This window comes from Pan paniscus, chromosome 14 (assembly GCF_029289425.2).
Source record: "Pan paniscus chromosome 14, NHGRI_mPanPan1-v2.0_pri, whole genome shotgun sequence".
Taxonomy (NCBI): domain Eukaryota; kingdom Metazoa; phylum Chordata; class Mammalia; order Primates; family Hominidae; genus Pan; species Pan paniscus.
Window position 1 is genome coordinate 45,539,631 of NC_073263.2, and position 144,179 is coordinate 45,683,809.

General features: G+C 44.1%; 2 protein-coding genes across 4 annotated transcripts in view; one reads left to right on the top strand and one right to left on the bottom strand.

Moving 5' to 3' along the window:
- The first annotated feature begins 251 nt into the window (after positions 1 to 251).
- SIAH3 (siah E3 ubiquitin protein ligase family member 3) lies at positions 252 to 72,882 on the top strand. The gene is made up of 2 exons (XM_003804204.6): positions 252 to 691; positions 68,063 to 72,882. The coding sequence occupies exons 1-2, from the start codon at positions 557 to 559 to the stop codon at positions 68,735 to 68,737; spliced, it is 810 nt and encodes a 269-aa protein (XP_003804252.1). The 5' UTR covers positions 252 to 556; the 3' UTR covers positions 68,738 to 72,882.
- A 64,160-nt stretch (positions 72,883 to 137,042) lies between these two features.
- CBY2 (chibby family member 2) overlaps positions 137,043 to 144,179 on the bottom strand; it is a 12,572-nt gene continuing 5,435 nt past the window's right edge. For all 3 annotated transcript variants that reach the window (XM_008969041.4, XM_003804205.5, XM_003804206.5), the window contains one exon: positions 137,043 to 138,700. In XM_008969041.4, coding sequence (XP_008967289.1) covers positions 137,510 to 138,700 — 1,191 coding nt within the window. In that variant the 3' untranslated portion in view covers positions 137,043 to 137,509. The remainder of the gene's footprint in view (positions 138,701 to 144,179) is intronic.

Genomic DNA, 144,179 nt, shown 5'->3' on the forward strand with positions numbered 1-144,179 from the left:
GTCTAGTAATATTTTATTTTCTCCCAAGCAGCTCTGGTGAGTCGAGCCACGATCTGCGTTATCCATCTGCCTACTTTGGAGCGGGGTGTTGTACTATTTGGCGGCTTAAACGCTTTACGTTCTTGCCAGGGCATTAAGAAAGGCTCTCGTGTTAAATTAAGTCAATTAATAAATGGAGACACATTAAACAATCAATTTTGTCAGCCTATCTCCCCAGCATTAGGTATGGTTGGCTGTAATCACAAGATAAACGCAATGTGCTGATCTATGGTAATGTTCAATAATACATTCTCCGCCAGGCTCAATTCATCAGGGAGTTTCGGTAGGGAAGGCATTTGTTATTGGCTGTCTCTGCACCTCAAGGATAACATTTCTGTCCTTTTGATTGGCCGCCTCACTGCTGCAAGATTCTAACCGTCTTATTTTGATGATGAATATGAAGGCGCGCTAAGCCGGGCTGGAGCGGAGTGTCTCAGAGGCTGCGCTCCTTCCAGGGCCCAAGGACTCACAGCTTCCTCCGCTGCCTTCCCGGACCAACAACCCCCCAAAAGTTGTGATGCTTTTCTTTACCCAGTGCTTTGGGGCTGTATTAGATCTCATTCATCTCCGGTTTCAGCACTACAAGGCTAAACGGGTTTTCTCCGCTGCCGGGCAACTTGTCTGTGTCGTCAACCCCACACACAACCTAAAGGTGAGTCTCTGTGTCATTTTACCTTCAGCGGGCTCAGGTTCAAGTCCTTTCTCGGAGGCGGCAGCGACCCTCCGGCGAACGTGTGCAGCCCTTTGCAAACCCGGGTCGCGGGGGCTGGGACGGTGTCTGGAACCCGGCGTGTTTGCCTCGGCTCACTCTCGCTGTCTAGGTGACTGGGTGCTGTTAGTGACCGAGTGTTGTTTCCCCAGCTGGCAGGAAAAACTGGATTGATGGTCTGATGTCTTTCCCCGACGCTGTCAACCTGAGAGTGGCGTGGGGGGCAGAAGTGAGGGTGGTGGAGGGAACAGGGGGGCGTCCCCATCACTCCCCCTACTATTTGTGGGCAAGTGCTCAGGAGACAGGATTTGAAGTTAGCCAAATTCTCTCTGTCCCATGTGTTGGGAGAGGTGGTCAAACACGAGGATTTTAGAAGCTACTGGGGGGTGAGGAATCCTGAAACAGGGACTTGGACGTTGGTGGGGTGGGGGGAGGGTTCTTTCTGCAAAGTGTTTGTCCTTGTCCTCAGACTCGTGTGTGTGTGTGTGTGTGTGTGTGTGTGTGTTTGTGTGGTGTCGGGAGGATTTTGGCTTATTTCCTTCCTGCTGGTTAGATGCGCTCTGTGTACTGGAGCAGGATTTGCCTGGCTTGTGTAATAATGACACCAGCTCCGAGCTGCTGCCGCCGCTGCCTGGAGCACCCTAGGCAGCTGGGTGCTGGGTTGCTCGCGGCTGCCTAGCTGCCCCGGGGCCTCTGCATTTGTACCCTCAGGTCAGTGCCCTTTTAGAGACCAGACAAAATATGGGGTCCAGCAGAGCCGCTTAACATCACAGCCAAGACTGACTGGGAAAGGAATGATGGGCCACTGGTTAGGGGTAGTAGGGAGGAGGGGAAGTCAGGGAGGTGGGGGCTGGGGAGAGGGTGCAGCTGAACTCCCCGGATGGGAAACTCAGCACCTTGCCTCTCTCCTAACATAAAAGATGGACTCATTGGAAGTTCCTTTCCTGTCCTCCTGTGTAAGGCAGGCAGGACTGAGTGCCGGGGGAGGGGCCGTGTCTGTAGCGACAGTGCCTGACAGTCTCTGTGAGGATAGATCTGTCCCTCTGACCACTGCTGTTGGGCAGGAAGAGCATTGCCTGTTGTCCATTACTTTATAAACTCCCACGGCCAGACTGTCCTCAGCTGGAGCCCCGCAGGTTAGCGCTGATGGGTGCCCCCACTCCTAGAAGTTCCGCCGAAAGACAGCTGCCTGGAGCTGCTGGGGTTACATGCCAAGGCCAGTCCTGGGGGAGGGGCGATGGACTATCCTGGGACCCCTATGGTGCATCTGACCTAGGATCTGACTCTCTCTGATACCCCAGCTGTGACGAATGCCATCGCATGCAACCGTTCACACCTGCTCTTGCTTGCGCGCTCTTGCCTCTCATTCCACTATTTCTTTTTTTATTTTATAGCTTAGTTTTATAAATGAGAATTTACTACCAGTCATCCTTGGCAAAGCAAGTATGTAGTATACACATTAAAATAAAATTCTGAATTCCATTTTATGGCCACTTTTGAGACTGCATTCAAACTTCCATTATTTTTTCACTTTGGATTAGTTAGTTCCCTGGGGCAAGAAATTTTGTTTACTTCTGTTTTGTATTTTAATACCTTTAAAAATTGCTTATGAGACTTTAGCATTTCTGAAGTTTGCATTTATATGGTTCATTGACTGCAGCTGATGATGGAGAATAGAGAGGTGTTAAGGTCTCTGTGTGGAGTGAGGGGAAACCACTTGTGTATATTTCTCAATGATGTCTGCCTGGATTTTGACAAGTCGTCTTGCTGCCCTGACCCAGGAGTTCAGAGTCAGGGTTGGAGGCCTTGAGTCATCTCTGGCCAGCTGTGTGAACTTGAACTCCTCCTCCACCTCTTTGAGACTTCCCTTCCTCACCTTTTAAATGGGCTGATGAACATCTGCGCTTTCTCCGCCTCAGCTTTTGAGACTGAAAAGAGGTATCAGAGGTGTTTCATAACTCTCCTCTAAAAATAATGTATGTTATTGTATATATAATTTGTAGAGTTCCAATAGCAAATTCAAAAGTTGTCACTTAACACCTTCAGGCAATTTAGAAATTGTATAATCAGCAACATAAAAATGGATGACGTACGCTTTGAGAGGACATAGCTCACTTTTTCACTTACACTCTTATTTGGCTTTTCATTTCCCACACAAAAAAAACACTTACGGATTTTGCTCAGAGGAACATCACCCCAGATAAACAAAGCAAGTTGAGTGCTGCTAACGCCCCCTCAGGATTAGGCACACAGGATTTGGAGAGGGCGCCAGGTAGGGAGAGACCTGGAGGGTCCAGGTGGCCCATCAGGTAAGTTTCACTCCCTTCTCAAACCTAAGGGCTAATAGCCATTTGCAGAGCTTTAAAAGGACTAACTCCATAGGAGTGTCACTGCCCCATTGCTTGTATAAAAAGCACATGTAACCTCAAAAAAATTCTCCTTCTAAACGCTGATTTCCATAAACAGACCACGGAAATACGCTTTGGACGTAATAAGCTGTGATCTATGTAATGAGGAGGAAAGTCCTTCTTTTGTTAAAGGAAAAAAATAAAACCTATGGCAGTATTAACCCAGAATAGCTATTGATCTGCCGTGCTTCCCCACATTTTGTATGACAGGCCAGTATATGAAATGGTGACCAAGGACAGAGAGACTGCAACCTTGCTTTCAATTTTCTGGGTTGCGTGTAGCTACAAAGAGGGCTGGGAAGCTTGTGTTTTTCCTTGTGGAAGCATTTATGTGTTTTATCCTTTCCTGGGCTTTCCTGAGAATTCGAACCAACAGCATTTTAGAAACTGGGGCAAGTGCTGAGTTATAATCAAAATTCACTTACCAAGCAAAGAAAATTGTGTATTTACCATGCTTCTATAGGTCACCTTCATTCTCAATCTTATTATGGTGATTACTCAGTAACCTGGGATTCCTTCGAGCAAGCTGATGCCTTTCCTTCTAAATGGAAGGCAGAGCCTTCCTGGGGACATCAGATCCTCTGGTTAAAGCCATTACACCCCTGAAGCTCACCCTAATTAAAAGGGACATTTAGAGTAGCCAGCCTTGAACATAACAGACCTCAGCTTTCAGTGAGTGCCAGGCAGTGGAGTGCAAACAAGACCATTTCCCTCAGTCTCTGCCTGTCTCTGTCTCTGAGGACCACTTGCACAGATTAGGGTTCCAAATGGTGCCCCCACTTCTTTCCACCCCATGAAAAGTGACCGTCAAGGAGCCAGCTCTCTTGGCCAGCTGCCCTCTGCTTCCTCATTCACAGAGGTTATTGAAATGTGACGAGCAGACTTCAGGCTGGCGCTCATGAGGGCGCCTGCTCCTGGTCCTGATTCAGCACTCCTCTCTCCCTCCTGTCCTTTGCTTGTTTCTAAACCAAGAAAGCCTTTCTCTCCGGGCTCCACTCCCATTGGCGCCAGCTGCTTCTACAGCGCCCTGCCCTGGGCAGCCCTGCCTTCTTTTGCCCCATCTGCAGAGGTGCCCTTTGAGGGGAGGAGCGGTCAGTCCCTGTGCCCAGGTTTTTCCAGAGAAGGCTCTGTAGTGCTAGGGGTCTGTCTGGGGTCAGTCATCAGCACTTCCCAAGCAGGCAGTAGCTAGGCTGAGGCTGGCTGAGTGACTTCCTCCTCTTAACCACAGCGTTTGATAAACAAGTTTCTGAAAGAAGAATAGCAAAATGCTTTCTGGCAAACTTCCATGAGGCCCTCTCTGATACCTCCACCCTGTGCCTGCACCACCCCAGACAACCCCATTAACCTTGAGGTGCAACAGAAACACACACGTGCACACACACACACACACACACGAACACATGGAGTGGGAGGGGCATATGGGACAATCGTGGCTTTAAGTGCCCGACAGATATGAAATCTAAAGCTGGGGCACTTCAGTACCATTTGTTGATGCATCCACGTGCCTTCCATTCTAAGACCAACTTGTGTGGATAAATGTGTATTGAGTGGCAGTGGGGAGGGTGGGAGCTGTAAGGAAGAGGAGGAGGCAGGGACCAGGAAAGGAGAGATGTGAAATGTGTGCCCACCTTTGCCATTTATGGGATAATCTTTGGAAATCCCGTGCTGCCCCGGGGTTTGCTAACTCTGTTTCACACAGCACAGCAGGTGGCTCAATGAGAGGTAAAGACCTGAGCATTGTCTAGAGATTTAGAGGTGGCCTTTGGAGTGTTCTGCGTGAATACCTACTTTACAGCAGTTAAAGGCTTCCAACAAGACTGTTTAATAGCTGGTATGTGGGTTACTCAGTTCCTCTCCACACAGTCACCTCTGACAGTCCCATTCCCAGTCCTCTGGGCATTTCACTGTCTTGTTTCTCTGTCCAGTCTGGAGCCACTTTGCCAGAGGGGCTGGATAAAGGGTAAGGAAGGGGACCCCAAGCTGGTGGTGGTCACTGTGCGAGCGTTATTCTAAAGGCTTTGCAGCCTCTTCCAGCCCATGGGTTCTGTGAATATTGTATGACACTCCACTCTGTGGGCTCAGAGCATTCGTGCGGCTTTTCTGGTTAATGGTGATTGCAAATGAGGCTCCTGAGTCACATAATGGGGAGGCCCAGAGCCTGGAGCAGTAATTTGGTTAGCCCTGTGCCGGTGATTGAGTTGCTGGGGAGGCTGAAGCTGGCGGCTATGATGAGGTGAGCCGATTACCTCTGTACTGCCTTTATCCAGCAGCCCCGAAGCAAATTTAGTGGAATTCTCTTCACTGTGATCCCTCAACCTGCAGGGACTATTTGGGAAAATTAGAAAATAGATATGGAAAGCTTTCTTTGAAATCCGCAGAGAGTTCTGAATTATTTGGATGGCTTCCCTGGGTAAGATGGATTATTTTCCTAGCAATTAACAACAAGAAAAAAAATTAACTGTCTGTGGGGGTATTTTACCCTTAGCAAAGTCATCTTCACCCAACTAGCTCTGTTTCCTCCAAAGGGAAACAGTGACCTGGTTAGACAAGAAATGTCCTGTGGAAGGAATCAACCCAAAGAATGGAGACCTTACTGACAAAATTGAGACTAGAAGTTAGGTCTTCTAGGTCAGGTGCGGTGGCTCACGCCTGTAATCCCAGCACTTTGTGAGGCCGAGGCAGGTGGATCACCTTAGGTCAGGAGTTTGAGACCAGCCTGGCCAACATGGTAAAACCCACACTCTACTAAAACTACGAAAATTAGCTGGGCATGGTGGCGGGCACCTGTAGTCCCAGCTACTCAGGAGGCTGAGGCAGAAGAATTGCTTGAACCCGGGAGGCAGACATTGCAGTGAGCTGAGATCACACCACTGTACTCCAGCCTGGGCAACAAGAGCGAAACTGCGTCTCAAAAAAAAAAAAAAAAAAAAAGAAGTTAGGTCTTCTAACATCTATATTCCTACACTGCCCCAGGTTGCCTTCAAATTATGCTAAGTTAATGTCCCTTCCTCCAGATACATGGTGTGGGAGCGAAAACTTGCAAGGGTCCCCTTCCTGTACCCTATCTCTCCTCCTGGGGCCAGCAGCATGACACCCTGGGCTGTACCACACACCCTACCATCTCCCCTTTACCACAGCCATATTTTCTTCACAAATTAGAGCTTCTAAGTCATCATCCTTCCTTACTCCCTCATCCCTTCTATGAGTTTGGGCCATAATTTTGAAAGACACAATCCTGAATGTTGAAATTGGGAAAGATGAAAGTCCCAAAAATATAATTATGGAAAAAAATTTAAAAATTTTAAGACCTTTATTTACATTTTTAAGAGAAACATACAAAACACAACAGAGTGTTTTACAGGCCACTTAACACAATAAAAGAGGCAATAGTAACATACATATTTTTGCAAGCATAAACACTCAGATATACTAACAACTGTAGCATGGGGATAAGTTATAAGCAGACAAACTATATTCACAAAGAAATAGATCAAAAGGGAAATGTATAAACGCATATTACTATGATTACTAATTGTGTGCACCCAGCTTTATAACTGTGGCCATCTGAAACACTGTGATGGACAACTTAAATCTTTTGATGGACAGCTCAAAAACCAGCGAATCACCATTGCATATGCAGTCACCCAAACCGCCGAGATCTCAAGAAATTGTACCTTTCACAAATGCAGATGTACAGAAAGGACATCTCTTTATTTACTGAGGAAGTTTCAGCGTTTTTACACACACGCACAATGCATACACACAAAGTCAACATTGTGATAATGCACTTTCCTGGAGTCAAATTTGCAAAAAAAAAAAAAAAAAATGCATAAAACAAATGAGAACTCTCTGAAAGTCTCTACACAATGTATACACAATGTATACATCTATTATTGGAGACAATACGAAGATTAAATATATAGCATAGTATATTGGCACTATGTGTGAAAGGGCAGAAGTAGTACATGATTAAATAATTTGGCAGGAGAGATTTTTTGTATCTTTCACCTGCATTTTCACTTCTATAATCTTCGAAACAGTCGCTGCACTTGTATTTGGAGAGTGGTTGTGGTCTACAAATTTTCTAAGTGTATGCTGTCCATTTGAAAGTTTGGTTGTTGCTGGGCCATTGCAATTAAGTAATTTTCTGCTAACACAGCACCAGTGTAATTAGCTTTTAAACTTTTATCTTTCACCAATAAGTAGTTTCATACACTTAACTTATCACAGCATTTTTGTGAGGGATCAGTTTCACAGATCTCTTCCAATGTGTTGTAAGGAATGCATAAGAATGAATGATATTCGGCTTCCTCAGTACCAAATATGTATTAGTCAGCGTTCTCCAGAGAGCTAGAACCAATAAGATATGTATGTATATGGATATATGAGAGGGGATTTATTAGGAAAATTGGCTCACACGATTATGACGGCTTAGTAGTCCCATGGCATGCCCATCTGCAAGCTAGAGACCCTGGGATGCCAGTAGCATATCTCGCTCAAAGTCCGAAGGCCTTAGAACCAGGGAAGCCAATGGTTAACTCTCATTTAAATGTGGGTGCTGGTGTAAGTCCTGGAGTCCAAAGGCTGGTGAGCTTGGGGTTCTGATGTCCAAGGCAGCAGAAGAAAAGTCTGTCCCGGATCTCAGAGAGAGATCAATTTGCTTTCTGTATTTGTTTCTCCCAGCCATTGGCCAATGAGATGGTGCCCACCAACACTGAGGGCAGCTTTTCCTCAGCTAACCCACTCATACTCACACACTAACCTCCTCTGGAAACATCCTCACAGAAACATCTGACATAATGCTTTACCAGATTTCCAGGTATTTTTAAATTCAGTCAACTTGACACCTAAATTTTAGTTCACAATCCACAACTTAGCACCCATACGCATCTCTTTAAATCATACTTCATTTCCACATAAGACAATAACAAGGTAATAGTTCTGCCTAACATGATACAACTAACATGGTGCAGATATCCTGCGCACAACCTAAATGTACTAATCCTTTCTCCAGATTTTGACTTTCAGAATTTTAACATTTGGGATTTTAATCTTTTGGGAATGAGATTTTCAGGGTTTTAGACTTTAGGAATTTTGATCTTTGGGGAATTCAACTTTCAGGATTATGATGTTTGGGACTGCATCTTTTGGGATTATGACCGGCACCAATTGTTAGCATGGTCATTATGATGACTACAGCTACTCAAAGCTGGCTTTGACTCCCCACACTCCCCGCCTGGCTGTCTTTCTCCGCCTTCCCTTCCTCTCTGCAAGCTTTAGTGCTTGCTGTTTCTTGGTATTTTGTGAGTTATCTTTGGCCTTGAAGAGAATTGTGAATAGAACAATTTTTTGCCTCATGTGAAAGTCGGATTTGTCCTTAATGTTTAGCTTCAAAGAAAGCACGGAACCCCATTGGGCTCTGAGCCTGGAAGACAGGCTGGGTCTCAGGAAGACACTCATGCCTACAGTGGGACAAGAGCTGAACGAGCTGGGACCTGTCATTCACAGAGCCAGGAGCCATGCAGATAAATCCCCTTCTCTGCTCATCCTGAAAACTTGCCCCTCATGACTTATGCATTACTTCTTTTCATTAGCAGAGGCTTGAGTAAGCACGTGGGTAGGTGGCTCTGTGAGGGGTATCTGATTTGAAGAGTATATATCTGCAGGCTCGATGACACCACTCCGAGATTCAGCAGGGTAGAGAGAGAGATGGAGGCAGAAACTGCATGTCCCTGTGAGGTTGTACATCTTCTCTCTGCCCTGCAGTTCATTGCACCTTGAGGACACAGCTTTCCTCTGAGCCTGGCATGGATGAGAAGGGGGATGATGCTCAGTCTAGGCTGCAGCCTCTGGAATCGAGGAAGGGCAAGACAGAACTCCTAGATCCCACTGTCATCAGAAAATTAAACATGAATGAGCTAAGCCCTAGGCCTGAGTTGCCTACACTCCAACCTGAGTTTCTACACACACACACACACACACACACACACACACACACACACACACAGAGAGAGAAATAATGGCAATTCTGAGATGCTCCCCTGTGTGGGCCGAGTGGACTCTGAATAGAAGATCACAGGATGCGAAGCCCAGTGGGTATGGAATACTGGTCCCCAGCACAGTGGAAGAACAAATAGAGATAAACAAGACCCTTCTTCCCCACCCAGTCTGTAACCAACCAGCTTCAGGAAAGAGTTAAGTGGGGAAAGTGGTGTTGGGAAAGAAGAGAAATGTTTTAGTTGAGGACTTAAGGTATGAGTTTTGGAGTCAGATCGGGGTTTGAATCCAATGTTGCATTCCTTGGATAATATCTTTGGCCTCCCAGAGTCTGCATGCTCTCCTCTATAAAATGGTTGTTGTAAAGATTAAATAATACGATGTACAGGCCAGGCACGGTGGTTCACGCCTATAATCCCAGCAGTTTGGGAGGCTGAGGCAGAAGGATTCTTGAGCCCAGGGGTTCGAGACCAGCCTGGGCAACATAGTGAGACCTCGTGTCTCCAAAAATATAAATATTAGCAAAGCATGGTGGCCCACACCTGTAGTGTCAGCTATTCAGGGTGGAGGGGCTGAGGTGGGATGATCACTTGAGCCCAGGAGGTCCAGGCTGTGGTGAGCCATGACTGCACCACTGCACTCCAGCCTGGGTAGCAGAGCAAGACCCTGTCTCAAAAAATATACATATGATTTATATAAAGTGTTCAGCACAGCACCTGGCATATTATAATTACTCCATCAATTGTAGTTATCATCATTACTAGTAGGTGAGTCCTGCAGAGATGTTACCTGATGCACAAAATGTGACCCAAGTTCCTTTGCCTAAGTTTGGGTGACCAAACTTTTACTCCAACTGTATGTTGGAGGGAAGGGGGAAGGTAGAGCAGTAAAAGGACATACCTGCTGAGGACCATGCTTTTGAAGCACACAGTGTTTAAGCTGAGAGCCAGAATAATGTCCTAGTTTAAGGACCCGGTCTAACAAATGTGGCTCAAGGGGATGAAGTGACTTGCCCAAGGTTCCCACTGATGAGGCTCCAGCAGAGCTGGGGATGGCACTTTGGTTAAGGACATTGCCTCTCTAATATGTCCCCATGGCAGTGTTGGACCTCTTCCCAGAGGGGTCTTGTTCTCAGGACCTTGCCAAGGTATAAACCAGCTGGACAACAGCGGGGCATTAAAAAGGCAAATGTTCCTTGTGTCTCTAGCGCTGGCACAAATATATAGTGAGGGACAGGGATGAGGCTCCAAATGAAGTCACCAAACCCTTGCAGCCATCATCCCAGACCTTCAAACAGCAGGATGGATCCAAAGGCTACATATTCATCTTGACTATGGCACCATCAGAAAACAGATCAGAAACAAACATAATGTTTTTACCAGAAGAACAGGGTCTTTGTGGATTATTTAGAATTGTGGTCTAACTGGAAATGTCAGTTTTACTTCCAAGTTGCTATATCTTGTAATCATTTCTTGGTCCTTTAATGTATTTTTAATCAAGAATCTATGATAAGGAGGGCACTGCTCATTGCAGGGCTGTTTCCAGCTGTGGCACAGCACTCCAGCAAGGAGTGAGTAGCCTGAGAAAGGAAACGGTAGGCCCTGGCTCCCCAAGACAAAAAGGACAGGATCCTCTGCAGAAGAGATGGGCCACTGCAGCCCCTTGGAGAGGGAGGGCAGGGTTAGCTTGGCATTAGGAAGGCCCCATAGAGACGAAACCAAATGTAGATCAATAACACAGATTTTACAAGAGACTGGCCAGCAAGCCTAGCCACCTGCCATCTTCATAACCAGACTTCATGGCCTCTCGGATCTAACTGCTACGGCTCTGCCAAGATGTGACAGGGAGTCTGGGGCAAGTGGCCACTTGGAAGCCTGGTTCCCTCTGTGTACTTTAGGGATGTATAATGACTTATACTAGGCCAAGGCAGCTAAACATCCTGAAACCCTGATAATAGTTTTCTACCGTATTAGTTACACACACAATAAAAACAATAATGATAATAACAACCACAAAATGCTACATCCAGGAACTATGTTAAGTGCTAATGCATTTAATCATCACTGGGAAGTAGTATATTGTTATCATTCTCCATTATACAGAATATCAAAACAGAAGAAGGTTAAAAAGCTTACTCAATGTCACCCAGCTCTTTGTGGCAGAACCTTTTTTAAAAATTAAAATTCTGTGCTTTAAAGCACGTCTTGATATGTCATCCCTCAGTTACTTTTCACAACAAACAACTGAGCCGACATGCTTGGCCTTAGGATTAATAATGAGTATATTTCACTTTAAAACGCTGAGCTGGGACCCTGTCTTATTCATTCTGTGTGTATAAATGCACACAAAGATGCTCTGGCTCGGGGTGGGCAATCCTGGTAGCATCCTCTGTGCTTCTCTATGCTGCCTGGTGGGATCGAGTTCCTGTGGCCTCCAGCAGTGACTTCTTCCCTTCTTCCTGCTTGCTGGAATAACCTCCCAAATTTACTACTGCATCCAAATCATTATCTCAGGCTCTGTTTTTGGGGAACCCAAATTAAGACTATGTGTATATTTTTTAACTACCTAACATTTATTGAGCACTTACTAAGTGCCAAGCACTGTGCTAAGTGATTTACCTGAATTGCCTTTTAAAAAATCCTCAGGATAATTCATTAGTCTATTTCCAGTTTACACATGAGGAAGCTGAGGCACAGAGAGATGAAGTAACCTGTCCAGAACCCATTCCATGAGCAGCAGAGTTTAGCTTGTGGTTTTTCGTGGGTTTTTTTTTGGCCAGAGTTTCCCTCTGTCACCCAGGCTGGAGGGGAGTGGTGCGATCTCAACTCACTGCAACCTCTGCCTCCTGGGTTCAAGTGATTCTCACACCTCAGCCTCCCAAGTAGCTGGGATTAGAGGTGCACACCACCACGCAGAGCTAATTTTTGTATTTTTAGCAGAGATGGGGTTTCACCATGTTGGCCAGGCTGGTCTCGAACTCCTTACCTCAGGGGATCCACCCACCTCAGCCTCCCGAAGTGCTGGGATTTCAGGCATCAGCCATGGCACCAGGCCCAGCTCTTGCTTTTAACCTTGATGTTGAGCTAGCTCTCCTTCCTGATCATAGAATTGGTTGTCTGGAAGCTTCTACAAAGAGCTAAGCCCTCCAAATTCAGGCTTGGTAAAAATTAATGATTTTTGTTTGTTTGTTTGTTTTTTGAGACAGAGTCTCACTCTGTTGCCCAGGCTGGAGTGCAGTGGTGTGATCTCGGCTCACTGCAAGCTCCGCCTCCCAGGTTCAACCGATTCTCCTGCCTCAGCCTCCCGAGTAGCTGGGATTACAGGCGGGTACCACCACGCCCGGCTAATTTTTTGTATTTTTAGTAGAGATGGGGTTTCACCGTGTTAGCCAGGATGGTCTTGATCTCCTGACCTTGTGATCCACCCACCTTGGCCTCCCAAAGTGCTGGGATTACAGGCGTGAGCCACCGCACCCGGCCTAAAAATTATGGTTTGTATACAGTATTTCTGGAAAATCTTTGACACAACTTTATGTAAATGCTCAATTCAAAATTATCCTGAAGGAAAGGAAGTTTGTGCTCTATGACCATGTTTTTTTAAGAAATGGGTTACCTGGTTTAACTGGTGGACAAAAATGTCTGAAACTGGGACTGATCCCCAAATCTGGGCCATATGATTGTCTTGTCATTATCTAACAGTGGAAGCTGGTTGGCCACATTGGAAATGCAAATGCTCTCTAAGCATCCAGATACTATGAAACAGGCTGCTTTTTCTCTAAAAAATAAAAAAATTAAAAAAAAAAAAGAAGAGGAGAAAGAAGTCTTTTTATACAAAGCAAAAACGGCCTTTAAGAGAACATGGCTTTTAGCATGTAACACCTGTTCTCTAAGAGATCCACAGGCCTTTGAAATTTCCTTTCTCATTAGCGGCCATACTCTATAACTAAATTTATTTATTTTTCCTAAAATCAAAGAGGAACAAAATTTTAATGACCATTTCCTACCTAATTTAACTCAGCTTCTACCTTGGTTTCTGGTAAACGCTTCCCCTTATGCCCTTCCAACATTTTCTTTTTCAAACACTGCTGTGAGAAGAACCGAGTGAAGGAGGCATCAGGGTGAGAGGTGGGCTTCTGGAAGGAAAGCGGGATGATGCCTACAAGCCATGTATCCAGGTCGAAAGCCAGAGAAAGGAGGGACTGTGTCCACATTGACCCTAGAAAGCGGGAGAAAAACACTCAAGCAGGAGCCAAGGAGGGAAAATCACCAAAGGAGGCCCCAGAGTCACCTCATTAAACAGCACTGACATCTGGGAAAAGTCACCAAGGGGTGCGGAAGGCTCGCCGGAGAGACTGGAATGGAAGGAATGAAAAGGAAACCTAAGGAAAGGCCTCAGACATGAGGGATATGTCGTCATCACCATTCCCTGTCCTCCATGATGTCTGCTTGTCACAGTGCCCCCCAGCGTGGTGGCCTGGGGGCACTTGGGGCGGGCGCTGGCACTGCAGGAACCTGACTGTTCTCTGCCACCCCCGTGCCCTGTGCGAGACTCCCTGTAAGCAGGAGGGCTGATGAGCACATCAAGAAGCTGCCTCATTGAAGCCAAAGTGCTACATCTGTTTATGGTAATTAAATAAATGCCAGTTGGACCCTTCTCAGTGTGCTTACTGAAGCAAGTGCCAGAAACGCGCTGCTCTCCAAGAATCGGAGAGAAATTAGAAACAGAAAGGCAAGCTCCCAGGCACTTACCACCCACTCCTTGAAAAGACTTGGCCAAGGAGGTTTATGCAGAATCAAGAGGCTAAGCTTTCATTTGCAGTTCTGGCTTGCTTCCTTGTGTGGTCTTGAGCAAGTCACTTAACCTTGGCTACTTCATCTGTCAGATGAGAAGATGACACTTGCCCTTTACCTCCCTCCAAGGTGACCTTGGTGTGCAGAGATGAGTCTTTACAATTGAACTGATTTACAGGCTGCCTCTTTTCAAATAAGTTTGAGGCAATTTACACCAAATGGGGGGTGATGTGGTGAATACAATAGACATAAAATAGAGAATGAAAACAGGTTAATTTTATGAGCTTAACCCATTTATCATGGGTGACAGAAATTTAGTAGAAAAGAAAAGTCCACAGAGGTATTTTAAACACTTCTCAACATGTTGGAAACATCACGGACTTTGGACTAGGATGTGGCTTCAAATTTAGTTCTAATATTCATATCTATGAGATCCTTGGCAAGTTACTTAATCACCTTGAGCTTCGTTTACCTTGCCTGTAATAATACATACAATGTGAGACTAAAGAAGAATTAATATGCTAAATATAAGCAAAAGCACCTAGACCAGAGCCTGGCACACAGTAGTTCTTTCATAAACATTGATTTCTTTTGGCCTGCATGCATTCCTTCTTCCCTTCCTCCCTCCCTCCGTCTGTCCCTCCCTCCCTCCCTCCTTCCTTCCTTTCTTCTTGTCTTTCTCTTTCTTCCTTTCTCTCTGTATTTCTTTTCTTTCTTTCTTTTTCTTTCCCTCTCTTTCTCTCTCCTTCCTTCCTCCCTTCCTTCCTTTTTTTCATTCTTTTTCAAATTTAAATAAGGAAGTCCCCAAAAATCTCCTCATATTATTTGATGAGTAAGTTAGAGAAGAATCTCTGGGAATGAGAAAGAGTTTGAAATTAGGAAAGGAAGTGAGCCTTGACGTGTAGAGAAGGGACAAATCTTCAAAATGAGTAATGACTCTATGAACAAATCCAAAGTCACCAGATGAGTCTCTTAAATCCTCTGAGTCTTATTTTGTTACTGGAGTGTAGAATTAATAAGATTGGTTTCCTCCTTTGCCCCCTAGATCTCCCCAAAAGATTTGGGAGTAGAAAAGGGAGAGCTGGGAAGATGTTTTCTCCATGTGAAGCTGAGAAGACGAAGGCCACTGTTATGGTGTCCCTAGGGGACACAAATCCAGACAGACGTGAAGCTTCACTGGGAGGCATGGGGCTGGCACTAGGGCGGCAGATGTCTACACATTTACCACTAACCAATTATAAAATAAAGATGACAAATGCAATTCTCTTTTACTCTCTGAGGTCACATGGGTATGTCCAAGCAGGCAAGATGTGATGTCTGCAAAGTGACCACTGGCAAATATTACAGGCAACTGGGGACATCCAGGAACGTCCAGCAACAGGAAGCAGGGTCATGGCCCACAAGGTTACTGACTGAGGCAGGATTTCTTTATTTCAACTTTTAAGTTTGGGGTACACGTGCAGGATGTGAAGGTTTGTTTCATAGGTAAACGTGTCCCATGTTGGTTTACTGCACAGATCATCCCATCACCCAGGTAGTAAACTCAGCACCCATTAGCTGTTCTTCCTGATGCTCTCCCTCTCCCCATCCCCTCACAGGTGCCCAGTGTTGTTGTTCTCCCCTGCCATGTGTCCATGTGTTCTCCTCAATAATCAGCTCCCACTTATAAGTGAAAACGTGCTGTATTTGGTTTTCTGTTCCTGCGTTAGTTTGCTGAGAATAAGGGCTTCCAACTCCATCTATGTCCCTGCAAAGGACACGATCTTGTTCCTTTATAATATAATGGCTTCCAACTCCATCTGTGTCCCTGCAAAGGACATGATCTTGTTCCTTTTTACAGCTGCATAGTATTCCATGGCGTATATGCACTACAGTTTCTTTACCCAGTCTATCACTGATGGGCATTTAGATTGATTCCATGTCTTTGCTATTGTAAACAGTGATGCAATGAACATATGCATGCATGTGTCTTTACAATAAAATAACCTGGCAGGACTTTTCAAGGCCTAATCCCTGCCTTCTCCTCTGTGAAGCCTTTCCTGCTAATCCTTGACCCCCTCTATCTGCCTCACTCGTTCTCACTGATTTTAAGCACAAAGCTCAGACTCTCCACTCTACGCATTCACTTGCATATCCGTGTCCCTATCAGATGGTGAGTTCCCCAAGGGCTCTGTATCCCCAGGCCTGGTATAAATGACTGGCTGGTATAGTGGGTGCATAGTAGATGTAGGTCTAATTAATAAATAAAAGGCTAAGAACTGCAAGAACAAGGCAAGAAAGTGGGAAAACTAAGCATGTTATCAATACAGAGGCTGAAGAACAGGGAAAGAATCAGGCGTCTCCCAAAGCGTGCTCTAAGGCAGAAACGTGATATTCAGAGAGCTGTCATATACAAGTCCAGAGCCTGAGGAGCAGTGAGACTTGGTCCCAAGCCCCGCAGATCCCTCCAGCCTGTGGAGAGTGTTAAGTTTCTGAGCCAGACTGGGTCCGAGCTCACAGATGGGGTAGATGATATATAAGGTTTAGCATAATGCTAAGTGCTGGTCTCTGGAGTCACACTACCTGGGTTCAGCTACTGCCTCTACAGCTGCCAGCCATGTGACTTTGGACTTGAGGTTTAGCTTTTTGGGGACCTCAGTTTCCTCATCTGTAAAATGGGGTAATAATAACCGCCTGCCTCCTCCAGTTGTTCTGAGGACTAAATGAGTTAATATAATAAAGTGCTTGGCACAGAATAAATGCTATACAGATGTTAGCTGCTATTATTGCTATTGTTGTTGTTATTATTACCATTACTAGATGTGAGGAGGGAACACTTAGTTCATAGGTCCTGATGCTGGTGTAGTGAAAGGAGAGAAAAGAATCTACTGTGTCCAGCTTCCATTTACTGGATTACAGCTGCTGTAACCTTGACTGATTAGTAGTTGATAATCTGAAGACTAGTTCTCTACATGCTATTGAGAAATACTTTAAGTTTCATTTTTGGAGAGGCTGGGAAATAGTCACTATCACAATAATACCAAAGGTTGGCTTTTTTGAAAAATGGGCTTGAGATTTGTTTGTGAGTATATTCAAATAAATCAGGGAGCTTTGTGGTTTGGGAGGTGGTGGGAGAGAATCAGTCTTCCTCTTTCTGCCTTTCTAGTCTATCTTGTGGGCTCTCACACCTGCTGAAGGGAACAAAAGAACATGAAAAGGGCCCTTTAACAATTAAAGGACAGTTCATATTTACTTGTCTTTAAATACACACTTATAAAGCACTTACTATGTGTTAGGCACGCCCTGTTCTAATTACCAATATTAATTTATTTGATCCTTAAATAACCCTGTGAAATAGAGCTATGATTATATAGATGAGGGATCTGAGGCCCAGAGAGGTTTAGCAGTGAGTCCAAAGCCACACAGCAGCAAGTGGTAGAGTCAGGATTGTGAACTCAGGAGTTCCTCCTGCATCACCTCCAGAAGGCCTAAGTTTAGGTACCTGCACAAGACGGTCAGCACCCCTCTTCTGGCCCACAGTAGGTCGGTTTGCGGGCTTGACTCTGGGTGGCCCAGCTTTGGAAGGGAGGTGTCATGCCCCACAGACACTGAGCTGGAAGCCCAATGGGACAGCCTCCAAGAGGACCGGGATGCTGCCCACCAGCCATGGGCCCTGAGCTCCCAGGGAGAACTGCCCTGGAACCCGAGGCCTCTCTGCTGCATCTTCCTGTTGGTTTCCTATTCCTCAGTCTCAGAAGGTGCTAACTTCTGAATTTCAGTGAAATTTGAGGCCCAGGGGATATTCTCCCTTCTTTTCCAAGCAAGAAGAGAAAGTCCCAGGGAGCCCATCGATGTCAGTAAGCAGGTCTGTGTGATTGCTGGGCCTTCACAATCGGACAGCCTTTTCTTTCCCCTGGTAGAGATAAATGTTGATAACTCAATGATGATGAAAACATTGAAAAGTGTCAAGCACAGCATGTTTAGTTACAAAAGCTGGGAATAATTGCTTCAGCTTTGCTGCTAAGAAAACCAGTTGTTGAGTCCAGGATAATTCTAGTAAGAAATTGGCATTCAGGGATTAATTGTTTGGAATGTAATGACTGCTACAACCCAAACTAATGAGAACAGAAGGCAGTTTCCAATTAGAATTCCGGGAATGAAATAGGCTTTGCCAGGCTGAATGGTACAGAATGGAAGGGCTTTTTTTTCCCTCTTTTTTTTTTTTTTTCTTTTTGACCTCAGTATTGGTTGGGTGAAAAATAAGAAAGCATTTTGCAAGAACAGCTTCTGAGAAGACTAGCCAAAAGTCTGTGCAGACGCCTCAGGAAAACTCTTGATTGATTGTTAAAAGCCTGGCTGAGCTCTTCCTGGAGGCCCTCAGCAGGTTGGGGGCAAGAAGGCCAGGGTGAGTCATCGCCATGCTTGGGAGAGGGAGCCAGCTCTGGGCATGGAATCAGACCTGTCCCTGCCACTTACCAGCTCTGACCTTCAGCAGGTCATGTCCCCTTTCTGAGTCTGTCCCCCTGTTGCAAAACCAGAATGGATAGCAGCACTTACCCTGCCAACCGCAATGGTTTATCGTGAGGATCAAATGAGAAAATATCTGACAAGGTGCTCTGCAATCTTTAAATCACAATGTGGATAGAGAGTATCATTTGGATGAACCACCCTCTTTCTGTTCCTTTCATTTGTGTGCTTAGCCCTGCCTTGTTCTAAAAAGGACTGCCGTGTGTGTGTGTGCGCGTGTGTGTGTGTGCATGTGTGTGTGTAATTTCTTGCAAAGCTATGAGCGCCATGTAGAATAACTGTCATGGCAAGCAGCTGGTCAGTACCAAAAAAGACCCAGGGTGGTTGACTGGGTCCAGCTACACAATAGCCTGAGGGCCCTGGGAGGGATAGCTCTAAGGGAGTCTAGGATGTCTGACCTTCAGCGATGCCCTTGTCAGACCTGGATCATGGATGATGGAAGAGAAATGAGGAAAAGAAGTGGGAGTAGCTCCTTCATTCAAGTGTTTATTTATTGAGCACCTGCTATGAGCATATATTTATTGACACCTGCTATGGAAAGTGGTGCTATAATGGGGAGAAGAAAAGAATCCTTAGAAGATGCCCACTATAATGGGTACCTCATGGGAGAGTTCCCAAATTTGTCACCTCTTTCCCAGTTCCTGTGCAGTTTCCCCCCACCTCTGTCTCTGTTTTCTGGCTGTCGTTGGCAATAGGGACGCTGAACAGAATTTCCCGAATTCTTTCAACTACCCAGAAGGCACATGCATCAAAGTCCCACCACAAAATAAAGACTCTTCAGATTGCCAACAGGACTTGGATGATCAGAGCATGTTCTGAGAGAGGATTTAGACCTGATACTTTTAGGATAAATCAAAGTCAACAGAAAAATAGCAAGTGTTGCTGAGGGTGTGGAGGAATTGGAACACTTGTGCATTGCTGGTAAGAATGTAAAATGGAGCAGCTGCTATAAAAAATAGTATGAAGCTCCCTCAAAAAAATTTAACATAGAATTACCATATGACCTAGAATTATACTTCAGGGCATATACCCAAAAGAACTGAAAATAAATTCAAACGGATGTTTATTGCAGCATTATTCACACTAGCCAAGAGGTGGAAACAACCGAGTGTCCATCAACAGAGGAATCAATAAACAAATGTGGCAGATACATACAATGGGATATTCAACCATAAAAAGGAATGAAATTCTGACATCCTACATGAGTAAACCCTGAAAACATTATGTTCAATGAAATAAGCCAGACCCAAAAGGATAAATATTAGATGTTTCCATTTACATGAAATTTCTCAAATAGGCAAGTCCATAGAGACAGAAAGTAGATTAGAGGTTACCAGGGATGAGGGAATTGGAAACCAGGAGTTCCTGCTTCACGGCCACAGTGTCTCTTTGGAGTGAGGAAAGGTTCTGAAAATAGATAGTGGCGATGGTCATACAAATTGTGAATATAATTAATGCCACTGAATTGTATGCTTACACATGGCTAAAATGGAAGATTTTATTTTAGATATGTTTTACCACAATACAAAATATATTTACTTTGCTCAAATCAAAAAAGACCAAGTCCCCAGGCAGGGTTGGACATGGCAGGGCCCTTGCCCACCTGGGTGGCCACACCCCACACCTCTCTTCCCTCCTCCCTAGGCACTTCCGGCTGGCTCTCCCTAGCACTCATCTTGCCCTCCCACCCCTGGGCTGGAAATGCTCTCCCGCCCTCCCAAAGTCCATCTTCTCAGGCCAACCAACCAAGGTGGGATTCCCTGGCTGTATGCTCTCAAGGACCTATGCTCCTTTTCTCCAGAATACGCAGCTTAGCAGTGGGATATCTGAATGGTGTCTGACTCCTCCATGAGACATGAATGCTGTGAAAACAGGGTTTTGGTTTCATCTCTCCACTACAGAGACACTGCCCATAGTAGGCCCTCAATAAATACAAACATGTTGGGTGAAGAGACACATGAAGGAATGAGCTGTTCCATCTTCTTTCTCATGTCCCCTCCCTCCTCTTTACCCCATTATCCATTACCCACAGCACTCACTGCTGTCTGAAACAGTGTGATGTCTTTATTGCTTTATGTTTCTATGGTGTTCCCTGCCTTCTCATTAGAGTGTAAACTGCTTGAGAGGAGGGACTATTTCTGCCTTGCCCACCATAGCTTCCCCAGTCTAGAACAGTGCCTGGCATATTGGAGGCTCAATAAATATCTACTGAGTGAATGCATAACAGACCTTCATTAACTCCTTACTGGATTATCTTCTACTCCATATCAGTGCCAGAGTTGTATGTCTACAAATATCGATTTGCGCATGACCCCCTTCTGCTGAAAGCCTTAGTGCCTCCCCCAATTCCTGGAAGTAATAAAATCTGTGCTCCTTTTGGTGCATACACTGGCCTCTCCTGGCAACCCCTTGTCACTGATCATACCTTCTCACTGCTGGAAGGCTCAAAGTCATTACATAGACGATTCATTTTTTAATTTTATTTATTTATTTATTTATTTATTTATTTATTTATTTATTTATTTTGAGGCACAGTCTCACTCTGTCGCCCAGGCTGGAGTGCAGTGGCCCGATCTTGGCTCACTGCAACCCCCACCTCCCGGGTTCAAGCTATTCTCTTGCCTCAGTCTCTCAAGTAGCTGGGACTACAGACATGCACCACCATGCCTGGCCAATTTTTGTATTTTTAGTAAAGACGGGGTTTCGCCATGTTGGCCAGGCTGGTCTGGAGCTCCTAACCTCAGGTGATCCGCCTGCCTCAGCCTCCCAAAGTGCTGGGATTACAGGTGTGAGCTACCACGCCCTGCCAACATAGACCATTCTTAACTTATTCTGTGCTCTCTCCCCAAAATACCTTCCTCTGCCTTTTTGGTTAGTACTTTCTCACCTTCTAGGACCACTCAGAGGTCCTCTCCTGCTCAGAGCCCTTCCTCAAACCTCCTATGTCTGTCTCTGACATGGTATAAAACTGCTACCCAGCTGGGTTCTCCCACTAGACTTGAGGCCCTGAAGAGCTGGGAGCAAGTTTAGTTCATCTTCATGCCTCAATGCCCAGCAGAAGGTAAGCACCAGTGAAGAGGGCTTTAACCAAACCCAACTCTTCAGAGTGAATTTGGGAATGAAGCAAGTTGCCTCTTGATTGAGATGAATGACCTCAGTGTTGTAAAACCACCCTTAGGCCAGGCAGGTGTGTACGCTAAGCTCTGCAGGACCCACCTGGCCTGCCTCGGGCTGTGCCCTTACCCCACGCCTTGAGGAATGTGCATCCCCACCTGACTGTCCCCACTTGGAGCTCACACTTCCCTTTCTAGGTCTCTCTCTGGGTGCCTGGGGCTTGCTTGTCTTCTGCAGGTCTGTCCTTCTCCCAAGAGTGCACAGTGCCACCAGCATGCATGCCCCTGACAGGTATCCAGGCTCACTTTTTATGGAGACTTTAGACAGAACTTGGATGTACAGGCTCAGGTGGCCACATACATCAGGTATGGGATGGAACTAGGGATGGGAAGAGAAGAAGGTGGCTGCCCCTGGGGCTACAGCTGACTCTTTCCAAGGGACGTATTCTAGAACTCCAAGGAGTCCGAGCCCTCTAATTCAAACCTGGCTTTCTCATGTGTTATGAAGATGTTCATTTATCAAGATAGGAAGAAAAATGGACTGCATTTAACAGCCTATTGGCTTAGTGTGTACCTCTGGAACATTTAGACAAATGGTTCATGCTTCTTTCTGTGACCCTTGCCCAGGGTCTCGCAAATGTTAGAGGCAGGCCTGTACCGCAGCCAGACAGGAAAGCTGCACCCCGGGACAGAAGGCTCCTGGGGTGTGGTTCATCATGGCCTCGAACCCAAGCGCCTCTAAAAACAAGATAATTGCTGCCCTAAATAGGAGTGAGATTTATTAGAAATTAGAAGCAATGTTTGGTCTTCTCAGAGGGGAAAAAAAATACAGAAAGGGAAACAAGCAAGACAGTTTTGCCTCAAACTAATTGATGGAGATAGATGTCAGAACAGGGGTTATCTCTGGGGGCGGGAGCGCAGGTCTGCCTGGGAAGCGGCATGAGAAAACCTTCTAGGATGTAGCAAGTGTTCTATATCTTTTGAGTCAGGGTCTTGGTCTGTCACCAGGGCTGGAGTGCAGGGGCGTGATCATGGCTCACTGCAGCCTTGACCTTTGGGGCTCAAGCAATCCTCCAACTTTAGCCTCCCAAGTAGCTGGGACTAAAGGTTGACACCACCATGCCCGGATAATATTTTTTTTATTATTTTTTGCAGAGACAAGGTCTTGCTATGTTGCCCAGGCTGGTCTTGAACTTCTGGGCTCAAGCAATCCTCCCACCTCGGCCTCCCAAAGTGCTGGGATTATAGGTGTGAGCCACTGCATCCAGCCATGTTCTGTATCTTGATCTGGGTGGTGGTTACTGGGTCATGCGTAGGTTAAAATTCACCAAGCTGCACAGTTGAGATTAATGCATTTTACACACAAGCAGTTTTTGGAGTCAGTCAGCTTGCTGACTTTTGCTAGCTCTATGCCCTTGAGCCAAGTTACTGATCCTTTGAAACCTCAATTTACTCCATTGCAAAGTGAGTAAAATCAACACATCTACCTCACAGTGCTGTGGTGCTGATGAAAGGTCTTGGTGCTTAATCAGCGGTAATTCTAGATTAACTATTATTAACTTAGTTATGTAAGCTATTGCTTATTAAAATGCTTTGAAACTTTGAAAAGGGTGGATTTTTTTAAATGCAGTTTTTCTGCAAAAAAAAAAAAAAAATAGAGTTAATTCTGTTCAAAACTCTCCTCCCTTCTAACTATTCTGTCAATACCACTTGTTTTCACTGACTGATTCCTTTTAAACCACACATGGGTCTAGATGCTGGCTTTTCTGCATGGTAAGCAGGTTTCCCCTTCACCATCAGGCATGACAATGAGACCGGAATTCAATCCTAGAGGAAACCAGAGCACACTGTTGAAAATGACTTATTGAAAGAGACCTTTATTGTCATGGACTTCACCTCGGGCCCCCTGAAAGAGGCTTGGTCCTGGGTGCATTTGATTCCTTATGGAAATGTCCTGGCTCTAATCTAATTCCACATGGAAGCTCAGCCTGGATTGAGAGGAAATTTGGACTATCTTTCATTAGATAAGCTGGGATAGCAGTTTTTGAGTCTCGCAAAATAGTGAATTATGCCTTCCTTATTATACTGTGGTTAAATTTTGCTGTTCCCAAAATGCAACTTCAAAAGGAGAAGTGGGCTACGACACAGAATCCTAGCAGCTTTCAGAGTAGCATTTGTTCACTTGTCAAACCTTTACTTGGTGCCTGCTAAGGACAGGCACCGTTGGGGTGAAGATCATCAGAATAAAGATCACCATGCCCCTCAAAGAGTTTAGCTAGTTCATCTCTAAATGAGGCATCAGGACCATGAACTTCAGCCACGGAAGATTATGAACCAGTCAGGGTCAAATACTCAGAGGAGAAGGGCAGGAGAAGAAACCTTCACAGAGCACTCCCATAGGTCAGACAAAGGGGGATGCTTTGCTTATGATATCTCATTTAGTCCTCCCAACAACCCAGTAAAGCAGTTATTATTATTCTCATTTTACAGGTGAGAAAACTGAGGTTCAGAGGAGCTAAGACATGGCTGAAAGCTGCAAAGTCCATTAGCAGAGGTGGGACTGGCTACCTAATTTGTGGGGCCCAGTGAAAATGAAAATGTGGGCCTCGTTGTTAAAATTTAAGAATTTCACAGCAGTGACAGTAGTGCATTAAATTGGGGCACTGTTGGAACTGCACAGATTGGATGTCCATGAAGCCAGCCTTGAGTGGAGATGCTACAAACAATTATGGAAGCAGAGAGAAGGAAAGACAGAGGTTGGCTGGAAAGATAAAATTAAAAACTTTATTGGTAGAGGTGGCAGGGGCCTGGAAGGGAAATGTTGCTTTGGTATCATGTAGTCTGAACACAAGGCTACCCTGGTGACTGCTTTTACTGAATTAATCAGAGCCTGATGTAGCCAGGAATTGAATGAAGTATCTCCTGAAGCCTATGGGACTCATTAGTCTGTCCTGGGAGCAAACCACCTATACTGAGGGAGGAAAGGAATCCAGCTCTAGGGTTCCTTTGCTGCTGTTTGGAACTTTCCCAACCCCTCTGAGAACTCTGTGACCTCCTGGACTGGCTCCAGGCCTGGATTGGACATGTCTGTAGAGTTCCATATTAGTTAGAAATAAAATCAGTTATAAATAGCAGAATGGTCAAATAACAGTGGTTTGAATAAGTAGAGGTTTGTTTTTCTTACAAATCACAGCCTGGGGGTAGATGGTTTCTAGCACAGTTCAGGTGCTCAGAATGTCAGGATTGGCCTGTCTCCTCTTCTCTTGCCCTTTCCTTCGCATTTGCTGCCTCGTGTTTGCAAGACACTGGCTGCAGCTCCAGCATCTTGACTGTATTCAAGACAAATGGAAGGGGAAAAGGGTGACACTGTTTCATTTTATTAGGAAAGCAAAAGCTTTCTCAGGATCCTCTCCTCCAAAAGACAGCTCTTAAGTTTCACAGACCAGAGCTGGGTCAGTCACACAGGCATCAGAACTGTCAAGAAGGGCCAGGGAAACAAAGAATAGTGATTGGCTCAGAGCTAAGAGTGGCCACTTAGCTGACATGAATGAAACTAAAGAGCTGTTAGCCATGAAGAAAAAAGGAATTCGTGGTGGGCAGGCCGTTAAAACTGTGGTTTACTCGAGAGACTAATCTAGCCCGCTGAGTTCATCACAGTTAATGTGTACATCGCCCAGAGACAGTCCTAGGGGATCACCAGGTCAGGGTTGGTCTGGGCGTCAATCTGGAAATGTTTGTCACCCCAGAATGTTGGAAGGGTGCCAGCCTCTGCAACCCACAGCCCTCAGCCCTCACATTATCTTTTTATTTTAGGGCACCCACAACTCACACGTAGAGTTTAGGTCTTTCTGAACCTGCCCTACCTTCCCTCCTGGACTATAAACTCCTAGAGAGCAGATTTTCATGTTTAATTTGAAGAAATATGTTTAACATGTCCACTATGCTAGGATTGAGCTATTAACATGTGATGAAGGCTGCAACATGAACAGGAGGCAAGTGATAAAGTAAAGCATAGAGTGTAATAAATAATAAAGCCCGGAGAGTCAAGGAGCACTTGCAGAGAACGCTATTGATTGATCCATCCATCCATCTATCCACCCATCCATCCATCCATCCACCCACCCACTCATCCATCCATCCATCCATCCATCCACCCACGCACCCACTCATCCATCCATCCATCCATCCATCCACCCATCCACCCATCCACCCAGCCACTCACCCATCCATCCATCCAACCGTCCATCCATCCATCCACCTACCCAACCATCCATCCATCCATCCACCCACCCACTCATCCATCCATCCATCCATTTAAATGTTTATTTAGCACCTACTATATGCCAAGCATCATCCTAAGCTTTGAAGATGTATTAGTGAATGATATAAACAGGTCTGATCTCACAGGGTTTACAATCCAGTCCAGAGAAGAAGAAAATGATAATAAGTAAATAAATATATCAGGTAATGTTAAATGCTTTGCAGAGAATTAAAACAAGCTTCTATGGACTGAGTCATCCAGGAAAGCTTTCTTTAAAAAAGTGTCACAAGAGCTCACATCTGAATGAAAAGAACATGCACTGAACTAGCCATACAAGGCTCAAGGGAAAACGCCTTCCAGACAGAGGCTAAGGAGAAACCAGGAAACAAAGACACAGGGCTGGGGTGTTGAGGGCCAGGGGGAGGAAGGCAGAGATCTTTGAATGCTGAGAGACTTGGGTTTTGGTCTTCATGGTCAGGGGAGGGAGCCTTTGGAGGAAAGCTGTAACTCAGAGAACAAGGCCTAGGAAGCGAGGGAGCTGGGGTAGGGCTGTCCTACGAAACGGAGAAATGTCACAGGCACAGAGGATGTAGCCAGAACAGGTATGATATGAGGGCCCAGTGTGCACTGATGCTGTTGAATGAACAAACAGATGAGGAAGCTGCTCAGAGCTCAGGAAAGCAGCAACAGAAAGTACTGTCCCAAGTAACTTCTTGCTCACCAAGTTGTTTCCTAAGAGACTCAGCATTTCACATTTTCCCCTATGGTTACCTTCTGCAGAAAAGTGAGCTGGGAAAAGTGGATCCCCAGGAAGACTACTTCACGAAGGTGTGAAAAGGTCAGTTCAGATGTCACTCCCTCCAAGGTGACACTAAGCACACACCCCAGGCAGGGCTGGGGGCTGCGCTCCTGGCTTGGGGGAAATCCGTTTTCTGGGGAAGAGTGTGGTGTGAGGTCTTTTCTCCATCATCCATATTCCCATCTGTTAACGCAGTGTTCCCAGAGTCGAGATAATGATTTAAAAGCTCTAATTTTGTTACATTCTGAATCCTGTCTGCCATCAAGGCTGATTGTAATGAGATTTGGCTAGGAGCTTGGCTCTTAGCTGGGGTCAATTTATCTTTGGGAGAAAGCGCTCCCATCAAAATGCCCAGGAATTATTAGCACTTAGAGGAAAGCTGAAGAGACCTATTAATGCGAGATGCCTAGGGAGTCCTGAAGTGTGAGGTGCGATTATATTTCTTATTTATTTCCCCCAGCTTCATGTTTAAGGGTGAAGAAAAGATGGGTAAGTAAGATCTCGTGGAAATCGATAAATATGTATTAAGCACCCACGATACTGTCATGCTGCCGTACGTTTGCATACCGCTTTAGCACTCACAGCAGTGAACACATTAGCACACGCCTTGGTTCTCTGTCACTTCTCAGCACAGCCCTGCAGAGTAGAGGATGGCTTCTTTTTTGGTTTTTTGGTTTTTGTTTTTTTTGGTTTTTTTTTTTGAGACAGAGTCTCGCTCTGTCGCCCAGGCTGGAGTGCAGTGGCGCAATCTCGTGGTTTTTGTTTTTTAATAAATGAGGAATAAGGCTCAGAGCAAATAAGTCCCCTTCTCTGATAAGTGATAGAGATTTAAACCTGGATTTTTCCAATTCCGATGCGCTGCTTTAACAAATTATACCACAACACATTGTTTGTGTGCCAGGCTCTATGTGTCTGGAGGTCCAAAGACATTTAACACCGGTCTCTTTCCCAACAGTGGTTTTCAACTCCACCTGCATGTTGGAATCATCTAGGGAGCTTGAAACCAAGGGGAAGGGCTGAAACCTGGGTCTCAACCCCAGATACTCTGCCTTAATTAGATGAGGTTAGGCCCAGAGCCTTCCAGCTTACAAAGAAGGAAGAAAATGGCCAGTGACAGGTGAGGGGTATGGAGGCTACCCCAGACCATTTTGGGTATTCTGTTATTGCTTTTGTTAATAGCAGTGCTTTATCGACAGCAGCAAGGGGCAGGTCCTGTGCCTGCTGTGGGCCTGACTACATTCAATCTGACTTACAACCCTTTGAGGCAGCTAACATTACTGACACTCTTAGGGAATTCGATATGGCATTGTGGGACAAATAAAGGGTTTGGCACTAAAAGGAATTGACTTCAAAACCAAGTTCTGCCCGTTTTTACTTGTATAATTTTTTAACTGAAGTTCACTTAAACCTAAGTCAGATTTGCCTAGTATGTAAAACGGGTTGTAAAAATTGCCCTAATTATAGAGTGGTGAAGATTAAACAGATGAGAATGGATATTTGACCTTTGTAAGGCCTAAAATGTAGACTATTTGGTACTATGTTCACTGTTTGGGTGATGGGTTTACTAGAAACCCAAACCTCAACATCACTCAATATACCCATGTAACAAGCCTGCACATGTACCCTTGAATCTAAAATAATATTTTTTAAAAATACAGTACCAATGTTACTACAGAGGAGAGAGCTGAGGCTCAGAGCCAGTAAGTAATTTGCCCAAGGTCACACCAGGTCACAGCCCAGATCTTTGACAAACACTGTCAGCACCACTCCCTATACTGTCAGGCCTATAGGACTAAACCACCAGATTAACACTTGCACAGTGCCTGCTGGCCCTGAAGGCCTTTGCATCTTTTGACCTTGTCTTAAAGAGAGGGTAGGATACTGCTGAGTGATGAGAAGCAGGACAGGCTTCATGGTGTCTTTGGATAGCAGTTTTGAGACCAAAATCTTTCAAGTGCTTGGAGAATCACAGAATAGATGGAGTTCTCTAGGGCTGAGAGTTTACATTCAGGTAACTGGAGAGTTTTAAAGCTGAAAGGCATATCAACGGTAGATTTCACAAAGGAAAAGAAAATTGGAAAAACTCCAGAAGTAGACTGAGATTTAAGGTTTCTAAAGTAATGCTATAAAAAGACCTGCCTGGGAAAATAGGGCAGACTTGCCTTGCCTATAGTGGTTCTGAGGATCAGCTGAAATAGTGCACACGTGCTTTAAAAATTCGGAAGCAGCAGTTTTCAGCTCTGGCCACATATTAGAATTGCCTGGGGAGCTTTTACAGAACTCCAGCTGTAGGTGCCCACCCCAGACCGATTAAGTCAGCACTCTAAGGTTGGGCCAGGCAGTGGTCTTCGTTAAACGCTCCCCAGGCAGTTAGATTGTGCCATTACAGTTAAGAAACCACCACTCTAAAGCGTCATGAGAATACGAGTTGTAATTCTTTTATTATTCAAGTAGACCCAGGACTATTATGGAATAGGATGCCCACCTTCTACTGAGGTTCAAATAAGAGCTAACACCTTTAATCTGGAGCAGAGGGGACGGGTTAGATCTAAGGAGAAGCTTTCTGTCTGGAGAGGGAGGGATTCAAAGAGCTCCTAAAGTGCTTGCCCCTCTCCAGGGTGCAAGGACAGACCTTGGGACGACTTTGTGGCCTTTGTTCTTCATTTCCTCATTAAGAAAGAAAATAAAAACAGCCTCACAGAGATAACTTTTCAGGCTGGGGAGGAGGCCATGGGGCAGGCCGTGAAGTGCAAGAACACGGCACTTTAAAACCAGCTCCGTTTCAGGACAATGATGAGTTTCTGTCTTCCAGGCCTGCGGCATACCCAGCTCCCAAACAGCAAACATTTGTCATCTATGCTGAGGATTTCAAGTCCTTTACAAGTAACATTTTTCTGATGATATAAAAAATAAGTGTTCATTTTCAAAATTAGGAAATCAAAAATATAAGAAAATAAAATCACCTATAATCCTACTGCCCAGAGGCAATCATTATTAATACCATTTTTGCCTGTTCCCTAGTCTAATATATATATATATATATATATATATATTTGATAATGAAAATGTTAGCTCACTTCTTCACAGCATTGATCACTCAAGTTAGTAAATTTGTAACTGAAGCTTAGATCAGAAAAGACTCAAATCCAAATGCAGTTTAATGATCTTAAAAGTCCTTTTGGCTCAGTCTGTTTTCAAATGGTCCAATATACTGTCTTACTATACTTGGAAAAAATAATGAATGATTGCTAAGAAAATATGTTCACCTCTAGGAAAATTATATTGGAGCTGAAGAACAAGTTCCCAGATCACATTCCAGAAAGACAGCAATTTTTCTGTTCTCTGTTCCTGAATCATGGCAGTGGGACACCATATAGGTCCGCATTGAGACCCCAGTGTCTTCAGAAAAGCTCCCTGTTACACCAGCTGTCTCAGGGATGATGCTGGGGAGCTTGGACTGGGAGCGCCAAGGAGCCAGATTTCTCCACGACACTCTGGGTCCACGTGTCACTTGCAGCAGGGGACACATGTCACAAGAGCAAAGGGGTATAGTCCTGCCGGGGACACACAGGTGTGAAGCATTCCCTACAACGGCCACTGATAACCCTCATAAATCACTCCTGGCTGGTACTCAGGCCCCTACCCCTGCTCTGTGGAGGGTGGTGCTGAAAGATAAGAAGCAGAAATCAATTGGGCACATGAAAAAGAACCTCCAGATATTTCACAGTGAACATTTGTTCTTGTTCTTTCTTCCTACCCAACTTGCTGAGCAACAAACTGTCTCTTGACTGCCTTTTGGCCCCACTCTCATTGATTTTCAACCCAAGAATTGAGCACAGCTATTTCCTAGGGGCCATGTCTAGGTAATGATATAATTAAGAGGGCCACAGAGTCATTTGCATAACACTTGCTCATAATTAGCATCTTTGGTATAGTTAATTAGGACAATGGTTAAAAATCTCTACGGTGATTTTCCACCTTGAAGTCTAATTATTTTTATGACACCAAATTTTTTTGATGGCATACTATGTGTCAGGCACTCTACTGGGCCATGGGGCAGTAGGTTCAGGCCTTTAAGAACCAATGGCTTTGCTGGGGAGACAAGAAATCAAATTCATGTGACAGTGTGATTGGGCTACTAGTACCTGTATTTGAATCCTAGAGCTGCCACAACAAAGTACCATGAATTAGGTGGCTTGAATAACAGGAATTGATTGTCTCACAGTCCAGGTGTTGGCAAGGCTTGTTCCTTCTAGGCTGTGAGGGATAATTTGTCCCAGGCCTTTCTCCTGCCTAATGGCAGCCTCGGGCATTCCATGGCTTGTAGATGGCATTCTCCCTGTGTCCTCACATCATCTTTCCTATGTGTCTATGTCTGTCTCTGCCTCCAAATTCCACTTTTTACAAAGACACCAGTCATATTAGATTAGGGCCCACCCTAATGACCTCACCTTAATTCAATCAACTTTAAAGACCCTATCTTCAAATAAGGTCACATTTGCAGGTTCACAGGTACTGGGGTTTAGAGCCTGAACATCTTTTTGGGAGACTATTCAACCCATAATGGTACTCATATATATGCAGAAGGGACAGACGGGAACACAGAGAAGGGAACAACAGACCTTGGTAGGAGAGAGTCTGGGGAGGACGCAGGTGGGGAAATTCCTGGAAGAGAGTATATTACGTGCAGAGGGTCAGAGGGCAGGCATCAGCCTCCTAGAAACTGGAAAGTCAGTAACGCAGCAGGAAGCAAGCGCCAGGAGCTGCCTGGTTCCCTGGTAAGGCCAGTAAGTTCCGAGGGCCCCAGAACCTGGGAGAGGAGGGGAAAGAGAAGCCCCAGGTAACCCAGAAACTTGCAGAAGCAGCCAGGCAGAGTCTGTTTGCTCCGGGAGGGGATTTCGGAGGCTGGTGGAAAAGGAGGGCCGCGGTGGTGGGAGGAGGGCTGGAGGGAATGCTGCTGTTGAAGTCCTCCGCCATTGCCTGGCTCTACCACCCACACCGTACCATATGTCTGCACACTTCAGAGTTAGAAATCAAATGAACAAACTCTTAAACAAAATATGTTCTCTCCTTCTACCTTTACAAACATAGGCCTTAAACAGTCGGGAAGGCCAGGTTCCAGTCACAATCCCTAGAGTACAAGGAGCTCCTCACCAGAATGCAGTAGTGTGAGGAGACACAGCCCCTGGGCCGCAGCCCAGACCCTTCTCCTCCCATCTCTGGCTCCATCCCCACCACAGGAGGTTCACCTGCATGGTAGCCTGGCCCACTCGTCAAAGCTTCATTTATCTCCCGGCCAACGGAGCTTCTTGACCACCTCTTGGCTTAGGGGTTCGCTCGTGGTGCTGTGAACCATCTGGGGAGGTGCTGTGGTTTGAATGTGTCCCCTCCTAAATTCAGGGTTGAAACTTAGTGGCCAATGTGATGGTATTAAGAGGTGGGGCCTTTAAGAGACACATAAGTCGTGCGGATTCCTCCCTCCTGAATGGGATTAAGGCCCTTATAAAGGAGGCTTCACACAGCATTCGGCTCTCTTGCCCTTCTTCCTCCTGCTATGTGAGGACATGGCGTTCCTTTCCTCAGAGGATGCAGCAGCGAGGCACCATCTCCGAAGCAGACTGCAGCCCTCACCACACGACTGAACCCGCTGACTTCCCAGCCTCCAGAACTGTGAGGAACCCCTTTCTGTTCTTTATAAATGACCCAGCCTCTGGCATTCTGTTATAGAAGCACAAATAGACCAAGACAGGAGGGCAGAAGTCCTGCAGGCCCTGGAAGTGGGTTTGGGGCTTTGAGGGAAGAGACTAGGTCCCCGAAGTGATGTCTATCTAAGTCACAGCCCTGGAGACCCTGCCCCTGAGGTGGGCACAGCCAAGGCAGTCAGAGCCAGCCCTCCGACATGCAGGGCCCATTTTACATATAAGCAGAGCAACCAGAAGCTATTTCTAAAGCCACATTGTGTGGCCACCCAATAATTATGTTCCTCCTCAATACCAATTTCCACCACAACCTCCTTTTTCTAATTTTCCAAAGTCTGATTTCCTCTTTGCTGTTTTTTTCCTAATTTGCAGTTATTGGTTTCTTGTAGAGGCCATAATGATCTGACTCTTCCTCAGCGACCACCACTCCTTCCTGTCCCATCCACCCAGCCATGCCCAACACTGTGCAGCCCAAGGCCATGGCTGCCTCCTGGCTCTGTGAATGGGTGCACACTGTTCTTTCTTTCTTCCTTAAACGCTCCTCCCATCCTGTATCTGTTAGAAGTAAAGTCTAACCCAACAAAACAATCAAAAACAATGGCTCACGTAAAATTCATAGTGTTGCTATATTAAAGCAATCTGGAGGCAAGTAGTCCCTGATGATTTGGTGACAGCAGGGGGCCATCTGGGATCAGGCTCTTTTGACTTTCTACACTGGCCTCTCTTCCTTTCTCTGCGTCGTGCGTGGTCAGAAGCCGGTCCTGGTGCTCTGAGCCATCACAAGCACACTGCAGCCGGGGCCCTTTTCGTGGCTCTGGGTCAGCATTTAGCCAGCACCCTGTAAAGGTGGGTTTCCTTGTCCATCTCTTCATTAGAATGTGAGCACCTAAGGGACAAGGACTGCCTTTTATTCATCTCCATACCCCTAACACCCTAGCACATGAAAAGGATTAAGAGTAAAATTGCTTTGCATGAATGACTGTCTTATCATGGTAAACTGATGATGGCCCCCACCGCTGTCCACCTCGTAATCCCAGGAACTTGTGAATGTGACCTTGTGTGGCAAAGTGTTTGTAGATATGACTAAGTTAACCATTTAGATATGGTGAGAATATCTTGGATTATCTGGGTGGGCCCTAAATGCCATCACAATGGCTCTTACAAGAGGGAGATCTGACACAGGCACACAGAAGAGAAGGTGAGGTGAAGACAGAACAGAGAAAGATTTGAAGATGCTGGCCTTGAAATTGCAGTGATGCAGCCACAAGCCAAGGAATGCCAGCTGCCACCAGAAGCTGGAAGAGGAATGATTCTCCTCTAGAGCCTCCAGAGGGAGCGCAGTTCTACTGATGCCTTGATTTTGGCCCAGTGATAATGATTTCAGACTTCTGGCCTTCAAAACTCTGAGAGCATAAATTTCTGTTTTTTATGCCACCAAGTTTGCTACAGCAGCCATAGGGAAAAACAATGATCTCTTTAGAAGTCGTTATTTAACCTAACTAGATGCATGAAAATAGCAAATATACATATCTATGTGTAGGTGTCTTGGCTTGAGTTCTTCCAGGAGCAGACCCTGAAACAAGGACATGAACACAAGTAGTTTATTTGGAAGGTGACCTGAAGAAACAACAGTAGGGGAATGAGAACATGAGATACAGAAAGAAAGGAAGTCATGCAAGGTGCATTCTCAAGCAAGTTACCACTGCGGGCAGGTGGGCTGCAGTCTCCCTGGGGACCCTGGGAGGTGATGTAGGATACCTCAGAGTTGTCCTGCTCAAGAGGAGGCATCTGGGTATTTTCCTCCAATTTCTCCGCATCATTTGTCAATAGCTGCCTCTAGGGCACAGAGTTGCAGGAACTTGCAGTAGGAAGGCATCAGTGAATACAAAAGGGATGCAGGCTGGGCCTCTACTGTACCTTCTGCAATGTAGATAACAGGCAGGTGGTCTCTCCTCACACATACAATAGACAGCAAAAGGGGCATAGTGGGTAAGAGGATAGATTCAGGGCTCTGACAGACCTCAGACCAGATTTTCATCTCTAAAGTGGGAATAGCAATGTTGCCTGCCTCTTGGGATTGTTGGAAAGAGTAAAATACATGTATACATATTCTCTTTATGTATAAGCTCTAAGAGAGATTCATCCTTTGCCTCTTCCAGCTTTGGGTGGCTGTTGGCATCCCTTGCCTTGTGGTTGCATCACTCCAGTCTTCGAGGCCAGCATCCTCACATCTTTCTCTGCTCTGTCTTCACATTGCTTTCTCTTCTGTAGGTCACTCTTCAAAGGTCCCTCTGCCTCCCTCATATAAGGACACCTGTGATGGCAAGTAGGGCGCACCCAGATAGAATCCAGGATATCTCCACGTCTCAAAATCCTTAATTTAATCACATCTGCAAAGACTTTTCCCATCTAAAATTGTGTGTTGTTTACAGAAATACATTCTGAGAAATGCATCAGTAGGCAATTTCATCTTGTGAATATCACAGATTGCACTTACACAGACCTAGATGATCTAGCCTCCTCCACACCTAGGCTATACGGCATAGCCTATTCCTCCTGGGTTACAAACCTGCACAGCATGTGACTATATTGAATATTGTAGGCAATTGTAACAATGGTATTTGTGTATCTAAAAATATCTAAACATAGAAAAGATACATTAAAAATGCAGTGTTATAATCTTATGGGACGACCATTGTATATGGCCTAAACATTGTTATGCAGTGCATGACTCTGTGTGTCTGCGTGTATGTTTACAATTATCCAGGCACTAGTTTAAGTGCTTTTAACAAATTAACTCATTTAATCCTCACAGTAATACTAAAAGACCAGTGATATTATTCCTATTTTACCCATGTGGAAATTAAGGCATTAGCTAGTAAGGAGAGTAAACAGGATGCAGGATGCATCCCATTGCCTGGTGCAAATTCCTAACCATTATCTAGTGCAGCCTTTGTCAATGACATAATAGTACCTGGTTCAGTGAAATAATAACTGGTTGGCAATAATCACTCCATATATTATTGTTATTACTACTGTTCATTGCTACTACCTGTAGGCACATGTAGTTACCGTGGGCCGTTTCTCCCCACGGTCATCATACTCTGAGCTGTCACACTGGATTGGCTGTCTTGGAGCAGGTGAGGGGCAGTTAAATGCTGCCCAGAGTGAAGAGAAACCCTTGCTGAATGTGGGTGATGTCAGAGGGCAGCCTGAGCGCAGCAGCAAGGCGGCCAAGGTGCACAGTGCAGTGAGCCTCTATCTGGGGGAAGTGTGGTTGTGGGGCACGCCCGAGGGGCTGAAGTTGGGAGCGCTATGTTGACATTTACATTTGAATGAATGCCATTCCTCAGGGTTCATAACTCAGTTGTAATTTATAGCAAGGCTTTTAAAAATAGATGAATATTACTTTCCAATCCATATGTTAGTGGAAATAAGTGGCTATAAACACCCTGTCTTCTTTGGCTGGGATATTGCTGTGTTTTTCTGGATAAACCTCACTTCATGTCTTTATTCCAGTTCAGTCATCAGGATCCTAAGATGAAAAGGCCAGCAGAAACAGGGCCTCAAGGGTACCATTCTCTGCAGGGCACCATTCTCTGCAGTCCTTGTGAATAGAGGCAAGGGCTCCTGGAGTTGTACAATGCAGTGGCACAAAACAGATACATCAGCAAGGATGAAGCTTTGATGTCAGCTCCTTCAGGTCTCAATCAGGCCTCACAGGGCAGTGAAGCAGAGGGGCCCAGGCCAGCTGCCTGGGCTCCAATCGTGCCTCCATCTGCCTGTGTGCGCCTAAGCATGGCAGCTACATTTCTCTGTGCCTTGGTTTCCTCACCTCTAGAATGGGTGATGATGCTCCGTAACTCGTGGCTTAGCTATGAGCATTAAATGAGATAGGCATGGCATGTGCTTCATGTGGGCCTGGGCTCCTGAAATACATTATAATACAATTTGCTGTGATTTTTGTTGTGGGGATGCCCTGTACTGCCATGTCACCTTACCGGCCTCTGTCGGCTGTGTGGCAGATAAAGAAACTGAATTCTAGGAAGTTAATCCACTTATCTAGACTTGAGTCTCATTTCAGGCTGGGGCAGGAATGAAATTTGTTTGGTTCGTGTTTTCCTACCCAGCCCTCTCACATCATGGAGTGAACAACTGTAATCATCAGGAAGATCCGGGAAGCATGGTCCTTCCTAGTGGATGAGATGTAATGCTTTCAAATGAGTCCAGCAACCTAAAGGGACCTGGGTTTATGCACTGTATTTGTCATGGTTCTCCGGAGACCAGAATGAATAGGATGTCTACATACACACATACATACATATGCACACACACATATATATAAAGAGAGAGATTTATTTTAAGAAATTGGCTCATGCGAGCCTGGTAAGTTCAAAGTCCACAGAACAGGCAGGCAGACTGGAGACCCAGGGAAGAGCTGATGCTATAGCCGGAGCCCGAAGACAGTCTGTAGGCAGAATTCCTTCTTCCTCAGGAGGCCTCAGTCTGTTTTCTCTTTAGCCTTCAACTGCTTGGATGAGGCTGGCCCACATTATGGAGGGCCATCTGCCTCACTCAAAGTCTTAGTGACTTAAATGTTCACCTCATCTAAACAACACCTTCATAGTAACATTTAGCCTAGCATTTGACCAAGTATCTGGGTACCATGGCCTAGCCAAGTTGACACATAAAATTAACCTTCACTGCCAGAAAGATGAAATGCCCCTCTCTAGCAAGAGCTGGAATTGTTTGAAATGGTTGATTTAAAAAAAAAAAAAATGAAGGTCTATTAGGTTGGTGCAGAAGTAATTGCAGTTTCTGTCATTTAAAAGTAATGGCAGGCCGGGTGTGGTGGCTCATGCCTGTAATCCCAGCACTTTGGGAGGCCAAGGCAGGCAGATCACTTGAGGTCAGGAGTTTGAGACCAGCCTGGTCAATGTGGTGAAACCCCATCTCTACCAAAAATAAAAAAATTAGCTGGGCATGGTGGCACACACCTATAATCCCAGCTACTCCGGAGGCTGAGGCTGGAGAATCGCTTGAGCCCGGAAGGCAGAGGTTGCAGTGTGAGATCGCACCACTGCACTCCAGCCTGGGCAAGAGAGGGAGCCTCTGTCTCAAAAAAAAAAAAAAAAAAAAAAAAGTAATGGCAAAACCTGCAATTACTTTTGCACTAACCTAATACTAGAACTCTGGGGGCAAATAAACTCATGACTTCCCCAGCAGCCCAGAAAGATCTGAGCAGTGTGGGGTTGTGGGGAGGGGCTGAGAAGCTAGGCTGGTGAGAGAGAATGAAGCTTACTAGGGCGGCAGCACCTCACATATGCTGTCTCTTTGGCTGCAAACCTGCTCCGTTTGTTCATCTTTGCCTGCCCAGCTCTTGCTCATCCTCCCAGAGGTCACTTCTAAGAAGCCTTCCATGATTCCCCGAGATGGTGCTGGTTTTCCTGCTAAATATCTCCTGATACCCAGAGCCTACCCCACGCCATGGCACTTTTCCTGAGTAATGTAATTGCCAACTTGCTTGCCAGTTTCTCCCATTGAATTGTCGGCTCCCTGGGGACTATACTCCAAAAACACTTCTTGAATAGATGCATGAGGGTTATGGACTGTATTTTTTTTTTTTTTTTTTTTTTGAGACAGAGTCTTGCTCAGTCACCCAGGCTAGAGTGTAGTGGTGCCATCTGGGCTCCATGCAAGCTCCGCCTCCCAGGTTCACGCCATTCTCCTGCCTCAGCCTCCTGAGTAGCTGGGACTACAGGCGCCCGCCACCAGGCCCGGCTAATTTTTTTGTATTTTTAGTAGAAACGGGGTTTCACCGTGTTAGCCAGGATGGTCTCGATCTCCTGGCCTCATGATCCGCCTGCCTCGGCCTCCCAAAGTGCTGGGATTACAGGCGTGAGCCACTGTGCCCAGCCTATGGACTGTATTTTTTATCACCCCAAGATTCATGTATTGAAATCCTAACCCCCATTGGAATGTTTTTAAGAGGTGGGGCTTTGGGAGGTAGGTGGGTTTAGATGAGGTCATGAGGGTAGAACCCTTATGATGGTATTAGTGTCCTTATAAGAAGAGAAAGAACCTCGATCTTTCTCTTCCTCCCTCTCTCTGCCATGTGAGGATACAACAAAAAGGCAGCTGTCTGCAAACTAGGAAGCAGGCCCTCACCAGACACCAGACCTCCCAGGGCCTTGATGTTGGACTTCCTCACCTCCAGAACTGTGAAATATTAGGTTGGTGCAAAAGTAATTGAGTATTTTAGCATTACTTTTAAATGGCAGAAACTGCAATTACTTTTGCAACAACCTAGTAAGTGTCTGTTGTTTAAGCCCCTGAGCCTATATTCTGTTATAGTAGCCCAAACTGACTAAGATGGATGATGAATGAAAGAATGAATGACTCTGTAATGCTGGGGAAAAGGGCTTGTGGTCACCAAGCTGGCCAAGGGGGCAGAGCCCTAGGGACAACATTCTCCAGGCTCCCTGGCACCAAGTCTTGGGCTTTTCCTTTTGCTACCTTTGCTCTGGGGAGGCCAGACAGCCTCTTTCCCATCCTCTCTCTCTCCTTATTTCAACTGCATGACAGCATCACAGACTGAAAGAGCTGAGTGCAGCCTGGTGCCAGGACTCAGTACTGACACAGGCTCACCATGTTCCCATCGGGTCCGGGACTCAGTACTGACACAGGCTCACCACGTTCCCACTGGGTCCAGGCAATCGCCTTCTAAGTGTGAACAGTGCAGACAGCCAGGGCAGGACACCCCCTCACTCCCCTACCATCCAGATGGGAGCCCAGAAGGCCTGGATGGGCTTCAATACATTGGCTTCCTTCTCCTGGGAAGACACGGCCTCACATTTCCAGCCCAGGAGGAGACTTGCACCTTTATTTGCTTCCTGCATTTGAGCATGTGGAGACATGCAAAACTTTCTCCAATTGTCCTAACTTCCCTTGTGTGTTTTATATGCAAAGCCTTTTATGTCACTAGTGCAACAAAAAATCCTAGGAAATTCCTGTTTAGTCATGCTGGGATCTCAGGCTTCATTCTCAACACTCAGTGAAAGCTTCCTTACCTGGTTGCTATTTGGAGTGTGAGTGTGAGCATTGTGTGTGTGTGTGTCTGTGTGTGAGTGTTATATATTTATGCACCCATATGCATCACAGGAAAGCATAGCATTAAGGAAGCTGTACCCTGGGGTCCTAGTAATTCTGTGTCATGATAGCAATCATTATAATCATTATAATCTTAGCCACCTGCTGTTCCTGAATAAATGTGAGGATTAATGGGATGCTATTAATAATGTTCCTTGAGTCCTTAGGGAAAGCTCTTTAGCAGGCACTATTTTTTAACCTCTCTCAAGTGAAAAGAAAAAAAGGATGAACTGGCAATTGGACCACATCCCAGCCTCTGCTGGCTGTGTCCTAGCCTGGGACCTTGGGCCAGTCATGTAACCCTTCTGATCCTGTCTCCTTGTCTATAAAATGGGCTCACAGGGCTTGTCTGTCCCCTTTCCTGGGGTTTGGGTGAGGGTGAAACAAGATGGTATCAGTGAATGTCCTTGGAAACTGGAAAGCATGGGACATAGGAGCACACTTGGACCTACATGATCAGCCCTCAGGCTGTGTCTGCATCAGGCAGTGTGGGCATCACCTGGAAGTTCTTCTGCAGAATTCCCTGGGTCCATTCCAAACATGACTCACTTGTTTCTGCTCCATCTCCACCGGTGCTGGGAGGCATCCTTTTGGTGAATGGCATTGAACTAACAGGTGTGCATCGGGGAGAGTGTGGCTGGAGTCTCTGAAAGTTCAGAGAGAGACTTCCCATGGGATTCCAGTGCAGGCATGCCCAGGCCAGAACCCTTCTCATAACTAAACCAGACTGAAAGTTGTCTGGTTCTTCGGAGACAGAATTGCCTTCCCTTTGGTAGACTCTTCCTAAAATGACCTCCAGTCACTAGGTCAGTAGAGGTGAATGCACCCAAGAGGCAAAAATGAAGAAGCCTGGCTGAGGCATACTTGGAAAGATAAAGTGAGTGACCATGAAGGTGGCTATCTCCTGCCCTGAACTCTGACTTCAGAACACTAGGATCCTGAAGTGGTTTCCTGAGATGCAATGAAAATATCATCTGTGAGTTTCATTAGAAGTGCTTTGCCAAATACAAAAATTAGCTGGGTGTGGTGGCATGCCCCTGTAGTCCCAGCTACTTGGGAGGTTGAGGATGGAGGATTGCTTTAGCCCAGGAGGTCAAGGATGCAGTGAGCCTTGATCATACCATGGCATTCCAGCCTGGGCAACAGAGCAAGACCGTGTCTCAAAAAAAAAGTACTCTTTCAGGCAACAGAGCAAGACCGTGTCTCAAAAAAAAAGTACTCTTTCAGGCAACAGAGCAAGACCGTGTCTCAAAAAAAGTACCCTTTCAAAATGTTCTATTACATATCAACAAAGATTAATTTCAGAGTTTTCAAAGTCTAGTTAGCCTGAAAACATTCATTTCTGTTAGGAAATATTCATTGCCCTCACCATGGCCAGAGTACCAATATCACCACCTCTCACCCTCTCCAACTAGTCCTGCCTCACTAAGCTCAAAGGAGAAGAATCATCACCATCATTACCATCACCACCACCAGCACTCATTACCAACTACTATGTCCCAGGCAATATGCCAAAGTTTTAAATGAAATTCTTTTTAGTTCTTGAAATCACCCTATTATTGTTCTGATTTTACAAATGACACTCTGAGAGGTTAAGTAACTTTGCCCAGGTTGCACAGCAAATGAACAGCTGAACCAGGACTCAGCCTTAGGGTTCCAAAGCTCATTCTCTCAATCTCTTTCCTATTTTGCCTCTCTCAGTCATACCAGAACAATCCTTCAACCACATGTCCATGGAAGCCAACCAACAGATATGGGTATGCAAGCAGTACATTCTCTTTCCTTCTCACTCTGTTCCTGCTTTCTGCAAAGTTCACCCCAGGCATTTCCAGGCCCCATGCATGCAGACGCTCTTTCTCACTAAAAGGTCCATGGAAACAATGAACGAGAGAAGCAGGGGATGTTTGCCTCTTCCTATTTCTAGAGCCATCCATAACTGACCAGCAGCGACAATGCAGAGCCAAATTTTAGTAGTAGAATTTCTTCAAATTAAACATTCTTGAGAGTATGAATTCTAGACTCCCATCATACTGCAGCACATTTTTTCTCAATGTCTTTGTCTCTGACCATAAGCCCAGGAGAGGAGAAACCAACCAGCCCCAGGCAAATGCACTGGGACAAAATTCCAGTCTGCATGGGTCCCTGTCACCGCATTTTTCTATTTCCAGAGGATGATTTGCTCCAATTCCAGAACACATCAATACCTCCATATATAAGCCACCAAACACCAGCTGCCGGTAGCAGAGTTTGAAAAATACCTCCTGGATTTTAAGTATCCAGAGTGGTTTGCGGCAGCACTATAGCAGCCTGACAACCACACACACAAGAGTCAAGATATATGTGAGTTTCTGGTGCAGACTATTCCTCACCCAGGCACTGGAGCTGAACAGGACTTCATCCATCCATTCAGCTGACTAGCCATGATGGAGCGTCCCAGTGAATGATGGATAGGACTGGGCCACTCGTCTCTGATCTCCTTTGGGTAGTCCAGGTGGGACTGAGCATCCTCAGGAGGCTGGTGTCTCCTGAGGGAGGATGGAGAGTTCAGGGTCCAGAATGTTGGCTGTGGGCCCTGTTGTCTAAGCGACCTTTGTTGGACTGTGCCTTCAGGTCACTGCCTCAGGGCTCTGGGCTGCTTTAGGAACTTTGGGGGCTGTGACTCAGGACTAGCTCGACCAGGGAGCCCATGACAACCTGACAAGCTTCTGCCTGGGCTGCTGAAAGAAGTTCTAAACAGAGGCAGATTTCTTGGTTTGGTTTTGCTTTTGCTTTGTTCATTTTGTTTTATGTCTCCCCCTTGACTACATTATTCTTAAAACAACATTTAGTTTTTTAAATTATAAAAGTAGTATTTATTCTGTACAGACATTTGTAAAATATGGAAAGCCACTAAGAAAAAAACTGCCTATAATTCCACCCAGAGATAACCACCATTATCTGGTTCTTTTGCTTTCAGTAATGTTTTAAATGCAATACATTTGATGGTATTTTTTATAAAAGCATTAAATCATATTATGCATATATAGTTTTACCTTACTTTTTAAAAAAGCTATATATTGTAAACATTTTACAATATCAGAATGCAGGTAGGGACTTCTTGGGTAAGCAGTATGGGGTCTTTCCAGCCCAGTAATTTCTGATTTCAATCTTAGCCAGGCTAGAGAAAGAGGGCCCAAATTATTGATATTCTCCACTGAAACTTTCCTTATGGTAGCAAAGCAGACAATTCTGCCCTGGCAATTTCTCCACGAGGCCCAGCCTCTCAATCTCTGGTCAGCGTATATGATTTATTTATCTGGGGTGTCTGTTATAATGTCCAGAGATTCTGATTCTGCAGATTTGTGGACACAAAAAACATGTCTAGCACGTGTAATGATTTCCAAACCACAGTCTATAAATTTCTGGTGTAGCCTTAAGGGTGGAACAAAACTTACAGAGTCCATTTAAAGGTCTCAGTTCTGTGGAGCCCCCAACACATGCATTCTCCCCACCTTAAGTCCTAGAGGCTTAGCCAATTACCTTGAGGCAGCAGCCACTGAAAGTTCAGAGGTTATGCAGGGCAGCCTCAGGATTTATGTCCACTTCAGGAGTCATTGACCCACATCAACTTCTTTTATGAGTCAGGACCAGGCAGGGATCATCAATATTGTTACAATAGGGTTGGAAGCCCACTTATTCACTGTGTGGGATGTACTGCCGAAGGCGAAAACGGAGGCCTCAGAGCCTCCTTGTTTAGCTTTTAGGTTTACTTTGCCTTATCAGATGCGAAATGGGTACAAGTCTAAACATATTCATAATTTGAGATGTGCAATAGATATAACGTTCTTTTCTCTATAACTGAATTTAATATATATTCTGGTTCCCATTCCATCAAGAATGGAAACCTAATTTTAACCAGTATGGAGATTCCCTACTGTGCCCAGTGTTAAGTGCACGTCTTGGGGGGCCTATGAAGTAATGTTCTGGTAGATAAGAAAAGTATGCACGTACATATGGACATAAGTTTATTATAAATTTTACTGATATAAAGTATGTGTAATACAATTTATAAATAATAACAAAATATACAATATTCTTTATTTTAAATTTCATATAACTACACAGAATGTATTTACTGGTTTTGTTGAACTCTTGTATCTGTAGCCAACCTACAGTTACAATTCAGCCATTGTTTGACAAAATTAGACTATGTTGGCTATCCAGTTCATGGAAAAAGTCACCATGTCATTGATGAATGTGTGTGACTTAAATATGAATGTTGGTTGATGTTTTCTTTTAACAGATAAAAGTGAAACAACAAAGATAAATGTCAGATTATCACTCACTGCTCAGTGACATGAACTATTCATTTGCTGAGTTGGATAATAGTTTTAGGATACTAAAAGACTATTTCCGTAATTTTTTGTGCTATTTAACACAAAGTAACACCTATATACCAGGACACTTTTAGGTATAGTTTGCCCTTATTAACATTTTCTTCATCACTTTCTTCAGTCTACTCTAGAAAATCAACAAAATAGAAAATCAAGCCCTGATTTATAGCATTTGCCAGTTTCCATGGTGTAAATATTCCCACCATGACTAATTTTAAGCTACCAACACAACATCACTGCACATGAAGTTGGGAAGAGGTTTTTAGTATTTCTACCATATAGATACAGATACAAATACAGATTTACAGATATGTAAGCAACCTCAAGAACATATTTAATAGCAAAATATAATAAAATATTTAGGAAGTAATGAGCTTTGAGTATTTACTACCTGGGTAGTTAATATAAGTTATTTAATTCTGTTTGTTTAATTTTAACAATGGCTGTGTTTAACAATCAGCTCACAAAATTTCTAAAACTTCAACAATTAGCTCTTGTGAGCTAATACACTACTGGGCATATGTAATGTCAATTATTTGATTTGGAGGGCATTCTTTCTAGCTGTTGTCATCTATCCATATTGACACCACTGAGAGTCCTTGCTACCATCTGGTGTCCAGTCATTGGTCACAGCAAATTGCTGCTGTGTCCTGACTTTTTTACACTGAGTCTTCTCTAGGTCCGTAAGTTCTCTCTTGCTTCTATGCCTCTCTAGACGAATGGGGAATACAGGTTTAAAAACTCAGTAGGAGTAGGGGAATTTTTTTCTCTAATAATATACAATGCTAAACTTCCTGCTCTACTGAATCTAATAAATAGAACTATAAGTATTTGGTTCTCTGTGCTGTTCTAACAATCATCTGCTTTGTTTTCTCATGCACTTGAATCACCATGTTTTAATACTGTAGCTTTATTCTATGTTTTACAATTTTATTGAATAGTCTCCTTCATAACTATTTATTTTTCAGCAATCTGACTATAATTACACATTTATTTTTTCATATAAACTTTTAAAATTACTTGAGTTTTTTTTTTTTAGTATTCTGGTGTATTTATTACAATCTTGTTAATTTTAGGGAATGTCAACATATTTATAACAGTGAATCATCCTATTGAATAAATGATACTTTTATTTATTCAATTCTTTCTTAGAGTTCTTCTGTAGCATTTTACGTTTTTTTCTTATAGCCTGTGACTGTTTCCTATAAAATTTATTCCAAGGTATTATTTTTAATATGAACAGCTACTTCTTATTTGAAAGTGTGAAAATTATTGATTTGTATTTACTAAATGTTTGCTTTACTGAATTCTTCAAATTTTATGATTTTTTCCAGTTGGTTCTCTCATTTCCAAAGTTTTATACCTTTTATTTCTTTTTTCCCATCAAATTGCATTGGCTACTTCCTGTGGAATGTTAAATAATAGTAATATAGTGAACATTCATGGTTTGTTTCTGATTTCAGTGATGCTTCCAGAGTGTACCCACTAAAAATGTCAGTCTACTTGTTAAGGAAGTTTCTGTCTTTTACTATTAGTGTAACAGTTTTATTGAAATAAAATTCACATACCTTTAAATTTTTATTTATTTTCTTCAGCTTTTAAGTTTAGGGGGTAAATGTGCAGGTTTGTTACATGGGTAAATTGCATGTCACTAAGGCTTGGTATATGAATAATCCTGTCATCCAGGTAGTGAGCATAGCGCACAGTAGATACTTTTTCAACCATTGTCTTCCTTCCACCCTCCCCACTCTCATAGTCCCCAATGTCTATTGGTGCCATCTTTATATGCATGTGTACTCAATGTTTAGCTCCCTGTTGTAAGTGAGAACATGTGGTATTTGGTTTTCTGTTCCTGCATTACTTCGCTTAATATCATGGCCTCTAGCTCCATCCATGTTGCTGCAAAGGATATAATTTCATTCACTTTTATGGCTGTGTAGTATTCTATGGTGTATATGTACCACATTTTCTTTATCCAGTCCACCATTGATGGGGACCTGGGTTGATTCCATGTCTTTGCTATTGTGAGGAGTGCTGTGATGAAAATATGAGTGTGTTTATCTTTTTGGTAGAACAATGTCTTTTCCTTTGCATATATACTCCATAATGGAATTGCTGGGTCAAATGGTAGTTCTGTTTTAAATTATTTGAGAAATCTCCAAACTGCTTTCCACAGTGGCTGAACTAATTTACATTTCCACCAACAGTATATAAATGTTCCCTTTTCTTCACAACCTCATCAACATGTTATTTTTTGTCTTTTTAATAGCCATTCTGATGGGGACAAAATGGCATCTCATTGTGGTTTTGATTTGCATTTCTCTGATGATTAATGATGTTGAGGATTGTTTCATATATTTGTATGTCACATGTATGTCTTCTTTTGAGAAGTGTCTGTCATGTCCTTTGCCCATTTTTAATGGGGTTATTTGGTTTTGCTTGTTGAATTAGGTTTCTTATAGATTCTGGACATTAGACTGTTGTCAGATGCATAGTTTGCAAATATTTTCTACCATTCTATAAATTGTCTGTTTAGCCTGTTAATAGTTTCTTTTGCTGTGCAGAAGCTGTTTAGTTTAATTAGGTCCTACTTGTCAATTTCTGTCTTTGTTGCAATTGCTTTTAGGGACTTAGTTATAAATTCTTTGCCAAGGCCACTGTCCAGAATGGTATATCCTAGTTTTCTTCTAAGATTTTTATAGTTTGAGGTCTTACATTTCCGTTTTTAATCCATCTTGAGTTAATTTTTATATATGGCGAAAGGTAGAGGTCCATTTTCATTCTTCTGCATATAGCTGGCTAATTATCCCAGCACAATTTATTGAATAGGGAGTCCTTTTCCCATTGCTTGTTATTGTCAACTTTATCAAAGATCAGATTATTGTAATTGTGCAGCTTTATTTTTGGGTTCTCTATCCTGTTCCATTGGTCTATGGTCTGTTTTTATACCAGTATCGTGCTGTTTTGGTTACTGTAGCTTTGTAGTATAGTTTGAAGTCAGGTAGTGTGATGCCTCCAACTTTCTTCTTTTTGCTTCATATTGCTTTGGCTATTCGTGCTCTTTTTTGGTTCCATATAAATTTTAGAATAGTTTTTTTCTAATTCTGTGAAAGGTAATGTTGATAGTTTGATAGGAATAGCATTGAATCTGTAGATGGCTTTGGGCAGTATGGCCATTTTGACAATATTGGGCATAGGAAGCTTTTTCATTTGCTTGTATCATCTATGATTTCTTTCAGCAGTGTTTTGTAGTTCTCCTTGTAGAGATCTTTCACTTACTTGGTTAGATGTATTCCAAAGTATTTTGTGTGTGTGTGTGTGTGTGTGTGTGTGTTATAAATGGGATTGAGTTCTTGATTTGACTCAGCTTGAACATTATTGGTGTATAAAATGCTACCAATTTTTGTACATTGATTTTGTATCCTAAAATTTTACTGAAGTCATTTATCATCTCTAGGATCCTTTTGGTGGAGCCTTTAGGGTTTTCTAGGTATAGAATCATGTCATCAATGAAGGGAGATACTTGGACTACTTATTTTCCTGTTTGGATACCTTTTATTTCCTTCTCTTGCCTGATTTTTCTGGCTTGGACTTCCAATACTATGTTGAATAGGAATAGTGAGAGTGGCCATCCTTGTCGTGTTTCAGTTCTTAAGGAGAATGCTTCCAGCTTTTGCCCCTTCAGTATAATGTTGGCTGTGGGTTTGTCATAGATGGCTTTTAATATTTTGAGTTATCACATACCTTTTAAAGTGTATAATTCAATTGATTTTAGTATATTCACGGAGTTGCACAACCATTACCACTATCTAATTTTAGAATGTTTTCATCACCCCAAAAGAAATCCCATATTTGTTAGCAACCACTCCACTCTACCCTCCCTCCAACCCTTGGCAACCCATCTTTTTTCTGTATCTGTGCATTTGCCTATTCTGGACAGTTCATGTAAATAGAATTATATAATATGTGATCTTTCGCCACTGGCTTCTTTAACATAATGTTTTCAAGGTTTATCTATGTTGTAGCATGTAGTAATAACAATATATTAATATTAAACACATTAATAGAATTAATAGTAATAACAAACTTGCCTAAATAATATATAGCTTTTATTTTTAAAAATATAATATGTATGCCCTCCCCAAGCTTGCATTTTTGACATTAAAGTTAACTTTTAAATTAAAAGTTTTTAATTGGGGAAGAAAAAATATATGTAAAATAATTATTTTTGTAAAAGTTCCAGCCACAGTTTACTTTTTAGGAATCAATGTGTTTTCAGTGTATAATGGTACATATCTCTACAAATTGGTTGTAGGTAATTGGATAAAAATATGGATTTTGTAACTGCTACCAGTCTTATATCCTTCTTTACATCTTACCCCACCTACCTGGAATTTTTTATTAGGAGTTTTCTTATGTCATCCTTGTCCATATCCCCCTTAAAATCCTTCAGTGGCACACCAAAGCCTTCATAACAAGACTCAAACTCCTTAGCAGTCTTGATAACAGGACTCAAACTCCTTATACATAGCTCTTCTATGCTATGTATAGCATAGAAGCTATGTATAGGGGCCTCTTCTGTGTAATTTCTCATCATTCTCACTCACCTGGACATCAACTACCTTGACCTTCCAGGATTGCTGAACTATTTGTAACTTTCAGGGCTGCTGAATTCTATTGCTTTTTGTCTACCTGAATGTTCTTTTCTTCTCCCTATAAATGGTCCTTTGCCAAGATAATTCCCATTCATCCTTCAAGGCCCAGCTCACTTATGACCTCCTCCATGAGACCTTCCTTGGCCAGAGTTTTCTCATTGTCTTTCTTCTGTGTTCCCACAGCTCCCTGGGCTTATTTCTATCATAGCATTTATCACATATTCCTTGTAGTTGTCTATTTTCCAACCAACCCCCCATTAGACTGTACATCCTTTTGTGGACAGACACTGGGTATTATTTATCACTTTGTCACCAGGATCTGGCACATGAAAGAGGGTTGATAAAGTTTGATGAACGAATGAATGAATGAATAAAACTAAATCCATATACTCCAGCTTTAGGCATTTGAATAGGGACTACCTGATCACTTGCTGTATATGCACCTGTGACCTAAGACAGAGCTATAGAAAATGCAGGCCTCCCTTTCAAACTACTTAAAAGATTAAGGCACTCCTGCCCACACCCTGCCAAACAGGCTTTCTAGTCTGCGGCTGCCTTTTTTTTTTTTGACAGAGTTTTGCTCTTGTCACCCAGGCTGGAGTGCAGTGAGCGATCTCAGCTCACTACAACCTCCTTCTCCCAGGTTCAAGCAATTCTCCTGCCTCAACCTCTTGAGTAGCTGGGATTATAGGCGGCCGCCACCACACCCAGCTAATTTTTGTATTTTTAGTAGAGATGGGGTTTCACCATGTTGGCCAGGCTGGTCTTGAACTCCTGACCTCAGTTGATCCACCTGCCTTGGCCTCCCAAAGTACTGGGATTACAGGCGTGAGCCACCATGCCTGGCCTGCAGCTGCCTTGATCCAGCCTCCTTGCTCTGACTTCTTTATCTAGCCTAATGCATATTAATTTGGGATGGCAACCTGCTGAATGTAGATCTGGAGCTAGCTGGGGGCTTCATAAGTCTCACCAAGGCCTCTGATCTCTGTTTTAGAATATTGCATTATCCCAGAGTGTCCCCACGGCCTATCCCAAGGTATGAGTTGGGGCTTCTAGTGACAGTAAATGTAGCTCCCTAGTGTCTGGGAGTGAATACCTCTGCTGAAAATCATTGTAAATATCCAGAAGCTTTTCCCATTATCCTTTCTGCTCAGGGGTCACATCCCCACATCCAAAAGAAGGACTAACTCAACAGTTCCTTCACTGCCTCACTGCACCTCGCCCCCTAACCCCACTCTCGTCATTAGGTCCAGAGCTCAGTGACTAGAAAAGACAACTCCTGCCACCCTGCCACTTTACCCAACTTTCTTCTTCTTGCTCTAATTTTTTGTTGAGATGGAGTCTCGCTCTGTCACCCAGGCTGGAGAGCAGTGGCACAATCTTGGCTCACTGCAGCATCCACCTCCCAGGTTCAAGAGATTCTCTTGCCTCAGCCTCCAGAGCAGCTGGGATTACAGGTGCATGCCACCACGCCCTGCTAATTTTTGTATTTTTAGTAGAGATGGGGTTTCACCATGTTGGCCAGGCTGGTCTCAAACTCCTGACCTCAAGTGATCCACCGCTTCGGCCTCCCAAAGTGCTGGGATTTTACAGGCATGAGCCACCATGCCCGGCCCCAAACTTTCTTACTCTGCAACAGTCTTTCAGTTGATTCTTCTGTGTAATATCACAGTTTCCAAAAACGGCATTTTCCCTTCCTGCTACCCATGTCCTCCAGTGAATCAGCATGGACAGGCAGGATTTCCACCAAAACCCAGCCCTGCTGCCCCTTGATATCTTCATCTGCTTGCCTAGACTAATGCCTGGAGCATGCAGAATATCAGCCAGCAGATGTTATTGCCCAGGTAACCAAAGCATTTGACCTTACCTATATTCAAATTTACATGAGGTACTAGATATGAAAACACTTTGTAAAATGCTGAAATGATGGTTCAAGGTAATAGTTCTTGACCAGAGAGATGGCATAGGAATAATGTAACACGTTATTAAGTATATGTTGACCCCTAGCTGTGTGAAAGGCTGTATACACACACATTTTCATTGTAATTTTTAGTCCCTAATATTATAAAACATATAATATTCAATACAGCCTGCAAGTCATGGTCACATATCCAGGACATGGAACCAATCAAGTGTTGTGAAACTCCTTCCGTCTTTCTTACTCTCATCTTGCTTTCAAAGCTCTCTGTAATCTGATTGCACCTTCCTTACTTAGCCTCATTTCTCCTTGTTCTCTCAAGGCCTCATCAGTCTGTGGAAAGCACAGCTCCTCACTGCATTCAGGGATGTCCTCCGTCTTCCAGGAGTGCTCACCTCTCATCCCTCCACTATCCAGAGTTCCTCTATTGTTTCTGACCCATTTCAAGTGTCACCCCCAACACAAACCTTTTCCTGCAATTCAAGCCATTTGGTCCTGAGGGAGAATGTACCCTGTATCACTCCATGCACGCATATATTGCAAAAGCATATGGCTTCACATATGTCAGGCTCTGGCGAGCTCCCGGAGGCCAAAATAGCAACGTCTATAGCCATGACCCCCCCCCCACCCACCCATCACTTCACCCAGTGTCCAGCATATTCTAGTTGCTTCACAGGCATATGCTGATGGATCCTAGTAGAACATGACCCTGAGCCTAAAATCAAAGGTGGACACAGGCAGAGTCTACCCTTCTCATGGGATCATTGTGGAAGCGAGGTTTCATCCCTTTCCCTCTTGTGAACATTGCACCAGGAGAGGTCGCCCACAAAGACGATGTTCTATCTCATTACCAATTCAGTGCCCATGGAAGCCCTTGCCAGGGCCCTTAATTTCTTGTGTTAAAACAACAAACGAGGTGACCCAAGCACAATCTCTAATAGGTAGCATGGGTCAACAATTATTCATTTGTACTAGTGCTTTTCGCATGACGGGCTGAGATGAAAATTTGTCCTCTTCCTAGCAAGAGCTATAAATTAGTTTTATGCCACTGTTAAACCCAGAGGCAAAAAAGGAAGGGATTGGAAGTGGGGGAGGGTCAGCGAATAAGGCCTGGCTGCTTCCAACAACAAAGCAAGCTGCTTTTGGGGCCATCTGAACAAGGAAGGTTGAGGGTGGGCAGCAGAGGTCAAGAGATTGGGCCCAAAAGAAATTGACGCAGTGACTCTGAGAAAAGACAGCAAATTCTTTGAGGCTCTGAACTACATTTTATTTTTCTTTTCATCCGCAATATCTGGCAGGTTTGCTGAATCAATGAACAAATAAATAATTGGATGCGTGAAGCAATTGTGTCTCTCTTAGCTAGGTTTGAATAAAACCAATTATGCTACATTCATATGAGTTCTCCAAGGCCAATGGAGCCACTAAAAATAATGGTGTTCAGCTACATCTCTTGACGCATATAGTTCCACAAGATATCAAGTAGAAAAAAAAACAGTTTACAAGACTACAAGTGCAATATTTAGGCATTTATGTCGAAAATGGCATTGAAAAAAGTACACGCCAAAATGTTAACAGTGGTACTATCAGGATGGTGCTATTCTGAGAGTTTTCTATTCTCTTCTTTATACTATGCAGGCTATTCTAAATATTTTGTGATGAGAATACATGATCTCCTAATCAGAAAAAATTAAGTTTAAAAACAATATGTCATCAACCCATAGTTATCTGTGCTAGAAAGAGAAAAAAAGAACAGTGATGTGGATCATCTAGAAGATGGGAAAAATCACCCATGCTTGACTTTGGAATATGTTACATACATTTTCCCCCCAGAAGATTTATCTTCCTAATTATGCTTTGCTCTTTACTTAATATTAGGATTAGTTCTAACTCCCTGAGCTCCCCTGCTAACTAAATGAGCAAGCTGGTTGGCAGGGAAAAGTCAGCTTGGAATGAAATGAAATATGAGCTGCAGATAATACACATGGGGATAATTGAGTGCTGGCTGCTTGCAGGGAGAGGAGCGGGAAGCCTGGGGCACAGTGCCCACACTCTGCAGCCAGAATCCAGAGCATCAAAGCCCAGCTCCACTACCACCAACCCCCAGGCCTTGGGAAAGACCCTCCTCCATCCTGCGCTCCAGTGTCCCTGGGTACAAACTACTTGTGATAATGATACCCACCTCCTGGAGGCCACACGAGGATTAAGTGAGATGAGGCATGTGATGTGCTTAGAACAGACACTCAGCAGGTGTCAGCCAGGACCATTCCGTATTTCAAGCATGCCCTTCCATGATTTGCATCCATATGATACTTTCTTCTAAATGGATTGCACCATTTAAAACACATTTTAACGCATTCCTCCTATTATCCAGGAAGGAGGCAGATATCATCGTTCTTATTCTATAGACATGGAAATTAAGGTCTGAAAAAAGTGAAAGGAACTATCCTTGGTCATATAAGGAGTGGAAGACCTGGACCCATATCTCCATTCTCCATGCACCTTCATGCCATGTGCCCCTGCCCCAACCCCATCCGCCTCTTTATGCCTCAATTCCTGATCTTAGTCAATGCAGGGAAATTGAAGTTTCATCCTGTAGGCCTGTCTATAAAGACTTGTGAAGATTACCCAGGGAATTACTGTTAAGTGCTTGGCCAGGATCTAGTGCTGTGGAAACGCAGAGTTCTGGCAGTGGGGAGGAATTGAAGAGGCCCTGGTTCATTCTGACTACTTGTCGTGAGGCTGGTACATTAGTAGATCTGGGATGGAGGACTTGTCATTTCTGTGTTTTACAGAGGAAGGCTTTAGTGCCATCACCAATTTGTTTTCCAGAAGAATTAGTCACCAATATTAGAATCATGGAAGAAGATAAGACAATTTGCACTTGGACCAGTTAAAAGATAAACTTTGGTACATCATAATTTTTCAAAATGTATTTGTGCAAACAGCAATTCCTGAATCAGGAAGCTCCAAACCAGAAGTGGTTCAGGGATCTGCTGGAGGTGGCTGCAGGGGAGAGCTTCTATAGGGCCAGTGCCGAAGTGAGCAAAGCCGTGATTAGACTGGTTACAGTTAGAGCACTGACTCATCTGGACGGTTCCAGTGGGAAGTTCAAGACAACTTAACTAAATACCAGTTGGCTGCATGTGATTGGTCATCTAAATTACCTCCCATTTGATTATATTAAAAGACCTCTCCAAGATACTGGACAGGATACCATCCTGAACGTTCCCCTACAAATCCTGCCCTGACTCCCAGAAGCAATTCCTCCCCCTACTAGAAAAGTAAGCTCTCTGAGGATAGGGACCACATGTGATCTGTTCACCATTTTATACCCATCATCTCCCACAGCACATGGTGAGTGATGAATTTATATTCGTTGCATGATTGATTGAATGAATGGATTCACTATGTAACAGCAGAATGGTATGGAAATCAATGGGCCCTGCTGAAAAGCATGATATTTATTGGTTTATGTATTACTATTTAAAACTAAAAAGAGGAAGCTGCTTCTAAATTCTGAACATGAAAACCCAATTAAACTAAATAGTAGGGAATTACGAGTAGCCATAAAAATGGAGAATTTATTAATTAAAGCGAAGCTCTCCCTTAACAAATGAATTTAAATACTGTTAAAAGAAAGAAGATAAACTTCCCATTTTCTGCTTAAGAATTTCCTCGCAGCTCTGCTTCCCCTCTGCCCCCAGTGAAGTCCTATGTTACCAAGCTGTCTGCAAGGGGACACTGCATGACTAACAAATCAAGGCATTCCCTCCCTGGAATAGGGCAGCCCTATTACCGCCATCATGAAAGTAACCATGGACCCTGCAGGGACTTGTTAAGGAATCAGAGTGTTAGAAAGAGATGTCTGAGGTTATTAAGAATATGCTATTTGATTCCTAAAGGGATGTTAGGGCTTTTGTGAAGGAAGAAGGATGCCCGGCATGATGGCAGTGGGCAAGGACGAGTGGGTCTTACTGCTTGCCCTTCACAGTGAGGTCTGTGACCCAGCAGCTCTGACATCCTTGACAGCTGGTTAGAAATGCAGAATCTCAGCCCCATGCCAGACCTGCTGTATCAGAGTGTGCATTTTAACAAGATGCCCAGGTGATTTGTGTGCACCCTGCACAGTGTTTGAGGATTGCTGGTCTAACCCTCTCTCCGCAGACTCATGAATGAGAGTTTTGCGGCTTGGGTAGCTGCAAGGGAAGTTATGAGAGATTTCTACAGGGGCAGGACAGAAAATCAAGTGCTTTGGATCTGTTGAAGCTGTGCATGTACCTTCCCTTCTACAACTTCCCCTTAGAGGATGGGGAAATGCAGACAGAGAGGAAGAAAGTCCAGCCTTCAGGATGATCCTAGAGGTCACCCAATCTGCAGGCATTATGCAGCCTGGAGCAATCCTGGCCTGGGAGAAGGCTGAGCTAGAGCCTGGGGACTTAATCTCCTTCCCCTTGGGCTAGTTGGAGAGCACGGCACTCTTGTAGAAAGTGAGCACCTTCCAATGGGGGAAATATGAACAAAATAGGACCAATGTTGAAATGTAGTCATGGTGAATTGTGTTAAAAAAAAAAAAAAACCTACATAGAGACGATTTGAATTGCGTTGAAGTAGATTAGGCTAATTATCTTAGCAGACACTAATAAACTTGTTCCTTAGAGATACTCAGTGACTATAATAACCCAAAGATGAATATTGGATGAATGAATTATTAGGGACTGGCCAGCCTGCCAGCCTCCCAAGCCCTGGGGGCAGGAATTCTCCCTTCTGCCTTCCCATCCCTGCCCCCCAAGCCTAAGATTTTTATTAAATATGTACCCAGCTACTGGCAAAGATTTAGAGTCAATAAAACACCTGCCCCCACCTCGCTTAAGGGGATTTACTTGGAGCTGTCAGCAGCTTTTTGTGGCTGCTCCGTCCCTCAGCTCGGGATGAGGAGAGCCACATTGCAGAGAGGAGGAGCCATTCATTCAGTGAGGCATTTACACAAAGTCAGGGTGCACCTCCTGTGACACTGCAACCAGGCCATAGCACAGGTGTTGGTCCTTAGCCGCCAAGTCTAATCTCAGAGAGGAGCTTTCTGCCTCTAGGAGCAAAGGGCAAGGCCTGTGCCACTCCAGGCATGGTGTGAACACCTTCAGCAACTTATCTACTGTGTTTCTAGGCCCTGCGTCTCCCTGGGAGTGTCAGCCATGACTCTGCCTTTCTAAGCCAGGGAGCTCATGCTCCCTGGGCCCGTCCCTGATTTGACTCTCATCCCCATCCTCCAATCCCCCTAGCTACTGGTATCGCAGGCAACCTGATGCAACCAGACCTACAGACAGGCCAAATGAACAAGTGAAATAATGAAAGAAAAGACCCCCTAGGGTTCTTGAGCGCCTCCCCACCGCCCATGAAATATGTCCATTTAACAGTGATCTGAAGACAATGGCCACATACATCCATTCTCTGTCTCTCTTTCTTTCATTCTATTTTGTTTTTTGATGTATAGCATGCAGTGAAGTACACAGATCTCAAGTGTAGTCCTCAATGAATTTTTACACACACATATATATATAAAATCACATATCCATAGAGCCACCACCCATCCAGACCACAAGTTATATTTCCAGCCCTCAGGGGCTCCCTCGGGTCCCACCAAGTCAATATGTCCACACACAAAACCACTGTTCAAGCCTCTGTCACTATAGATCAATTTTATATGTTTTTGAACTTCAAACAAAATTCTTAAATATGTACTCTTCTGTGTCTAGCTTTTTAAAAAATTCAACATGTTTTTGAGATCTATCCATGTTGTTGGGTATAGCAGTAGCTCATTCTTTTTTTATAGTTGCATGATATTCCATTATGTAGATATATCACAATTTACTCATTAGAAGAACATTTAGGTGATTTTTAGATTTTGGCTATTATGAATTAGTGCTGCTGTAAACATTCGTGTGCAGGTTTTCTGATCACATAATGCTCATATCTGTCAGGTATTGATTATAACTATGAAGAGGCTCAGATCTTACCCCGCTACTTACAAGCTCAAAAGGTGACCTGCCACAGTTTCATGGATGCTGGTAGAAGACACGAGACTCCTGGGTCAGAGATGAAGGGGCGCAAAGTGTCAGCTTGTACCAGGCAGCTAGCCCTGACAGGCTAGTAACTCAAGACACAAATTTACAAGCAGTATACTCTTTATGTGACCATGCCAAGCTGTCAGAGGCGTTTGTCTTAATAAACAGGCCCCAGTCTATACGGAGGCATTTGTTATCTCAACCTCTGTTGCCTGCAGAGTGCTGGGAAACTCTCATACAAGTATCACCTACCTGGTGTCACAGATTAGCAGGTCTGTGACTGGAGGCATCACACATGGTGCCATGAGGAATGTGGGTGACTGAGATGCTGTTCACATAAACATCATCCTTAAATGCTTGTGGCAACAAGGGTCTCTGGGTTTCTTTGTGTATCTCTGGGAGTGAGCTTCTTGGATCATGGGGCTCACATCTTCTGTACCTACTCTGGGAATACCATAGTGTTTTCAATGGAAAAATTACCTCTGGATCTCTCCATGAAAGGCTTATTGGTTTGAGTCATGTTTGGAATAAATAAATTAGCTATATTTAAAAGGAAGATTTTTAAAGATGAGCTCTCATTCTAAACAACTACTGGTTATCTATGGAAAGATCAAAATAAGTTTTTTTAAAAAAGGAGAGATAAAATGAAATATAATGACTAATCTTAGAAACTTACTTGGCAAGATTTAAAAAAAAAAAAAGTCCTAGTGAGAATTGCTAGAAGGCCTTAAGGGAGACGTGGAAGGTCATTAGTGTTTTTATGATTTAATCTTATTCATACATGATCCTAGAAATTATGGAGAGTGCATTTCCTTAGCTTACACCTCAGTCAGCTAGATGTGTGTATTAGTTCATTCTCTCGCTGCTAATAAAGACACACCTGAGACTGGGTAATTTATAAAGAAAAAGAGGCTTAATGGACTCAGTTTCACATGACTGGGGAGGCCTCACAATCAAGGCAGAAGTGAAGGAGGAGCAAAGGCACGTCTTACATGTTGGCAGGCAAGAGAGTGTGTGGAGGGGAACTGCCCTTTATAAAACCATCAGCTCTCATAAGACTTATTCGCTATCAAAAGAATAGCACAGGAAAAACCCGTCCCCATGATTCAGTTACCTCCCACCAGGTCCCTCCCACAATACATGGGGATTATGGGAGCTACAATTCAAGATGAGATGTGGGTGGGGACACAGCCAAATCACATCACTGTGCAATAATGATGATGATGATAATGATAATAACATCTACCACTTATGCCTTCTTGCTCTGGACTAAGCACTATACAACGTCCTTTGTATCTCTGGTATTAGCACATGAGTATGGAGTTGATAATCATCCTGGGAAGGACCTATAGGCTACATCCATGTGTGTGTAGACTCAGTGTTTCCTGATAGTGAGGCCATTCCCAGTCTACAGTGCCTGTAGTCCCAGCTACTCAGGAGGCTGAGGCAGGAGAATCACTTGAACCCAGGAGGTGGAGGTTGCAGTGAGCCAAGATCACACCACTGTACTCCAGCCTGGGTGACAGAGTAAGACTCCATCACAAAAAAAAAAAAAAAGTGTCAGGAGAGCCACACAGCTTCTGAAGGTGCTAGGGAAGAATTCCTCCTTGCTTCTTCCAGTTCCAGTGGGTCCAGGTGTTCCTTGGCTTGCAGCCACATCACTCCAATCTCTACCTCCATCTTCACATGGCCTTCTCCTCTGCATCCGTGTCTTCTCCTCATATGTCTTTTCTAAGAACACTGTCCTTGGATTTAGGGCCCAGCTGGACAATACAGAATGATCTCATCTCAAGGTCTTTAACTTAGTTAAATCTACAAAGACAATTTTCGCAAGTAAGATCACATTCACAGGTTCTGGGGATTAGGATGTGAACACATCTTTTGGGGGCAGTCTTCTAACCTATCATAACTAGTTAGAAGGCTATTGTGTAGCCCAGAGAGGCAATGAGGGTGACTGCTGTCAGATGAAGAGAAGTGGTTGATTTGTGTTAGGGTAACAGGTCAATGGGGAGGAGTCATTTATTCATCCTCTCCCCACATACTTCCTGGGTACCTACCATGTTCCAATCACTGTGCTGACACTTCGGATACAGTGGGGAAGAAATACAGTACTCACCCACCTGGAGCCTTTGTTGTGGTCTAGCAGGAAGACTAGATGTTGAATAAGTTTGTTGCGTGTTATAAGGGAGCATGCAACATACAGACCTGTCCTAGTTAGAATAAGGAACCCCTGAAGGATGAACACAACTTAATCTGGGGATAGAGAACAGAGGAGGCAGAGAGTACTGTGGAGTTCCTGGTCATGACGTTTTTGAAGAACTCAGAGAAACAAGGATGGCATGTGGCCTGGAGGCATCAGATTGTCTCAGGCCACCCAGGACACACCTCTGCCCATTTGTAACCTCCTAACACATCTGCTTCTGCAGTTTGCATTTGCATGTGTAACCATTTCCAGCAACCTGCCTCCTCTCAAAGGTTATGGCACTGACTCCAGCCACAACAATGTGAACAACACTGTTGCTCACAATCTGAGGTTATCCAAGGTGGCGGGACAATCTCTGGACATGGTGTCCAGTCACTGCTGTGGTTCTAAAGTCATCCTAAAGAAAGGCTCATAGTTAATGTGGCTTTGGGTAATTAAAAAGGTTAATCTTTAAACTGTTCACTCAGGCCCCAGGTTTCACTTGCCAATTACGGATATGAAAGTCTAACTACACAAAAAGTTGCCTTGAAGAAAAAGTCTTTCATCTACAAGATTGATTAGACTCATTAGCACACTCAAAACCCCGCAGATGAAAAGCAGAGCCAAAGAATAGAGACAGGGCAGCATTCCTATATGTGGTTTGACTACAAGTCTGCCTCCAAGATTTGCAAGACAGGAGGCAAAAGTACACATGGTGGTCCACATACTGTCTATATAAATACTCAAAAAGAAAAAAACAAGGTATGAGACTCTCAAAATACATTCTGTCCTCCTACCTTAATAATTATACCTTCATGGCCAGACACGGTGGCTCGTGCCTATAATCATAGCACTTTGGGAGGCCAAGGCTGGCAGATCACTTGAGGCCAGTAGTTTGAGACCAGCCTGGCCAACATGGTGAAATCCTGTCTCTACTAAAAATACAAAACTTAGCAGGGCATGATGGCACCTGTCTGTAATCCCAGCTACTTGGGAGGCTGAGGCAGGAGAATTGCATGAACCCAGGAGGCGAAGGTTGCAATGAGCCAAGATTACGCCATTGCACTCCAGCCTGGGGGATGACAGTGAAACTCCATCTCAAAAAAAAAAAAAAAAAAATTTTATATCTTCATAATGAGTCGCATGGTGGCAGCTCCCAGGTAGCAACCTGTCTCACTTTCTTCCTAACCCAGCTTCATCCTGGGCTTTGATGAGTCTCTTAGAAAGGCACGCGAACACCCGAACCCACACATTCAAGCTCTGCTTATACCCCTACCCTTGAAATAGTCACCCATTGGCCATACCTCACATCTAATGGTCTGCCTTCCAGAAGATGGATCCCAGAAAGAGCATGGGCTGCAGGAAGCTGACTTAGAGACACTGGGTAGGGAATTCCAGCATCCCACTTATGCAGAATGTGGTCTAGAGGGTGGGCTCTGGGGTTCTGTGTGGGTACAACCCTTTAGCTCCTCATCTCATGGGTAAGGACAGCTGGAGGAGCTATGGTAATCTTTGATTGGGTTAAAGTTACCTCCTGGTGATTGTTAACAGAAAACGGATAAGGAAGTGAGAAGGCATCCAGCCTTTTTAGCTCAGGGGTCCTGCCAAGGTGCAGGAGGGGAACATTGGCCTAGAGCAATCTGGGTGGTGGCCAGATTGATTTGCTGAGTTAACCCAGCAGACTGTCCTTCCCAAATTGGGAGAAGCAATTCATTACTGAAAAAGAGAATGCCTGAAGCATCAAGTAATCTCAGTAAAAAGCAAAAGCAAAGCAAGTACCTCTCTGGCAGGAGAAATTTCTTCTTCAAAGCTTTTATCATACTTCTCACATTGGCAGCTGGGCACGTGTCAGTACCCTCCTCTTGGTCAGGGTCAAATGCGGCTACTGTGTTCCATCACTGTTGGGTTCTGGGTGAGAAGCTGCCAGGGCACCTTCCTGAGGAGCTCACAGCCATGGACACTTGGCCACACACACACACACCATATTTCTATAGCACCTGAGATGGAAGGGTAGAGGACAGAGCCTCTGACTAAAGACAAACAGCCTTTCCATTGATATGGTCCAAAACAGGGATCTGTTTATGACTCATTCGTTCATTCATTCATTCAAGCAGCATATATTAAAAATAATGGCAAAGACCACAATTACTTTTGCACTAACCCAACATTTATTGAGAGTCTACTACATGTCAGACACAGCAAGTCCATCACTGCACTAAACACTGGGCAAACTTAACACAACCTCTGCCCTCAATGACTTCCAACCTAGTTGAGGAGAAAAGGCTACCAATTAGTGATTTTCTTTTTTTCTTTTTTTTTTTCTTTGAGACAGGGTCTCACTCCATGCTCAGGCTGGAGTGCAGTGGCATGATCTCAGCTCACTGCAGCCTCAACCTTCTGGGCTAACCTGATCTGCCCACCTCAGTCTCTGAGTAGCTGGGACCACAGCTGCCTGGCTAATTTTTGTATTTTTTGTAGAGACGAGGTCATGTTGCTCAGGCTGATCTCAAATTCCTGGGCTCAAGTGATCCGCCCATCTCAGCCTCCCAAAGTGCTAGGACTACAGACATGAGCCTCTGCACCTGGCCATAACGAGTGATTTTTTTCAACGCAAGTTGAAATAAGTAGTGAATTGTGCAGACAGATCTTAACTGCTGCTTAACTACTTCACAAGTCAGATAGGGAGGCAGCATTCCTGTCTTACGGCAGCTGACTGTCTCAGACAATGCCAGGTGGGACAGTGGCTGGCACACCTGAATGGTATAAAGGACAGAACCAGTGTGATCTTCATATTGGAAGCTGTTACTTCCAATATGCATCGATCTGTGCTATGAGTATATGGCAAGCATACATTGCATGTTGGGCACTGTACTAGCAGTAAGGACACACGAACAATTAGTCCCTGTCCTGAAGGCACTCAGCAAGCAGGAAAATATTCATGGATAAATCAGCTAACGCTTGTCAGCCAAGGATAAGGATCTGGAAACTAAAGGGTCCTGGGATCTCTGAGATGTATTTTTTTTTCAGTGTCATCCACCTATTCCTTCCCATGTGGCTGGCAAATGTGTTTATAAGAAGACTGGCTTGGTCAGGAGGCTTTTGAGATCATAGGACCGGTGTCTACGAAGACATCTATATGGACCCTTTTCATTATTTTGCACCCATAGGTCTTGGTTTTAAACAGTTTTGTTCACAAAGTTGTCATCTTTTCAAAGTCACAGCCTATTAGCCTCTTTTCTAGCTAAACAATGGCATAGATAGGTCAAGACTCAAGGCTTCTGTGTGTACTAACCAATCTCTCCACGCTCAAGTTGCATAATTTTGATCACCAGTAAAGAAAATTTGTATGCAGTGGTATTTCAGAGGCAAGATTCCAATACAGTTAAGAAGTGACATCAGAGCACCAGAAGTCCTGACTTAGCAGCTGGACACAAGGATATTTAGGGAACCAGCTTTCAAGACCCATTCATAAAGTGAGAAATCTCTCTGCACTATTTTAACTAATCTTTACAGCTCGAAAACCACTCATTTCCTCAACTAGAGCCCATTTCTAGCATCTATTATGCTGATTAACAAACTACTAATTTCACCAACCAAAACATCTGTGGAAGTGCTAACTAGCAGCATCTGACGTGAATCTGAAATATGGGTACTAATTGAGGCCATTGTAGTCATTATCTCAGGTACAGACTTTTCCAATACAATGTTAGGTGATTACCTTGATGTTTGAATTCCTGATTCAGGAATTGACAGGCCCTAGAGTATAGTTTAAAAATACATATGTTTAGGCCGGGTGTGGTGGCTTATGCCTGTAATCCCAACATTTTGTGAAGTTGAGGCGGGCAGATCACTTGAAGTCAGGACTTCAAGAGCAGCCCGGCCAACATGGTGAAACCCCATCCCTACTAAAAATACAAAAATTAGCCAGGTATGGTAGCAGGCGCCTGTAGTCCCAGCTACTCAGGAAACTGAGACAGGAGAATCACTTGAACCTAGGAGGTGGAGGTTGCAGTGAGCCGAGATCACATCGCTGCATTCCAGCCTGGGTGACAGAGTGAGACTCTGTCTCAAAATATAGATAGATAGATAGATAAATAGATGATAGATACATAGATAGATTTATATCACATTCTGTGTACTAAAGTATTTTAAAGGAAATTGCAGACATGCTCATACTGTCCACATGAAGATCTCATCCATCTACGTAGCAAGAGCTGAATCTGATATGGAGGAGAAGGAGCATAAGATACATTTTCTAATTAAGATGTTCCTATCCCAGGTGGTAAAAGCCTTACTGTTGTTTTCTCTCTTGGCTTATTTCTTACCTGTTTGGAAGCATCTAGAGTCCTTCTGAGTTTTGTGTGCAGGGCACAGTCCTGGAGCGGTCAGTTCTTCTCCCTTCCTAGCAGACCTGACTCCCAACTTGGCTCAGACCTAGACTTTACCTCATGTAAAGTACTCTGATGCCTGCCCAGAAATGTTACCCTACCCTCCACCCCAACCTGCTCATTCTCCCTTTGTGTGAAATGCATCGATAGCATTGCTGCCTTCCCCACTTCACCTAGGACTAAAAACTTCAGTTAATTAATATTCACAAATGAGGGCATGAGCAAACTCGAAGCAAGTGCCTGCCATGTAAAATTGGGTACAAAATCCTCTTTCAGCTAAAATGCATGGCAATGTTCCTGGAAGTAAGTGGAAAGGAAAAGCAATCCTCTAAGTGAGCTTGGTGACCACAGGGAGCAGAGGCCAGAGAAAGGGTCATGTGGTATTTCCAGAGGCAGGTTTCCCCTTCAGAAGCCAGGATTTGGAGGGCCATTACCAACCATGGGAGTGTGGCTGATCAAATTAAGGAATGTGTTTTTAAATTCAATTATACCCTCAGTGGAAATGGTCTCACTAATGCTTAGAGAAAGTATTATCCCCAGCCTATAAAGCTTAACATTGCTAAACCCAATTTTGCGCATTATTCTAAAGGTTAATTCAAGATCTCTCTTCCAAATGGGAAGTTAAACATAGCCAATGGAAGGAAGGCATCCACTGACTGACTGAGGGGTTTATCAGTCTGTAAGAGTTCATTGGGTTTAATCAGTGTAATCACTAATGTTGCATTAACAGTTTAGTGAAGGAAAGTAATTACTCACACATCCACTGTATTAGATGGGAAGATTGGAATTCATTTTCTGAAACGATTAGCGTTTTGCCAATTAAAAGAATCCCTTCTCCCTGCCAGCAGCCCTGTGACCTCACTCACCCAAGGATCATTTAAATGAAATATATTTTGCATCAGAAGATGGAGCAGGAAGAAATAAAAAATTAAGGTTGCGTTTATTCTGAGCACCATCCCAGGGCACAGCAAGTACACAGGTCTCAATGAGTGTATCACGTCCCACTCTATTTGCATAGTTATTCACTTCAGGCTCTTTGGATTATACCCTTGGCTGCTTTGTAACATGGCAGCAATTAAAAAACGAAAAGGCTAGTGGAAGATGAAGCCACAAGGAAGCATCGAGAGAGTCTAGGGGGAATGACCTTTGCTGGGGTCTGCTGTTTGGACAAGGGTTGGGTCTTGCTGCTGGCCCCATTCTGAGCACCAGCTTAGAGCAGGCTGTGCTGCTGGGCGTAGGGGGCATTGTGCTACCCACAGTAGCTCCCTAAAGCACACAGCTGGGTCTCTTGGATATTCCTGCTAATATCCACCGTGCACTGGGTGCCATCTCAGAGCCTCAGCTTGGCTTACAAGGCCTGGGCAATATGACCCAACATCTCCTCTCCATCTCCACCAGATTCCCTATCAGCCACTTGGAACTTCTTGTCACTTCTTGAACATCCATGTTCTTTCATACCCGGCTCCTTCAAACCTGCTCTTTTCCCTGTCGGCAGGCCCTTTGCCTGTTCTGCTAGAGAATTCACCCTTCTTCACGCTTCAATTAGTTTAAATGTCACCTCACACTGGCTAGAATAGCTACCTCCCCTACTTGGTGCTCTCAGAGCCCCTGGTGTACCCTGCATTTTTGCATTGCTTTCACACAATCATAGTGAGTTAGTGAGGCAGGATAGGAACAAGGAGCTTATTCTGTTCAGTATTCTCAGCCCCTTGCACATGATGGATGGTGTGTACGTGTATGCTGAATGGCTTAATGAACTACGGGCATCTTTCTCTCTCCCCCTGCCATAAGCCCCATCAAAACTTAGCCCAGGAGCCCCAGCCTGTTCAAATCAGCAGCATCACATAGGAGGAATGGAGATATTTGCATGCAGGTGCAAACATCTCCATTCACCCATCTTCACCCATCTGCCTGACCTAGCACCACTTTCAAAGGGAGCCATCTTTGCTGAGTGCACCTGCTGGACTCCCTTTGCTGGTAGGTTTCTGCTTGGGTTTCACCAATGGAAGGCACTGGCAGAGATTGGAGAGAGGAAGAGCCAGGTATTTCTTCTCACTCCCTCCCTACTACTTTGACCTCCCATCTCTGACATTAGCTGTACAGGTCAGCACAGAGAAGATGGAAAATGGATCTGGGGAAGAATATGGAGAAACTGGAAAGAATAGGGGAAAGCCCAGAGGTCATTTCTAAATGGGGATTTCAGGACATTCTATCTGTCCTCACAGGTCAGCACTGGGACTGGCGGCCCCAGGCCAAGTGTGAGGCTGGGTTCTCCAGGTTTTATGGTGGCCTGCGCTCAGCCCAGATTGCTGCTCGTGTGTGAAAATGAGTTGATCAGAATGGAGACAGGCAGGCACAGACTGCAGTGGAAGGCTGCCAAGTCTTCACGCAAAACCACATCTAAATGGAAATGCCCTCTCGAGGTAACACTTGATAAAGTTTGTAACGCCATTTTACAGGCATTCTCTCATTTGATCTCCTAACATGCCCTTGAGATAAATATTTTGCCAATGAGAGAACTGACTGAACACGTAAACAGTGAAACAGATTAGAGTCTTTCGACCTCCAGCCTGTGATCTTCCTAGTCTACGATCTGTCACCATTAACTGATCTGGGCCCCATTCCCAGCTGCAGCCCTTAGGAGCTGTGTGACTTGGGCAAGTGACTCAATCTCTCTGTGTCTCTGTTTCTTCATTTATAAGACAAACATAAAATGTTTCTCTCCTGATTGTTGTAAAGACTGGTAGAGAGGGGCCTTCTCAGAGACTGGAAGAGGGACACCATTTGGGTTTTTCATGAGAGCCCAAGACTGGGTCCTCTTGAGTATAGGAGAAGAAGTTGCCTGCCTACTGGCCCTGCAGACAGTGGGAAGGTCCATGGGACGGTCCTGACCCTGGCTGATGGAAGGTGTGGGCCCTGGGCTTCCTGCATGATCCTAGGAGAGGGGAGAAACCCCCCTGACCCGATCACTAAATGGTCCATGCCACCAGCAGGCAGGTGGGGACAAAGCCAGATTTTTATTTTTTAATAAGGAAATTGATCTTTTCTGTGAAAAATTAAATGAAATAATTATTTTAAAAATACCTCCTTTCCATAGCAGCTGACACTTAGTAGATGCTATATACTAGTTAGTTTCCTTCCCCATACTTAACACTGAGGGATAAGTCAGACTCATCACTAGCAGGATTTTGGAACACAGCTTGTTCCTTCATAGCTGAAGACACACTGTTCACCTTGGGGAAGGGGAACCAGGTGGGGTTGCAGGATGGAGGACAGCAGACTGCCCAGCAGCTACCATCCAGGGGCAGGACAGGCGCTACTGGAAGAGCCCCTGTAGATCACACTTCTGGGGGAAGAATGCGGAAACCAGCAGATGGAACTAACAACTGGAGAGGAGAGCTGATCTGGCCCCCACCTCCTCCAGGTCACCTCCATCACTCGGGTGACAATCCCAGTGCACCATGTGTGCACATGTATGTGTCATGAGCGTGTGTGTGTATGCATGCATGTGTATTGCGTGCATGACTGTGCATGTATGTATGTGTATGTGTGTCCTGAATGCCCTAAAGAAAGGAAGCTAGCTGGCTCACTATTAGCCACAGGAAGTCAGGGGAGACAGAAACTCTGGCAGCAACAGTGGCTGGTGACCTTCACCCCTGCCCTCTGTACTTTGGGAATGAACAGAAGCAGGGTGAGGAGGCAAGTGCCCAAAGGCATCTGAAGTCCAGAAAGCATTTGGAGAGCTAGGGCAGAAGGGACACTCCCTACCTGAGGACAGCCTAGGAAACGGCTGCAAGGTGAGCGACTCATGCCTGGAGCGCACTGCAGAGCTGCCACCTCCCCTGTGTGACCTAGACCATGCAGGCTAATTACGGAAAAGAAGGACTCAGGAAACGGAGGAGGGAGCTGAAGGCAGGCATCACTGGATGGGGGTGTGCTCCTGTGTTCAGGGTCAGGGGGCGTGAAGATGAATCCCAGTCTTTCACTTACCAGTTTTGCAGGCTCCATCACGTTATTACTGAAGCCTGTTTCTTCAACTGAAAAATATGAATCACAGTCTTCATGACACATGGAGGACCTTTGTCAAAACTGTAATTAATTATAAGTGTAGTAATGTCTGTGCCACCCACACCAAGAGACACAGTATCTATTGTGCTCACAGCTGTATCCCTGCAAGGGCCTGGCCACAGCAGATGCTCAATAAATGTTCACAGACACCTGATCAGAAGGCGTTCTCACAGCTGTTGGTGTTTTGGGGGGCACTTCTGGGCACACCACCATGAGGAACAGATGATGGGGAGATGCTCCAGGTGGAGGCTGCCTGGTGATGAGGCTCTGGGAAGCTGCCCTGGGGCAGAGAGCTAGAAATAGGGTAGATGTGTGCCTAGTGCGGCAAAGTCTCAGGAGTTACAGCGGGGACTCTCTCCTTAGGGACTGTAGTCCCACTACACACGATCAGCTCTGCATCCCACCAGATGCCTTAGGACGCAGGAGAAGGGCACCCAAGACAGGACAATCCCTGACTACACTGGAAGGACAAATGGGCATTATGTAAATTTTGTTCTAAAATTAATAACTATGACAAAATAGAAAAAAAAATCTATTGACCTCCATTGCCTGCACAAAATTATCAACAATATCAAAAAAGCAAAAAAAAAAAAAAAAAAAACCACACAAAAAAAACCAGCTGTCTTTGTTCTTTGTGATTGATGACCATCCTACTGCATGTTACTTGACGAGGAAATTGCCTATTTGCTTGTGTATCTTATTAAAGAACCACAAAGGCATAAATACTGCATTTTCTTGGACTGACTTTTCAGAATCTCAACACCCCCCACCCCAAGGCGCCCACTCTGTCCTTTGTGGGTTTTTTTGTTTGTTTGTTTTTTGTTAAGAAATGAACCTTTCTCAGCCTGCACTGGAGGATCTGCTTTTTAACACTTTGAACATCAGGGGAGTGGCGGCCTGGGAGAGATGGGCCTCATCCCCGCACTGACGTTCTTCTCTTTCCTTACAGTATGTGTCCAGTCGGCGCGCCGTCACTCAGAGCGCTCCAGAGCAAGGCAGCTTCCACCCTCACCATCTCTCCCACCACCACTGCCACCACCGCCACCACCACCACCTCCGCCACCACGCCCACCCCCACCACCTTCACCACCAGGAGGCGGGGCTGCATGCCACCCCGGTGACGCCCTGCCTGTGCATGTGTCCCTTGTTCTCCTGCCAGTGGGAAGGCCACCTGGAGGTGGTGGTGCCCCACCTGCGGCAGATCCATAGGGTTGACATCCTCCAGGGAGCTGAGATCGTCTTCCTGGCCACGGACATGCACCTCCCCGCGCCAGCTGATTGGATCATCATGCACTCCTGCCTTGGCCACCACTTTCTGTTGGTGCTGAGGAAACAGGAGAGGCATGAAGGGCACCCCCAGTTCTTTGCCACCATGATGCTGATTGGGACCCCCACCCAGGCCGACTGCTTCACCTATCGCCTGGAGCTCAACAGAAACCATCGGCGCCTCAAGTGGGAGGCCACGCCCCGGTCTGTTCTTGAGTGCGTGGACTCGGTGATTACGGACGGGGACTGCCTCGTCCTCAACACCTCGCTGGCACAGCTCTTCTCTGACAACGGCAGCCTTGCCATTGGGATTGCCATCACCGCGACAGAGGTCCTCCCCTCACAAGCTGAAATGTGAGGCCAGGAGCCACGGATGCTCCCCACACAGCCTCCCTAGGAAACGCCTGGGACCTCCCAATGCCAGGACTCCAGACTCCTTTTTATTCTTCTCCTTTCTTTCTTTCTTTCTTTTTTTTTTTTAATTATTATTATTTTTTTGTCTCAGGTACTTTGTGGGATTTAGTTTTTGTCTGCCATGGGCATTATATTATGTAAACATCCTGTAATTTAAGATCTTGGTGTGATGTTTGTCCTGCCTTGTTGGTGTTGTTTTATAGAATGTTTGTAAGATTTAATCAGAATAGTTTTTTCCTGTCACCTCCAAGTCCTTTCTTCGCTGGTTTTGAAAGGATCAAAACACCATCAAGCAGACTGTTGGGGTTGAAAGGAGGCTTAGTGTGAGAATCATTTCTTGTTTCTCTTTTCAGTCTATTTCAGAGCAAGCTAAATCTGAACGTGTGCAGTCGGCAGGTTGGGGAAGGGGCCCAGCTCAGAGATGGATCACATTTCAGACCATCCAGACATGACTCTGACACCTTCCCAGGAACCTCAAGGTCAAAGCTGAGCTAGCCGGGCATGAGGAGATCGTGTCTCCACCGCAGGGCTGGGGACTGGGCTAGAGGTGTCATTGTGTGCTGAGTGCTCAGGTTGATGCTGGGGCTCAGGAGAGTAGTCAGAGGCCCACCTTCCTGTGACGGGCTCTTGTCACCTTGTTCCCAGGCTGTGCCGTCTTCTCCTGCTCTGGAATCAAAGTCCTCAGATTTTTGGTGCTTTCTTAAAAACCCCTTTGCCCTCTGTTGAGCAAGTAGTAGAAAAGAATAGGCAAGATGGGGGTTGGGGATGAAAAGCAACAGGAAAAAGAGAACATAAAATTAATCTCCCATCTCTGAGAGGGCACTCCCTCCTCAGAGAGTTTTATTATCAAGTTATAAAATCCATCGTTCCTCCCTAGGGTGCAGTCCTTTCATATCATGCAAAAAGCAGAACCAGGACTCATCATCAAATGCAAAGAACTCAGAGGGTGGCACCCAGGATCTCTGACCTGGCGGGCTGGTCATCACTTACAAACCTGGGAGGCTCTCTTCCCTTTCCTCACTTTCTAAAATGCTCCTACCGTCCCATTCAGCACGTAGACGTGACCACGGCTCAAGTATGTATTCAGCACCTGTTGCAGTGTGAATGACACAGTGACAGAAATCCATATTTCCTCTGTGCAGGCTGCTTTCTCTTATTTGGTTGTCAGAACAATTCATCAACATCTTCTTGTAGAAGTCTCTCGTGTATTTGAAGAAAGTCAGCATGTTTAGTCAACTTTGTCTTTTCTGTTCTAAGTTGGACACCTGTAAGCCTTCCCAGCAGGACCTCTTCTAGCTCCTTTTTATCGCATTTGTTCCCCTCTCTGGCTGCTCTCCAGACACTGCAGAAGTCAGGCACCCCATCCCCAGCACATTCCCATGACAGCCAAATGGGCCTTTGGCCAACCAGCCATTACTCTCCATGCCCTGTTCCTGCACCTCACCCCCTCGGCTGGGTCCTGGCAGGCGTCCAAGTGACTACTTAGTCTCAGGCAGGTTGCCCTGGCTGGCCATCTGCAATTTTTTCTCCACCAAAAATAACTGATCCTGAAACACAACACCCTTCCCCCAACAACAGGGTTAATTCTCCAGCCACTTTTGCTGCCAACTTACACCCCCACACACCAGAAGGGAGGTGCCAGTCAATACAAGATTTAATAACAGAGGCTGCTCTGGTCACACAGTAATCGCTGGGCCCCTGGGGCTGAGACTGCATTCCATCAGAGCCCTGAGAGGGGCAAAAAACATTGCCACAGATGGAGGCACACGTCAGATGCTGCAGTCGCAAGAAAGGATTGGGGCCTGCGCATTCTTTGAGCTCTCAGATGCCCTGCCAGGGCACCAGCCACCCTCCTCCAATCACACAGATGCCCAAGAACACCTGAGGCTGGTCCGTCTGTGCGTGGAAAGACTGGCTGTCTTCCTCCTCACTGCATCCCCAATCCCCTTCCCAGAACCTAAGACCCCCTTGGCTGTAAGTCTTATGCCTTTAGAAGCCACAGGTCCTCTCCTGGTTTTTGAGACTCAACCACTTTGAAAGCATTTGTGTAGCATCACAGGTGCTCCAGATCAACAAACAAAACCTCACTAAGAATATAACTAACATTCACAGGGCCTTAGGGCTCCTGCAGACATCACCTTTGCCTTCTGGTTGTGCCAAGTTACCTGAGCCACACTGGGAATGACTTCAGGTTATTTTCACTGCACACAAGACTGTATTATGAATAAGTGATCCCAGATGGGAGCTTATATTTTGGTTCCTAGAAAGCTTTAGGACAAAGCATGGGAAATGTATTATTATCTTCCATCTGTGGTGCTCCCCAAAAGGCCTCTCCATATCCATATGTGAAGAACTGGAGAAGAAGGAGCAAACTAACAACCAAGAATTGGGAATAGGAAATGGTACCAGCAGTTTGTATTTGAGCTTCACACTTCCTGAAGGGCTCTTTGATTTGAGTCTCAGGTTAATCCTCATTAGTATCCTCAACATACTAACAGAATAGAGGTTCTAAGACATGAAGTGATCTTTTCAAGGTCACACATCAAGTGGTTAGACCACAACCAAAACCCAGATCAACTGACTGCAAACTTGGTGTTCTTGAAGTAAGACTGATCCGAAATATTCAGCAGTCTTGCCAGCTTACCAGTGGACTGAGGACCTGAGAATCAACTGAGTCTTTGTCCTGGGATAGTTGAGGGAGCCGGGAGAGAAAGACTGGAGTAGATTTGCTTTTAGAAGCATCTCTGCTTTAAGAACTAGGCCAGGGATGGTGGCTCACGTCCATAATCCCAGGACTTTGGGAGGCCAAGGAAGGAGGATTGCTTGAGCTCAGGAGTTTGAGACCAGCCTGGGCAATATAGCGAGACTTCATTTCTACAAAAAAAAAAAAATCAGCTGGGCATGGTGACACAAGCCTATAGTCTTAACTACTCTGGAGGCCAAGGCAGGGGGATGGCTTGAGCCCAGGAGGTTGAGGTCACAGTGAGCTGTGATTGCACCACTTGTAACTCCAGCCTGGGCAACAGAGTGAGACCCTATCTCTTTAGAAAAAAAAAAAAAGCACTAGTCCACCTGGAAGCAGGGGGCCCAGGAAGTGGGTGGGCTGCATATGGAGGCTTCAGTGCGCCAGGCCCTTTCTGAATCCCTTTGCCCACACCCAGGTTTCTCACCTTAGAGTCCCAGGAGTCCCTGCACAGAATGCTGGGATCTGGTTGCCTCATTCACACCAAGGTGCTAGAGATAATGACTCACTCTCTAAGGAGTAATTGCCTTTTAAAAGAAGGCCTAGAGAGACAGCGCACTTAACAGTGAAAAATGAGTTACCAGTATCTGAACTTCAGGCATCTGCCAGAGGTTTTTTTCAGAAGGTGTGGAGAGAGGAGCATTCCTCCCCTTGAGGCTGAGCCTACATACATGGTTGACGCCGAAATGGAGGTCAGGCCACACGAAGATTGTCTTTAACAATTGGTATCTGCATGAATCTGTACCTGGTAAACCCCATCACTAGCTGTGGCTACTCTGGACATTTTAGGAATAGATCAGCATAGTAATCATAATAGTACTCATGGCTACCACTTATTGAGGCTTTTCTATATGATCCAGTAGGCTGCGTACTTTGAATATAGTAGATCATGTAATCCCCATAACAACCTTAGCAAGCGGGTGCTCTTTATTGTACTCATGTTACGGGTGGGAAACGTAAGCTAAGAGAATTTAGCCAACTTGCTTAAGATCACCCAGCTAGCAAATGGCAGAGCTGGGCCTGGGGCCGGGCACGTATGGCTTCTGACCAACAGCAACCATGTCATTTCTATGAACACATGGACCCAAGGCTCAGAAGGACCGAGTCATGAAGTGTGAATGGCATAGAGGCCTTTTAGTGCTTTCATACTCAATATGGCCTTTTAGCTCCCCTTTTTCTCCCTCTTTTTTCAACCCAAGACCTAGTGGAGTACTAGAGCTGCTTGTATTCTGGTTGTTAATCTTTCAGGAATTTTGCAAGCTGATTGTTAATTAAGTACAGTCAGTATTAAAAATGATATACATTTACAATTAAATAAATTATATTTAAAGCAAAGATCAAAAGTACTTAAAACTCATCACTTCCTAATTATTTCACTACTCTTTTTATTCTCTATGCTCCTGGGGTTATTTACATCTATCACATCTGTATGATGAACATACTATATAATAATGTGCTGCACTGCATCTTCCAGCTCCACATTTAGTGACGTCATGGTGATTGCTTGAAATTAGCCATGGTGGAAGTATTCACACCATGGAAATTAGCAAATGCTACTAGACAGGGATTTTTCTCCCTAGAAAGCCAGTTGTTAAGCACTTAACAGTACAATCATCCCTCAGTATCCTTGGGGGATTGGTTCCAGGAATCTCGTGGACACCAAAATCTGAAGATGCTCAAGTCCCTTATATAAAACGGCGTAGTATTTGCATATAACCTACACAATCCTCCCATATACTTTAAATCATCTCTAGAGTACTTATAATACCTAATACAATGTAAATGCTATGTCAATAGTTTTTATACTGCATTATTTCTTATTGTTGTATTATTTCTTTTTTTTTTCCTGAATATTTTTGATTCACAGTTGGTGGAATCCACAGTGTGGAACATGTGGATACAGAGGGTTGACTTAATACCACTGCCTAGACATTACTGATGAGCACAGCAGGGTGGGAGAGGGGACTTTGGAAGGAGAAGCAAGGCCCTGGAAGGCCATACTGACAAGGGCATAAATGACAGCCAAGCCAGCGGAACAGCAAATTGTTGGGGAAACACGAACTCTTCTGGAGAAGAGAGTCTGAGGCTTAAGCAGCTTCAAGAGCATTTTCTGCCAAAGAGCACCCTCTGCTTTCCCCCCGGACACTTCCCTATTGCTATGAGTGTGGAAAGTTCTATTTGGTGGCTTTCATGGAAAAATTGGGCTCTGCAAACTCAGCCTATTGGCTATCCCAATCCAAAAAGCAAAACCAGCTCTATAAAGCTCAAATTTCCTGTTACTTGTTCTTACAGGTCACCCTCCCTACCTCTTTCTTACATGCTGGCCAAAACCTAAAGAAATGTTTTACTTCGAAATTAGAAATTGGAAATATCTACCATTCAAGAGACACAGCAAGCAGTGGTGTCAAACACCACATAAGATGCATTATCACAAAAGTGGGACCCCCGTAAAGCATGAAGCTGAGGGACAGAAAACATAATGAGCCAAGGAATGTCACATGAAGAACAGGGCCCGGGGCCTTACTTTCCTACTTGGCTACCTCAGTTTTTTGCAACCCAGTAAGGACCCTGTTCACAATCCATAGCCTACCCAGACCAATACTCTTTCTAAATCTGGGGCACAGTTTCCACTAGGACAAGAGTCACTGGAAACTTCCAGCTAAGTCCATTGAAGCAGGCAGAATCTTCAAGGTCAATAGTGCATCAGTTACTCTGATCCCAGTGGTTTCAGTGGAAGGGATGGAAGAAGTGAGGGTTGCTGAAGTTTCTACTTGGATGCATTTCTAAGGGAAAGGGGAAGGGATCATGGGTGGGACCCCAAAGAGTTAGACTTTGATTGAGGTTCAGCTGCAAATAGCATCATGAGTGGCGTCTCCTAGTCAGATTGTTAAATTTCAGATTTTTTTGTTCATAAGATTTTCTTCAGGAATTGGTGAGTTCCCCATTGTGTTCACCCGGAAAATAGCCAGCTGAAGAAAAACTTCACTGAAAAGAAATCCAAGAGATCTAGTGTAGATAAACATTAATTTCCCCCCAAATCAGGTCATCACATGAACTACCTGGGTTAGAATTTGTCTTTTCCAATATTTTCTGAAAGTATTTCACCTTGGCTACTATACTATAAATACTGCTCAACCTTTTTCAGTCGTTTTTTTTTAGGGTATTGAGATAAGAAAGAGAAAGGAAATTGAGAAGCATTTTACTTGCCCTGAATTAATGTATATATAATTTTCTATGCTGTCTTATAATGTTAAAGACAATAACTTGAACAAACTCAAACTGCTACTTCATCTCTGCCCTCTCATAGAAAATATTAAATTGCATTTGATATTGTTTCCTTCGACCCTTTGGAGTTGTTTCTGTGGCAGGTTCCTTTTCCTTCCACAGGCTACTGTGCAGCATGAAGGAATAGAAATGAAATGCTAAGAGGGAAAGTGCAATTATCAGGAAGTTGCCAGCTGCCACATTTGACTTATGCTTCATTATCTTCCTCCCCTGTTCTTTTCTGCCTCCATTTTAAAGTCATAATTGAATGTAAAGAAGAAAGTGCTACCAGAGGTGAATTGAAGCCCTGGCAACTAACTTGCCCCCGGAACTATTCCAGCATACGGTGCTGCCCTGAGATGAGACACCAAAGCCTCTCACTGGATTGTAAAGAAAGAGACAGGGCTTCCCTCCCGCTCCAAGCACCCCAGTGTCCCTTATCTTTGCTCTCCCCTGCCTCTGCCTGACAACGCTGCCCCTGAAATTTACTTCTGGGCCTATCAGATCAGTTGTCAAGGCAGCCTTCATGGTTTAATTCTTTAATTTCAGGCCACTGTTAGTTACTGGCAAGATCAGGATTGAGCAGAGTTCTAATCCTATTGCCTGTCAATTCACTTTAACCTCAATCTTCTTCCCTGCCTCCTTACTCCCAAGACCTCTTTCCTGCTCTCACAAAGGCTTATAGCAAATGCCCTGAATTGATCTGAGTGATCAAAACTGACCGCATGGCCAGCATGAATATTCATGAGGCAACACACTATTCAGGCCAAGTCCTTTCTTGGGACCATTCTGCACCCCAGTAGTGTCTTAGATATGCACCTCTTTCCGCAAAATACACTCAAAGACCTGCACCATGGTTACTGAGTGCTGGAGAGAGAGATTTGCCTGAAAGAAGGGAGAAAGTGGCCCTCCCGAAACTAACCAGGGGAAGAGAAATCCAGCCCAACTCCAACCCTGGGATCCAGGGTTTTGGTTCCCAAATGTCAGTGTGCTTGAGAATTACTTGGAAAACTTGATTTCTAAGCCCCAGAACTGGAGATTCTGACTCAGGAGGTCTGAGTGGAGGCCAGCATTCTGATTTTTAATAGTCTCCCTTGAGAGATTCTGCTGGGGGTGTTTGGCTGAACTTTAGGTTCTTAAATTTAGAGCCAGGCGTCTGGTGAGACAAGTGGCCACAAGGAACAAAGAAGCAGGTAAAGTCACCTGAAGAAGAGAGCTGGTGCTTCTGCAAGAGAGAGGAAGGCAGGAAAGTGACTAGAAATGGCCACAGTTACATTCTGATGGAGAAGCAAGAAAATCTTAAATAGAGTCCAGAGAAGATAGCAGAGTAGTATTAGGTAGGAGGTCCCTGTCAACCAGTGCTAGAGGGAACACTAGACTTCTGTCATTTGGACATAGGAGGGAAAAGCAGAGGGGACAGAGGAGCAAGAGGAGGTTGTCCTGGCAGATCCAGACACAGGACCTCATCAGCACGACAGACGGACTGGAGCTGGCTGTGAGGCCAATGTGCAGTCTCACTGCTGAGTGTCACACAGTCACGGTCCCCACAGCTTGGTGCTGATGAGGTGGCTGTGTAAATCTTCCTGTGAGTACAAAAGGGGCTCATTCTATAAATCCCTGCCTGATTGGGATGGTAATTCATATTTAAATCTCTGCCCCCAGCCTTGACAGGGAGTTACCTAGCAAATCCCTGGGGAGGCATTTATTCATCCTGCAAATCTCCCCTGGCCGCCTGAGCAGGGGGCCACCATTTCAGGGCCCTCCAAGGGGAGTGTGAATTATCAGACCTCTCTCTGGCAGCTCAGAGCTAAGCCCCACGTAAGCCTTGCCTACAGGGTGAGGGAGAAGGAAATCCCTGAACTAGTTCCTTATTAGCCTAGAGGTAGACAAGATAGACTCTGTGCACTCTCTGCAAGGGGGCCAATGGGAAAAGTATATATTAAGTATCAAAGTTGGGGGCTTTGATTACCACCCATTTAGGAAGTAACTGAATCTTCCATTCCCTCTGCCTCTTCCTTGATTCCAAATCAACTTCCATGAGTACACAGGAGGTGGACATTTCTTGATTTTTAGATCTGACTTTGCAAACAACTCTGGGAATTACCGATTTAAAAAATAAAACACAAACAGAAAAGCAATCACCCCAAAACATTGAAATGCTTCCAGGCCATTCCAAGGTGAGCTCACCACCCACCTCATGGTCCTGCAAACAGTGACAAAATCTAGGCCAATCAGCAAAACTCAAGGAAGTTCTCCTGAAAGGCTGTATTTCCTAAACATCCAGCTCTGCACCTTCACCAACCAGGAAAGGTGCTCTATTGAAAAAAAGAATAAAAAACCCATGATCATAGACAGGCACGATGGCTCACACCTGTAATCTCAGCCCTTTGGGAAGCCGAAGCAGGCAGATAACCTGAGGTCAGGAGTTCAAGACCAGCCTGGCCAACATGGTGAAATCCCGTCTCTACTAAAAATACAAAAATTAGCTGGACATGGAGGCTAAGGCAGGAGAATCACTTGAACCTTGGAGGCAGAGGTTGCTGTGAGCCGAGATCGTGCCACTGTACTCCAGCCTGGGTGATAGGGCGAGGCTCCGTCTCAAAACAACCAACCAACCAACCAACCAACAAACAAACAAACAAAAAACCCATGATCACAGGAGAGAGTTTAGAGAAGTGGCCAGATCGGAGGATGAGGCACAGTTGAGGAATGGGCTTTAGAGGAAAGAGGGCAGAGAATAAGCTTCCTTGGTAAAATAAAGGACACCTAGTTAAATTTAAATTTTAGATAAACAACGACAACAACAAAACTTAGTGTAAATATAGCCCATTAAATATTTGGGACATATTTATACTAAAAAAGCATTCAATATTTATCTGGAATTCAAATTTAACTGGGCGTCCTCTATTTTTATTTGTGGAATCTGGCCAACCTAGGAGAAAAAATGTCCACAAAATGCATTGGTTTCATTGTGGGCACTGCTGGCTATCTGAAGCAAGCAAGCAGAAGGGAAAGCTCCCCCTGCCTTGCCAACTCTGCCCCTAACCTGGGGAGCTAAGTGTGTGGCCAATTACCTCTAGCCACAAGGCTGAAATGCTATAAGCCTGTTTTCTGTATGGACACTGTTGAGGTGGAAATTGACTCTGAATCTTAACGAGGCCAAGATAGCTTTAGATCCCAGAGTCTCGGATAACACGGGCACATGCACAGAGGGAAGCCATGGCAATTTAGAAAGTAGTTCCAAGTCTTTGTGCACCATTAAGAAGAGAATTTCAGGAAAGGATGTATCCTTGAGCAACAAAACATTACTGAATGCCTACTGGATGTTGGGCTTGCTGGAGGATCCAAAGGAAACAGAAGATTGGTCCCTTCCCTAAAGGAGTTTCTCAGTGCACTTTAGGAAACAAAACAAATGCATTTATACCTGCAGCAAGCAACTATCAAGTGGTCCATTAGTTCCTGAGCAGCAGCCTAGTAGCAGTGGTTGGGTTGGTTTGCACAATTCCATAGATTAGGCCAATAAGCAGAAAATGAGCCCAAATGTATTTAGACAGCTTATTGATATAGCATCAGAAACATTTTGGTGCAGGTTCCTGGAGCCCCAGTTCCAACAAGACAACACAACAAGGACTGGGTGCTGCCTATACATGCAGTGGATGGGCATTACAGCACAAAAACCCTGAGACTATGAAAGTAACCCTGATCTTATATGGGGCTGCAAGCAACCCTGCCATCTTCTGCTGTGCAGAAAGAAACTATTTTTATTACCCTGGAATATAAGCAAATCTCTCTGAGGAGGGAATACTTCTATCTTTACTATTCTCAGATAAATAAATTTGCTCCACAGTGAATCACTGTTTCCATGCTTATATAAATATTCCTGAAAAGATAGTTCTGGAGCAATTGATTATTCATGCCTAGACATGTAGAAACATGAGATTCATGGACAATTGTCTCCCAACAGCAATACACAGCCTTATATAATGAAGAGTTAATTAAATGATTAAGATTTTAACTGATGTGGTTTGAGAAGGAGCTTGATGGCAGTTATTATGGTTAAAGAATGCTTTATCAAGGAAGAACTTGAGGTTGTCCCTGAAGACCTTGTAAATAATGTCCAATATTACCAGCTCGTTTTATCCACTAAAACAGGGATCAGCAACTGTTTTCTGTAAAGGGCCAGATAATAAATATTTTAGGTTTTGCAGACTATATAGCCTCTATCACAACTATTCAACTCTGCTATTATACTGTGAAAGAAGCCATAGACAATATGTAAATGAATGAACGTGGCTGTGTTCCAATAAAACTTTATTTACAAAAACTGGCATAATCTGGATTTGTCCCATGGGCTATGGTTTGTCAACTCTGCATTAGAACATACAACAATTAACGTTCAAAGAGATGCAACAGGATAATCAATTGTGGGAGATGGTAGAAGGAATTTATTCAAGAGGAAGAAGGTTGGATGGAAAAGCACTGAATAACAAAAAAAGTAATAGAGAAAATACCTTGATGAGGTTATTCCTAGGGTTCTTTTTCACTCTGAAATTCCCTAAATGTTTAAGGATTGGGTAGAGTAACTACAAACTATAAAGGCATTCTGGGCTTTTTCCCAAATATAAGAATAAAGTCAGCATACTGTGGAAACTTAATCTACGTATTTGTATCCAAGATTCTACAAGAGCAGGCTACAGAATCTTACTCATATGGTAGCATGTAGGTTCCCTGAAATAAATGATAAAAGTGGCTTTGAGTCTGATGGCCCAGGACCTGTCCCTAACATCTGGATGAAGTCTTCATCATAGCAATGAGGAGGAAGGCATTGCTGGGGAATCCTGCAAGTAAATTTCCTGAGGCAGAAGACAGTTAAAATGTCAGGGCTCTGTCTCGGGAAATCCAATTCATGATAAGAGATAAACACTTTGGAATATGGTACTATGTGGCGAGATGACAGACATGGAGACATCCTCTTTTAAAAGAAAAGTTTATTACAGTTTCCAAGAGAAAGGGGCATGTCACACCATGAGGGGCCACACAGGGAAGAACGAGGTCAATCAGGAAGCAGCAGGATGAGGAAAAAGCCTGGGCAAAACCTTTACTGTTTTCACAGAAGGCATGGGTGAAACAGAGTAAGCAGCCGAGCAGGCTGAGGATTGGATAGTTTCAATAAATAGACTCTAAACTATGGGGTGAGCTCTATTTTTCTGGTTCCTGGCCCTGGGGCAATTTAGGGTAGGGGGACAGACTGTAGGAGCAGATAAAATAAGGATGGTGAGGTTGTGAACTCAGGATTGGTTGGTTTGCATACTAAATACATGCTCCCAGGTAAACTGTTCACTCACGATAGCAATTAGCTAACCCTGGGATGGTCAGTATGCCCCCTAGGTCTGCAAGGCCCTAAGAAGTCAAAGCCTCATAAAATATGGAAAATAAAATAAATGATTAATATACCCAACCCCTCAAAAATTTTGTTCTAAGAGTGCGGACAAAAGAAGCAATAGCCCAAAAGAGCTTAATCTCTTGGAGCTCTTGTGGGCTGAAAGAATTGTGATTTTTGTAGAAAACTCTCCCTTCACACTCAGGTGGAAATAGAGGCCCAAACTAAGGCAGTAGGAGCAAAAAAAGAACCTAAAGAAAGAAAACAGCCTTTCAAGAGGACAGCAATTCATAAGACAATGGTGGTAAGCTTATGTGAATGGTGCCTCTGGATGGTACAGTGCACTATCTGCACAACTGTGTACAGTAGTCCTCAGTTTGAGTGCCGAGGACACACAAGAAAGGGAGGGCATATCAGTCAAGGTTTTTAGTTACAAACAACAAAATCGACTTTAGCTAGTTCAATCAGAAAATATTCGGTCATTTATAGCATTGGGGCTCAGAAAACAATATATGGTGCTTTGGCATGCCAAGCACTCTGAATTAAAGAAAATTGGAAGGTCTTAGAAGCTGCTTGAGAATTAAGGTCTCTCTTATCTTGTTTTTCCCCCAAGGGTAGGGAAGGTCTCTCTCTCTCTCTCTCTTTCTGTGAAGTTTTCTTATTTGACTGAGGGAAGTTTTTCCAAAAGAAATATAATTGTCTTTAATCCCTGTCTGAAATCTTATTAACCAGGAAGAATTAATCACCAAAGATGAAAACAAAGGTCATTACCACATCCCCACCCAGACAGACTTTTCATCTATTCTTTTGAAGGATATTACCTGAGAGACTTTATCTTCATTGTAAGACAACCTTTGTTCCCAGTGCAGTTCTGCCCCTCACCTTCCCACAACTTGTCACCACCTCCCCGCAAGCCCAGAAGAACTTTGTTCCAGGCTATTATTTGTTTTTCAGGCCTATCTTATCCCCTGGAGACTATTTACTCTTCCTCTAAAATTGCCTATGTTCCCCACTTCCCTCTCCCCTAGGAAGCAGTTATGTAAGCTTTAATCTGGCCCTTCTTTGAGTTTCATATTTTGTGTGTGTTTGCATATTAACAAATTTGTATGCCTTTTCCCCTGTTAATCTGCCTATTGTCGGTTTATGTCAACAGACTCAATTATCCAACCTTCAGAGGGTGGAGAGAAAGTTCCCTTTGCTGTGACAACAGGAAGGCTAGAGAGTGACAGCCAGGGGCAAAGCAGCCAGAGGAAACACCGAGCTACAGCACAGACCTCTTCTAGCAGAAATGCCACTGCTGCTGCTTTCTGCTGCTTGGCACCTTGATGCGAGGGACTGAACTTTAGTGGCAGAAACTCTACCCCAGCTGCCCCAGAAGAACCAGCTATGCCTGTCGGAAGATTAAGTCTCTAAATCATATGAGGATTCCTAAATGCCAGGGAAACTGGGGAATATGGATGTTAGCCTTTAGGCACTCTAGCTCAGGAAGGCAAATTAAAAGGGCACTGGAACCTGGGTTAAGTGAGCCAATTTATGCTATCTGCCACAGTAAAATATGAGAAACTTGGAGTTTCAGGAATAAAACTGGGGAGTAGAGGCAACTACCACTGGGATTTTCACCTGAGTACTTGACGGTCCTCATGCCAGCATGAGCTGGGGAGCAAAGGCTGAAGTATCTGAAGTAAGAAGCACCAGAACTCTTCAAGTAGACAGCCTTTTGCCCATAGACACATTCCCGAAACAATGAACTAAATCACATGCTAAGTGCCACATATAATATTTATCACTTTAAGAATCCCATTGTGAATTCTTTTGCAAAGTGAATAACCATTCTTCTATATTTCTTTCCTGTGAAACTGGATTTAATATATTGAACTTTCTTAAATCAAGGTATACTGTCCCTTTGGAGCCTTTTAAAAGAACAGAACATCACAAATCTCATGAAAGGAGGCTATAAAAAGTCACAGTTTTGACATAACAGGCATCACATAACTGCACATGGAAACTGACAACTGTCGATGCCATTGTTCAATTTCCAGCCTCCCAAATTATGAGCTGGAACTCAACAGTTTGGACATGGAGGGAGAGAGCTGTGTGATCCTCATACCTGGCTGTGTCTGCACAGTAGCTAAAGCCCTCAAAGGATCAACTCAAATGTAGATCATGGGCCCCACATTGACATGTATACTATAAATACTCACGACGGTGCCACTGGTTGGGAGGAACGGGTAATCAATGCACTTATAAAAAGCAGCAGGCAGATGGTAATTAACACCTCACACCTTCCTTCCCCAACATGCAAAGTAGAATTGTTACAGTGGCAGCAGCACAGAGAGGGGTGTTGGGCTTCGTGTCCAAGCTTTTGCTCTTATTTATTATCTTAAATTTTTTTTTTTTTTTTTTTGCCCAGAGAGCTGGAGGCCAAAGCAGCACATTATGAAAGATTTCTCTGCCTGCTCACTCCAATCTCAGCTCATAATGGAAGTTGGTTCTTGTTAATAGATTCATGTACTCCTTCCCCAGTGCCTTGTCAAATAATAGCACAGTCAAAGCAATAGCAGAGAGTCCACACTCACACATCTCACAAGCCCAACAGGAGGAGGGGGCTTGTTTATTGCACTGTCTGGAGCAGAATCCAATTATTTATGGACCATTTAGACGCAAATGTATCACTCATTTAGCAAACATGCTGCATATGCAGACAATTTAGCCAAACAATGGATCTGTGAGGACATCCCCACTAATCTCTGAGTATCAACTGTGCCTTTTCAAAGGGAATTTGGATTTTCTGTGAATTGATCAAACTTGACAAGTAATTTCTACCTAATGTTTAGGCTAGCCTCTTCTCTCTTCACCATTTGCAGGTGAAAAATCCTATTTTCTGCTAGTGACGAGGTAATGCAAAAGGCTACAGATGCGGGTTAAGGAAGAGAAAGAGATTTTGTGCCCACAACTATGTTGCCACAGAAAATAAAACCATTCTGAAGGATCTATTTTGTTTGGTTGCTTTGAAATTACAAAACGTTTTCATTCAACACACACCCCATCCCCCAACCCATTTATGCTTCCTGAGCTATTGCAGAAGAGGAAGCTGTGAATAAATCTAAGCCATCTTTGTACAAAGAGAGAGAGTGATTTTGCACACCCACTCAGAAGAATGTCTGAGTCTCTGCCTGGGAATTATAAAGAAGCCTCGGCTGCTCCAGCAACTCCTGGAATCAATGAAAACCATATTAGGGAAAGAGACACCAAATTTGAAAACTCCACTAGTCCTGGAGTTTATTATCAAAATGTCAGCCTGACTCAGTTGTGCTAAACAATTTGGTGAATAGGAGAAAGGTAACATAATAAGCACAGCAGATCAGGGAGGTAAAATGGAATTAGGTGAATTTTTCTGCTGCAGGCTGGGAGAGAGGGGCAGAGGGGCTGTGCTGCCTGAGTGAGGTCTGGGGATCAGGCTCTAAATATTTTAATTTCACAACTAAAACCTACATGCATTGCTGCCTGGTGCCAAATGAGTAATCTTTTTTAAAAATCACATCGTCCTTTTCCCATGTCAAAATGGAGAAATTGTCCATCACCACCTCAAGGAGATTTAGCCCAACAGAAAACTCCAGTGACCACAGTTGATCCTTTGGCCTGGTCATTGGAAAACAATAATTACATTTCCAACACATTCTTTAGGTAAGTTATCGCTTGTTTTACTGGAAGGCCAACCCAATGCTTGGATTCAACTGACAAGTGATAAAGTGCCTGTGATATGATCCAGGAGCACTGGGCTAGGTGCCTTTTAAATTTCTTAAGAAAACCACAACAACAACAACAACAAAACCTTGATATGGTTTTCTATTAATTCAACAGATTTTTTTAACTAGAACTCATGTCAAATGAATTGTAATTCATCCTCATCTACCCTACTCTATATCCCCATTTGTCTCCCTCCCCCCGCCCCCACCACACACACACAGTACCCACACTCATTTTCTACTCTCCAGTCCTCACAACTGCTAAGGAACTCCTTACAACTGCTAAGGAAATCCAGAGCCTGACAGTAGTTAAAGCGGTAAAAATAGATTTTACTCAAGAACAATTACAGTAGAAGAAAAAAGACCTCAGTATAGAACCGGTCTCAATTCTGAATACAACCATGGCAAATGGGAATTTACAGCCAAGGAGGAGAGTGGGGAGGAGAGTGGTAGATAGAAAATTACCAAGAGGAGACAGCAAGGTAGGGGAGTTCTTGCTAAACTGGCCTAACAGGGGCCAGGCCTGGTGGCTCACGCCTCTAATCCCACCACTTTGGGAGGTGGAGGCAGGTGGATCATTTGGGACCAGGAGTTTGAGACTAGTCTGGGCAACATGGCAAAACCACATCTCTACAAAAATTCAAAACTTAGCTAGTTGTGGTGGTGTGTGCCTGTAGTCCTAGCTGCTTGGGAGGCTGATGTGAGAGGAAGGATCATTCGAGCCTGGGAGGTGGAGGCTACAGTGAGCAGTGATTGGACCACTGTACTCCAGCCTGGATGACAGAGCAAGATTTGTCTCAAAAGATAAATAAATAAACTGACCTAACGGGATTCTTGCTCAAGGCAGGCCAAGTGGATCAGGTGCGTCCCTGGGGGATGAGGAATTTGACCAGATATTGAGGGTGATCAGATATCAAGGGTGAAGACTTCCTCCTAAACTGACTTAGAAGGATTCTTGCTAAAACTGGGTGATGCAGGCCCCACAAGGACAATCACTGAAGCCTGCAGTTGAAGCCTTGTTGAGACAAGGCCTTAGAGAGCCTAACACAGGTGAGGTCAAGGAGGAAGTCTGTTACCACACTCCTGGTTGTAAAAACCTGCTGCTTGTACTTATTAATGTAAGGTTTTCTTTTTGTGTGTTCTGGCTTCATTCCTCACGACTCTACTTTCTCAGCTTTATTTTAAAGTCCTGAGCTACCATATTTCTTTGTTGTTAAATTTCAGTGGCCTCATCTCAGTCTTCGTTTTCCTCAAGCTCTCTGCCACATTTGATGCTGTGGGAGCTCATGGGTTTCCAGGAAGTTCCTGAGCGCTACACAGAGAGACCCACTAGGCAGCTTGAACACAATAACCTGAACCAACGTTTACCTGCATGCTCTCACTGGCATTAGGGCCTCCCCACCAAACCCTCCACTCTTGAGCTCCCTGCCTTTGGGGAGGTCACACTTTCCTCTCTGCATCTTAAACCCTTCCTGCTTTCTCACCTCGTCTTCAGGGCACCTGGCGTCCCCTTCATTCTTTCTCTCCATCTTTGCTTCTCCACATTTCAGATGTGCCAACATTTCAGAAAAACCACATCATACATGGTGATGTCTCTCAAGGTATTCAAAATGCCCATAAAATATCCTACATTATATCACGTTGTACTTGCAGTTGTCACCCTCATGATGATTTTAGTATGGGTGAAAATATATGACTACTTCACACTGAAATGCATACTATGTTATTGTAAATAGCTTTCTTTCTGCTTCTCCTGTATATTACACTTACTGTATTATAATTTCTGAAATTATAAGAGTAGGTTCATTATATTATTTGTAAATTTTTTTCAAATGGGTTAATACTGCTCTCTTTTATACCTTGTGCTAATCTTTCTTTTTCAGACCCACTCCTCCTTTCTAAAGTCTTGCCTAGATTCCAAAATTATTATTTGCCAGCCCCCACCCTAATCCTTACATTTCCAAATTCTTGCCTCTCCAGTTCTCCCTTTGCACTGCCAGAAAGATTATCATTATGTAGCACATATCAGACCATGTCCCTCCCCTCCTACAAAGTCCACCATGGATCCCTAGTGCCTCCTGAGGGGATTTTAACTCTCGAGCTTGGCATGTAAAGCCATTGCCATGGGGCCTCTGCTACTTCTCAAGCTGCATTCCCCCAGGTGTCCACCCCACATCCTATGCTTCTGTGGGAGACTGGAATATGCCACCCCAAAATATGAAGGATTGTTGAGCTGAAGGCAATTAAGAAGAAAATGTAGGAAAGCTCTCTGCCCTTCCTCTATTTGCCTAAAAGCAGGACATAGATTTCCAAAGACAAAAGGTAACTCCCCGCAACCCCACCAGGGAGAATAAACATTAACCATTAAAGATGACTTTGGACCCTGAGTAGAAAAAACAAGCTCTGTTTCTCCACTATATTCTCACTAGATGAGTGTCTTCTGACACTAGATAAGTGGGGATTTCTACCCACACACCAAGTAAACAATCAATTCTGCAGCAGGCTGCAGCTGGATATCCTCTAATTCACTTCAACTCTGACACTATCTACCTAGAGATAGCATCACATCACACTGGTTGAGGACTCAGTCCCACAAGACATCCGCCTACTTCCAGTGCTGACTGCAAGCACCAGGTTGTTTTGCCTGTGCTTCTGAGCAACCAGATATAAATTGGGGATCCTAAGACCCCCACCTTGGGTTTGATGAATTTGCTAGAGCAGCTCACAGAAATCAAGGCAACAGTTACATTTACTGGTTGATCATAGAAAAAGGACTCAGATGAAGAGATGGATGTGTAGGATGAGGTATGGGGGAAGCTCCAGGCATGCCACCCTTCAGGAATCTCTGGAAGTTCACTGAACACAGTCTTTTTGGGTTTTGACAGGAGCTTCATTATGTAGGCATGACTGATTGCATATTGGCCATTGGTAGTCAACTTAACCTTCAGCCTGTGTTCCCTCCTTAGAGGTTGAGGGTGGGGCTGAAGGTTCCAACCCTCTCATCCTCCCTTGGTCTTTCCAGTGACCAGCCAACAGTCAGCTCATTAGCGTACAGAAAGACATCTCTTTGGAGATTCCAAGGGTTTTAGAAGTTGTATGACAGGGCAAGACCAAATATATATTTCACAGTATCACAGAACCTTATCAGCCCAGAGATGGTACCAGACGAATTTATATTCACAAGCTTTCCCAACTAGTTTTTCCCACATTTATTTGCCTTCCCGCAATTTACTGCCCCTAGAGACTCAAAATCCTTTTCCTTCATCTTGTCACTTCTCTAAAAATGTACTCTTCTTGGTTGAAGATGCTATATAAGCTGGGATTCTCACCTTTTTGAGAATTGCTCATCTCTGGATGTCTCCCAAGTATATATGAGATATGTGTGTTAATAAGTTTGTTTTTTTTTCTCTAACTGATCTGTCTTTTGTTACAGTTTCCATTCCAACTAATAACTTGAGAGAGCTGAAGAAAAAGTTATTTTTCATCCCCTACACTTCAGTAACTGGGGTTTACTCCTGTAGACCCTTGTGTAAACTGTTCCCTTTGCTGGAACTCTCTTTCCCTCCTATCATGACAACATGAGCCCGCAAAACTCAGTACAAGGGTCACCCCTCAGTGAAACCTTCCCTGCCCCAGTTTCCATTTCCCCCATTTCTCCTGGGCACTTTATTTGAACTCCATAAGAGAGAGCGTCCACTTATTCCTTCCAGTACCAGATTTGTTGTTTCCATACCTCTCCCTAACTAAGGTGCTAGTCTCCTGAGCCAAGAAGGTCTCATTCATCTTCGTAACCCCCTCAGTACCTAGCACTTTCACATAGTGGGGCCTCAACAAATGCTTATCAAGTTGAGTTAAAATAGCAAATCCTGCTAGAGTTGGTGAAAGTTGTCAGAATCAAAATGGAATCACCGACGTTAGGAAAACCTTGACATATAGAGTCCAGGAAGGCCGTGAAGAGCAGGTTCTCCTGCTTGTATGCCTGATAACAACAGAGACTCTACAAGAAACACAACCTTGCACAAAGGCCATCTCAACCTTACACAAAAAAAATACTTCTGCAAGGACATCTGCCCAGCAACTGCCTGTCCAACTTTGAGCTGCTATCATCCTTGTTTTTGATCTTTGTAGCCAAGGATAATTATTTCAAAACACCTCACACCTTTATCACTCAATTATGGAATCCTCCTTATTTTTTCCTTAAAAAAACCCTTGTTTTCTTTTACCTCCCTGAATATGCAAATAGTTTACTGTGCATGCATATTCCCATTGCAATGCTGTATTCCAAAATAAATATCATTTATTTTGGCTTTCTTTTAGAAAGCCTCTCTCTGTTTGTTATTTAAGTTGACAAGCTCGAAGTATTTCTGGAGAAATATGGGTCTGGTGAGACTGAGGAAAGGAAGACAGAGTTGCTGTCTCCATAGCCCTATCAACGGAGCTAAATTCAGGGCTCCCCCAGGAAAGGTCTCAGACATTTCCCTCCTAGTATTTTAATTAAAATTAAGAGCACACATCAATAAAACAATGAGAAATAAGTGCAGCACTTTTTTTAATGCCACACAGTGATGCTGACTCAGCTCCTAGAGCTCTGCTTCAAAGTACCTCTTCTCTGCCCACCACCGTGAGTTCAGCCCCAGAGGTTCTTCCCAGTGGTACTACTGGGGTCAGTGAGACTCTACTGCCAATGTTCTTTCGCTAAGAGTGGATTCACACCACTCATTCAGCAGTGGGCCTGGGGCCAGGACGCCCATGGGGGCCATCATCCCTGCAGGCAGTGGTCGTGCACAAGGGACTGCAGTGCCCAGCACTCAGCACTGCCTTTCACCTCTTTGCGGCCTCCACAGTCATCTGACTCTGTCTGGACTCTGCCCAGTTCATGCCTCCAACCTACTTTCCCTTCTGTCTCTGCCAGCTCTACCCACGTGGCCCACTTTGACTCTACTTTCCACATCATTCTCATTTCACCCATCTTCCCTCACTCTCTGTTCTCCTGCAACTCTGACCATCTCTCAGGCCCTGGAATTTGCTCCGTGTCCTCTTTCTTCAGTGTCTTCATGTTGTCTCCTCTGCTTGCAATGCTATTCCTCCTACCAACCCCACCTCCTTTTTTCTGGATAACTTCTACTCCTCCTTCATGCATCAAGGAGACCTTTCCTGACACCTCAAAGTCTAAAGTGTGCACTGGGTTAAATCCTTCTGGTTTGAGCTCCCTGAATCCTGTCACCCTGTAACACTCATCACACTTATAGAAGCTTGTGTTTTGTTTGGGTTTTGTTTGTTTGTTTGTTTATTTGTTTGAACATACCATAACTTCACTGGGGATTGACTTGGCTGCAATTATTACAAAACAAACAGACTAAAGGCAATTGTGATCCACTAGGTAGAGGTAACACATTTCCACAGCATGATTACTATATGAATGAGTGACATTATGTTCCTGAAAAAAAACAGCTGCATCATGTGATGGTAAACATTTTATTGTCAGTCAAATCATATGGGTTGGTTTTACTTGATCTTAGTCATTTTTCTTCACTCTATAGCAGAAAAGCTAGAAATTTTACTTTCTGTTTACCTTCGCATTTTTGCTATATAACCTGCTGTTGCATTGAATTCTGGCTGCATTTATAAAGTTTAAATTATCTCTGGTTGATATCCAAAGAGAAATGATCTAGAAAAAAATGATATAAAATATATTTACAAGTTAGTTTTGAAAGATCATTTTTACTCTTAGTAAAAATGCAATGGTCACAATACAAATTCTGTAGATATAGCTACTGGTATCCCTGACAACTTTTAAGATCATTTAAACATTCTTGATCTTAAACATATCTTAAAAACTTTTCATTTACAATATAAAATTCCAGAAAGTAACCAGTGGTTGAAAAAATATAACTACTTAAGTGTAATTAAGATAACCAAATAACCATGTAGGTAAATAAACATGGCATGGTTTCTCTTCTGCAGAACTCAGGAACAGCTAAAATAGAGATGCACAGAGCAAGGTGGTGATGGAGGCGGCATTGCTCAGAGCTTCTGGAGCTTCCATGCCCTCTCTTGGCACATCATCCTCCCAGCCCCTCCATGTGTTCACCAACCATGAGGCTCCTGTAGTAACTTGTTTTACATTTGTTTTCTCATATCTGTATCTGTTCACCAGGTCCCCATGGCCCAACACAGGGTCTGGCACACAAGAGAAAATCAATAACTATTTGCTGAATTGAAATGAGTTCCCTGACTGGGTTGGTCTGCATATTTCAAGTGAATGTCAGATCACATGCCAGATGTTGTTCCCCAAGTGTTAGGGGAACAGCCCTGAAGAAAGCAGGCAGAATCCCTGCTGTCAAGGGTCTTCTGTTCCAATGGGAGGAGACAGATTTTAAAAAGACATAAAGAGATGACAAAAGAATATAATTACTTCCAGTAGTGATGTGTTTTGAAAAAAGTTAAAATCCTCCCTTTCTACATTGACCTGTTAAGCTTGCCAAAATTACATAAGCTCCAACTCCCTTGAAGCCCATGATAACCCAATACCTGGACAAAATTAGAATGATATTAATGAGAAAGAAGCAAGACCCATGGCTTTTGGGTTGACAGCTGGGGTGTCTGCCACCTTCTGTCATGCTGGATCCATCACTCCCACCATCTCTATGTCTACTCCACAGCTCCAGCTCAGGCCCTCTTCAGTTTCAGTTATTGGCAAATGTCTCCCTCTCCATTTGTGAACAGGAAGGCAGGGACCATCACTTCTTCAATCCTGCACACAGCCCAGCATGCAGTAGGAGCTCAAAAAACATTCACTACTTTCAATAAAGTTGAACTTTAACTTATGTACAGAGAAATAGAGCAAACAGCAACTTCAGTTTGCAAACTCTGAAATAATCATTCTACACAATTCATCTCCTGGCCTTTCTGATAGTATCCACTGGGTCCTTGTTGGCAGATTTGGGGATTAGCTGATGTGACATTGGTCAAAGGCCCTGTTCTGTTGTCACTCAGCTATCCCAGCAGTTTGGTTCACTGAGCTCTCTATGCCTAGCCCCAGATCACGCATCACTTATGTCAATAACAGCTTCCTCTGGGGCTCACCAGGAACAGGCCGCTACTCATGTGGAAGTTGGCAAATGCAGTTCCACAAAAGTTCTCACTGTCCCCGTCCAAGTCAGAGCCAAGCCCAGTGGATTGGGGACATCCAGAATGTGAGGCAAGGCAGGAGTGTCTCAAGAGCCTGGATTGGAGGGTGAGCAACTTTTCAAAAGGGTGGCATCAAATTGTCCCATTCCTCTGTCCCATGGGGGTGTCAAAGGGAAAGCAAAAGGAAAAAGAGTGCTAGCTGATAGCACTCCAAAAGAAGTAGCAGTGCAATGAGAGAGGCGAAAGAGGTGTTGAACTTGGGAGAGGAGACAAGGAGAGAATCAGGCCAGATCACTTATTCTCATGCTGTAAGGGTGCCCCAAACCACCTGGAGATCTTGTTTCTGTTTTGTTTTATTTTATTTATTTATTTTTAGAGATAGGATCTCCCACTGTCATCCAGGCTGGAGTACAGTGGTGCAATCATAACTCACTGTGGCTTGAACTGCTAGTCTCAAGCGAACCTCTTGCCTCAGCCTCCCAACTAGGTAGGGCTACAGGTGTGCAACACTAGGCCCAGCTAATTGTATACATTATATATATACACACACACAGAGAGAGAGAGATGGGATCTCTTTATGTTGCCCAGGCTGGTCTTGAACTCCTGGCCTCAAGTGATCCTCCTGCTCGGCCTCCCAAAGTGCTGAAATTACAGGCATGAGCCACCGCGACCAGCTGGAGTCTTGTTAAAATACAGATTCTGATTCTGTAGGGCTAGGTAGAGTCTCAGATTCTGTATTTCTGACAAGCTCCCAGGTGATGTTCGTGCTGTTGGGCCTCAGATCACACACTGTATAATAAAGAGCAAAATGATTTTTAAGGCCCTTTCTGTTCTGGGGTTGAGTCTGATTCTCTGAAGGGTTAAAACTAGGGTGACCACACTGACTCATGGGTGCTGGGGAAAAGAGTCTTTATTTCATACAGCCATATGCCCAGATCAAGTGGGCTAAAATAGTACTATATAAGAAAGAAAGAATAGATTTTGGAGGCTAACTACCACCTCTGACACAATAACATTGAATCACCACTTATCTTGTGTTAAGCACTGTGTTGGTACTTTACCTGCAGAGCACTACCTTTAAGGTGTGTACTCTCATTCCCATTTTACAGATGATGAAACTGAGGCTTAAGGCTGGGCACGGTGGCTCATGCCTATAATCCCAGCACTTTGGGAGGCGAAAGATCTCTTGAGCCCAGGAATTCGAGACCAGCCTGGGCAATAGGACAAAACTCCGTCTCTATAAGAAACACAAAAAATTTAGCAGGGCATGGTGGTGAGCGCTGATAGTCCCAGCTAATCAGGAGACTGAGGTGGGAGGATTTCCTGAGCCCAGGAAGTCGAGGCTGCTGTGAGCCATGATCACAACTCTGCAATGCAACGTGGGTAACAGAGTGAGACCCTGTGATGGTTAATACTGAGTGTCAACTTGATCTGATTGAAGGATACAAAGTGTTGATCCTGGGTGTGTCCCTGAGGATGTTTTCAAAGGAGATTAACATTTGAGTCAGTGGGCTGGGAAAGGCAGACCCATCCTTAATCTGGGTGGGCACAATCTAATCAGCTGCCAGCATGGCTAGAATATAAGCAGGCAGAAAAATGAAAAAAGAGAGCCTCTGTGCCTACATCTTTCTCCTGTGCTTGATGCTTCCTGCCCTCAAATATCGGACGGCAAGTTCTTCAGTTTTGGAACTCAGGCTGGCTCTCCTTTCTCTTCAGCCTGCAGACAGCATACTGTGGGACCTTGTGATCGTGTGAGTTAATACTTAATAAACTCCCATATATATTCCATTAATTCTGTCCCTCTAGAGAGCCCTAATACAGATGTTGGTAACAGGAGTGGTTCTAGGGGAACAGAATATTAAGGATGGAGTTCTTTCATTGGCTTTGGGGTTTCTGAAGTTGGCTGCTTAATATGATTAGACCCAAAAATGCTAAGGACCCTATTTCTAATAGTACAGAGAACACTGATAGTCCTTGGCCTGAACTGTTTAGAGAATTATGTAAAATAAAAGCATCTGATACTCCTGATTCATTGCTTATGAGAGGCAAGGAGTTTAGTGACTATACATAATACATTTGACCATATGTGGAGAACCAAGGAATGAACTTGGTTTGTTGCTCCTAAGTTCAGTGGACAAAGTGATGAAAGAAAATGATGAACTCAGGGATTCTATTTCCTGGCTTCAGAAGCTGATATTGAACCTCAAATCTGCTAAGATTGCCCTGAGTGAGAGTCTTATCTCCTGTAGAGAAAGAGCTGAAATTGTGGAAAAACACACAAGCTCTTATCTTGCGAGTGGCTGACCTGCAATGATAGGTGTATGCACCTGCATCACCAGGTGTCTACTGTTAAAGTGAGGGCATTGATTGGAAAAGAATGGGATCCTGCAACTTGGAATGGGGGCATGTGGGAGGACCCTGATGAAGCTGAGGACACTGAATTTGTAAATTCTGATTAACCTTTTTTGCCAGAAGGAACAGCTTCCCCATCCCCAGTAGTGGCAACAGACCTTCCCTGACCTATGCTGTCATCAGCCTTTCCACCTTTGAGAAGATAAACCCTGTTCTGCCTGAGGCAACAGTGATGGCATCCCCTGAGGCAATTGCCAGGCAAGATAATTTCAATTTTCCTCAGGAGCTGCCCCAACACCCTGGTTTGCTTCTAGATCTATAACTAGACTAAAGTCCCAGTGGGCCCCTAGAGGTGAGGTTGAAAGTCTGGCCCATGAGGAGATGTGCTACACACAAAAAAGAACTGCTTGAGTTTTCTAATTTATATAAACAGAAATGTGGAGAACAGGCATGGGAATAGATATTAATGGTGTGGGATAATGGTGGAAAGAACATAGAGCTGGATCAGGCTGAATTTATTGATTTGGGCCCACTAAGTAGAGACTCTGCATTCAGTGTTGCAGCTTGGGTAGTTAAAAAAGGTTCTAATAGTTTATTTGCTTGGCTAGCTGAAATATGGATTAAAAGATAGCCCACTGTGAGAAAGCTGGAAGTGCCTGATCTCCCTTGGTTTAATGTAGAGGAAGGGATCAAAAGGCTTAAAGAGATTGGGATGGTGGAGTGGATTAGTCACTTTAGACCTACTCAGCCCAGCTGGGAGGGTCCAGAGGATATACCCTTGACCAATGCTTTGTGAAATAGATTTGAGAGGGCAGCACCTGCATCTTTGAAGAGCCCTGTAATTGTTCTTCTCTGTACGTCAGATATAACAGTGGGAACCACAGTCACTCAACTATAAAATTTAAATACAACGGAAATAATTGGATCCCAAGGTGGCAGGGGCCAAGTAGTGACACTCAACTGTCAAAGGCAAAGTGGGCATAGCTACTGTAATAGAGAGAAGAGGCAAAGTGGCAATCAGAATAGTCTGACTCGTGTAGAGCTCTGGCATTGACTAATTAATCACGGTGTTCCTAGAAGTGAAATTGATAGGAAGCCTACTGCATTTCTACTTAATTTACACAAGCAGAAAACTTCCAGGTCAAATGGACAAAAGACTAATTTGAATTATAAAAACAGAGAATCATGACCCCTCAATCAATTTCCAGACTTGAGCCAGTTTACAGACCCAGAATCCCTTGAATGAAAGAGAGGCTGGGTCTCCTTGAGGAAGGACCCCACTATGTTACTGACAATTTATGCAGTAAATCTTTCTCTCATCCTTCCCCAAGGTGACCTCTGGCCTTTTACTGGGGTAAATGTGCATTAGGGAAAAGGAAATGATCAGACATTTCAGGAACTACTGGACACTGGGTCTGAGCTGATTTTGATTCTAGGGGACCCAAAATATCATTGTCCTCTAGTTAAAGTAGAGGCTTATGGAGGTCAGGTAATTAATGGAGTTTTAGCTCAGGTCTGACTTACAGTGGGTCCAGTGGGTCCCCGGACTCATCCTGTGGTCATTTCCCCAGTGCCAGAATGCATAATACATACTTAGCAGCTGACAGAACCCCCACATTGGCTTCCTGACTGATAGGGTGAGGGCTATTATGGTGGGAAAGGCCAAATGGAAGCCATTAGAGCTGACTCTACCTAGAAAAATAGTAAATAAAAAACAATATTACATCCCTGGAGGGATTTCAGAGATTAGTGTCACCATCAAGGACTTGAAAGATTCAGGAGTGGTGATTCCCACCACATCCCCATTCGACTCTCCCATTTGGCCTGTGCAGAAGACAGATGGATCTTGGAGAATGACAGTGGATTATCGTAAGGTCAACCAAGTGGTGATTCCAATTGCAGCTGCTGTACCAGATGTGGTTTCATTGCTTGAGCAAATTAACACATCTCCTGGTACCTGGTATGTAGCCACTGACCTAGCAAAATGCCTTTTTCTCCATTCATGTCCATGAGGCCCACCAGAAGCAATTTGCCTTTAGCTGGCAAGGCCAGCAATACACCTTTACTATCCTACCTCAGGGGTGTATCAACTCTCTGGCTTTGCATCATAATTTTATTCAGAGAGACCTTGATCACTTTTTGCTTCTGCAAGATATCACACTGGTTCATTACATTGATGACAGTATGCTGATTAGATCCAGGGAGCAAGAAGTAGCAAACACACTGGACTTATTGGTGAGACATTTGCATGCCAGAGGATGGGAAATAAATCCAAATAAAACGCAGGGAGCTTTTACCTCAGTAAAATTCTAGGGGTCCAGTGGTGTGGGGCCTGTCAAGATATTCCTTCTAAGGCAAATGATAAGTTGCTGCACTCAGCCCCTCCTACAACCAAGAAAGAGGCACAATGCCTAGTGGGTCTATTTGGATTTTGGGGGCAACACATTCCTCATTTGGGTGTGTTACTCTGCCCCATTTATCAAGTGACCTGAAAGGCTGTCAGTTTTGAGTGGGTTCCAGAACAGGAGAAGGCTCTGCAACAAGTCCAGGCTGCTGTGCAAGCTGCTCTGCCACTTAGGCCATATGACCCAGCAGATCCAATGGTGCTTGAGGTGTCAGATAGGGATGCTGTTTGGAGCCTTTGGCAGGCCCTCATAGGTGAATCACAGCAAAGGCCTCTAGGATTTTGGAGCAAGGCCCTGCCATCTTCTGCAGATAACTACTCTCCTTTTGAGAGACAGCTCTTGGCCTATTACTGGGCTTTGGTGGAAACTGAACGTTTGACTATGGGTCATCAAGTCACCATGCGACCTGAACTGCCCATCATGAACTGGGTGCTTTCTGACCCATCTAGCCATAAAGTGGATTGTGCACAGCAGCATTCCATCATCAAATGGAAGTGGTATATATGGGATCGTGCTTGAGCAAGTCCTGAAGGCACAAGTAAGTTACATGAGGAAGTGGCTCAAATGTCCATGGTCTTCACTCCTGCCACACTGCCTTCTCTCCCCCAGCCTGCACCAATAGCCTCATGGGGAGTTCCCTATGCCCTATGTTCAGTTGACATAGGAAGAGAAGACTAGGGCCTGGTTCACAGATGTTTCTGCACATTATGCAGGCACCACCCAAAAGTGGATAGCTGCAGCACTATAGTCCCTTTCTAGGACATTTCTAAAGGACAGCGGTGATGGAAAATCTTCCCAGTGGGCAGAACTTTGAGCAGTGCACCTGGTTGTGTACTTTGCATGGAAGGAGAAATGGCCAGATGTGCAATTATATACTGATTCATGAGCTGTAGCCAATGGTTTGGCTGGATGGTCAGGGACTTGGAAAAAGCATGATTGGAAAATCAGTGACAAAGGAATTTAGTAAAGAGGTATGTGGATGGACCTCTCTGAGTGGTCAAAAACTGTAAGGATATTTGCATCCCATGTGAGTGCTCACCGACACGTGACCTCAGCAGAGGAGAATTTTAATAATCAAGTGGATAGGATGACCCGTTCTGTAGACACCACTCAGCCTCTTTCCCCAGCCACCCCTGTCATTGCTCAATGGGCCCATGAACAAAGCGGCCATGGTGGCAGGGATGGAGGTTATGCATGGGCTCAGCAACATGTACTTCCACTTATCAAGGCTAGAGCCACTGCTGAGTGCCCAATTTGCCAGCAGCAGAGACCAACACTGAGCCCTCAATATGGCACCATTCCTTGGGGTGATCAGCTAGCTACCTGGTGGTAGGTTGATTATATTGGACCTCTTCCATCATGGAAATGGCAGAAGTTTGTCCTCACTGGAATAGATGCTTACTCCGGATATGGGTTTGCCTATGCTGCACACAATGCTTCTGCCAAGACTACCATCCATGGACTCACGGAATGCTTTATCCACTGTCATGGTATTCCACACGGCATTGCCTCTGACCAAGGCACTCACTTCACAGCTAAAGAAGTGCAGCAGTGAGCTCGTGCTTATGGAATTCACTGGTCTTACCATGTTCCCCATCATCCTGAAGCAGCTGGATTGTTAGAACAGTAGAATGGCCTATTCAAGTCATGATTACAATGCCAACTAGGTGACAATACTTTGCAGGCCTGAGGCAAAGTCCTCCAGAAGGCCATGTATGCTCTACATCAACATCCAATATATGGTACTGTTTTTCCCATAGCCAGGATCCATGGTTCCAGGAATCAAGGGGTAGAAGTAGAGATGGCACCACTCACCATCACCCCTAGTGATCCACTAGCAAAATTTTTGCTTCCTGTTCCCGTGACATTACATCCTGCTGGCCTAGAGGTCTTAGTTCTAGAGGCAGGAACGCTGCCACCAGGAGACACACACAACAACAATTCCATTAAACTGGAAGTTAAGATTGCCACCTGGACACTTTGGGCTCCTCCTACCTTTAAGTCAACAGGCTAAGAAGGGAGTTACAGTGTTGACTGGTGTGATTGACCCAGACTATCAAGATGAAATCAGTCTACAACTCCACAACAGAGGTAAGGAACAGTACACATGCAAAACAAGAGATCCGTTAGGGCATCTCTTAGTATTACCATGCCCTGTGATTAAGGTCAATGAGAAACTACAACAGCCTAATCCAGGCAGGACTGCAGATGATCCAGACCCTTCAGGAATGAAGATTTGGGTCACTCCACCTGGGAAAAAACCACGACCTGCTGAGGTGCTTGCTGAAGGCAAAGGGAATACAGAATGGGTAGTAGAAGAAGGTAGTCGTCAATAGCAGCTACAACCACGTGACCAGCTGCAGAAACGAGAACTGTAATTGTCAAATAAGTATTTCCTCCTTCTTTTGTTAAAAACATGTTTGTACATGTATACACTTGTACTAAGAAAATGTCTTCATTTTATTTCCTTTCTCCTTTATCCTGTGACCCAGATTTATCGACTTCACATCAGCATTTAAGTACTGTTAACATTATGTAATAGGATTTGGTTTGGGGATTGGTATGTTTCTGGTTGTACGAAGGATAGTTTTATTATGTTAGGTGTAATTATGACCTTATTATTGTCTTTATTTGAAGATTATGTATGATCTCAGAAGATGTGTATGGGTTCAAGTTGACAAGGGGTGGACTTGTGATGGTTAATACTGAGTGTCAACTTGATTGGATTGAAGGATACAAAGTATTCCCTGGGTGTGTCTGTGAGGGTGTTGCCAAAGGGGATTAACATTTGAGTCAGTGGGCTGGGAAAGGCAGACCCACACTTTATCTGGGTAGGCACAATCTAATCAGCTGCCAGCATGGTTAGAATATAAGCAGGCAGAAAAATGAAAAAAGAGAGACTGGCCTAGCCTCCCAGCCTACATCTTTTTCCTATGCTGGATGCTTCCTGCCCTTGAACATCGGACTCCAAGTTCTTCAGTTTTGGAACTCAGGATGGCTCTCCTTGCTCCTCAGCCTGTAGATGGCCTATTGTGGGACCTTGTGATAATGTGAGTTAATACTTAATAAACTCATATATATATATATTCATTCCATTACTTCTCTCCCTTTAGAAAACCCTGACTAATATAGACCCTGTCTTGAAAGAAAGAAAGAAAGAGAGAGAGAGAGGAAGGAAGGAAGGAAGGAAGGAAGGGATATGGTTAGGCTTTGTGTCCCCACCCAAATGTCATCTTGAATTGTAATCCCCATAATCCTCGTAATCTCCGCATTTCAAAAGAGAGACCAGATGGAGATAATTGAATCATGGGGGTGGTTTCCCCCATGCTGTTCTTCTGATAGTTAGTGAGTTTCCATAAGATCTGATGGTTTTATAAGGGGCTCTTCCCCCTTTGCTTGGCACTTACTCCTTCCTGCCGCCTTGTGAAGAAGGTGCTTTGCTTCCTTTTTGCCTTCCTCCATGATTGTAAGTTTCCTGAGGACTCCCCAGCCATGCAGAACTGTGTCAATTAAACCTCTTTCCTGTATAAACTACCCAGTTTCAGACAGTTCTTTACAGCAGTATGAAATCGGAGTAATACAGGAAGTAAGGCTTAGGGAGGCTTAAGCAATTTCCCCAAAGTCACCCAGTTTGAAAATGGCCAAATTAGATTCTGAATGCAGTTTGAATGCAGTAGGTTGAACTGAGGGTTAGGGTTTGTAATCATTTTGCCATGCCCAGGTGTCTTGAGTTTAAATGAAGATTTCATCCCTTCCTGGCTGTGTTCTTTGGAGCATATGTTAAGTGCTCAGTAACAGTGGTGATTATTGTTAAATGAAATAATAATTAAATGAAAGATTCAAAGTTATTGAGACCATGAGGGAGGTTGCCTGTAGGATTTAGAAAGAAGGGGAGGAAGAAGAGAGGGTTGCTGGGATGCTACTGAATCTCCAGCTCAGATTTAACCCTGTTCACGCAAAGCCCTAAACCAAGAAGTGTTGTCCCAATTATTTGCCCTAAACCAGTCATTCCCCTCCCAGAGGCATCAGACACTCAGCAGGGGAGTGACATGTGGGGCAAAAGCTGAGCTCAACCTCAGAGTCATCATTTTCATGACATGCATCTATGAGGGTTGGGACACATTTACTGAAAGAGGACCAGAGACACATGGCCAACTGCTCAGTGGCCTCAGTGGCCAACTGCTCAGCTCATGCAGGACAAAACAGGCAAAATAATGGATTGCAGGTGGCAGTGAACTAGAGAAGGCCTTGCAAGCTGGCATAGGGCCAGGAATACTGTAAGAAAAGTGAGTCACTTGCTTCAGGCACAAAATGTAAGGGAATGTCAAAGACTTGTCATCAAGATAAATTGAGATAAATAATATTTCAATGCAATTATGCAATGGATGAATGTTTATATTCCCCCTTCCCAAATGTGTGTGTTAAAATCCTAACCCCCAAGGATTAGAGGAGATGGAGAGGTGGTTAGGAGGCAGAGCCCTCATGAATGGGATTAGTGTCCTTGTAAAAGAGACCAAAAGAGTTCCTTTGCCCACTCTGCTATGTGAGGATACAGGATAAAACAATGACCTGTGAGGAAGCAGGCCCTCACCAGAGACCAAATCCACAAGTACCTTGCTCTTGAACTTCTCAGCCTCCAGAACTATAAGAAATACATATTTATTGTCTATAAGTCACCAGTCTACAGTATTTTGTTATCAGAGCCTGACTGGATGAAGACACAATATTTTTTTAAAAATCAAAATTGATCCCTAAAAAATCCATGATGAAAAGGTATCGAAATTGTAAACAAGAATAAACCTGATCCTGTACTTTGCATAACCCTAACAGCGAGTTTCTCATTCACTTCTTGTCCCAACTTTGATTAGCTGGACATGGACAAGAGACTTAGTCCCCAATATGCAGTGTAGCGACAAAAAGAGGGGGTGTCGTTCTTGCCCTTCAGGAACTCACAGGTTTACCCAGGTGAAGCTAGAGAGGAGCCATAAGAATATAATTCCTTGCCAGGCCTAAGGAGGTTGGAGCAATATTTAAGGAGGTTAAACTGGTCAAAACCTCCCAGAATATTGTCAGAGCTCTGAATATAATATCCCCAAATACGGCACCTTGGCATGCTAAGTATTTTAAGCTGAAGGAAATGGAGGAAACTGTAGAAAAAGAAGGCCACTCTCTGACTTTCTTTCACCTTTCTCCCCTGAAACATGGCCCTAGAGGAATTGTCTGACTTCCCTCCCCTGAAAGTAGATGGTAAGACCCTCATTTAACAGTTGTCCTGCCCTATACCTGGAAGCCAAGAAGAACCTGAACAAGCAGGCCTTGCTGACCTGTAGTTTAACACCGTTAGATCATACCCCTTTTTGTCCAATCATGTATCTCCACAACTCTCCACTTCTTTCATCAGACTTAAAATAAAAATACAGTTTATCCTGGGTCTTTGGGTTTTCATTTCTGAAGACTTCCTGTGTCACATAAAACTTTGGTTAAATAAACATGTTACGCTTTTCTCTTGTTAATCTGCCTTTTGTTATAGGGGTGTGTTAGGGCTCAGAAAATGATCTCCCATGTATGGTGACTTGACAGCTAAAGTAGAGAAGCAGCTTCAAGGTCTCTCAGACTCTCCCACCCCTGCCTCCTGTCTCTCAATCCTCTGTCTCTCCACAAGCACAGGATGGAGCTGTTCTCTGAAGTGCCCTTATCTACCTAGAAACCAGACCCCCAGAGAGGCAATTGCCTTTAATTCTTTCCCTTAAGTTTACTAACCAGAGAAGATTAAAACTCAAACCACAGAGAAAGCAACTAAAAATGAAATACCACACCTAGAACTCGGATGAACTTTGAACTTTGTCCCAAACGATGGTTTGTTCTTTGGTCCCTTCAATTTCCAAAGAGAATCATTCACAAGCAAATGTCTGCCTCCTGAATCTATTTTTCCCTCCTAAAATTATATGTTCCTACACCCCCAACTCCCCTTCCCCTCTGAAGAAGGTAATATAAGCATCAGGACCTCACTGGGTAATCATTCTCCTGATTCTCCTGGGCCATGCACATAAATACATTTCATATGCCTTTTTCTCTTATTAGTCTGCCTATTGTAAGTTTATTTTCAATGAACCTTCAGAGAGTGGAGGGGAAGGTTTTCCCTTTTGGCCCTATAGGTATTAGCCATGAACCTTGCAATGAGTAGGGAAAAGATATTACTTTTTCTCCCCTACAACACAAATGGTTTTTAGACCACTTGACCATCCTGACACTACACAAATGCTTTTTAACTCAGCAATTCCACTTCCAGAAATGTATCTTAAGGAAATAATAACAGATATGTAAAAGGACATTCATCATTGCACAGTTTATATGAGAAAGATATTAAAAAACCCCTAAATGGCCAATAATAAAGAATAGTTTTAAAAACAGTAACAACATATCCGTATAATAAAATGTTATTCTGCCATTTAAAATTATGCTGTAGAAAAATTGTTAACAATGTGAGAAAAAGCTCATGGCACACTGCCAAGTGAGGAAAGTAACTTAATATGTATCTATGAAAACTGTCACTAAAGGGCTAAAAATGATTACCTAGTAGTATATATTATATTTTGTATTAACATTTTCTAAAATGAATTGCTCTGCTGATCAAAACATACAATTTTTTTTAAGATGCGAGGTCCTATTTATAGACTGCTCGTGCTCTAGAGTGCTGACCGGAAGGAGATTCGTGTAGGATGCTGTCCTTGAACTGGAAGAGCTGGCCAAGTGTGGTGGCTGAAGAGGGAGGTAAGGAGAGCTTTCCAGAAAATGTGATGAGCACAGGCAGAGTGTGGCGGCCAGGTTGCCTGGAGCCGAGGGACAGAGGGGTGCAGGAGTGGAGGAAACTTTCACTGGGCTCAAAGCGGGAAACAGCCGACCACACAGCTGCCAATTCCAGAAAGCTCTGATAATCTCAAATCCTACGAGAAGGATCCAGTGACCTGTTCCATCAGAGGATGGAAGGAGCCACGGGCACAATTCAAAGGCCATGATGAAAGTTCCAGCAGCTCCTCTGATTAAAACCACAAATCCACATCTCTCCACCTAATCCCCTGGTGAAAAGGGGAGATTAGCACAAGTCTCAGCCCTGATAACTCCTATCTCTTTAAGTTGCATGTAAAATTTCAGGCATCTCCCTGGAGATCCCAAGCTGGCCTATTGCCATTGCTCTCCCACTAATTGGAAAATTGTAATAAGAAACCAAACATTGCCAATTCTGTAATAACCTGGATAAAGAGCAGCCTGCCTTGTGCTCCCTGATTACTAAATATACTTGCGTAGCTTGAAAGGATGAATGATGGGGGCTATTGTAAGCCGCTGATGTCACTGCATTTTTCATTATATTAAAACAATAACATCTGAATTGAGGGAGATCATTTGGTCCAGAAAACCTTTAGACTCCTGCGGGTTGGGATAGAGGCTTTGCAAATTTGAATGACTCCCTTTGCGGACATAAAGCCATCCAGCTTTCTTTGCCCACAACTGAATTATTAAACCACAGCAGGAGAAGGAGGCAGCACGAATACAGGTGCCTTGGTGAGGCTGTCACTTCTTCCTCCCTTTTGTTCCAAACCATTTCACATCTGGAGTCTGCAATATCTTAGGAGGCTATGTCTGTGTGAGGCAGAGGCCAGAGTACCTGGGGGTGGGAGAGACTGGAGCACTTCCGCAGAATAGATGATGTGGAGCCCGACTCTACTACCACACAGGCACTGCCTCCCTGCCCCCCTGGTCACAAGGTCCAGAGAGCTCTGTGGCCTTAGCCTGACTACTGCACATGGGGAAGACCCAGCCACCACCCACAACAAGCCACTGAGGAAATTGCCATTTGGGCAATTCTTGCAGGAAAGGAAAGAGATGCCGTACATTCCCAGTTCTGGGTGGTCCTTACCAGTAGAATGACAGAACAGGAACCCAAGGACCCCTAATGCAGGATCCACTGATTTCCTGATGTTTTCGCAGAATTTGCTCTAAGACTTTCTTGCTTGTATTACTGGTTTCTAGAGAGTTAGTGAGGTGTGGGAATGGGACGGGGTGGCAAAACACTGCATCAGAATGTTTACTTTAGTTCAACCATTCTACATTGCTTTTTCTCGCATTTAATTGCAAAAAGATATTAAAACATTATGAAGCTATTAAAACAAGGGACAACATGAAAGGAAGCTTAATAGAGTGCTTTGTAAAGTATCAAATTTAAAACACTCAGAGAAGACATTAATGAAATTTTAATGAGAAGTCAGTTTGCTGTAATTTTACAAGTAATGATTAAGTCCAAAAACTGTCTGATTAACTGTCACCACAGTGATGCATGTAGTTAACAAAAGTATGTATTACTAAGAAAACCAGTCCACAAATAGACCACAATGGTTATTTCTGCTTAAGAGCAGCAGAACGTGTTAACTGGTGAATCTGTCTAAGGCTTTACACAAGGAATGCATTTTTTAAATGGGTTCCTAGTTTGTGATAAAATTGCAGGTGCATTTTACAGGTGTTAACAAAGGAGAATGGGCTGGGGCACAGTGGCTCATGCCTGTAATCCCAGCACTTTGGGAGGCTGAGGTGGGTGGATCACTTGAGGTCAGGAGTTCAAGACCAGCCTGGCCAACATGGTGAAACCCCCGTCTCTACTAAAAATACAAAAAAAAAAAAAAAAAAAAAAATTAGATGGGCATGGTGGTGGGCACCTATAATTCCAGCTACATGGGAGGCTAAGGCAGGAGAATTATTTGAACCTGGGAGGCAGAGGTTGCAGTGAGCCAAGATCGCACCACTGCACTCCAGCCTGGATGATGGAGCGAGACTCCATCTCAAAAACAAAAACAAAAACACAAAAAACAAAGGAGAATGCCTCTGACAAATGCAAAGCAACCTTCCAGAATACTGCAGATAATACCATTTCCCTTTACCTGGACTAAGCACTGGAAATGAACAACACTTGAACTGCAGACAGCATTCAGGCCCAGGAATAAACCAGGAGCCATGTGGTAAGATGTGGGTGTTTGCCTGCAAGCCACAAGAGAGGAAGTGCTAAAGGATGGAGTATAATGTGAAGGGAAGAGAAGAGGATGTTGCTGGACAAGTGTACAGTGGCGTGGCCCTTGGCATTCATTGTCCTTCACTTGGCCTAAATCCCAAGTCCATGACATTTTAAAAACCCTGCATGTTGGGACTACACCAATTTTTTAGGAAGATGTTTTCCAAATGTATGACAATGCTCTTCCACATCATAGTACTAGTTAAGGCTTACTAGAAAAACAGGCTTTCTCCAGTCTTAATAGGCACATGAATCATCTGAGGATCTTATTAAAATGCTTATTCTGTTTTGGTCACTCGGTTGGAGCCTGAGATTCCTGCATTTCTCACAAGTTTGTGGGTGATGTAGATGCTCCTGGTCCATGAACGAGGAGGAGCAGTGTTACATAGCATTACCACGAGCCAGGCACTGTTATGGGTGCTTGATGTATAGTGTTTACTCATCACAATATACTTCTTAGGTAAGTCCCATTATTTTTTTCCCTTTTTGTAGATGGGAAAAGATAGACACGGAGAGGTTATGTAACTTACCTAAGGTCACATAGCCAATAAGGAACCAAGCCAGGATTTGACCCCAGGCAGTCAGTGCCAAAGTCTGGGTCTCTTTGAGAGCTGACTTTTAAAAAATCAGATTTAATTCTTACAGATACAATTCCTCACACTCCCCTATCCCACTGTGAAATCATACATGCAGGCTCAGCTTTCTACTTGTAGGCATTTCTTCACACATTTCTTTGACAACATTGATCATGCAACTACTTCGAACCGGCCCTGGGCTAATCTCTAAGTTTAAAAAGAGCAGACCTGTGCCAAACGGAGTTCACAGGTCAGGGGGAACAGGCCGGGCAGAGGGAGAAGTAAACCAACAGCTCTAATGCAGGCTGACCCACATGGGAGTCACAAAATGCATCAGATACACTTGCATTTCCAACATGGACATAACTAGGTTATTGTTTTATTCTTCCTTAAGTGGAAGGGAAGAGAAGAAAAGGAAAGTTAAGATTTTTTAAAAACTCTTATATAATAGGCTTTGGACATATTACCTCATTTAACCCTCACATCAACCTGAAATACAGGTTATATTATCCCCTCTTTAAAGCTGTATCAGACACTCTCCAAGATCACAGAGATAGCCAACTGGGAGTTGGCATTTGAATTGATGTCTAACTGACTCCAAAGCTGGTATTTTCTGAATACATCACTGTTCTAACAATCTATTACTGCAAAATGATCCCAAAACTAAGTGGCCTATAATAACTATTTTATTACGTGCAAAGATTCTGTAGGTCAGGTGTTCAGAAAGGCCACAGCTGGGAAGGTTTTCTGCTCCAAGATATCTGGGGCCTCAGCTGGGGTGACTCAAAGGTGGGCAGAAGGTAGAGAGACACAGGTGAGGCTGGAGAATCCACTCCCAAGGGGGCTTCCTTACTCACTGTCTGGTGCCCGGGTTGGGAAGGCTTAGGGATATGTGTATTCATCTGGAATTGTCACTTGGAGTGTTTCCATGTGGCCTCTCCAGCATGGCAGTCTCAGGACAGTCAGGCTCTTCACATGGTGGCTCAGGGCTCCTAGAGTGAGTTTTCCAATAAAGAAGATGGAAGATGCATTCCACCCTTTGAAGTCATGTAACATTACTGTTCTTTTCTCTACGGTCCATTCATTGGTCACAGAGCATACCACGTGCAAGGGCAGAATGCAGCCCCCGTCTCTTGATAAGAGATGTGCCAAGGAACTTATGACCACATTTTAAAACCACCACAATCACTTTCACCACAAGAACCAACCTAATATGTAGTTCTTGCCTCTTAGAACCACATGGAAGCCTTTCAATAACACAGCCCTTTTAATAACAGAGGACATCCACAGTCCAACATGGGTCTACTTGGACCCCATCGAAGAGAGTGAGTTACTGAGTGAGTGAAAGATACCAACAGAGTGAGCTCCCCTGTAATCCACCCTTGGGGAGTGCTCTAAGAACTGTGTTTACAGCGAATCATGGAACCAGCACTGACCCAGGTTCTCCCCCATTAACACCCAGCCCTGCTGGCAATGCTAATGCAGAAGATATTGCTGACGAGCAGAAATAGCTTTTGACCTATCCACATCTTTCTTGGATCCATCTCCAGGCCACAGGATCAGGAAGAATGGAATGAAAGCTTCCACATCAGGCTCACACAAGCCATTACCCCCAGGAAGGCCTGGTTTCTAGGGGACACCTTCAGTAAGGACAGTTAGTCTCCAATAAGAAGGCTCTCTCAACCTGTACTTAGGTTAGAATTTCCTTCTGCCTCACCTCGGAACTTCATGTCACACACCCCATAGCTCTGAGAGCCTGAACAGAGCTGGAGGAAGCCATCCCGCATTCAATATGGCTGACAGGTGAGAACACAGATAATAACTGATGGAGAGCTGATTAGGCAGGAAGCCATTTAATCAATCTGTGCAGATGCTGCAGACCACTCATATAGATTTCAATCAGAAACAATCAGTGTGTGAGAAATGCTTCCTGTACCAGTTCTCAAAAATTTGGTTCTCTTTCCTCTACTCAGCATGAATTAATGTTAATTTCAGTTTAACAACCTCTATTCCAATATTTAGGACTTCCTAAAAATGGAGTCCCTTCCCTCCTTCCTTCTTTCCTCCCTGCCTGCCTTCCTTCCCAACACTGACTTAATAGTTTAGGCAATAGAGAAATAGTAAACAAATCAGACAAAAAAAATCCCAGCCCCACTTTCATTCTGGTTGTGAATAAAAAAGACCAATAAGCAAATAAATTAAAAAATGTACACAATATGCTAAAATGTGGTAAAAAGCTGAGGGAAAATTAGGACTGGGTAAGAAGATTACAAGCACTGGTGAAATGAAGCTTTTTAGTTTTTGTTTTTTGTTTTTTGAGACGGAGTCTCGGTCTGTCGCCCAGGCTGGAGTGCAGCGGCGCGATCTCGGCTCACTGCAAGCTCCACCTCCAGGGTTCACGCCATTCTCCTGCCTCAGCCTCCCGAGTAGCTGGGACTACAGGCGCCCGCCACCACACCCGGCTAATCTTTTGTATGTTCAGGAGAGACGGGGTTTCACCGTGTTAGCCAGGATGGTCTGGATCTCCTGACCTTGTGATCCGCCCGCCTCGGCCTTCCAAAGTGCTGGGATTACAGGCGTGAGCCACTGCCTCCGGCCTGAAATGGTGAAGTTTTAAACTTAGTGGTGAGGGACGGAATTGCTATGAAGATGGCATTTGAGCAAAGATGATAAGGAATCAAGGGAGTTATCCACTGGACTCTTTAAGAAAAATGCAGAGAACAGACATTCTGGGAAGGGAGTACCTGCTATGACCATTGAATAGCCAGGAGGCGAATGTCACTGGGGCAGACGGAGCAAGAGGAATACTGAATGAGGCCACAGAGATATGGAAGGGTCTGATTATGGATTTTAGCTTTTATTCTGGGAGAAATTGAGGGATAGAGGGGTGAAGAAGGATTCTAGCATGTTTAGCAACAGAGTGACATGATCTAACTGGATTGAAAGGATTCCCTGGGCTGCTGTATCAAGCACAGACTAGAGTAAGGCAAGAGTGAAGTCAAGGAGACCACTTACAAGGCCATTTCAGAAATGCAGAAGTGGAATAATGGTGGCCAAGACCAGGGCGGTATCAGCGCAGGGGCTGACATGCAGTCAGATTCTGAATCTATATCTAAGATCGATTGAGCAGAATTTGCTGCAGATTGGATTTGGGGTGCAAGAGGAAGAGTGGCGTAAAAGGCTGCTCCAAACTTTTGGACCTAAGCACCTGGAAGCCTGGAGGTGTCACTTCCGAGATGGAGAAGATGGTGGGCAGATCAGAATGGAGAGGGAGGATGAAGAGTGTTGCTCAGGGCATGTTGAGTTAGAGACTTCCACTAGACATCTAGGAGGCAGTTTGGCAGTGGGCATTATCTATTGCAGAAGCCATCTGAGATGCAGCCATTCTGGAGTAATGTCTGGTAACTGCCAGCAGGAGCAGCTTTCCCTAAGGATATAAGGGCATTCATCAAAATGAGATAGGTAGTCAAAGGTCAGCAATCAATGAGCATGTGCTTTCTGGGCACCTGCATGTGGCATCACAGTTCCAAGCACACGAGGGATGGAGCAGGAGACTCAGGCAGGCACATTTACTTCAGGATATCTTGAAGTTCCCGGCTGAACTGACACTTGAGCTGCACCCATATCAACACATTCATAGATATCCTTACAGCACAACCTATGCGCTGGGCACTAGAGGAAATGCAAAGAAGTGCCAAGACAGCCAAGAGTCATCTGTAGTTAGAGGGGAAAGACAGAGACTTATAAAAATGTAAGGAGAAATCCAAGAAAAATCACTAGAAAGGCAAAGAACTAAGGTAATATAAAAGTGAGAAAATCCCCAGCAAATGACTCGTTCAGGATGCTTATTGGGGATGTGAGTATAAAATATGGGAAGTGGTAATTGTTTGGATTTTAGGATGCTGTCTGTCCACAGTCCAGTTCCAGAACCATCCATCTCTGGTTTTCATAAGCCTTCCAAGACGTAATGCTCTGGCCAGGTGCAGTGGCTCATGCCTGTGATCTCAACACTTTGGGAGGCCGAGGCAGGCGATCACCTGAGGTCAGGAGTTTGAAACCAGCCTGGCAAACATGGTGAAACCCCATCTCTACCAAAAATACTAAAATTAGCCCGGCATGGTGGTGCACACCTGTAGTCCCAGGTACTCGGGAGGCTGAGGCAGGAGAATGGCTTGAACCCAGGAGGCAGAGGTTGTAGTGAGCTGAGATTGCGCCACTGCACTGCAGCCTGGGTGACAGAGCGAGACTGTCTCAAAAAAAAAAAAAAAAAAAAGATGTGATGCTCCTCTTTGCTGATAATGGATTTTAGGAATCATTTCATACATGGACAGTAAGTCACTGGTTTTCAAACATCAGTGTTTTAGGACCTTGTCAAAATTCAGGCTCCTAAGCCACATCTCCAGGAATCTTAATTCATTAAGTGATTTTTGAGAAACCTTTCTCTAGGCATTATGCTCAGCACTCCTATAGTGGTTAATAAAAAAGCCTGATAGACTAGAATCCGGTCTCTGTTGAGAGTAAACACCCTCCAGGGTGGTGTTAACCTAATAATAAGTCACTGCAGCCACAAATGGGAATAAGCAGGAGGCTGCCAGGTCCCTGAGGATTAGATTTAGGGAGACGGCAGTCAACAGAATTTAAGAGGCCTTTGCTTTGGTAGCAATCTTATTCTTGGTGTTGATTTTCTCAGAACTCATAGGCCTCTATTTCAACCACATATCATTATCATGCTTTCACTCTAATGAAATAGAACACAAGAAATATGGCTTACATCCATTTTCTGGAAAACGCAGTGGAGGTATTCACCCAGCACTGAGGCATGTTTCTCTTCAATAATGAAGGAATAAATGTAACCACCTGGGCCGGACTCCCTTCCGTTCCTGCTGTTGATGCCTTTGGATGTTGTCATTTTTTAAATTAGGCTGCTTACTACACAATAAGATGACAATGTCTGTCTCCACCACGGACTATTTTTACATCCTTTTCCTTGGTGATCTCCATTTATTTATTGGCCCCCTAGATATGAACCATACATAGAAATATGTTAATTATGATTCTTTGAAGAGTGAGATGACAAATCTATGTATGCATGTGGACCCAGTGATTGAGCCTAAGCAGAGCCCTGTGAGTTCCTTGCCACCAAAACCTTTCTACAGTCTCTGGCATGTCAGAATCAAAGACTACTGCTTTCCTTACTTTATGTCTGTTTAAAGAGACCAACCTCTTGAGCACTTGTTGACAGTGGGTTTACAAAGGATGAAGAAATGGATCTACCCAAGATCATGGGCTAATAAGTGGTCCCTCTAGAATTTGAACCCATGTCTGTGTGACTCCAGAATCAACTTCCTTTCCTCTTTTTCCTTGTAGAGAGCACACCACGATCAACCATGTTTTCAATTCAGCCTTTTCCCCACAATCAGTCAGACCAAGAAGTATCGACAGGTCTCTTACCTCCTCTTCCCTAGATCATCCAGAATCTAATTTGATGGGAAGTCCCTGTTTGGTGAAGAACTGCATCTTGTACACACCAAAAGTAGTACAGACAAAACTAAATGATTCTATTGCATAATGGGGAGGAAAGGAGTCCTACAGAGCTCCCTTCTGTAAAAGCATAGTCAAGAGATGGTACATAAAATGTTTACAAATATATTCTTGTTCTTCACCCTTTGCAGTCATGGCTTCATTCAACCCTTTAAATTACTACAAATAAAAATTGCCTCGTGCCAACATAACAGCATTAAAATCCCAGGACCTGACAAGTGGATGGGGGATAAGGGAAGGAGGGAAGCAGAGAGAAATGGATGGAGCAGTCACTGAAATCAGGAAAACAACCAGCTAAATTAAGTACTTTCTAATCTAATGCATTTAAGTCAGACTCAATAAAGCTTGACACTGATCCCTATTCACTGTGCTACCAGGATCTCAGCAGATTCAGATTAGCAGAGTACTTTCTTTCTTTCTTTTTTTTTTTTTTGAGATGGAGTCTCACCCTGTTATCCAGGCTGGAGTGCACTGGCGCAATCTCCGCTCACTGCAACCTCCACCTCCCAGGTTCAAGCGATTCTCCTGCCTCAGTCTCCCAAATAGCTGGGATTACAGGCGCCTGCCACTATGCCTGGATAATTTTTGTATTTTTAGTAGAGATAGGGTTTCACCATGTTGGCCAGGCTGATCTCAAACTCCTGACCTCAGGTGATCCACCTGCCTCGGCCTCCCAAAGTGCTGGGATTACAGGCGTGAGAGCCATCACACCAGCCTTGGATGCTGTCTGAAATCCTCTTTCTCACAGTTGTTCAGACTGAACAAGGTAAAGATTGATGCTCAGGGTTTACCAGTGATTGCTTGCTTTTGTTCTCTTTGGGCACATGTTAGAAACATACTTCCTGTTCTCCTGTGGTTGAGTGGGATCTGTAACCAGTTTGGACCCATGGATTTTGTGCTACTTTAGGGTATACCTTTAATTTCAGGTCCAAGAATTTCCAGAGCACTTGTCCTCTGGCATGGCAGCTGCCCACTTCAAGATGATAGCTTGAAGGCTGCTCTGTCATCCTAGGCCTTTGAAAGATTGCTATAAGTCGAGACCCCTTGGCAACTTGGGATAGGCATGTAATATGTCACTGTCTGTCTACACACCCATGACCTGTGGGCATGTAACATGCATGATAAATAAACCTTTCTTGTTTTAAGCCACTAAGATTTGGCAGTTTGTGTTACTGCAACATACTCCAGCCTATCCCAATTGATTCCGCAAACAAGCTTTTGAGCTTGTAAGGAAGGGGGAGATTTGAGATTGCAAGGAGCTTTTGCCAACCATCACCTTTAAGGAATTACAGATACCCTAAGACTCTGGGTGTTTCCTGAGGACCGCTATTTCTGGAGAACTGCAACAGGAAGATCCTAAAGCCCTACTAAAGCCTTTTTGACTTTAAGGGTCATCTCACAGTTCTGAAGGGTATGACTTTTGGGACCTGAAAAATGTCACGACTCCCTGCAGAGATGCTCAATAGACATCAATGCAGACTGAAAAGCAAACTGGGGCAGAGATAATGCTGCCTTTCCAACTGTGCTCCCTCCTTTAACATGGTTTGGGATCATGAACATGCATTCTGGAGCTAGACTGATTAGGTTCAAATCCCAGCTCCATTATTTACCAGCTGAATGATCTATGGGCAAATTGCTTAGTCTCAGTTGTTTCCATCAGTGAAGAGGAAATACTACTACTACCTACCTCACGGGATTGTTGTAAGGATTAAACAACTTGCTAAATAAAGAGCTTGGACCAATGCCTGGCACATAGAAAGCACTGTGTAAGTATCAGCTATCATTTCTTTTTGGTAATATTATCATTAGTTCACTTTTCCTTCATCAGTGAATATCTTTTTTTTTTTTTTAATTCGACTGGTAAACTTGAGTATGCATATAAATTTTTTTTCTAGACCATAAGAAACATTTTCAAGTGAAAATGTGGATTTTGGATATATTTTTTCTAGTCCAAAGAAATTTGGTAGCCATTCTGCTGCCAACATTCAGATGACAATCCCTTGGCTGACCTCTCTGTAAAGCATCATGCTGCTACCAATGGCACACGTGCATTGAGCCCTGGTGCTCTATGATTCAGGAAGCAATAAAATGGCCATTGTTCTTGGCTCTAGATGCCATCATTTTAAGAGGTCTCCCTGCTGCACAATACTCACAGATCCCCAGGTCTATAGGATCCCCAGGTCTATAGGTCCCCAGACATTCAGACCTTTTGAGACAGATACTTAATTTTTAACTCCTTGTTGAACTCTGCTCCATTTTGTTGAATGAGCCATAAGTTTAAGAGTTGTAGGGAAGCTCAGAGGGCAACCAAATGGTGCATCAACATTTTTTAGTAACACTGGGTCCCACTTGACTTTCTAAGTGTCTGTTGCTAAAGTATGTAATACACTTTGGAGGGACTCCTAGAGTTCAGTGAATTCATAGACACCAACATGCATCAAGAACATCAAGCGTCTCTTGCTGGCCCTCCAGCTGTTCTCCAATGTGCTAGAGACCTGTCACATGGCACTTAAAACGTGGAGCATTGACAGTCTGAGCCGCACTAGGAAGTTTTGGCTGTCAGTCATCCCTACATCCCTGGTCCCATTTGATTCCCCGCAGCTTTGGTCTCTCACCCAAATGTGAGTCTGCTCCAATGAAAAGGGAAGAAAACAAATTAACCTTTATTTCATCCTTGAAAAGTATGGGACAGCTCTGCTACTTATTTTTAAGTTCAATCTATTGAGCTGAAATTTCTGTAGTGCAAGATCCTTTTTAGGCATACTAAGCTTTCACAAAGTACACAGTTACTATGGCTGTGTTGTTTTTTAATCCAAAGATTCAGAAACCTCTTCTCATAGGGTCCATGTGGGGACAGCAGGGAATCCGCTTAGGACCACAAATGTAGCTCAGGCCTCTGACTTCTAGACTTGCATCCTCACTATTTAATACCCCAATGACAAGTGACAAAAACCACTTTGAACACTTACCAGTAAAGGGCACATAAGCCCCAGTTTTCTAGGCCCTAAGATACTGAAATGGCACCTTTCAACTTGGTGGAGTCATTTATATATGGATTAATCATGCCTTTTCACTTATTGTCTTTCTGATGCTTTGACATCTGGGGCCTTGCTGACCCTGGAGAGATAACCATAGAGATAGCAATTTCTAGAGATTACAAAGAACAGCTGCAAGTGTACCTTTCACATGCAAACTAACCAATCCAAAGCCCACATCTTCACCACCTCCTCTATTGGGCTTTAGCAGGACTTTCACACTCTGAGCCACTATCTGTCTGCCCTAATGACCCCAGGGCCAGGTACCAGACAATGGAGATAGCCCCTATACCACAGAGCCTGCTATGAAGTTATTCAGATTAGCCAATCCCAAGCCTGCTTACCCTGCCTCGCCTGTTCCTCCCCACAGAAACCACAATAAAGGCTGGTGGCCATGCTTTCCTCCCACTTCTCTGCCTCCTGTCGGACCCTGGTGCTTCCCCAAGTGGCCTGGTGTGGTATGACATGCCCCCTCCTCTTGGGAACTGTGAGCAACAAACTGTCTCCTCAATGGCAGTCATCCCCTGATCTGTTGGCTTCACCATACTTGAATAATAATAAAATCTACATTCTAAAACAATGTACACTCACATGTTATGCACATTTTACAAAGTACAAGTCCAACTGGCTACTCGGAGGGCTCTCACCAAGAGGCATATCAATGACTATCCTCATTCTCTTCAATAACAGCGGACACATGGGCCAATTCTGACTCTCAGTCACAGCACCACTAAAAATATAAACAACTTAGGAATAGTTTTGTGAAAGTTAATATGAATTCATTCCTTTAGATGGCTATTGAGCCATCTACCATGTACCAGGTAGTACCTATCTGGTTCATAGGTATTCAAAGAAGAGTAAGTTGTGGTCAAGGCCTCTAAGACCTTCTACTACAAAAGAAAAAAAAAATAGTACCTATGCATCACCTTATGGTCTATAGAGAGTGGTGGACAGTCATTGTGCTACTTGCTCCCCAGTGATGGTGTCACAAGCAGTGGGGGAGAGGAGCTCAAAAGACTTAGCAATAAGGCAGCCAGAAAGGAAGCTAAAGGTGTCAGCAAACGTAAACGATTAATGGAAAATCCTTCTGCTCCATGAATACCTCCCCTTGCTGCCTGAACCTCCAGCCTTTGGGCCACCCAGTTACCTCCATTTGGTAGTATTTACCTCACAGTTCCAGGGATTTCTTACTTTTTAAAAAAGAATGTGGCACTAGCATCTTCTGGGTCATTGATTGCAAGATTTGATATATTTGCCTTCCACTCCTCATGGCCAAGCAAGAATGGAGTCAAGCCAACACTGACTGCTGGCCCAGGAGGTTTTCATACCAGAGGAAGGACCACCCTCTCTGGCATGAAATGGGATGTCCCAGTGAAGGGCAGTATCGACTGAGAAGGGTTTAGGGGTCCTGACTGCTGTATGCCAACTGTTCCCACCTCTCCATGTTAAGGCAAAAGGAAGAATTGCCCTTGCCAGGGTTGGGTGGAGCCATGTGATCAATTTTATCCAATGAGCTCTAAGGAGAAGACACATGTGTTGACCACTGCTAGATTGAACACGTAATTGTTGAAGTGAAACCCTAGAGATGCACTATCCAATATGGCAGTCCACAAGTGGCCACTGTGCATTTGCAACATGGCCGGTGCAAATCAAGATGCACTGTAAGCATAAAATGCTCATACTGGATCACAAAAACTTAGTACCAAAAAATGTGTGTGCGTTTGTGTTTGTGTTTGTTTGTGTGTGCATGTAGAGACAAATTCAAATTTTTTTTTTTTTTTTCGAGACGGAGTCTCACTCTGTCACCCAGGCTGGAGTGCAGTGGTGCAATCTCGGCTCACTGCAAGCTCGGCCTCCCAGGTTCGCGCCATTCTCCTGCCTCAACCTCCTGAGTAGCTGGGACTACAGGCACCTGCCACCATGCCCGGCTAATTTTTTGTACTTTTTAGTGGAGACAGGATTTCACCGTGTTAGCCAGGATGGTCACGATCTCCTGACCTTGTGATCCGCCCACCTCGGCCTCCCAAAGTGCTGGGATTACAGGCATGAGCCACTGCACCCGGCCAGTCAAATTCAAATTTTTATATTGATTATATGTTAAAATTATAATATTAGGTTAAATAAAATAATTAAACTTAATTTTACCTTTTTAATGTGGCTACTAGAAAACTTGAACATACATACATGGCTCACATTTGTGGCTCACGTTATATTTCTATCGCACAGAGCTGCCCTACAGCTTTTTTCCCCTCTGCTATAGCAACTGGGAATGTGCCAGATAAGGTCACTTCTGACAGCCAGAGTCCTGGGGTAAGGATGACAATGATGTGGAGAGAGACCCTCAGCTATCCTCAAAGGACATGCAGCACAAGCAAAAAATACACCTTTGATTAGTCTAAGCAAATGAGAGTTGGGTTGGTTCATTACTGCAGCATGACCCAAGCTAATCTAACTGATACAAGAATGAAGACACGAGGAGCCAGTCTCGGGGGAGCCGGGTAAGACATATAATGGGAAATGGACACAGAGGAGTAGACATTACCTGTATCATGATCCTGCCTATAATCATTCCTGCACACACATGCACACAAGTGTACATACACACAAGCCCTGTTTATGTCCTAGAGAGGAAGAGCTAGAACCTGAAATGCTCTTTTTCACTCCAGTGACACCTCAGACTACCAGTGTTAGATGAGGCGGCACAGGTCTCATAGAGAACTTGGCTTACGGGGATAGTTAATACTGGGGATTTCAGCTTGGCTGTGTCATTCCTGCACATGCTGCCATGTTTTCATCTCATTCCTGCCCATGAAGCCATTTCTGATATTTTACTTTTAGGGCTGACAGTCACAGTGATGCCTCATTCAACCTACATCCTTGATTCACTCAGGACTCATAGTGACAGTGCAGAAAAAAGCAATCCTAGAAGTGAACAGCTGAAGGAAATTCTGTAAAAGGGCACAATGAAGTTTTGGACTTAGTGATTTGGTCTTCAACAAATATCAAGGAAGGAAGATCCTAAAGTCCACCTGTAAAAGAAGTGTGAGTGGTGTCTCTGAAGGTGAGTTTGCCAAGAATCAGAAATCTAGCCTTCTCTACCTATTGCCTATCACAGCTCTGCTACTTCTTTTATTCTCTGTTTTGATTAGAGGTCTTTTGCCTGTAATTCTTTACATTGGTTTAAAATAGAGATTTCTCTTTCTTGCATAATAAGAGGTTGAGAGATAGTCAGCCCAGGGCTAGTGTAGCAATTCAATGTCATTAAGGACCCAAGCCTCACCCATCATTCCTTTTGCCCTCCTAAGCAGGTTGGTGTGTTGTCTCATGGCTGTAAAATGGCTGCTTTAGCTCCAGGCATTACACCCCACTTCAAGACAGGAAGAAGAGGAGAAAAGGAGGAGCAAGCTTCTGGCCTCACACTTGGGGAGGGGGCATAGCGTGAAGAAAGGGGGATAGGGCAGAGGAGAGCTGTACCTTCTTCTCCTAAATCCATGGGCCTTGACTCAGGGCTTCATCAGTTGGGAAAAAGGGGCATTTTTTGAGGTTTTTCTGCCCAGGCGGTCTCCCTGTTGCAGTATGCACAAAAGCACTGCTTATGCTAGTGGCATGTGGTCTGATAGCCTTGGCTGAATGGCCTCTGTTTCATACCTTTCCAGGGATGTCTGTAGCCAGCTGCAATGGTCACTTTTATCACGAGAGTGATCAACAGTTTGGAAAACAGTGCCTTAAGGGTTAGATCATGAAGTCCACGATGGGTCATCCTCAGCCTGTCCCCAGCCCCATGCTAATCCCACTCCTCATCTCTTCCTCACTTCCTCACACCAGCAGTTGTGCCATCCAGAAACACAACAGGTTCTTAGCTATCCTACTGCAGCTGATTGACAATTCATCCCTACCAAAAACTGGGCAGATAATGACAAAGCAGATGTTCCTGGATGCACATGATATTAATAGGCTACTCTAGAAGTATCAAGAGCTTTTCCTAGAGCTCAAGGGCCATCAGTAGTTATGGGCCTGAAACTGAGAGAGGGCAGCTCTGGAGGCAGCCTGTCTCACTTCCTGCCCCTGCCAGTCCAGAGGCTGGGTGAAATTTTCCACCACTCCCAACTCTGGAGAGGGAAGCTGTGCCCATTAGGCAAAGACTGCTCTCACAAGTGGCATTTCTGGCTGGGTAAATTGCCCTGCAGCAAAAAGAGCTGGTGCTAATTTAGTGTTCACTTCTCATCAACTGAAATGTTTTTATTTTTGGAGAGAATTGGCGAGCTATAATTATTATTGATCTCTGTGACAGCAATCAGAGAAAGCTTTCGTGTGCCCTCCAACAAGCAGGGCCAGAAATAGATGCAGTGTCTTTCTCGGCCAATCATAGCTTCTTTTTGCTCTAAATTGATTTTAGAGCTGAGTTGCCATTTAAAGAAAAAAAAATAAAGGTCTACATAGTGAATTTGGGTGTCCTAATCCTTCCCCTGTCAGGCACATTCGCTGGGGCTCTAGTCTTAGAGAATGCCTTACCTGACTTTCAACAGATGGATGTTAATGGGATATTTATTTACTGAGTAAAATTAAATTGGAGCTGCATCTTAATGCACAATTTACATAATCAGCTTTGTTCTGAACTGATGAGCTGTTTTCAATAGCACTTGGGACCTTTCCGTCACAGCTGCCTCAAAGCAGCAGCCACTGAGAATGGAGATTAAACAATTTCCTAAAGCTGGAAGTCTTGATGAGGATCTATTATCCCATTCTGGAGACCTCATAATTTCTCCAGACACTGGCATAGGATCAAAGATTCATGTTAGTTTCTTGCCATCATTTGGGATCAAAAGAAAGATGTTCAATTTGCATTTGGAAACCATCACAGTCTTGGATAATCTCCACGCTCACCCTCACTTCATAAAATGTATGGCATTTCTATTTTTATAACATCTCATACTCCAGACAACACACATAATTACCAACGTGCCTCACGGTGTGCTTAGTGAGCCTGGGGAAACCTTTCTAACGATGAATTTCATTATACCTATGTAATACATAAAGCTGGACTGCAAGTAGAGCAGATCATAGGTAAGATGAGTTTAGAGCCTGGAGGGGTAGATGGAATGAAGGCTGGGGTGGGGGGTAAGGTGAACAGGGTTACCAGAACTGGATCCTTAATTTTAAAAACTGTAACCTTGCCAGGTGTGGCGACACCCACCTGTAATCCCAGATCCTCGAAAGGCTGAGGTGGGCTGGGCACAGTGGCTCACGCCTGTAATCCCAGCACTTTAGGAGGCCAAGGCGGGCAGATTGCCTGAGTCAGGGGTTCAAAACCAGCCTGGCCAACATGACAAAATCCCATCTCTACTAAAAATACAATTAGCCAGGCGCAGTGGTGGGCACCTGTAATCCCAGCTACTTGGGGGACTGAGGCAGGAGAATCGCTTGAACCCAGGAGGTGGAGGTTGCAGTGAGCCGAGATTGTGCCATTGCACTCCAGCCTGGGCAACAGAGCGAGGCTCTGTCTCAAAAAAATAAAAATAAAAAACAATTTTTTAAAAAGCTGAGGTGGGAGGATCACTTGAGCCTAGGGATTCTGGTTGACAGTGTGTTATGCCAATTGAGTGTTCCCACTAACTGAGTGTTCAGCACAAATGTGGTGACCTCCCAGGAGTGGGAGACCACCAGGTTGCCTAAGGAGGGGTGAACCGGAGCAGGCCAAAACTCCTGTGATGACCAGTAGTGGGATGTGGCCTGTGAATAGCTACTGCACTCCAGCCTGGGCAACATAGCAAGATTTTATCTCTTTAAAAAAAAACTGTTACATTTTATCCCTACCTCAGCCTGTAGGGTAGTGCATTGATCAGACACATTTTATACTTCCAATCCGTCTGATCCTGACCAACTCCGCAGTGGACAGTATTTCTTCTAAGAGAAATAATAATAAACACTACCTAAAAATTCAAGCTCTTTAAATTTGCTGTGTTTAATCCTCCCTCCAGCCTTAAGAGATAGCAACTATCATTGCTTCCCCTCACCTGCCCTTTTTACTGATGAGAAAACTGAGTTCTAGAGAGGTTAAGTAATTAGCCCGAAGTCCCTCAGCTAATTAAATGGAATGACCAGGATTTGAATCTGGTTTGTCTGGCTCCAGAACACAAAGCACTTACCCTCTATGCCGCACGGGACCTCACAGAGCAAACAGCATGGGCAGTCCTATTCATAGACCTGGTGTTCCCATTTACAAATAGAAACAAAAGGGTGCTTAAAATAAGACTTCTATTCCTCAGGGCTATATTTGCTTAACCTTGAACATTGGGCAAATACATAAAATCCTTAAAGGGAAAGCTGATCTAAATTATTTATTTATTTATTTATTCTTCCATTCATGTATTCATTATAGAGTGGCTTATTCCAGTCAGCTATAGTTAAGTATAATAGAGATCAAATCCATACCCCATGGAGAGCAAGCAATGTACGTAACTGGGATCTCAGCAAATTTGGGATTTGGGGATGCCAACTGGTTGTCTAAATAAACTCCAATCCTAGCAGGGTGCATTGTATACATGAAACATATTCCTTAAATCCACTGAGATCATTAGAGACAACCAAATGTAGTAGACGAAACATTCAACTGGAAGTGAGGGGTCTGCAGCGCTACCTGGCATCGGGCATGTGATCTTCAGCTCGTAGCTTGTGTTTCATGACAGGCTAAATGGGCAGTGACATCCTGATCATGCTTAACAGTCTAACTTCCTTCTATCACAAACTCTACACTTCCTCTGGGACAATCCAGAAACAAATAGAAGTGGGCAGGAAAGTGGTCACCTTTCCCACTGGAGTCCAAGAAGGTGAGTCCAGCATAGATGTAAGGCAAAATTAGGAATGGTCAGACTCTACCTTTGGCTTCCTAACTTCTCACTTGGGGTGGCTTGTGACAGGTTCAGTCTGCTGGGGCCCCAAGGTCTTCTGCTGCCTCTTATTGCTTTACTAACATGGCCTCATCTGTCCCTTTCCTCTGGGATCCTGCTCTCAGCCCTGGACTAATGGGGACTGAATATTCAGATGATCTCTCTCAGAGGTACTTTACTTTTTCATAAGGGCCCTCTACAGATACAGTGCTTAAATTTCAGTTATGTTTCTAAATGGTATCAAGACAGAGAGTAGGGAGAGAGCTGGCCACTGTCGTGGTTTGAAAGGTAGCTTCCAAAACATAAGTCCATGTTCTAACCCTTGGAACCTGTGAAAGTGACCTTATTTGAAAAATGGGTCTTTGAGAATATAACTAAGATGGTATCTCAGGATAAAATCATCGTGGATTACCTTAAATCCAATGACAAATGTCCTTAAGAGAAGCAAAAGAGGAGAAACTATAGCTACAGAGACAAAGTCAACGTGAAGATGGAGGAGAGACTGGAGTTATGCAGCCACAAACTCAGGAATGCCTGAAACCACCAGAAGCTGGGAAAAGCAAGGAGGGATTCTTTCCTTGAGCCTTCAGAGGGAACACAGTCCTGCCCTGAGACACTAATACAGCCACAGTGGGGAGAAGACTTTTCTACAACCACAGAGGTGCTCCCCTTAACTTCTGCACTGACTTGGAGAAGCAGCTTGAGCCAGTTCCCCCCACCTCTCTGTGACTTCTCAGAAAAAGGACTAGTGTCAGGAGCAATGGCTCATGCCCGTAAATTCCAGCTACTCCAGACACGGAGGCAGGAGGATTACTTGAGTCCAGGAGTTCGAAGCTGCAGGGAGCCGTGATGGCTCCAGTGCACTCCAGCCTGGGCGACAGAGTGAGACCCCTTTCTAAGAAAATAAAATAAAGACTCTGTGGGCCTGTGAGGCTCTGGTCTTGCTGTCTCCCACACTGCAGCCTGTTTTTCTGTGTGGCAAACGTCCCCACCAGCCCCACCTGCCTACATTGGGAAGAAGGGTGGGGAGAAAGGCAACATTCTTGAGACCTCAATTGGATCATGAAGAAAACTGAAAGGAGTAAGATCTATAGAACCAGGACATGCTTGAGAGAAAATGGCACAACTTCCTAAATTATTGGAGAAAGGTGTTAACATAACAAAGGGGAGTGATGGAATAAAGAAATAATGGAATTAAAATGAGAAAAGAAATACTTAGACATATACGCAGCTGAAAGAACTAAAATCAGTCTGCAAGATGATTTCTGTAGGTAAATGATGGAAGACTTGTTCCTTAGAACATTTAAAGCTAAATCAGCCTGCAGGATACACACAGGAGAAGGGATATACATCATCAGGGCCATCACACAAATAATTCAGGAAGGAAAAAAAAAACTATTCTGGAGTAAAATAGTTCTATCATCTGAAAAAACTACATTTGATGTTTGTACGAATTGAATTTATCTGGCAATTGTTCAATTGTCTACTTCTTTGTATAAATTTATTTATTTATTTTTATTTATTTATTTATTTTGAGAGCGACAGAGTCTCGCTCTATCGCCCAGGCTGGAGTGCAGCGGCACCATCTCCACTCACTGCAACCTCCACCTCCTGGGCTCAAGCAATTCCCCTGCCTCAGCCTCCCGAGTAGCTGGGATTGCAGGCATGCGCCACTACACCCAGCTAATTTTTGTATTTTTAGTAGAGACGGGGTTTCACCATGTTGGCCAGGCTGGCCTCAAACTCCTGACCTCAGGTGATCTGCCCGCCTTGGCCTTCCAAAGTTCTGGGATTACGGGTGTGAGCCACTGTGCCTGGCCCTTTGTATACATTTTTAAATGCACTCAATTTTCCTTGGGGCACCTAGTCAGGGTTAGGAAAACATCCTCTGCTGGCAGGACAAGCAAGTTATCATAAAACAATTTCAGCAGGCTCCAATGTCTGATCTCCGGAGCTCAGAGGTCCTTTCTCTAGGTGCCCCTAGACGTCGCATGGCTCCTGTGCCACCCCCATCTGTAACCCTCAGCTTCATTTCCCTTCATTCCCCATGACCACAATACAGGGCAGACTATTCTGAGGGCCGCCACGTGGCTGCTCAAATGAACCCATCCCTGTGGAGTCACCGAACCAGTGGAGCACGCGCTTCACCTGCTGCATAAGTCAGATTTTAACCAAGTTTTGCACAAGCTCTTTTACTGGAATGAGCGATCCCTTACTTTTCAATTCTGCTTGTTCCTATCACTTGTGCTCAGAGTGTGATAGGAGACACATATGAAAAGGAAATTACATGTCGGATTTTTTCTTTTTCCTGAGACGGAGTATCACTCTGTTGCCCAGGCTGGAGTGCAGTGGCATGATCTCAGCTCACTGCAACCTCTGCCTCCCGGGTTTAAGCAATTCTCCTGCCTCAGCCTCCCAAGTAGCTGGGACTACAGACGCCCAACACCACACCTGGCTAATTTTTGTATTTTTAGTAGAGACAGGGTTTCACCATGTTGGCCAGCCTGGTCTCGAACTCCTGACCTCAGGTGATCCACCTGCCTCAGCCTCCCAGAGTGCTGGGATTACAGGTATGAGCCACCATGTCTGGCTTACATGTGGTACAATTCTACTGTAATGTTTCTACCTCCATAACATATGGAGAAGTAATCAGAAGCCTGCTATTTCATTTTTTTTTTTTTTTTTTTTTTTTTGCTTATCTTTACAAAATGAGTCATTTCAATTATAAGACTTCCTAGTCTTTCCACATGGCCTTGCTGCTCCTCCATGTTCCAGCCCCTGCCTCAGTCCTGGTCTTGAACCTGTCTCCCCTCACCTCTGCCTTACCGGTTGGCTCCAGCCACATTGGCCTCCATGCTGGGCTGGACCCACCCCAGGGCCTCTGAACGTGCCATCCTCCTGCCTGGAAAAGCCTCCTCCATTCCTCACATGGCAGCTCCTTCTCTTCATTCAGATCTCAGATGTTCACAGGGGCCTTTTGGCTCCTGGTTTCCCGTCATGCACATAAGGACTTTGGTCATTGTCATTTCCATCCTCACAGAAAATAAACTTTAAAACTGAAAGTCAACAATTCTTCTTAGATCCATCAGAGAATTGAAGTCACAGGACAAACCTCTGCCCCAAAATGAGAGAGACAGACAGGTGGATACAGAGAATCCTAATTTACAGGAACAGAAACCTCCGAGAGAACCAATACCTAAGCAGGAAAATCTGAATTGTAATTGACAAATTGCAGGAGGCTCAGTATAGACAATTCTGAGTGTTAAAAACTTCAGGGGCATCCAGTCAGGCTTTTGTGAGTTTTACCTCCAGGAGTCCCACCATGTTCTCACAAGACAGATGAGAGAAAAATCCCCCTGTGCTTCTGGCAGGAGGAGGGGAAAAGGAACCATTTTGAAATATGCCAGAGAATTGCATTCTTCTTAACAAGGTCTGCTCTCGGAAGAAACTATTTTACCAGACCCCAAACTGTTGGGGTTTTATTGGAGCCTAACCTACCTGGGAGAAGAGAAATATCCAACTCTAACCCCTCTAGCCTCCTGTCCCATCTAGAGGGGAGGAGGGAGTACTGAGAAGCACTTGTGAAGGTCACAGCCCAGGGGCACAGGCTCACTGAAGGACTGAGACTGTAGAACACTTCCCAGCCCCCATGCCTTCCCATCACATCAGTAGAATCCTGTATAGCAACAGGAGAATACAGCTACAGAACTGCATGTCTGCTGTGGTCTAAGTGTTGATGTCCCCCCAAATTTGTATGTTGGAACCTAACACCAATGTGATTATATTAAGAGACAGGGCCTTTTAGGAAGTGATCCAGTTCTGATTAAGGGGCTAGTACTCATAAAAGAGATTGAAGGGAGCTGCCTTGCCCCTTCCTCCATGTGTGGAAGCAGTAAGAAGGTGCCATCTGTGAAGCAGGGAGCAAACTCTCACCAGACACCAAATCTGCTGACACCTTGATCTTGGACTTCCCAGCCTCCAAAACTGTGAGCAATATGTTTCTGTTGTTTATAAATTATCCAGTCTAATAATAACAGCCTGAACAGACTAAGGCAACAGCTCAGACCTTAATTAAGAAGGAGCCTCAAAGAGGCCTTTTCTGACAATCCTATCTAAAATTCTGACACACCCTAGCAGTGCATTTCCTATTACTTTCTTCATAGCATTTAGCACCACCTAAGATCAACTTGCTTATGGGATTATCATTTCTCTCCCCTATTAGAATGTCAACTTCATGTCTGCCTTGTTCCTCAATGAATCCCAATACCTATAATAAAGCCCTGGAACATAGTAGAATGTTTAGTAAATATTTGGTAAATCACTGAATAACTACATAAATGCAAGCCCATTCAATATTTGGTAAATTATTGAATAACTAAATAAATGCAAAAGTATATCCCTCATTAGCATGTCTTTCTCATGACATATATTTTAATCAGTTACTCTTCTTAGTTTTAAATCTTCTTTAAGATAGTACTTTTCGTTTTTCTTGTATAGATATGTGTGTGTATGTGTGTGTATATAGGTATATATACATATAAAATGTGTGTATAGATACATATGTGTGTATATATACTATGTTTTAAATATTATGTGTATATAATACTATGTGTGTATATATATATATATAATATGTATTATGTGTATATATTCCAACTGTACTGTCTTTATGATGAATGTTAACTTATTATAGCTATGCATATATATATCATCAAAACTGTTTCCATATTAAAAGATGTCAGCCATGGTCATTGGCGGTCTCTCAGACACACACTGAGTGAAGAAAGTGGAAGTTTGGTGGCTTAGTTAAGATTTAGGGTTGGGATAAGACTGTGGGTATTTTCTCCCACATAGTCATAACATTGTATTTGTCATAGTACCATGTTCAACTTGATGGATGTAAGACAGATTTTGCCTCTACATTGTAGCATATCAGTTCTTGGATACTGACATTAGTTAATGATGGAGAATCACTAGTTAGTTGAAATATCAGAAAGTCCCTGGAGCCCCTGAAATCAGACAAATGAATGAGGTTTCAATGATTACATCTTTCCTTTCTAACACTGTGTAATGGTTAAATTTTAATGTGTCAACTTGACTGGGCCATGGGATGTCCAGATTGCTGGTAAAGCATTACTTCTGGATGCATCTGTAGGCATTATGTCTGGGTGTAAAGGTGTTTCTGTAAGAAACTAGCATTTGAGTAAAGATCATCCTCACTAATGGGAGTTGGCATCATCCAATCCATTGAGGGCCTGAATAAAACAAAAAGATGGAAAAGCAGAAGAAGGGTGAATTTGCTTCTGTTTGAGCTGGGACACCCATTTTGTCCTGCCCCTCCCCACTCCCCAGCTGGCTCTCAGGACTTTGGAATAAACTGAGTTACATCACTGGCTTTCCTGGTGTCAGACAGCAGATTATGGGACTTCCTGGCTCTGAATAGCCCTAATACACACTGTAAGGATCTCCTGTACCTAGCAGATGGTATACAGGCATGCTCTTGGATCATACCTTCCCATAGTACATCACACACATCAAGTCAAAGCTAATTCCTCCCTACCAAGAAAGCCCCTTTATCAAAAAATGTACTATTGGAACTTCTCTGTCCTCCTTCTTACTCGAATGCTCAGAGCATCACTGCCTCCCTCCCTGGCCATTGTTCCACCAAAGATAATCAGTGAAGTAAAGAGGCCACTGTGACCTAACCCTGGTGTCCTTCCTACTCAAGATGCCTATGGAGAACATCTCTGAAGACTTCTGAACACAGAGCCCTGGTGAAAGCTTCTGCAGCTATTGGGCTCCAACAAATCAGGTTTTTAAAAGGGGCATATCCTCCAATCTCGTGTGTGTGTGTGTGTGTGTGCACGCACATGCGTGCACACACTCAGTATCAAGATGTGAGAATTTTACAAATTTTGGTCTTTACAACTGACAGCATCTTTCTCTAATATTGACTCTGTACTAGTCTGTTCATACATATATAATCTTGGAAATGGTTATTTTTCACCAACCGATAATCTACAAATTCTGACAACCAAAATACATGCTCAGAGCAACTAAGGTGGCAATGGAAGTCACTGTGCATCCCAGTGTCAGATCATATCCTTTCTAACACGGCAACTTTCACTTCTCTGTCTCTCTCTGCTTGAAATGATGTTTCTTCTCATCAGCTGCTGTTAAAAACAATAAAGACTGCTGAGAGTTAGAACAACTATATCTGTTCTTGATGATATTGACTTCAATATTCCAATATTTTGGACCTAAAGCCTCATCACCCAGTACTGGTACACAGTTTAAATCAGACCCCCTTAGCAAAGGTCATGGAAGCATGGGGTTTTTAGCATCATAACTGTCCTCAATGTTTTTCCTGGAGTTTCTTATTTACTGACCACCTACTATATGCCAGGTACTGTGCTGGGCAAAGGAATTTCTAGGTGATTAACTTTGTCCCCAAGGAACTGTCAGGCTGGACGAAGGAACAAATATATAAAACTACTTCTTGATAATATGGTGAATGATCAGTTAGAAGAACACTTATGATTAGTATGATTAGAGGGGGGTGGCAAAGCACGAAAAAGGGCCCTTGGCCTAACCTTGCATTTCCAGGAAAGCTTACTGAAACAGATCATTGTTGAACTTAGCCTTGAAGGAATAAGAATTGCAAAACACAAAAGTGTTCCAGATACAGAGAATTGTATGGGCGAATAATGATTTCCAGGGGGCTAAAGGTGGTTCCATGTTACTACCCACAAGGCAGGGAGAAGCAGAAGATAGAGCTGGTGAGAGGAGAGTGGTCTGAGCAGCTTGAATTTTATTCTATAAGCCTTTTTTTTTTACATCATAGTACATGTAGTAAATTTATCTGTGTGGAATATGGGGGTAAATCAATAAGGCTGCTCACAGCTTGGCCACCCTTGGAGCTAAAGGGATCAATATTCCTGCATATCTATAATCCAGCCCAGCACACTGGTGGGCAAGGTCTGCTAAAAGAAATAAAGAGCCACGAAAAGCTTGAAAGGAGACTTATAACATAGTGTCACAGTGTATTTTAAATTGCTCATCACTCTGGCTGCAGTGTGGAAAATTGATTTACTTAAGATTTAACCACAATTGTTTAGGCACTGAAGAGGCCTGAACTGGGCCAGCAGTCAGACAGAAAAAGGGACAAGTTCAAGAAACAATGAGCAGGTAAAATTGGCCAAACTTGGTAATTTAACACCTGCAGGAAATAAGAAAACAGAGTCCAGGGCAGCTCTCTGCTTTCTGGGCTAGGTATTGAATTAATATATAAATTTAGAAACCCATTTTGTCCAAAAGATTGAGATCTTTCCCCATTTATCACACCACACATATTGAACTAGAGAGCGGTTTCTTTGTTGTTATTGTTTTGTTTTGTTTTGTTTTTAAAGGCTTCCTGCTTCTGACAAGCAAAGAAAACACTGAAGGCTTCTGGTATCTTCTCTTCTCTCTCAAAGTCCTATTTGAATGCTAGAGCCAACATTCTTAGAGAAACAATGAGAGAAAGAAAGGACTGAGGGAGGGAGGAAAATCGATCAATCTGGTTTGCTGTGTGACAGCCTGATACTAAAGTCTCCTTCGTTTGGGGCCCCCTTGTCATCTGTTGGATGCTTCAGCGCTGCAAGGAGCCTTCCTCAGCATAAGTAGCTCCTTTGCCCCTTTTCTTTCCAAGGCATCAGATCCCAAGATAATCGTGTAGGTCTCAATTCTTTCAAATGACCTTAAAATAAACAAAGCCTCACCACCTGAGCAATATTGGTTACATCACCCCATAGCTCTAGGGAGCAGCTTTCTGAATAGTTCTAAATCAATGGAGCTTTAGATACCCCAATGGGAACCATAGTATTTCCTGAGAGATGCAGAAAAAGTTCAGAAAACCACCTTGGCACATCTACAATGAGCACATCAGGGCCTGGCTGTCTTATGTTCCTGTCACCTGATCTCAAATGACACTAGCCAATTCTGGAAGCCCCAGGAACTGCACAAAAATTCTTCTTCTAAGAAATAAACTTAAGAGGCATCACAACAAATGAAATGCATGGATCTTGTTTGGATCAGACAGACGCTGGGAGAAATTTTATTCTGCTCTGGGTATTAGATGATATTCAGGACCTTCAGTTAATTTGGACAGGTGTGATGATAACATGGTGATTATATAAAAAATCGAAACAAAATGCCTTTCAGTGGTACATACTGAAACATTTATAGGTGATGTATAGAATTTGCTTTTTTTGAAACAACAACAACAAAAAACTTGACTGAAAAAAAATGTTGGGGAAATAAACAAAGATTAGCCATTAGTTGACCTGTGGAAGCTGCATAATGAAGGTGTAGGGGCTTTTTTTTGTTTGGTTTTTTTTTGAGATGGAGTGTCACTCTGTCACCCAGGCTGGAGTGCAGTGGCGTGATCTGGGCTCACTGCAAGCTCTGCCTCCCAGGTTCACGCCATTCTCCTGCCTCAGCCTCCCAAGTAGCTGGGACTACAGGTGCCCGCTGCCATGCCCAGCTAATTTTTTTTGTATTTTTAGTAGAGATGGGGTTTCACCATGTTAGCCAAGATGGTCTCAATCTCCTGACCTCATGATCCACCCGCCTCAGCCTCCCAAAGTGCTGGGATTACAGGCGTAAGCCACCACGCCCGGCCAGGGGCTCATTTTACTGTTAGGTTGATGCAAATGTAATTGTGGGTTTGGCCATTGAAAGTAATGGCAAAAATCACAATTATTTTTGTACCAACCTTATCTATTTATCTAATGTATATACACCTATGTGTTCATGAGAGATTTCCATCATAAAACTTTGTTCTACTTCTACTTCATCCATTGACTTCACCTGTTAGATTTGCATTCTTGGCACCATGTTAAGTCAATATGCATTTTAGGAATGGATTGAAGCTGGGTAAAAGGGATATTCTTTACCAAACCATTGACCCTGTTGAAGGAAAATAATAATCATAGCTACCATTATTAGTGTTTATTACATTCCAGGGGCTGAGCTAATCATTTTATATACATTAATTCATTCAACCCTCACAATGAATCTGTGTTTAAGCATGTAAAGAGGAGCCCAGAGACTGACTCCAGACAGTTCTTTCAGAAACCACAAAAAATCACTCTATTTTAACAAACTGAAAAATCCTCAAAAGTCTCTGAGGCAATTTTCCATGAATTTCTGTAATTTTTATCTATATTCTTAAATATATACAGAAAAATATGATTATGATGATAATAACAGCTAATATTTACTGAGTACTTACAGTGTAGTAGGCTCTGTTCTAAGCATTTTCCATGTGTCTCACTTGAGTCTCACAACAATCTAGACGGTAGTATGGTAGATTAAATGCACTGATGGTCCCAATCAATGGCTTCCCTGTCTGTATCCATGTCCTTTCCAGCTCCTGCCATCAACAGGTGGAAGGTATTTCACATCCTTTGAATTGGGGTAGTATTGTGAGTTGCTTTCACCTGTAGAATGCGGTCAGCAGGAGTAAGGATGAATCAGTTCCAAGCCTAGGATTCAAGAGGCCTTGCACACAGCTGCTTTCTCTCTTAGACCCTTGCCTCTGCCCTGAGACCTGGCCTGAAGTAATTTGCAGGAGGATGAGAGACCGCATGGAGCAGAACCAAGGGGTCCTAATTGTCAGCCAACCGCCAGAAGCAGAGTCACCTAGCAAACTGCCAGCTGACCACAGGTGCATGAGGGAGCCCATCCAAGACCTGAACAGCACAGTTGAGCCCAGACTAATTTGCAAACTGCAGAACTGTGAGCAAAATCAATGGTTATTTCAAACCATCAAGTTTCGAATGGGTTTGTAATGCAATAGTAGATACCTGATATAAGAGGGTACTGTTATTTTCTTCATTTGATTGATGAACCAACACAGAAAGGTAAAATGACTTACCCAAGGTGACGTAGTAAGCAGTGGAGCTAAGACCCATCTCCAGAAGCCTGACCCTGAAGTCCTTGCTGCCAGTTCAAACTTGTTCAGTAGATGATCTCTACTAAAGGTAAGGATCAGGGTGAGAGGTTATCAGTTTTTGACACCCAGCAGCACAATCATGTCCAGGGTGGATTCATTACAACCATCTAGCAAGTGCGGTATCCCAGTCTGTCTTAGGTATGGCTGCTGTAACAATATACCATAGACTGGGTGGCTTAAACAACAAAAGTTTATTTTCTCACAGTTTTGGAGGCTGGGAAGTCTAAGATTAGCATGACAATATGATCGGGTTCTGGTGAAGGCCTTTCTGGTTCGCAGACAGCTGCCTTCTGTGTCCCCACGTGGCAGGGAGAGAGCGAGAGCAAACACTAATACCATCATGAGGGTCCCTCCCTCATAACCGCATCTAAATCAAATTATCTTCCAAAGGCCTCATCTCCAGATACTATCACCCTGGGGATTAGGGCTTAACATGAATTTGGGGAAGACAAAATTCAGTCCATGGCACCATCTGTCTTCAGTTCTCCAAGTACATCTCCCTCAAAGCTCTGCCTGCCCTTCCCAGGAGGAGGAATCTTTATCCTCTTTGGATATAACTTCCATGAGATAGGGATGACATTTGGTTAAGTTATGTTGACTTGTAAAGGAGCCCAGTGGGGGTCCTGAGAAGCAGTGATATGATAACAATTCAGGAGGTCAGAAGAATATTAAGTAGCATCTACATTTAAGACAGAAACTCATCATAAAGTTTTGTTTTATTCTAAAGATAACAGAAAGTGAGAAATTTTAAGTAAGGAAATAACATGATTACATTCACACATTTAAGAAAACCAGTATGGTTGCAACATGGAAAATTGGCTAGAAGTAACACTGGAGACATATCAATTCAGAGTTGCAGCAATCACCCAGAAGACAACAGTGGCTAGACAGGGATTGAGCCCATGGAAATAGAAAGAAGTAGAAGGGTTCAAGGTCCATAAAGGAGATAGGATCAACAGTTATCTGGTGATTGATTGATTAAAGGAGAGGAAAAAGGTGAAAACCATCAAATCATAGCCCCATATAAAGTAACTAACAACCAAGAAACTCTCTTCCATCCCACAGCACCCCTGAGTGACATCTGACCAATTGCTGGAAAAAGGTTTGGACCTAATGTTCCCACTGAGTGAGGATTTCCAATGAAGAGTTCCAAATCATCCTATCTGCAAAGAATAAAGGCAAGCTTAGAAATAAAATGTCATAAATTAGCCACTTGTCCTGACAGCATTAAAAATAATCTGTCACCTGCATCTAAGTTTGTTCTCAGTTACAAAGACCATTGTTTGAGTGAACAAAGAGGGTAAGGAATCTGGAAATAACTATTTACCTGAAGAAACTGATAAGTGCTCAGATTGGAGAAGACCAGCATGCAAATGAGGAAGGGGGTGGGCATCTCCAAGCACAAGCATTCTGTCTGCTGCAAAAGGACCAGGAGACCAACTCAGGCTCAATATTATGAATGGAAAGAAAGCTGATTCCCAGCAGCCGTTCTTGGTATATCCAGAATATTCTAAAAATGACATGGCTCCCCAGTAAAAGATGTTTCTCATTATGAATCAGAAATTCAATATGGAGGACAATATGCTGACAGAGACTAAGGAGGATTTAGGAGTCTCGACTTCCTCTATCAGATACATTGTGTCAGTTTACCCTCCTTTCAGCTGCTTCCTGCTCTGCCCAGCTTAACACTGGACTCCAGCAAGCGTTGACAACATGAAGACTGAGGTCACCCTATTTTATGGAAATTCCTCAGAAAGGGAAGAGTTCAAGAATGGAATCTGAGACATACAGAAACCAACAGGATTTCCTTCAGAGTTGTTTTGATTCTGTTTCCTATTGTTGGCACTCTCTGCTAAGCTCTGGATGACCATCCTTGCATAAATGATTTCCCTATTGAAATTTCCTCCCCAAACTAATTCTGGAGATTCCATTAACTAGTGTTAACAGAAAAACCACACTCTGTAAAATATTTAAAGAGGTTTATTCTGAGCCAATATAAGTGACCACAGCCAGGGAACAGTCTCAAGAGGTCCTGAGAAAGTGTGCCCAAGGCAGTCGGGTTACAATTTGGGTTTTATGCATTTTAGGGAGACAGAAATTATAGGTAAAATCATAAATCAATACATGGAAGGTATACATCCCATATACACCTGGCGGGGGGGTGTGACGTGAAAGGTAGGATGGGAGTGATGCTTACAGGTCACAAGTGGATTCAAAGATTTTCTGATTGGCAACTGGTTGAAAAAGTTATGCTTTGTCTAAATTCAAATCAGTAGAAAGAATGCTTGCGTTAAGGAGGTATTGTGAAGACCAAGGTTTTTATTATGTAGGTGAAGATTCCGGTAGCAGACTTCAGCAAGAATAGATAATAAATGTCTCTTTTCAGACCTTAAAGGTGTCAGGTTATCATTTAATCTCTCCTAGATCTGGGAAAGACCTAGAAAGGGAAGGCCTAGTTGCATTAATGAAAATTCTCTGTAGATGCAAATTCTCCCACCTCCCCTCAAGAGACAGTTTTTCAGGCCATTTCAAAATATGTCAAAGAAATATATTTTGGGGTAAAATATTTTTATTTCTTTTGGGGTCTGCTGTCATATGATGCTATGCCAGAAGGTTGGAACTTGGTATCTTACTGCCGCAAAACGTCTGTGTTGTCGGTCTTGCGATCTCTATTCAATGTTAATGCTGGTCAGTTCTGCCTAAACTCCAAAAGGGGGCAGTATTATGAGGCACATCTGACCTCCCTTCCCATCGTGGCTGGAAATTCAGTTTTTCAGGTTCCTCTCAGGTCTCCTTAGCCAAGAAGGGGAGGCCTATTCAGTCGGCTGGGGGGCTTAGGATTTTATTTTTGTTGTACACTAGCTAGTTGTTTTAGGATGTGAATGTTCCTCTTTATTTGACCTGATCCACAACTTAGGGCACCAGATAGACCTATTAACAGGATTCAGCCAATGCAGCAGGAGGATTTAATCCAGCAACCAAGAAAGCCAGTCAAGTCAAGGGCCAAATGGAAGAAGACAGGAACAGCTGAATGTTTAGAATGAAGCCAAGACCTGCCCTGCAAGAGGAAACAACTTTGGTTCCTAAAGAAGGACTTAAGGTTAGACCAGGAGGCAGACAAAGAAAAAGCTGAGAAAGGAACCTAGATGCTTAAAGGATACTCTCCTTGAAGAATGAAATTTCATTCTATTCCACAAGAGGTTAGATCCTGCTAGATTGCTAGCTAATCTATGACAGATTGCATTACACAATGAAACATTGTTTTGAAGTAAATCTCCCCCACTCCATAAAAATGATATTTTATGGCTCGTCTTGCTAATTTTTCACCCATTTAGATTCTGCCTGACAGAAAAAGTTGACACTGTTAAATAGTATTATGTTGTCTGAGTTCTGTCAGCTTGTGAGAAAACATCCAACTGCTGTTATATACATTAATCCAAGTTAAATATTTGTAACACAAACATGGGGAGTGTGCCTTTTGTCTTCTGTCTAGAATCCCATAAGTCAATTTGGTTTCATCAAAAAAACAAAAAGAACCCTACACTCCAGGGTTATTATACTGACTTAAACAAAGTATGGTACGTCATGATGCCCTGAATGATTAATTTACCAAATATAGGAGGGCAAAAAACAGCAAAGGGCCAGAGGCCTATCAACAACAACTTCCCATTTTTCAGATTTTGGTGGCAACAGAGGATAAATGATTTAGCCTTTGTGTAGACATCGGTCACCTTCTGCCCTGTATGAAAATTAGGTGTGTAGTCAGCGAGAGGAAATACTCCTGTCATTTTGTTCTCCCTCCTTTGGAATTTCTGATGCTATTTTGAGTAAGACTTGACAAGTTCCTAAATCAGAGAAACAGACACCAAAACAATTTTTTTTTTGAGACTCTGTCACCTAGGCTGGAGTGCAGTGGTGTGATCTCAGCTCACCACAGCCTCAACCTCCTTGGCTTAAGAGATCCTCCCACCTCTGCCTCCCGAGTAGCTGGGACTACAGGTACATGCCACAGTGCCCAGCTAATTTTTATATATTTTTTGTAGAGACGGGGTTTCACCATGTTGCCCAGGCTGGTCTCAAATTCCTGGGATCAAGTAATCCGCCCACCTCAGCCTCCCAAAGTGCTGGAATTACAGGTGTGAACCACCACTCCTGGCCCCAAAGCCACTTTTAAACTTAATTTTCAGAGACCAGAGTTACTTGGCAATCTGATCTCATAGAAGGAATTTGAGATCTGCAGTCATTTGGTCTACACTGAATTCCCTGTTTGGCTCTTATTAGCTGGCTAACCTCTGCAAATCCCTTGGAGTTCCTGTTTCCATGTCTGTGGAAGAAATGATACTGCCTTCCTTACAGGGCTCTGATGATTACTGGAGGTCATATCAAGTGAAAAGTGGTGTGCAAAGAGTTCTGTGGGTGCGGGTGACTGCCTTTGGCTTGTTCAAGTCTCAGAAATTTAGCCAGCATGAACAATGGATGAGGAGTGAGGATATTCCAGTCCCAAACTCTTGTCTGTCTCAATACAAAGATCAGTTTTCCATCAGCAAAATGGGTAAACTTCTTTCCTTAACATGTGCCTACTCACTTATTTTCATTACTAGTGAATGGAGCATTACATTGAGAATCAGAAGGCTTAACTGTCCTACTACAGTGATTCCTAAACTTTGCTACATATTGGAATCACCTGGGGAGCTTTTACATGCACCACTGCCCAGTCACAGCCAATATCAATTAAATCATAATGTCTAAGCTGGGGTCCAGGTGTCAATACTTGTCAAAGACCCTCAGGTGATTCCACTATACAGCAAAGTTTAGGAACCACTGCCCAACTCCCTTTTATAGTCACCTAGGAGTACCTTTCAATTTCTTGGCTCTAAAGTATGTCCAACTTTGAAATGGGCATTGAAGCCCAGGACAACAAATCTTGAGCCTCTGCACCTGCCCCCAGTATGCCTGACAGCCAACCACCCTCATCTCTTGCAGCCAACTGGTAAGTGTGAACCATGAGTAAGTAGAGGGAATCCAGGGGTAGGGAAGTGAGCCTGGGGTTGGGGAGAGCACAGGGCACTCCTTCCCAAACTGGGTGAATAACAGAGAAAACACAGAAAAAGATTTCAAGATCACATAAAATTGGGTAATTAGGGGTTCACCCAGGACAAGCAGATTACTTCACTGTAGGACTTGTTAGGACCTTTAAGTCAGAGTATGATTATGAATCTGCCCGAGGGGATTCTAGCAGCATTTCCTCGTGCAAATCTTTATTTTTCTCAGTGTATTTCTAGGACTTGTGTTTCAATCAATAGTACTTGGAGAAACATATAGTAGTGTTGAAATTTGTCCCCCAGGGGACATTCAGCAATGTCTGGAGACATACTTGGTTGTCACAGCTGGGAGCCAGGTGGCTGTTACTGGCATCGAGTGGGTAGAGGCCAGGGATGCTGGTAAACATTGTGCAATGCACAGGACAGCCCCCAGCACAGACTTATCCAGCCCCGAATAATAAAGGCACAATCGAAAAGCCCTGGCTTAGGGTGATCTCTTCCCCCATAGACCTACCCCCACCCCCATAGCCTCAGAAATTGGAGATGATGAGGGAGCAAGAAGGATAGGAGAAAGAGAAGAGGAGGAAGAAAAAACTAAGGAAAAAAAGGAAGAACTGAAGGAGAAAAACAGAGACAATAATGAAGGCAGAGGTAAAGAAGAGACCAGGGGAAAAAAGGAGAGAAGAAGCCAGATTCATAATTGTCTTGAGAGCAACCAAGATGTTCTTTAGTAGATGAAAGGATAAACTGTGATCTATCCAGACAATGGAATTTTATTCAGTGCTAAAAAGAAATGAGCAGTCTCTGAATCTATGAAAAGACATGGAGGAAACTTAAATGCATATCCAAGTGAAAGAAGCCAACCTGAAAAGGCTCCACACTTGGCGATTCCAACTATATGACATTCTGGAAAAAGCAAAACTATGAAGACTGTAAAAAAGATAAGTGGTGGCCAGAGGCTGGAGGGGGAGGGAGGGATGAACAGGCAGAGCACAGAGGATTTTTAGCGCAATGAAAATACTCTATATGGTACTACATATACTCTATAATACTCTATATGGTACTACAATGGTGGCTACATGTCACTATGCATTTGATCAAACCCACAGAATGTACAACACCAGCAGCAAACCCTAATACAAACTTACGGACTTTGGAATAATTATGTGTCAATGTAGGTTCAAAGACTGTCACTAGTGTACCACTCTGGAGGGATGGTGATAATGCGGGAGATTATGCATTTGTGGGACGGGAGTCTATGGGAACTCCCTGTACTTTCTGCTCAGTTAGCTGTGAACCCAAAACTGCTCTAAAATATTGTCTATCTTTTATTTAAAAAAAGAAAGAAAGAAAGAAAGAAAAAGGCAGCATGCTGGTGTCAACTGGCCCCAGCCTCCTCACACCTTTATTAAAACTCTGAGTTTAGGAAGGCTGCTAACGCTGCTTTTCAATAGGCACGAACTGGTTGGGGAAGGCGAGGACGACAAAGGAAGGCAGGGGATTCTCTTTTGCCGAGTGTTCGGTGTCCCAAACTCGGCGTCCCGGTGCAAGGCCGAGGCCTCAGACCCTGCTAGGCTTCTTGGGGTCCTGGCTCCTGGCCGGCATGAAGGCGTAGAGCTCCTCGATAAGCATCTCCATGCGCGCGGTGACCTCGGTCACGGTGTCAATGACCAGCTTCTGCTGCAGCTTCAGCTTGTTGTTCTCCCACAGGGCCTTGTTCTCCTCCTGGAAGCCCCTGTGCTCCGCCCGTAGCACCTGCAGGGTCCTGTTCTCCTCCTGCAGGAGCCGGTTCTCCTTGAGCAGGGCCTGCAGCGCCTGCCTCATCTCTCTCAGCAGCTGCAGGGGCTGGCAGCCGTCGGGCAGGCCCGGGCCCACCTTGGCCTCCTCCTCCCCGGAGGGCCCGGACATGTTGCTGACCATCTCCCACAGGGCGCGCAGCTCCTTGGAGTCCTCCTGCCGGGCCGGGGGCCCTTTGGGCTCCTCGAAGCGGGAGGAGAGGCCGGAGCCCTGGTCCCGCAGCAGCCCGGGGCTGCAGGGCTCCTCGTGGGGTGAGGGGGCGGGCTTGGTTTCCTCGGCAGGGGCGGCCGTGTCCTCTGCCTGGGCCCAGTAGGCCTGTTTCTGCTCCAGCAGCTGCTGCAGCGCGCGATTCTCCTCCCGGAGGAGCTGCAGGGTGCTGTCCTCCTTGCCACGGGGCACCTGCAGGGCGACGTGGTCCTTCTTCACCACCTCCAGGGACGCGCTGTCCTTGTGCAGCAGTGGCGAGGGGGCCCGGCTCTCCTCCCGGCCCAGCGAGGCCTTGTGCTCCTCCCAGAAGACCTGCAGGATCTTGTTCTCCTTGCGGAGCATCCTGTTCTCCTCGCGCAGGGCCTTGTTCTCCTCCCGCAGAGACTTGTTCTCCTCCTGCAGCATGCACTCCTTGGCCAGCCTCTTGTGGTGCGGCTTATGGTGGAAGGAGGCGGATGGGGAGAAGTAGGGAGACTGCAGGCGGCAGTTCTCATTTACCCAGCGCCCGTCCTGGAACACGAACATCTCGTCGCTGAGCTGCACCCGCGGCGGGTTGTAGTCCAGCTCCAGGTCGGCCTGGGACATGGGGCGCTCCATGGGGTCTAAAGGCACGGAGGAGAAGCGGTTCAGCGGGTAGGAGTGCTGGCTCGCCATCCTGCGGCTCAGCCGGGGCAGGGCGGCCTGCTGCGCGCAGCGAGGGGTGCTGTACAAGTTGTGGAGCCTCGGGAAGGGTTCGGCTGTGCCCCTCTGCGGGAGAGAATGGGAAAGCCCAGCGTTAACGATGGGACTGACACACTTGGGGCTGGCTGACAAAGTAAGGGGCCAGGACATCCCCAAATAAGCCCCGTCTGATTGTCTGGCCTGGCCACAGTGGGCGCTTTTGCTTCTTGGGGGTCCTCACAAGGAAATGTGGCCGATCCTTGTCATTCCAGTGAGTTCTGTTCTATGAAGTCAGTTCCAATACTGAATTACCAAATATAGAACCACTGCTCCTGCAGGAACTAGAGGGCTATGTTCCTGTGAGCCTGTGGTCACAGTTTCGTCAACCAAGCAATACATAACCTCATTTAGTGCGTATTGTTGATTCATTAACATCGAATTCACGTCAGCAGCACTGTCACGCATGCCCAAACAAAACTTCTCTAACACATGTGTTTTCTCCATGTGGCACAGCATAGCCTTCTTGTGATTGGGAATGCTAGACAGCACTTGACTTGGAATGGTACGGAAGCCATTTTTAACAGCAAAATCACCAACAAAATGCACAAGAAGGCAAAACAAAAAAAGTGGCACTAGATAGACTGCGCAATGGACACTATTTTCTAGCCTGAGAGCTGAAACAAGAAGGCTCCTTGTCTGGGGAGTCAACTTCACACAACTCAAATTTTCACCTCTCCGTGCATGTCTGAGAATTACCATAAAAGTGCTACAAGTATTGATTTGGTGGATACACATTTTAGCAAGTAGGCAAATTCACAAATATGGAATCCATGAATAATAAGAAACAGTTATATATTATGGTGGTCAAAGGCATTCATTTTAGAGTCAATCAAATATTTTGAGTCTTTGCCTCACTACTTACCAATTAACAAGAATTTGAGCAAGTTATTTGAGCTTTAATTTCCACATTTTCAAATTGGGATAATTGCATTTACTCCTTGCCTCATAGAGACATTTTTAGGATTAAAAAAGGCAATGTACAAAAGCACTAAGCATGGGCTCTGGCACATTCTGTCACCCTAAAGGAGGAACAAACACTGTTCTCAAGGGCCACCACCCACAGATGTGTACTCACACTTAGCATGAGCAGAGAAGCAGCATGAATCATCCAAACAGCCACCCAAATTGCTGTGTCCAAAATGGCGGTGCCGTTGGTCAGCCCAGCCTTCTCTCTTGCCCATCTGGGCATATCCTTCACTCTTAGCCACCCTTGAGTCTTTTCTGCTAGCAGCCCCTTAAACATTCACCCCAGCTTCTAATGCAATGCTAGACTCAAAGCAGAGTCTAACTAATAATTTTGGAAAGAAAGAAAAACCATCCCAGACATATCACTGAGCAATGAGCGTTCAACATGTGGTGATAAAGCCAGTCAAGGACCCTGAGGAATTCATGATGGTGGCCATAGACCTCAAGACCACAGCATAAAACGGGGCTCAGATCCACAGAGCTTAACTCCAATGAGCTGGTAGCTTTCACACATCCCAGTACAGAAAAATAACTCCAGTGAGTTTTAAATGCAGATTTCTGAGCCTCCCATTGTGAGTCTAATTTACTCAGACTGGGGTGTGGCCCAGGAATCTGCATTTCTAACCAGCTCCTTCAGGTGATCCTGGCTGCAGGTGGTTAGGACAGATCTAAGTCAAGTAGAATAGGCAATTTGCTTAAGTGAGGATTGCACCAGCATTACAGACTGAAAGGTCACAAGAATTCTCATCCTGATTTTGTCACTGATGGGCACTTTGAAACCAGAGAGCTCTCTTATCCTCTTTGAGACCCAGACTTTTCACGACTGAAAAAGAGGGAGTCGGGCTCCATGATCTTAAAGGCACCTTCCAACATTGAAAAGTCAATGAAATATACCTGTAAAATAGAAACAATATGTGCCCTGCTTAGTTCACAACACTGTTGTGAGGATTAAATGAGATAATGAATGCAAAAATATTTTTAAAACCAACAGTGCCAAAGAACCATAAGGTATTATTATCAAGAAGAGTAGATTTCACTAATGCAAGAATTATAAGATGTATTCAAAAAGAAGTGAGCAAGTGGAATGCACACTGGAGAAGAGGCGATGATTGCAGCAATGAATTTAAGTAAACAGATCATGATAGCTACTTCCAAATACACCAAAAGTACTTCATCCAAGTATATCAAAATGCTCTCCAGATATCAATTCCTTATGTCTTAGGTTACTTTCACAACCGTACAGATAGAGAAAATAAAAAACAAGTCAGGCTAACTACATTATATATATGTGTGTGGGTGTATGTAGAGAGAGAAATACAATTTGCATGGTATATAAAGTTGGTTAGAATTCTTTAAAACTTAAAGAGCTAGATAAATAGAAGATGCAGTTCTATGCCATTAACTTTGCAATAAGCACATGTCATTAACTTTGTAAGGATATGCTCAATCTTCCAGATAGCAAGGGTATGAGGGCATTCTGCAAGCGGAATTTTATTTAGTTTAAAAAAGTTCAGCCTCCCTGGTTTTCACATTTCTCAACTGGGAAAGCAGATTGGCTCCTGTAGCTGTCTGTGATCAGAATGAACCTCACTGTGGATAACCTGGACCATTTTCTGATAGGTTTAAGGTCCTGAGATCCAGGATTTCTGGGAAGACTGGTCAAAGCCAAAGACGTGAATGTTTTGTTGTGGTGGTGGTTTTTGTTGTTGTTGTTGTTTTGAGACGGAGGCTCACTCTGTCGCCCAGGCTGGAGTGCAGTGGTACGATCTCGGCTCACTGCAACCTCCGCCTCCCGGGTTCAAGCGATTCTCCTGCCTCAGCCTCCAGAATAGCTGGGACTACAGGCGCGTGCTACCACGCCTGGCTAATTTTTTGTATTTTAGTAGAGACGGGGTTTCATCATGTTGGCCAGGATGGTCTCGATCTCTTGACCTTGTGATCTGCCTGCCTCTGCCTCCCAAAGTGCTAGGATTATAGGCATGAGCCACCGTGCCTGGCAGGAGTGAATCTTAAGAGGTCCTCTCCATCCTTGCACTAGAACTAATACTTTATCTCAGCAGGATTTGACTCCAGAAGCTATCAACATGGAAAAATGTGGTTTTAGTCAACATGTGCATCCCAGTCCTGAGAAGAAACTGGAAGAAGGAAACAAATATTAAGCCTCAATTTCATGCTAGGCCCTGAGCTGAGCATTCTACCCACTAAATTCATTTTATCCTCACCACACTGACATATAAGATATTATTACTATTCTTATTTTACAGATGGAGAAACTGAAACTCAGAGATGTTAAATAACCAGCACTAGCTCCTTCACTAAGACACAAACCCACTTCTGGCTCCCTGACCTTCTATGTGTGAAGTACACACATGGGAAACCACCATGGATTTATCAAAAGTCCTGCAGTACTTTGGGGAACACGATGTCTTTTCCTTCAATTTATATGATGGAAAATTTCAAACATACACAAAAAGAGAGAGAATAGTCTAACAAATGTCCATGTACCCATCACTCAGCTTCACCAAGTATCAAATCAAGGCCACACTTGTTTCACCAGGCCTCAACCTGATTCCACAACCACTCCCCTACCGCTAGGTTATCTTAAAGCAAAGTGACATTGTGTCATCTTATCCACAAATATATAAATATGTGTCTCCTTAACAGAATCACAATACCATTATCACCCCTTTAACATTTAACAATTATCCCTCAATATCTGCGAATACTGAGCCCATGTTCAAATTTCCCCAATTCTCATTTCTTTTTAACGATCGTTTTGTTTCAGCCAGAGAGGCAATCTTCTTGATCCAACTAAGGGTCCAAAGAGGAAACATGGATGCTTTCTACCTGTCCGTATTTGGCCATGATGGCTTTTAACCCACGGCATTCAGCTGCCTGTGTTCTACATCCACCTTCCACACTGGGTACCCAAGGAACATTCTGTCATCCCCTCAACAGAAATACACTAAACAAAACCTTAACATATGGTGGATCCCTAGCCACGGACAACCTGGGTGTTTGTGCCCTGGTCTTTATTCACACATTCAGGTGATCTTGCTCATATCCACTCACTTTCTGACCTTAGTTTCCACTTCTGTAAAATGAAGGGTAAGAGTCATTATCTCTAAGTGCTCTCTTGGCCTAACTGTCTCTGGTCCAGTGGATTCGCATTTGTAAATTGGCACCACTATGGCCCCAGCAGCCCTCTTTTACCAACCTAGTTGGCATCTCGTCCTCTCCCCTAAATGGCCAACTCTTCCCAAGCAGGCTTTGTGCCTTCTCTTGTTCCATGCCCACAGCACCTAATCCAGGAAATGCTGATGGACTAATAAGTCCCCTTTACTTTCTCAACAGGAAACCAAATTCTTCTCCAATGACTGAGTCCTATTATCTTTCCCCCTATCCTCAGACAGGATCAAGAAAGTGGTCAAGTCCAGTGTTTCCTCATGGCTTAATTTCTTAGAACATTTAAAAATTTTTCAGTAGTCATATATTTATTTTAATGAGTAATCGGAAAACATACCTATATTAAATATACAGGCATTTTTAGACATGACAAGGATCATGATTGAACTTCGGGAAAACATTGATCCAGAACAAACTTGTTTTTTCCTGTGGCATTTCTCTGATTCTGATCAGAGCTAGCTGGATTTAATCCTTAAAGGAAAGCTCTTGGCCTTGTGAAAATTCTTCACCCTAGTCATGTACCCACTCAGGATGTTATTGCACCAATTTTTCCCCTACGTTAGTGTCAGTGAATCAACTAACATTAATTTGGCATGTACTGTGTTCCAAGCTCACAGACCCTGCCCTCAGGGAATTTCCAGTTGATTTGAAGAATCAGTGAATAGCACCAATTACTTCTTGATGCAAATGAGAGAAGTCAAAATGCAGGAAGCATTAACGCAGGCAGCACGGTGTGGGGAATAGGGGACTAGAAATGATAACATCTCCAGAGAATTCTGGCTCTGCACTATATGAGTGCATGACCTTTACAAAGTCACTTCATTTCTGTGCCTTAGTTCCTAGAAAATGTGGATGTTGACATGAATGAATCAGGGCCAACCCATATATTTTTGAAATGCCCAACTCTAAAAGGCTCTATTCACTGTTACTGCAGGGCACAACCTGTACAACCTTCTATAATGACCTCACCAACATCTGCCCTACTTCTCTCAGAGGGTTCGTTGTTCAGAAATAAAAGGAGACTCGGAACATTTTCTTTGTTTATAAAGAGCTGCAGACATGCAAGAAGGGCTTTTAGAAGAGACATTGCTTAGCATTTCTTTAGAGAAAGATTATATAGAACAAGAAAAAAAATAACACTGAGTGACTATAATGTGTCAGGTTATATGCTAATTGATTTCTGTATTCATATGTAATATCTTACCCAAAGAACTGGCATGATTCTGCATAAGATTACATAGCTGGTAAAGGAGTGGAACCAGGGTTTAAAATGAGGATATTTGACTCCAAACTCCATGTTTATTCTAGCACTTCACAATGCTCAGACATTTTATTTTGCATGTGCTAATATCAT

Excerpts from the sequence above, each read along its gene's own strand:
- SIAH3 (XM_003804204.6), top strand. The coding sequence starts at position 557 with ATGCTTTTCTTTACCCAGTGCTTTGGGGCTGTATTAGATCTCATTCAT. Across the intron at positions 692-68,062 it reads ACCCCACACACAACCTAAAG|TATGTGTCCAGTCGGCGCGC; the intron begins GTGAGTCTCTGT and ends CTTTCCTTACAG.